The sequence below is a fragment of the Perca fluviatilis genome, chromosome 2 (genome assembly GCF_010015445.1).
Source record: "Perca fluviatilis chromosome 2, GENO_Pfluv_1.0, whole genome shotgun sequence".
Classification (NCBI taxonomy): Eukaryota; Metazoa; Chordata; class Actinopteri; order Perciformes; family Percidae; genus Perca; species Perca fluviatilis.
In genome coordinates this window covers 23,572,124-23,716,302 of record NC_053113.1, presented here as the reverse complement: position 1 = coordinate 23,716,302, position 144,179 = coordinate 23,572,124, and the positions used below count along the sequence as shown (strand labels likewise).

Below are 144,179 nucleotides of genomic sequence, written 5' to 3'. Positions count from 1 at the left end.
AAAAGTATAGCACTTTGAAAATGTGCCTCTACACAGTAAAGGGATTTCGATTTTTCTAATGAGGTTAGTTTTTATCCAAATAAATTAATGCACTAAGTTCATTAATTACCTATGACAAAACTAATTTATTGAATTAGTACTATGTCGGGTAATACATTTTTTTTTATCATTTGTGTCTAATATTCAGTGTAATTTCATTAAACTGGGAATATAAAATAAAAAAGAAAAAAAAAGAAAAACAACTTCATTACACAAAAGCATCACACCCTTGCTGCAGAAAATAAATCATGAACACGGAACTTTTGTCGTCATGTGAAATGTCCATGACTACACCCAGATAAGATCTGTTTGAAAAGTTTTTCAGTGCTGTAAAAGACATGTGGGACAGCAGGAAGTTATGCAGTTCTGCTTGATTAACTTGATAAAACCTGATCTGTTCACCCTGCATTTTCCACACTGAAGTTTTTCCATCTGTCTGTTTCTTACATGTATCTGTAACATTTTGTAAACTTCATATAAAAGTTATACAATACATTCACAATTAATTTCTGCTCCTAGTTCTTTGCAGCATAATATAAAGTAGTGTAAAAGTATCTGTATTTAATGTTTGTAAAAGTAGTGTATTTAAGTTATTTGGGGTATTTTAAACAGCAGCAATGGAATTACAATAGCCCCATTTGATTTATTCATTGTTGAATTTTACTAAATACTAATCAGAAACAAAAAAACTAAGAATCCATTGTCAAGTCATGAGCAGTAACCAGACAGTAATCACCTCTACTTAATAACGGAGAAAAGAGCGGCATCACAATTGATTACACATTTTCTTCGCTGTTTTTGACAACGCATGCATTTTTGTCCTTATTTTAATGAAGTTGAATTATCTTTTTAGAGTGAATCTGCTGTTTTCATACTTAACACCACACACAGCTACGAGTAAAATCAGTGAGAGAAATGTAAGCTTTTTCTACTTACTGTGCGGTCTAAGATTTAAGGTAAGATTTAAACTTTGAGAGCGTCTCTCTCACCCGTGCCAGCATGGGATAAGCCAGTCCCAGGATGCCCTGCCAGTTGACCCCAGGAAGGAAGAAGCCGTCAGATGACAGGATGGCAGCTATGTTGATGCTGACGGTCCCATTTAGGCCTTTGGGGATGGAGACATGGTCAACGCCCAGTTCACCTTCCCAGTTACCCTGGGTGTACCTGACAGCCACAGTCCGGCCAACCGACTGGTAGGTACTGGAGCTAGACACAGGGGAAGAAGCCAAGATGTGGGAATAGTTATAAAGGCCTCTGGTAGGTAGATAAAGCAAAAGTTGTGGACAGACATTACATAGCAAAGATCATGAATTTTTATAGTAGTACTAGGAATATCCATTCTTTCTGTGAAAAAGCTACTATGAAAAGCATTCAAGGTAAAACAAGAAATAAATGAAAACTCAATATTGGTATGACGTTTCCAAGAGCTTGCATATTGGATTAAAATAAAGTTTTAGTTTATTATTATTAAACAATGAGTCACAGCAACTTACAGCGCAGTGTTGAAGTAGTGAGTAATGAATGGGTGTGGAGCCGCAGCCACGGCAAAGTTACTGCTGCCTGTATCCACCAGGATGTTTACCTGTAATGACATAAGGCAGTGTTTGCTTTAACAACCATTTCAGTTGTCTGCTTCAGGCCAACTCCACGCTACCTTACAGAGCTCCTGAGTCACAGAGTCAAAGTAACAGCTGTAAAACAGTGCGACTTTAAGCTTTTAAAATGCCACTAAGACATTAAAGTCGCTGTGTTTGTATGAACAATTAGAGGAGGAAAATGAAGAAGAGCAGAGTGTGTAGAGGGAGAACAACAACATTTCCAGTAAATAAAAACACAAAATTTATAAAAAGGAAAATTAAACTGGAAATAGTGAGTAGCGAACATAAGATGACACATAAAAAAATAAATAATAAAAAGACGCAAACTAGAATTACTGCCTTGCGGTTGTATACCTCCACCAACCAGTCAAGTTGCAGTTTACAACATGTCTGTCCACACTCATGTAGTGATGACTTATATATATAAAAAAAATTTTTTATTTTTTTTTTTATATATATATATATATATATATATATATATATATATATATATATATATATATATATATATATATATATATATATATATATATATATATATATATATATATATATATATATATATATATATATATAAAAAAGGTATTAAGTGCATTCTTTTGGTGAAAGTTATCACTATATTGACATGTATGAGTCCCTTCCAGTGAATCATTTCCAGTGAGAAACATGCATCTTCACTTAGAGACTGTTTTTACAGAGGAGTACAGAGGACTGATAGAGCTTCGTCACATGGTGCGACGACAATCTCCTGAAGCTCAATATCAGCTAAATCAATGAGCTTGTGCTGGACTACCAGAAAAACAGAAGGCCCTCCCTGTCCTGGTTGTCATCCAGGGAGAGGAAGTGGGTGGACTCATACAAGTACCATGGGGTCCAAATCAATAAAAAACTGGACTGGAATCACAACACTGAAGCCCTCTTCAGGAAGGGATGGAGCAGACCGTCCCTTCCTGAGGAGACCAAGATCCTTCAGTGTGTGCAACAGGCTCCTGCAAAACTTCTATTAGTCTGTAGCTAGTGCTCTGTTCTTCACACTGTGTGCTGGCTGGGGTGGTGGCATCAAGGCTTTGAGGTCAGCAGTTTCAACAGGCTGTTAAAGAAGGCCAGCTAGGTGATCAGGTTGGAGCTGGACAATGTGGAGGCAGGGGCGGAGAGGAGCATGAGGGACAAAATCAAAGCCATCTTGGAAAACCTTACACATCCTCTCTACAACAAAGCTGTGGCAGATTGGCAGCTCATTGCAGAGAGAAGGATGAAGGACAAGATCAAAGCCTGGGAGTTGTTCCTCATTTGAGTCAAGGGTCTAAGGATAGCGAATGTCTTTTGGTGTACAGATTGTGAAGCCCCTAGAGGCAAATTATTTGATTTGTGATATAGGGATATCAATATAAATTGATACATTTTTTTTTAAGATTACTTTTTGGGGCATTTTCTGCCTTTATTTTTGACAGGACAGATGAAGACTTGAAAAGGGGAGAGAGAGGGGAATGACATGCAGCAAAGGGCTGCAGGTCGGAGTCAAACCTGCGGCCGCTGCGTCGAGGAGTAAACCTCTATATGGGCGCCTGCTCTACCAACTGAGCGATCTGGGCACCCAAATTGATTTGACTTTGATGAGCTTTGCTGTTCTTGTTCTGCTGCATGTCTATTAGCAGACACTGTTTTGTTTGATGCGGTAAAGGGTCAACGTTTTGGTCCGTGTTTTGTTGCAGGCTGGTTATTACTTAATTAAATCACAAATATTTTACTCATAACTGAAGTGAAGAGTGCACTTCACAGTTGAATTATAATATCATAGAATATACTATCATAATTTCGGATATGGGCATACGCAGGAATTTCACATTGATAAAAAAAAAAAAAAAAAAAACTGACTGGGGTTTCCCTCATTGCTAGAGATTCTGGTGTCACACGAACTGCTGTAAAGAGCTTTGCCATTGAGCAAAAATGACTATGCACCTCCGATATAATTGCTCTCTAATGTGTGATCTATGGAGTCAAACATGACAGCCTCTAGCTGCTGGCCGGACTAAATGACCTATCCAGCCATCCTGGTAGGTGTCATGGGCACAGTGGGGACCAGCTAACAGCAGTTGAGATAATGTTGTCTTCCAGGCATCAAGTCAACGAGCAGGAACTAATTAGCTTGCAGACTTCTGTGACCTCAACTACTGAGCAGTGGCCACATTAACACACATGTTAGCAAGCATTCCTCACCATGACGGGGTCATAAAGCTAATGCCCCATTACCACCTGATGACTCAACAACAAAGAGGTCTATACAGTGGCTCTTCAATGATATCACATGACACAGTCTATAGAAATATGCAGGCACAAACAGTAAGTGCAACAATCAATCTAGCATGGCTCTTCTATGGCTTCCATGGTTTAAAATAAATAAATAAATAAAGACCAAAACAGCAGGAAGTACTGGAGTTAAAATATTTAAGTGTTTGACAGGCAAGGAACAAGGAAGTCTAACAATTAGATGAAAAAAAATCCACTTCCTCAAGCTTGTTTTTTTCAAGCCTATTATACCCAAATTATTACGGTGTTCGCAATCGCATACTATTTACACTAAATGACCTGAAATTTAGTATTTAGTGTGGTCACACTGCATAGTATGTGCACTGCACTGCAAGCGTGTTGGAAGAGTTTCCAGGCAAAATAGAATAGGAGAAGATGTTTATATGTCATTTTGACACGAATACTAATAAATGACATGTTGATGTTTGAAAGTCTCTAGGTTTTGACATAAATGCAGATATAAATGTAATTTAAAAAAATTATAAATAATTATCGATTTTCAAATATTGCACCTTTCAATACAGAACGAGATATTCTGCCTATTTTGCCGTCAATACTGCAGACGTTGTCTTTGCTGTAATCAAATCAGTATATATTTATGTTTAACATGAAGTATACTACTGCTTGAGTGCAGTTTAATGGGAAACATACATGTGTACAGACGAGGCTAGCAGCAGCGCTGCATCAGACACGTTTCTGGTGTGCAAAGACATGGAAAAATCCACGCAGCTGCCACGCAACTGAAACGCCACACTCCTGCCACGCAGCCAGTGTAAAACGGCCCTTATACTGCACTATTTCCTCAGAAGTCAAAAGTAGATCATATTGTATTCCTTTTAGCCAACTGCCACTGTCATGCTCAGGTGTGCATGGAATCATTATCAAACAATTGCGGGAAAAAAAACTGTAATTATCAACAATGTGTTATCAACTGGCTCAGTTGGGCACAGGAAGCCCCAGTTGGCCTGTCCGTGGGAGTCAGGCTTATCAGTTCCTCCTCACTGGACAGGCCCTGGTCCCATCACTAGGACTGTGCCATCTAAAACCCCACTGCTGCCTTGCAGATGGCATCAGTCCACAAGCCCTGAACCAGCCAAACAGGCCAGATTGGATATACTGAAACCTTGTGGTTAGGAAGGGGGAGAGGGGGCATTTCCTTATGCCCACACCACCTATCTTTTCTCGTCACACTATCCTCCCTTAGCTCGGCTGCTGAGCCTCAGGCAACTCTCTACCCCCGCTGCTGCGGCAGCCTGCAGTTGAGCGTTCACTGTCTAATTGGCAGTGGCTCCATGGCAGCAACGTGCATCTGCTACCTGTTTGTACCAATTAGCACATGCGAGGCTTTCCAGCCGACACCTCAGCCTAGCTGTGCCACATGCTAACAGATGCAGCAATTAGTGACTCATTTGAATAGTGCCTCATTTAACACTGTGGCCTTGTAATAATCACATCATTATTTTGTTGGAATAATATTGAGAGTATACCTTAATAGTACTGAGTTACAGGACATTTTGGCACTACATAACCAATCTCAACCTCAGAGGATTGAGCTCTGCTGGCATTAATAACTGACATAAAAGGTACTAGGTAATCACAGATGCCTTACATACACATAACAATACATAAATCACTAAACATTTTAGTCCTAGTAGCTATATATAGAAACTAATTGTTTAAATGACTCATTATGAAACACTTATGTATTTGTATATGTATAGTTTAGTGTATCACTTGATCCCTATGCAGTCTGAGGATGGTCCACAGGAATAAAACGTTGCTTTGAATAAATTACGGTTTGAACAAACATTTGGGGAATTCCCTTCCTTGAGCAACTCTTTAAAGAGTGGTGTTCGATTAGAACAGCAGATTTGAAGCATATTTTCCAAAGTACAACTATTTTTATTTATTATATTGGTTTATTTGATAGGGACCATGCATATTTATGAACATTGTTGTATAAAAACCATAATGTAAATGTAAATGCCAGAATTAGTTAAAATAACTACTTTCCATCTGCAGTCCCTAGGCAGGTGACATAAGACTAACAGAGACAACCAGCAGTCATACAGCGCTCAATCACTATACATTAAAAAAAAAAAAGGTACACATAATAGTGACATTGACAAAACAAACAAGCAAAACAAAACAAAAATACATGATGCATGATACATGACAGACGTTATTCATCCACCTCTATACTGCATTCGATTTACCAGTGTATGGGTAAAGAAATGTGGGACTGTTAAAAGTGAATCCATCTGTGGTTTTCTAGAAGCCACTGTTTTTAAATTTGTTGGGAGGGGCAAGCTATTCCAGAGTTTACCTCCTATGATTGACAATACGTTTTGTCCAAAAGTGGTGCGTCTAAATGGTATCGCAACTATGGACTGGTTGTAAAGTTATGTGGGTAACTGTACACTGACAAGTGCTGCCTTATCCTCTCAGAGGTTGACACAGGGCAGTGATATGGCAGGCAGCACTGATAAGCCTCTGTGAGCCTGAGAAACTGAGTTCAGCTGTGCCACCCAAGAGTCTTAAATCTGTTTAACTTGAGAGGCCCATGAACAACAGGTCAAGTCACTAATGAGATAATTCACTTTTGTTGTAAGCTCCATTTAAAACACATCTACTTACAACACAGTGGCAAAGTGTATAGCCTTAAACCTGCAACATCCTAAAGCATCATGTATTTTTAATAGTGACGGGAGAATCCCTCTGCCAACTCTTCCGGGACCATTTAGTCCACTTTAATCATTAATATGATCTTGTTAGGCACTTTATATAACGAGCAGTATAAAATGATGACAGTAAATTACACAGGCATATTTCCGTGCAACCAAAAGAAAATAAGCAGCAAATATGCCTAAACCCTGGGCTAGTGCCATTTTGTAGAACTGTGGAGTTGCTCTTGCTCCCCGGGAGCCTCATAATCCCTGTCAGCTGCCTGGTAAGAAACAGTGTTCCTCACAGGCTGCATCATGTGATTGCATGTGAGCGGGGATGAAGTCTACCTACAGACCCCAAGGCTGTAAAGACTTGACCCAGCTGCTGCCAAGCTACCATCCTGCCAGGATGGCCCCAGGCAGCCCTGTAAATAAACATCTGGTTTTGTTTTTTTAAGGACAGTGACAGCATAATATGGTACCTAATGGTACCTATCCTAAAATCTTACCATGACAAAAGTCGTTGTTCTGCTTCTGGGGTCATATCAAACGGTCATTAAGTATATCAAATATTGCAAAAATAGGTAGCCAAAGCCCTGGGTTGAAACAAACACACTCAGCCCCCTTCAATGGATCACATGGTGGACGGCTCTGTTTACACACAGCAGACACACCATACCTGAAAGAATTGACTGAATATAACACATGATCCTGTTTCAATCCAATGATTAAAAAGGAAAGTAGAAAAACGAAAGGAAAGGAAAGAAAAGAAAGAGGTATTTTTAATTCATTTCTGCTCAATAATCTTAAATACTAAAATTGTACAAATGATACAGGTCTCAAACAAAAACAACAGATACACACATTAATAGGGTTGGTTTTGTGATAACATTACCTTTTGGCCAGGAGTACCAATTGACATTTCTATGTAGTAGCCTCTTCCAGAGTCCCCTTGCAAGTTATGTATCATGTCCAGAAAGTTCACGGTACCAGTCGGATCAGAGGCCAACGAGAGGCCGTTTCCATCAGACGTTAACACGGCTCGCTGAGTCAAATCCACATCAGAGGATACATTGTACCTCCCTGTGTAGATTTTAAGTGGTATAGCAAAGTAACACTTGGACACGCCGAAGTAAAAACTAAAAACAAATGCCCAAATCGAAACAGAAGTAGAGTATGCCATGGTGGTGTTACTTTTCTTGTAGTGTTAACAGGGAAAGTTTTGGAAAAGACTCCCAACTCCTTGCGCAAAGTTTTCTCCTTAAGTTTTCAGTTTAGCCATCTTGGAATCGCCTGTGCCCTGGTAACCGCCACCATGGAACCGCGGCCTCTCCACCGTCAAAAAGCAGCTAATCATACAGACATGGTAACAGAATAGGACTAAAACTAGCTATAACAAATGTTTGACAGCAGTCGGTATACTTCACCGAAATGTTTCGCCTCCATACGCTCCCCTAGATAACTGGGTCAAGCTTCAAAAACGAATTATTACTTCCGGTTATATACACTTTCAAATTAAATTGAATCTAAACCATAAGCTATTGTTTTTGTCACGCAAAACAGAGCAGTCTTTTTACGTAGCTAGGCATATTAAGCCACATACAGCATTATACAAAGAAAGAAAACCACAAAATGCAGTCACCAATGAATACCCCCAAAAAATGCATGAGGATAAGTCAATGAAGAAGTCATTCGATTCCTTTAACTCTTGCTGAAATGCTTTCTGGTGCTTGCTTCATATGTCAGGGTATAGTGTATGTTACGTGAACATTTAGCATTTTATTTTATTAAGTTAAATTATACGACTTTTATTTTTATTTTTCGTGTCATTTTGCGTTTTTTAATTGCGAAAACCTTTATTTTGAAAGGAAAGTAGCCTAACCGTTGGTCTAATTTTTACTGCATTGACGTTGCTGTTTAACACCTTCCCGGATGCTAGGTGACAGATTAACCAACCATGGAATAATTTCCCACCATAATTTACTTACGTATTGATGTGAACACGCCACAGGGAGTGTGTCTCTTCTTTTAACAGTGTTACACAAATAAGACAGTGTTCCAAAGTTTTTGATATTCTTAATGTGTTTGCATTTACAGTGCAAATCCATTCTTCTACCATTTCTTTGGTCGTCTTGGGTCTACTCAGTATTTTAAATCTGTCACAGAAAATAAAGTTCCCTTATGCTTGCCACAGAGACTTAATGTTACAATCAGCATAAGTCAGTTGAAAAGTTGTGCTGCGCATATTTAAAACAGTCCTGCATGTTTTCTGATCGTCTCTGTATTGTAGCCTACATGTTTTCCAGGTAGGCTACAATACAGGTATTAGGCCTAATGCTACCAAGACCGAATATGTCAAATTGTGCACTTTTTGTAGACCGTGCTATGGGTTTTCTTATTTATGAGTGTAATGCTTTTTAAGTTTTTGAATTTTTAAAGACAATCCCCAGACAACATGTAGCCTATTTGTTTCTTAGCTACAGTCGAAAACCCCATTGATATTTAAAAACACTCAGTATTGCACACTGATTAACATAAGGCCATTATGAGGCTATTTACATTTACATTTACGTTTGTATTTTGAGTTATCCATTCAGATCTATCGAAACACATTCAGTTACATTATATTTATAACACACCCGGTAACACAAACTCCTTTCCAGTCTCAAAATTCTCATAAATTCACATGCTCACATAAGCACAATATGATGACATGCACAGTTCTATGCTGTTATTTAATTAAGCTTGATGCAAAATGGTTTTAAACCCCCCATTTACTCCCATTGCATGTATAACTTAGCCAATACATGAAGAGATGATTATCATTTTTATATTAATATGAGTCATCCAAAAATTATGCCGATCAGCATCACACAACAATAAAATGCATTTCTTGCATGCTTCTTTAGTGCATTCTGTACCAAAGCACCAACTGCTGGTCAATAATTGTCCACTACAATATGAGGAATAATACCAGCTCTTGTATAGATTATGGGTATAGAAAAGACACTGCATTTCATTTCATTCCAAGTTAGAAACTCTGAGGTTTTTCTTCTTTGCATGGCTCAGCCAGGACAGTCTCATTTGCCACAGACAGTGCAGAGAAAGAGGAAGAAGATCCCAGTGGTAAGGCGAGATCAATGTCACAGGCCTTCTCCATGCTGCCTGTTTCACACACAGACAACCACTGTCTCGCTCTGGATTCCTCATGAGCCCACAGTTACACTGTCACATGTTCACCCCATCTCCCTCTCTGTCTCACTCTCTCATTGAAGTTAATCACTATAGTTACAATAACCTCAATAATATGGGGAACGACTGTGACCACAAAAGATCATCTTTCCGGGGTATTGCTTGTCATGCACTCGGTCTTGTGAATGACCCATTTAAGCACATTTCCTATTTTTTCTTCCCTGTGACTTTGAGATACTTCCTTAGCCTGAGAGTATAAAAACAAGGGGAAGCAGGAATGCATTGTTTAAGTGTCTGTTACTACCCATGAAACAAAGTGTATCCAGCGATCATGTGTGTTATAGCCTACCTCCTTGGATTAAAGGGTCTCTCAATTTATTGGCACATGACCTAATTTTTAGGTAACAATAAAATGATTATGAATCCAGCAATTAGAAGCCTGTGAGGTTGATGCATTTGTTTTTCTCTAGTGCACACAGAGCTGTAAATGTATTATAAATGGTAAAAGATAACTAACATATTTAATGTTTTTATCAGACAAGCATTAATCAGATAGATCAAGAAGACTTTATTTTTCACGAAACAAAGGGTTATTGGTGACTGAAGTTATTAGAAGAAATGTGGAAAGAAATGTCACAATTGTCTCTGCACAACTTTCATTTACTCAGTAGCTTTTGTTGTTGGTTATATTTTTAATAATGTGCCTATGTTTTATCTGTTGATTCAGTATTTGCCCATCAGCTTCCTCCTACAGTTCCACTGCTGGCCACTACAGGGCACTCCACACCATTTCTGTGACTTTAATCCATTCTGAGCAACACTAGCATCGTCTGTGTGTGAGCAAATTAGGCAGCTTAGGAGAGCCAGTGGTCCTACATTTGGCAGTGCAAAGCTCCTTTACTGGGACATTGGTACTTAATCCTCATCATTACAGCTGATCAGAGAGAATGAGAGCACTCTACGTTATCTCATATGCATCTACCTTTGCCTTAACAACACAACACAAATCTCCACCTAATCAATATAAATTCCAATCTTTTGCTTTGTGGTTACTCATTGTTACAAATAGGGATGAGAACTATTTTGTATAATTTAACACCAGCAGTGTGAGTTTAATTTTGAAGCTGCTAAGTGAGTTTCTACTACCTGATGCAATATCTGTTTTTATTTTAATAAGAAATAAAAACAGTATGTCAACTAAGTAACACAATATCACAACCTAATATATTTAACTGTAAGAGTTAAACACATGTCTGAAAGACTATAGGAAAAACTCCAGCAGTAATACAAAATAAATCATTTTTGTATAGTTCTGTTTACAACTAATGCTGTAATGTTAACCAGGGATGCAACTAATAATGTGCATCTTTTAGTCAATAAAAATGCCCATTACAATTAAAAGACAGAAAAGCACAAAAAACATTTGAGTAGCTGCTACCAGAGATGGTTTTGCTCTTGATAAATTACTTACGTGAATATTGTCAAAACTGTTTTTGAAAAAAAATATTAATTGACTAATTGTTGAGTGCATCTGTGATTTGTGTTTTAAAGGGCACATCATGGAATCTACAATCCGCAGAAAGACAATTACGCCTGTACAGTTGGAGGAAAAAAGACCAAAGATCCACAACAGCAAAAGAAGACAAAAAAAACTTTGAAAAAAGAATGTAAATTGCATTTTGAAAACTTATCATATATATATACTGAAATATATATATATATTAGAAATATAATTTTTTTTCCATCAAAGCCACACAAATGAATGTTTCAGAACATGAGCAACTCTCTAAATCAACAAACTCAATAGCTACAATATAGGCCTGTCATGATGAGATGTTAGGGCCATACTGCAGTTAAAAGAATATTTGGAGTGGCCGGGTTGGCTCTGTGGTTAGCACAGGCGCACATTTAAATAGAGGTTTATGCCTTGACGCAGAGGTCCAGCGTTCGAGTCTGACCTGTGACGATTTCCTGCATGTCTTCCCGCTCTCTCTCTCCTTTCTCACCTAGCTGTCCTGTCCATTAAAGGTGGAAAAGCCCCCAAAAAAACCTTAAAAAAAGAAAGAATATTTGCACAAAATACACTCATTTGTTGTACTAGTGCACGAGTGCAAGAAGAAAAAAAAAAAACAATACCATTTTCATAGACTAGAAACAGGGGGGCAGCTAGCTCAGCTAACACAATTCACCTATAGCAGCTCCTCTAAAGCTCACTAATTAACACATATCTTGTTTATTTGATTCGTACAAAAACCAAAGTGTAGAAATGACAAGTTGTGGCTTTGTTACGTTTTGACAGAGCCAGGTTAGCTGTTTCCCCGTTTACAGTCTTTATGCACGAGACATGAGAGTGGCATCAATCTTCTCATTTAACTCTCGGCAAGAAAGCAAATGAACGTATTTACATTTTACATTACAATGTACTACATTACATTTAGGAATTCGTTTTTCAAGTTTAGTCTAACATTAGAAACAGTGTGTTATGAGGTCTTGAATTTGCCAGATTGCCAGTTCTGTGACCCTACCTCTCGGCCTTTTATAGCGTCACACAAGCCTGTGATAAGCAGCCACACGGACAGCCCCAATCACTGTAAGTCGATAATGCTGATAAGAGATTTGCTGAATCTGTTAGCATTTTCCTGTGATATTGGATGCAGTGTAATTACAGCACAGGCATGACAGAGCTGGATGGGCGGCAAACAGGGATTACTGAGGGGCAGGTCATAATGAGCGTGCCGGCCACATGTTTCTGAGGCAAATCTCATTTTGATATCCAGTCTACCATGCTGTTTTATTAGCAGAGTGGCTGGGGTCAATTAGCTTTCAGCTCAGTACATTCAAATATTTAAATTGATATAATGTAGCTTGCTTTATGAATTCCTTTAGACTGAGATGAAAAGATGATTTTTTCGTATTTAAAGGAAGATCATTTGTTTATTCTTTGTCTGCTTTTGTGCTTCCTCTCTCTGCATAGCAGGGATTGACATATAGTTAGCCTGTTCTTCATAACAAGCAACTTTTCTGTCTCTCCCTCTGCCAGAACTGTCAACCTCCTAACAAGGTGTACATATTCACAGCTGCTACTGCAGGTGAGCAGCCCAAATGAGGAGAGCCTGAATAAGATGAGAGGAAAGAGCCAGACAACAGGTGCGTGGGTACACCACTGCTCATTCCCTGGTACCACACTGCATGTTTCCAGCCATATAAAAGACAGCTGGTTTTGATTTATTTTGTTTTTTTAGATCAATTACTTGTAACTGTATGGCAACTCTCACTGCTTAGACAGGCGGGAGTATGACTAAGGATGGCTCATGCTAGTCTCACAGGCTATTCACACTTACTCCAACCCCCGTGGTGGTAGCGTTGCCTCTCTGCAGTGTATCTGTATCTGTTTGTTCATTCATAAAAAAAAAGCATTAGTGACACGTAGATGAGTCATAGAGGCTAGTGTCTGAACAGGCTACGGTGGCAGTCAGGAACACTGCCACCCCTTCTGCTCCTCGCCTCAAGGCACTACTCATACCCTCACCAGTCTCCCTAGTTACTCTAAGGCTTACATACACAAACATATGCCATCTGTGTTTGTTTAAATACCACCGAACCCACCTGATGCGTCGGGTGCCACAGAGCAGATGTAGCTGTAGTAGTGGGCAGGAGAGCGGTGGTGAACTGTGGCTGTTCTCATTATTGAGATGCTGTTTGTCGATATAGTTAGGGCATTCTGTACTGGGATCAGTTTAATGCAGCTGTTGTTATAATTATTCACCACAACAGGTAAACAGTGGTGTTTTTATTTCACCCTGTAAAAAAATCCATCTGAGGTCATCCATAGTATTATCTTTTGCAGATTAGACTTAGTTTCTTCGGTTTGTAATAACTTAAATAATAGATAGGGTAACTTTGGTGTAGAAACTGGTTTTAGGTCTTTCTGGCTCTGGTTCTTGGCTTCCAAACAAGAGTTAAATAAATTACATATACACATTTGCAGATCTTTGCTTTGACTTTGTGGTTGAAATCCTGACATATTATGGCCTGACGATGTTAATTGTAGAGCAGGCAGATGGATCAGGTGTGTGTGTGTGTATACAGTACGTGTCACACTCCCCCCTGTGACTCTCAGGGGTTATATCAGGTGCAACACCTGGAGTTTGTTTCCCCATTAGGATGGGCATCTCCAAGGTGATAGCCAATTAGAAAAGCTGAACCTGGCTCTTAGGACTCCTGAGTGGATAGGGATCAGATACAGCTCATCTCTCACAAGCAAATTGCTTTCACAAATACAGCATATTTGTAATGCTTATTGCAGAGGTAGGCCTACTGTATGTCTGTTGTTTCCTCATACAAACGAGCACACTTTCTCACACTCTGCCATGTTTCTTTGCTCCCACAGCAGCCAGAGCGAAAACTCCACTCTAAAGTAATATTCTCATGAAGGCTGGTGCACCGACTCACCTTGCGGTGTGGTATTGAGTCTCCTTTGCGCTTGACTGTGTCCCTCTGTTCTTACAGCTATCTATCAGTTTCATAGCATGCAATCTGCATCCTTCCAGCCTCCCACTACCCGCCCACTAGTGCTGTATCTGTTGTGTTCTGCGTGCATGCACTGTAAGCATACAGTGTACATAAGCATATTGTGTTTTTGCGAAAGGCTCAAGTGTGTACATGTTTCCTGGCCCCCTCCATAATAAAATACCCACAGCAGAGCTGCCCTGGCAAGGGTAGGAGAGTGTGGAGGGTACTTGGCCCCTGGCTAGATGCTTCTCAGAGAGGGGGAGATAAGGGCTGTGAGGGTGGTAGTGTGGTTGTAGGAAGGACTGAACGAAGGCAGGGAGGGGGTTGGAAGGCGAGGAGTGGGGGCTTCTTCATACATTTTTATGACCACATAGATAAGGTCAGTAGTGTGCCATCGTTACTAGGCAACACTGTGACCCTGAGTTGGATTGAGTTGTGAAGCTGAGAAGTCAGATATTCTTATTACAACAGCCCGGCTTCGGTTGTGCATTTGTTAACAAGCAGCCTGTCTTCGTGTGCCATTCTGAGAGTCAAGGCTGAAAGACTGCTTTAACTGGACGATTAACTGAGGCACTGAAATAATTAGAAGGCCATTGATTGGGTTATTACATTGTTACAGCCATGTTGGTCATATACCGCTATCCATGCCTGTTCAGATTTGTGATGATGGTAAATGTGATGAAAAATGACGGTGGGGTGTTTGATTATATATTTTTAATGAGTCAGTTCATGTGGGGATACACTAGACTGTGGGGGTATTGATTTTTCAAGTTTTCAAGCAGAGAATGGAGGAGATGGAGACCAGGCGCATATGCAGCCAGAGTACAAATCACCAAATCCACCCTTTTCCCTCCCTCTTTTTACTTGCACTCTCCACCTTCACTCCCTTCCCTCTCCACCACTCCTTTCTCTATCCCCTCTTTTCCATCACCCTCTCAGCTCTCCAGCCTCACTTCTGTATTTCTGCCACTCTTCTGCCAGCCTTTCATTACGCTTTTTTTCCCCTCTCCTCTCCTTTCGCTCGCTCCCCTGCCTCTCCTCTTCTCTCCTCCCATTTCTGTCCCCTTCAGCGTCCTAGTTTAGCACGTCAAGGTTGGCTACAGATATGCTCCTCTGTGCCTTGGGGCTAACCAATGAGAAAGTGGCTGGGGTTGCTGTAGCAGGCTGGGGTGTTGGTATCATGAATTGAGAGGGAGATGGGAAAAGGTTACTGTAGTGCATGCATGTACTGTGGTCCTTTCGGCAGAGTGGAATTGAAGTCTTAAAAGGTATTCAGGAAATGTGGGGCTGTATTACAGATATGGCTTGCCTCTGAAATCCTGTCATATCTTTCGATGCTCATTTGAGTTAGGGTCTAAATTAGAATTAGCAATTCATCAGTTCAAGATTATGCATACCTTCTATTGGACTCCCTCCAGATTGTTTAGAATTGGTCTGAAAGACACACCAAATTGTTGGAAACCGGGATACATGATAACCTATGTCAAATTGCAGGGACCCAGGTTCCATTCAGCCCAAGATTATTTGTTCTGGGAGATGGGTCAATCCTAAGAGGGATGGATAAGCACATACAAAGCTGGGTCCAGACTAGTTTAATGATGGCCAGACTTTTATTTTAAGAGGATGGAAGAATAAAGTAGTGCCGTCAATCCATGAGTGGGCTTGTGAGATGGCTAGGGTGAGAGCGTTTGAAAAAAGTTCATATGAACGGTTTGTCTATACTAGAAAATGGGGAAAGTAGCTGAACTTTCTGGAGGACTCCTAAGAAGCTGTATGATGGGCTTATGCTGTTGTCATTTATACATGTTTATTTGGTTTGTTGTTTATTGTCAATTTTGTTTCTATTCTGTTGAATGGTTTTGAATATTGTAGTTACTGTGTCATCTTTTCTTGATTTTTGTCTGGGTGGGTGGTGATGACGAAGGGGGGAGGGGGACGTGTTCATGTTGTGAGTTGTATGTTTTGTATTTTGTTAAAAAATGAGAAATAATTGTGTCTAACAATTGTGTAATTGTTAATCACAAAAAAGAATTAGTAATTTAGATAAAGAAATTAAAGACATAGTTCAACATTTTGGGGAATATGCACAACTTTCATGCATTTCTTTCACATCTACTGCAGTCAGATTCACTATGTTCACTCGGTAGGAATCACTTTTCACATGGGTAGGCACTTTTCATCATGACTTTGCGTAAAACATACACGCCACTTTTCTAAAGCCAAGTGGAATGTTATCTGTTCGCATTTTGAGCTATCCACGTGTATGTCTACGCTGTATACAGCGGATGTAAACATACACACGCGTGTTATCGCAAGAACGTGACATGCTATCGCGAGAACACGTGTGTAAGAAAAAAAAAAGGTTGGGTTTAAGAAAAGAACAATGGGAAAGGCTTCACTAACACAAAAAACGACAAAAACACGGCGATTATTCACACGTAATGTAGGTCAATGGAGGCCAAACGGTGCCAATAAACACGCTAAAAAGTGATTATGCATCTTGATAACACGCCAAAATGGCATAAGAATTGGCGTGTCATACATACGCCACTTTATGAGATCAGTCCGCTGTGGGAACCCCGACCCAATCTCTTCCTATTCAGTCTCCTTCCAAAACACAGATAATCAGATAACTAACATATTTATAAAGACCAGAAGAACAAAAAAGCAAGTAGAACATGTGCTGTAGTGGCAATATGCAGCCACTATAAACGTTTTAACTAAGAACTGTCATGTTCTGCTTTTCCTGCTTCTTCTTCAGCTGCTTTTCCGTGAGCTTGCTGCAGAATGGTCCACAGCACCCACTACAGTGTCAGAGGCAGAGTGACGGGAGGTTGGCTTGCACAAGTATGTATACATAAATTGTTGTTGACAGTGTGCCCACACCCTCCCACACAGAGCATGCCTGAGCCCTTATATGTGATGCTACAGCTAGCAACCAGTTGGCTCAGTTTTGCATAAAGACTGAAAACAATTTCTAAACTTTGTGCTAAGCTAAGCTAACTGGCTGAATGGTATTTATCTTCTCATCAAACTCTCGGCAAGAAAACGATGGAGCACATTTCCGGAAATTACAAACTATTTCACTCAAGAGATGAATTTTAAAGTTTAAATAAAATCCTATTTCATCCTGGAAAATCTTAAAGCCACTGTTCGAGATGATGTTTCTGTAATATATGAACTCAAATTATAAAGCAAGTATTTTCTCCACACCATCGAGTTGTGCCTTAAGTGCATTTTGATGTTGATGGACCTCCAAAGAAGGTAATCAGATATCCGAAACTTACTCCGTTACTCTTTCCACTGACCTCCACAGAAACACATCTCCTCTTTAGTATTTTATCATTAGTCCCTTTGACCTGTTAACTTCTTCAACCCTGTTATAGCAGTCCTAATTTAAAGAGTGTGCATGTGTCCTGATGCTGATTGACCTGCAGGTGTCTTTTCATCCCATTGGGACCAGTAGAGGGTAAGAGTACACCACCCTGCACTCTGTTTAGGAGCCACATCACTCCTGCCCTGGCAACATGTAACCTTATACACACTTCTATCGGGAGCCACAAGCGTGGATTGTCTCTTATCAATGTCATTGTCTTAGCAAACAAAGGGGGATCATTATACCGGAGCTGAGAATGTTTCTATTCTGAGTTAATGGGTCGCATAGTGTAAAGGCAACCTGATCTTCCTTTGGGTAACGAAGGAGTGAGCCGAGGGTTGACATTTTGCTGATGATAGGCCGGTCTGTGTTTTGTTGTAAGAGACACTGGGCTTCACAGGAGTTGTCAAAACAAGAGGCCCCATCCTGAGGGATTACCCAGCCTGTCTGCACACACGCCAGGGACAGGGTTGGCCAGAGGGACAGGGAGGGGCGGGGGGACTCTGTGTGTGTGTGTGTGTGTGTGTGTGAAATAGTATGACCATTGAAGCACACTGTGTTGTTACCTGTCTGATCTCAATTCATTAGCTAGGTAGAGGATGGCACATGATAGAGTGTAAAGTGAAGTTGTGTGGTAACAGTGTATTTAAACATTTTCTTTGATGTTTAATGTACATTTTTGCCCAGGAAATGCTTAAAAGGGAAATTTACAGTATTGGGTTGGATTCTCATATTTTCACTGTTGCTCATGTTGGTAATGTCGATGGAGGCACGGAGCTCAAATGTGCTGCAGCTTTTCAAAACATTGTTTAGAAGTACTTCCTTGGAAATCCCTGTAGCTGTTAAGTTATTACCATGACTAATAGTCATAAAGGGCTAAATTGTGAGAATAAGAGCTAAAATTTCCCTTTAATATTAACTTTTTTTTCAATGCCTAGACACTATTTATGTAAGCTAATATGTCAAAGTATATACTTTGTTTGTGTCTTTTGTGTGTGTTTTTTCTTTAAATAAATGTCTCAATTAAAGTTAATGCAGTAAGGTACAGTGGTAATAATAATGTCCTATCCCAAAACTGGTGGAACATCAATACACTGATTAAGAAAACCTCCCAGATATTAAGATGCAGTTAATTTAGCACAATCCACTTCTTCTGCTCCAAAACCCTTCTTTATCAATTCATCTACATGCATATCAATTCATCTACATCTTCTTTGTTCTACCATACTGTAGATTTAATCCAAATGTATTGTTTTACCATATGGACTCTTAAATATGCTTCCCCCTTATTTATTTGTTTATTAAGTGAATTCACATACAGACATCAACAGCCTTCCCACAGAATTATTTCACACATTACAGTTATACATTGCTGTGTGGGATAAATTAAAATACTGCAACTTTCACTGATATAACTGCTATCTCTAGTCTGATTAATGTCTTATTTTATCGTTCACGATGAAGTTGGCAGTAAAATAAAGAGCACAGAGCACAGATCCCATGCCAGTGTGAGTATAACAGTCAGAGGAGTCATGACCTGGGGTGAGCAGTGTTCATGAATCGTCTCACATGTGCTCTACTTCTTTCCTTGTATCCACACAAGGACATGGTGGCACATGTAAACACACCCACAGACAGTCACGCATGCATGGCCACACAGCAAGGCCAAGACCGTCTGCAGCAGCCCCGGGGCCTCATTGTCACATTCACTTACCACTGTTTAGGCATCATGCTGGGGGGCTAAAATGAACTACACCCTTTTCCTGCTCCTTTAACCACACAGTAAACCAAACCCCACCAAAAATCCACTCTACTCATATTCAAAACATGGCTGTGGACGAACTGAATTATGTTACATGGGCCATGTAGTTCCATGCTTATATTATGTAAATATGTATATGACCTGTTGTCATGAGGATATATGAAACCATGATGACAAACTACGCTATAAATAAGTTGTTTTTTACCACAGTATTTCTCCTTTTGCAATGTCTGTTCATGTCAGTAATATAAACAAATGATATTTCACTTTCAAATCATACGTTTCTATATGATTTACTGAAGTGATTAAGTTACATGGCGCAGGTGCAACCTGACAAACCTGATCAATGTTTCTTATATTGCATTTTTACTGTGTGTTCCTGCACACTTAGGATGAATATCATAATGATATACTGATTAAGAAGCTTTATGGGCTTTAAATTCAGTATATAAGTGAAAATAATTTACATTAGCCTTATAAGGACATCAATATTGGTCTAACAGTTTGAAAACATATGCCTACATGGCTGAGTATAATATGTTAGGGGTTTACTACTAAATATCTCAGCCCACTGGTCACAAGGTCAAGGCTCTTGTCTTCAGAGTGAAAATCAAGGTATTGTCTTTCACATCAAGTAGCCTTTTCAGTTGTACAGCTGTCTGCTGGGTGTAAGTGCTAAACACCAGCACCTGTTTTCCATAAAAATGGAAGTCCATGTGTGCCACAAGCAGAAACATTTGATATGTGTGTATCACCACGGTCAGCTAAATGTGATCTTTGTATCGCCAAAATTACAACGAAGCTATATTGTGCTCTGATGCTAAAACTGTATATTTATTTCTGTTGTTATTTATTGTGTGTCGGGGATTACATTGTACCTTAATGCGTGTGTTATTAAAAGCTTCCCTTGTACAGTCAGATATTTGTGGATAGGAGGCAATTCTTTTTTAATTACAGTTTTTAAGGTGAAAGGGCAATTAACCCTCACTAACCAAACATTAGACCTTATATAAATATCAAATATGAGTCATACATACAGTACTGATTAAGGCACAATTATATAGATTTTTCTCAACCTATATTTTGAGAAACTATAATACACACCTGCTGTCATTTGGTCAGTGTTGATGTTACTCTGTATTTGTGAAACTGTGCTCATACTGGGCAACTCCCATGTGTGGAGTGGGTGTACAGTGATGTGAGTGTGTATATAGTGTACACACAATACATAGCCCCCCCTGCCAATGTTACCCTGGCCTATGTGCTGGGTTGAAAAGAGCCATCACTCCTCTTTTCTGTTTAAATGACGCCAGGCTTGATTGTTCCATCTGTGGTAGCATTAGTTTCCACATCCCACGCAAATAAAATATAACCTTTTGATTTGCATTTCTTTACTTATTCCATTTCTTTTAAAAAAAATTTAATTTCAGCTTCTCATAAAATCCTGTTTGCTGAGCTAGATTATACCAATGCCTCATTTCCCCTAAAATGTCAGATGGCACCCTCTAATACCACGGATCCCCTCTCCCAATCCCTTGAGCCCACAGTTGGATCTTTTTTCCTCTCTCTTTGGGTTTTGTTTGTCTTTGCTGGCTGTTAAAGTCACCTTCAGTGACAAAAAAACTTCTACCATTTAACATTGCTGAAGGCAGAACCAGGGAAAACTACTACTGCAGCACTGGTGTGGTTGATTACCTGTAGGGTACGAATAGGCTTTGCATGAATAGGCTTTGCCCTTCAGCACGGCACTTTACATTCACTTTTCCCACTATAATTGTTCAGTGGCAGTAGAATATAAAGGTTTCATGATGTAAACATACATACACAACTACAACAGAGCAGTGCTGAAAAGCGGATTGTGCATCTTGTGAGGAAAAACCAAGGTCTGATAAATTTTCAGCCAGGCTGTTATTGCATCCTCCCTCTTACATGATCATATCTCACAGTCTGCTGCTGCTAATGAACTTACTTGCCCGTCCATGCCAAGAATCCAGAGCTGAAACACAAGCACAGCGCTCCTAATCCACTCTAAATGACAGGCTCTCTGACCTACTGCCCTGGTTCAACCCATGTTTTCTCCTCAGCGCCACAGAGACTTCAACTTGTTTGGGTTTAACTTACGGCTTAGGGAAAAAGTAAGTAAAAGGATCCTCTTACTCAATTAAACATACATTTTGGTGTAACAGTACAAAAACGAGGACATCTGCGATTAAAGAACAATTTGATTTGGGCTATTGCTAATACAAACTGAAGTAAAAGAAAAAAAAGAGCCGTACTATTTTTTGGGGGGCTTTTCCACCTTTCATTTTTGACAGGACAGCTAGGTGAGAGAGAGGTGGAAGACATGCAGGAAATTGTCACAGATCAGATTCAAACCCTGGACCTTTGCATCGAAGCATACACCTCTCAGGATATGTGCGCCTGCTCTACCACTGATCCAACCCAGCCACAGAGCCATACCATTTTCAGGCAAGCTAGAACAGTGTGTTCTGGTGCAGACTTCAGCAAATGCAGAGCAGTGTTTGTCTGCTGCACTGAAGTGAACACTGTGAGAGAGACAGGCGAACAAGTGGACAGATATTGTCGACGAACAGAAATACAGAAAATGAGCTGATCAGAACACCAGGAGAAGGTAGAGCCATCTTTCCCAAACCCACATAGATTAGACTAATTAGACTAACTTTGTTTTCTTTTACGTAGACAAACATATACAACTACACACAGACATAGACACCTGAGCTGAGCATTTACATCACCAGGAATAAAATTAGGGCAGACTGAGAATTTAATCTACACCCACATCATGTATTGTTTTTTCTATTTATTCTCATTGTATACACATTCAGAATTATAAAGATCCTCTCCTCAGTCCTGATATAAGAGCAGAAAATTAGTATCCTGGGGTAAATAAACAGGATTTCACTTTCAATATATTCTGTCATGTGGAATAGAGAATGAAATGCAGACTGCCCTGCTGGTTATATCACATTCAGTGTAACCGGGTTCTGTGGACAGGCCCACAGGCTTCCACTGCCTTCCACTGCCTACTACAGCTACACCCTTGACTTCAAGGCAGACATTAAAATGGAGGGGTGGTGGTGGTGGTGGATTACGGGGTTGAGGGAGGCATATAGAGTGTTTGTGTGTGTGCGCGCCTTTGGGGTGGGGGATGCTTTAGTTTAACCCTGTATTTTCTGATTTTCTGCAACCACTGACAAAATGTTGCATTTTCTTTGTTCTATTCACACAATTGTTAAACCACTTCAATCATTTTTAAAGTATGATTTAAATCAAATCAAACAGAAAAGCCTCATTCATGCACTTAAATGAACACAAAGCATGCGTCATTGGATGTCCTTGATTTCCATTCCTTCAGGGAACTCTCCTCTGTTCTTATCCGTAGGAGAAATACCCTATTGGTTTAATTCGAGCCAGATCTGGTATGTAGTGCGGTAGACTAACTGCACCTGCACACCAGCAGACAGCGCTTTCTGTTTGAGCCGGTATTTCCGTGCGTAAAATGTTATCCTAGGTGCCTCGGTGCGTCAGGTGCAGCTCATTTCCTTAATGCAAATGCCCCACTCACTGTGTGCTCTCACACTCTCACCTCCAGTAGTACCTTGCCCTCAGGACCGACCGGTAACCGCCTCTGCTCCTTTAAGGCAATGAGGAATTAAAGCGTCTGCAGGGGCAGGGATAGGGTTATTCTCTGTAATGCTCAGAGTCAGTGTGGTGCGATTAGAGAGCGGCAGCGGGGAAGATGCGCTTGCTCGCCTCTTGCTGGACGCTCAGAGGCGATGAAGATGATCTGACTTTGGAGTCTCAGAAAAAAACTGCTTTTCGTTCTTATTCTACCACCCTCTTCCCCATGTTTGCTTCTTTACTCTTTTAGTTATTCTCATTTTCTAAAATTTTAATTTCCTTTCTCTTTAATAATGATCCGTCAGTCAGTCTTACATTTAGGAAATCGGAGCTTTTTAAAAAAAGATTTAGTTTAGCCTTCTTTTTTTTTGCATTCATTTTTGTTTCAGGATCCGGTCGTACCCGGCTCTGACTCAGCATCACACACACCTGGGCTTCACCCCTTCAGCATCCTTTTGAATAACAGGGAGAAGCAGCAAGACGCGGAGCAGAGGAGGAGAGTCTGAGCACAGCTCTCCCCAAGACAATCACAGGCGCATTTATGTTCCAAGCGCAAAGACAGGACTCAGAAAAAAAATCAGTGTAACGAAAAAGTAGGAAGGAGATATTAAAAGTAGAGACTTGAACGGTTTGCATAAAGACAGTGGCAAATGTTTAACCTTACCCCAAGCGCACAGAAGAGAAACCCAGGGAGGCACCGGTCGGTGGAAGAAGAGAAAGCATAGCTTGGGGGGATTGAACGGAGCAGGGCATGTGGATATTGGCTTTTATCTTTTTCCAGAGCATCTTGAATGGTAAGTTTCACCGGCTCATCTTCTTTATTATTATTTTTTTTTATTAGTGCTCATTACCTATTGCAGAAGGCAAATCACCAGCAGACAGCTAAGTGACTGGAGAGGGAGGATGGAGGTCACCTGTGACCCACATGAAATGGATTTTATATGGTTGTCAAAAGGCTGACACCCTTGATAGAGGGAGAGAGACGGGCGAGGCTTGAATTGCGTTTTAAATCCTTCAAGCTCTCCAAACCATTAGACACAGCTCTGGCCTTCAGGTACTGTATACATCCTGAGCCAGATGAAATAAAACGGGTAAATTATGTTTGGTGTGGGCTGGAATTCAATTAATTGGTTTGATTGTATTGATTGGATATGATTTTATAGGTTCAAGTTTACATTGTTTTTAATTTGCATCCAATTAATGTGACTTTGTTTCTGTTTGTATTTGATGCATATATGATACTTATTCTGTCACAATCTTGCTCCACTGTGGCCCTTAGTAATAAGTGACGTATTTGATATAATGGACATTTGGTTTAACCCCTTCCCCCTCCCCCACAGTGGACATATTCTTCAAGTTTAAAGTGGCCTAAATGAATAGAATGCATTAAAATGATCAATTTATACACATATTTCAGAATCAGTAATCCATATTTTCATTTTGAACCTATTGGATGTAAAATATTGATTATTTGTTTATGGCTCTGTCAGAATGTTTCCAAACATCTCTACTTTCAATTTTGTCACTAATTTGAACACAGCTTTATGTTATTTACCTTTACATTTAGTTTGTTTAGAGAAATTTAGCACAATTGGTACACATTGTTCATGTTAGTAATACAAACAGGTGTAATGTTGTTGATAAGACACATTCCAAAGAGGTCACAATTTTTAAACAAGTTCACAGACGCACAAAAAAAGTAAAATAAATGTTCCATTCAAATAGCTGAAAGTCTCATTCTGCATTCAATTGCTGTATTCAAACAACCAGATTTGGTTGTGCGTCTTGTCTGTGTTTTCTTGCACACATGTGTTTGCGTGAGTGCATGTGTACAAGTGCACACATGCATGCAACTGACACCATGCAGGCATATTTGTGTGCTCATATAGTGTATCTATAATAAACAGCAGAAAATTGATACAGTTTATTGCATTCACTTATTGGCCAGAGCCCCTTCTACAGGGAGGGATTATGGCTGACTGGGTGTGTACGAAAACAGGGGAAGAAAAAAAAGGTGGAGTCGAAGAAGAAGAGGGAGAAAAGAAAGAAAATGGAAACATGTCTGTGAGAAAACACATTAGGGTGACAAGATAGGGATTGTTCACACATTAAAACAAAATCAAGCCTGCGGTTGGCTGCATTTGTATTGAAGGGTCAAGAAAATCTGAATTCACAAAGCAAAAATTTGGGGATTTACAGATATAAATTCATCTAACCACATCGAGGGGCTGTGATATGATATGGCGTGTCCTCAAAATGGATTTTCCCTTCTGGCTGGGATGATAAAATAAGGCTTCGGAATGGATTTTTGTTTCTGTGTCGTCGCTTGTTTAGTGCCGAGGCAACCTTCAGTCGGTGCCGTTTATTGACACTGACTCCATATAAAATGGTATCTCCCTTAGCCCAGCTTGTGCTGAAACTCATAAAGGAACAATAAGGAATCCTCATTAATCATAATCATCTGACTCTGACATTAGATCAACTGCCATGCAAGATTGTGTCCGTTTATTGCATAAGGGATTATTGAGGAGGCCTGTGGCAAACAACTGATAGGGATTAAGCAGTAAGACGGCGTTGAGTGTAGACATTACACTTTTTGTGTTCGTCATTCGCGCCGCAATCATGGAATTTTTATCACTTGCTCTTGCCTTGTCATTTTATTTGGTTTCTCCATCCCTGTACAGGAGCATAGCTATACGACTTTGTCCTCTGCCTGTTGGATGTTTTGTTGATTATCATGAAAATTAGGTGTTCGTCGGCTGAGCAGGCGTTGTCAGAATGAATGAATGACCTTGTAGATAGAAACCAGCACAGCGATTGGATTCCAGACAATTCTTGCTGTTTCAGAGTTAGGCCTATCACATGCTCGCTGGCCTGTCTCTATGGTAACCTCCTAATGGGTGTCAGGGGCTGCGTCCAAAAGCGTTCACTTATTCACTCTATATGGGGGTAGAAAACTATATGGTGTGTTGTTGTCTGGTGGCAAAATCAAATAACATCAAACCCTATTCTGATTATTCAGAATCTATGCTGGTTGTTGATTAGCGTCTGGTCCCCGTTCACTACTTACTGCATTGTATGGTGGGATCATTTTTGTCCACTTATGTTTTAAGACAAATCAGACACCACTACAAAATGGCAGACCCAGGAAATAGTGGACTATATAGGGAGGATTTTGGACATGGAATTGGGAGTCTGGCTCTTGTCAAAAGCTGAGTTGACCCAGAAGTACTTCATTAGGAGCTAATCACATCCTGTTACATCATTGTGTCCATCCATAGGTGATAAGTGGCCAAATGGCTTTTCCACATTGCACTGTGGCCATTTTGCTGTACTTACGTTATCTTACTGAATTTAGCAACCAGTTGAAAAAGAAAATACAGTAAATACACACCTACACAATATTTACAAAATGTCATGTTTACATTGCATTCATCATGGAAATCATTGCAAGTTACATCAAAAGGAAGCCAACCACAGATTCATTCAACATTTCAATTAAAAATGTTAAATCTGACACGTTGAACAGCCAACAGGCACATTTATTTCTATGAAAAAAAATCATGTTTTTGCTATTTCCTGTGCCTATCAAAGTAGAATCTATAAATTCAGTCATCAAGTACAGAAGTGAAAACATATTAAATATATCTCCCTGAAAGCTGCCTCTAGGCAAAACCACAGCAAGCTAAACTGGCCTATTCAAATTCTCATTGCAAAGATATAACGAGACAAGGCTTCTCGCACACTCCCCACAAAGACTGCAATGATTTGTAGACATACACACGGGTTAACCTGATGCTCGTGACTTAAAAGGGCTTATCTCGTACATATTCAATAAAATGAACATTTACGCAGAGGTCAGGGGATCACCCAATCAAATTTTGATCTCAATTAGCTGTGACAGTTCTTGGGGTAAAGGCAGATCCACTTTGAAATAAGGAAGCTCTTCCAAAGCATCTAGCCCAGTGTAGCTTACAGTATAGTAAATAGCTGCCAACATCAGTTAGCCTGCCAATTTTACATGACCCTACATTATTAGCAACCTGAAACACTGGATGAAAATGCTACAGGGACCAGGGTGGATAGATAGATTGAACTTGGCTGCGAGTAGAATTGGGGAACCGGATTTTTGCATGGCAATAAATCTACATGAAGGCAATGAAGGTAGCGCACTGATGAGAGCCCCATTTGTTGGAGCTGTGAGGTGATTCTCAATCCTGTGTAAAGATGTCCAAAGATCAGCAGCCTCCCAGTGCGACCACAGTGGTCATTCACAGGCCCCGTAAGGCAATGGAGTGAAACCTGACCAGACGTACGCTGCACTCACAGCCATTAGTCTGTTTACTAATTACCAATTAGGGTTTGGTTGCAGAAGCGGTATCACAGCACATGAAATTAAATTACCCCTTGAAAACACGTAGCGTACAGTCAAGTGATAGATCATCCTGTGCAGTCTTACTCTGATATGAATATCTAATAGGCTAAATTAAGTTTACAAACCCACTTAACTCTTGCTCACTTGTGTGAGTTATAAGAGGGTTTGTTGGGTTACATTTTGAACTCAGTGTGTGATTCCAGTTGAAAGGACTGCTAATGTTGGGTAATGGATACCCTGATGTGTGATCATAATAGATATCTCCTAGTTCATACATCCCAGCTGTATAATGAGGGCTACTCTACTGTACCGTACCTCCTCGAGCCTGTCTAGCTCTCTAATTAGGAGCAAGCTTTGGCGACTGGTGTGTGTGTGTGTGTGTGTGCTGCGTTCCACCCAATGTAAAATCTAATTACCGATCACACTGTGTCTGTCTGGATTCCACTGAATCAGAGGTGTAATTGCGCAAGCCCGCGTGTAAATGTCTCTTGCATTAAAATGTTAACGATATCATTTAGCATCTGCAGGGAAGAGCAGAAAAGCCCTCAGCACCCAGATGTAGGTGTTTGATCATGCGTGCAAAGTGAGGTTGTACATGTAGTACATCTGCCGGGGGTTTCCCTCTCAGACAGGGTTCTCAGTAGAGAGGATGTTTTTAATTCACTCAGCACCTGTCAAAGTGACATGTTATATTACTGTGCTGTTCTGCACAGGTACTGTAGCTGAGGAACCAGTGTAAAAGCTTTATTTTACAGTTTTAAACAGTTTAAGTCAAGAAAGAGGCACTTCTGCTCTTCTATGCAAGAGTGATTCTATCTTGATTTAGTTTAAAGATTTTAGGAAGAAGAGTGTAGAAGTTTAGAACATGCCTAAGTAAGAGATGAGAGATCTTGAGCTATGACTTTCTGCATAACAATCTCCCAACTCTTTCCTTGACCCCATGTTATGTCAAGATGGTGCTGATCCATTTCATATTTGTAGTATAACAGTACATACAGTAGTGCTTCTTGTTTTGTTCTAACTGTAACAATATCAATATTGTGGCCAACCAAAGAAGGCATGTATTGACAATACATAATTACAAAGCTTCAGCATGTTATCAATACATACTGTATTGTGAGATAATACAAATCCGATCTTCAATTGAGACAGTGTGTACATCCAGAGATATTAAAGGGATACCACTGTATGAACGCTATGGCAAAATCTATGATGGTTGACAAATATATATCGCTTCATGGTATATTTTGTCACATCAACCCAGGTTCAAATCAACAAGTCACAGAGCTCCAAAGAGGCCAAATAATCAGAGCCCTATCTGCCGGTGCATCGGTAAAGTAACCAATATGAATATGATTGACATACACAAAATATAGGGGGTTTATAAATTAATAAATAAATTAATAGGACAGTCCTTTGTGGCATTACTTAGAGTGGTGATGGATTCACTTCAAAGTTCAAGTCATTTAATTTATTTTGTATATCTGCTGAATAAGAAAATCCTTTAAATATGCAGCATTAGAAACGTATTGCCACTCAACATGAGGAAACATTGTTAATTAACCTATCTGCCAAATCATAAAACGTTGATTCTTTACATATCTGCAAACCATTCACTCACAACGTGCCTTATGTTTTCCAACAATACACACTCATAATAAGTAAATTGTGATTACAGGTATGATCACAGCATTTGGTTAGGGTAAGAGAAAGATTGTGGTCTTGGTTAAATGTTGTTAAGTCAATAGTGACTTAAAGGAGACACATCATGAAAGTTCACTTTTTCAGTGCATGTACAGTACATTTGGGTATCTGGAGTGTCTACCAACCCACAAACTGTGAAATAAGACAACCCTGGGCTGCCTGGATCAGAAAACATGAGATTCAACAAGCCATTCCAATTTGACTCCCCTTCCTATGTCACATGCAGGCTCATTACTGCCCCCCCATCTGAGTATCTCCATCCATGGCTTGAGAACTACCTTTGCAAAGGTGTGCTATATTTTTCTTGCAAGCCAATCAGAGCAGAGTGAGCTTTTCAGAAAGGGGACTTAAATAGACAGGCACTAAAATGGAGCGTTTCAGACAGAGGGTGAAATATAATATCCAAATAGACACTATGACAAAAATAATGTTTTTTTTTAACATTAAAGCATGTAAAAAACCCAAAATGCAAGTGTGAACCTGAAAATGAACATATGTCTCCTTTAAAGGATGCGACAAGCTTTCCCCAACTTTAACCAAATAGAGGTTGTACATGCGCACAAGACCCTGTAGTCCATGCAGTTTACCCTCTGCTAGTATGTGTTGTACACTGCACACAAGGCTCCAGTCCTTGTGTTGAGCTCCCCGCCAGAGCTTTTTTTCATTGTGGAAGACAGGTGGCGGAGGTGTGATGAGTTTGCTATCTATCACCCACCAAGACAAACATTCACGCAGGACCTCATAAATACTGCCTCTTAATCCAGTCCTCCACATACCAGGGCCAGGCTTTGAACTCGACTCACTCCGAGGCCCAAGGCTGAATTGATCCCTGCGACTCCGGCCTGGACATGATACATGTGCCTGATGTATTGTGGCTCACTAACATGTTGACCACTGTCTCTTTCTCTTTCTTCCTCTCATGTTTCATGGATTTATCTTATATATGGCGAGCTTAAACAAAAATCACACAGCATGTCTCTTCGACCTCTCTGCAGTTTTCTAACCAAGCATCTTTGCTGGATTTCACATCCACATCTCAACCAGATTATTCAACAGGAGATATTTCACCATGTTTCTGATGCTCCACAGTCTGAATATTAAAGTAGGCTAAGGGATAACAGAGGAGGCAAAGCTGGATAGACAGAGTGACAAGACAAATGGGTCCAGCTTGGTTTCTCGACACTGCTCTTTATTTTTAAACCTGGCACAGATGCTAAGATTTAAGACCAAGTTTGTGGCGGTTATTTTTAGCCAGCCATTTTGTTTGAGTTGAGGTAAGGTGTGTGAGAGTGTGTGCATGTGTGTATAAAGTGGTTGCTTTATTGTGTATTTGCGGGTGTTTACGTGCAAGTACCTATATATATGTGGGAAAGTGCAGGGTTTACAGAGTGTGTGTTCTTGTGTGCATGCATACTCGCCATGTGTTTGCCATTTAATTGGGGATCTGGGTGGGTGGGTTAGGGTGTGACATGGAGTGGAGCCACAGGAGTCTGATTTATGTCCTTCTAGCCACTCATCGATCCCCCAGCCCGGTGTGAGACTGAGTGCATTGTCAATAATCTTAGCACTTTGTGGTATTCCTAGAATTCCCAGACCTCTTCTGCTCAGACCATGGTGTGATGCTGCAGTAAGCCATCTTGTCCAAGATCAAATAAGCGGGCACAGGGCCTGGCAGCAGTGCATTTGATTGAAGGGTAGCCTAGCAGTGAATAGATCATTTTGCAGTGGCTGCGCTGTTGAAGGAAATAGAGAATTGGATGTATTGTTCTTATAAAGGGAGGTAATTTGGACAGAGTCCCGCATGGGTCCCTGGAAGTATGTAGCTGTTTACATGTTGCTAAGTGTCCCCGTAGACTGTTGCCAGGATGAGGTCTATTATGTGTCACTCTGTGTCTCTCGATCCAGACCATCCATCCCCACAAGTGATTATGGTAATTAGTGTTTGATCAGATGATTAAATTTAAACTCAATTCATCCAAAGTACTAAATGCTCAGAATACATGTGTGTCTGCTGGGCTGCCTGGCTTCATACAGGTCCCCCAGTGTCCTAGCCACTATGGGAGAAAATGACCGGAGAGGTGAGGAGGAGTAGAGGAAAGAAATTGTACAAAAATACCTTTTTATTCAGGCAGTGGCACATAGAGAAGGAGGGTTCTAATAAAGCAAACTGGGGGCTGTGTGTGTGTGTGTGTGTGTGTGTGTGTGTGTGTGTGTGTGTGTGTGTGTGTGTGTGTGTGTGTGTGTGTGTGTGTGTGTGTGTGTCTGTGTGTGTGTGTGTGTGTGTGTGTGTGTGTGTGTGTGTGTGTGTGTGTGTGTGTGTGTGTGTGTGTGTGTGTGTGTGCGTGTGTGTGTGTGTGTGTGTGTGTTGTGTTGTTGTGTTGTGTTTTGTGTGTGTGTGTTGTGTTTGTGTGTGTGTGTGTGTGTGTGTGTGTGTGTGTGTGTGTGTGTGTGTGGGTGTGTGTGTGTGTGTGTGTGTGTGTGTGCATGTGTGTGTGTTTGTGGGGTAGGGAATGGGGGGAGGGGGTGAAAGGAGCCGTGCTGTGGTCCCCTAAGTGTTGAATAAACATGCTTGGTTTAGGGAAATGGCTGCGATAAATGTTTAATATGATAAGTCCATAAAGACGGTCAAATGAGTCTGGAGTATAAAAATGAGCATGGCACGCAGCAGCAGCAGCTTTAAAGGAAGGGGAGGAGGAGGAGGAGGTTGGGCGGGGGGGGGCTGATAATGGCAAGCAGAGCTAACAGGATGAGAGCAGCCAGCTGCTGTGACATCAACATTAACACACTCCACCAGCTGCTGGTCACAGACGTCTCCTGGACAAAACAGGGATGGCGGTATATCTTCAAAGGGTTGCCATGGCCATAACATTATTACCTGTACAACATTAGTAGTAAGTGCAGCATATTTGTACAGCATTTTTGAAAATAAAGTCAAAACTGCAGTGAAAAAAAAGCTAGAAAAAACAGACTTGCACTGGTAGCACAAATCAAACAAATGAATTTAAATTTAAGAAAAATTTACAAAAAGAAAAACTTACAATTTACAAAAAGAAATTTAATTTGGAATATACAATATATACAACAAAACAAAGAGCAAGCTGTAATTTCAATATCAAACAGCTAAATAGCAGCCCTGTCGTCAAATTACGTTCATATACACTACTCGTTTGCAACAGCAAATGCCACCTGGACTATTATTTCAATCCAGCAGTTTCAATTAAGGTATCTGGCAAGTCCCTAAATGTTCATACTGAACGTATCTGTAAATATTCACTGACAACATATTTAATTTGTTTTTCCTACAATATCCGCTCTAGCGAAACAACATCTGCTTGCAGTGACTAAAGCATGATTAGCGGTTATTATGGTTGTGTTTTGTCACTCACAACACTTGGTTAATGTTAGGGAAAGATCATTGTCTTGGTTAAATATTGAAAAAGTCCAGAGTGACTGAACCACATTGGACTCAAACCCCAAGCTTGGTGTCAAAATCCTGCATTTTGTAGGGCCATCATCCTCCCCAACCATCTTGCATACAATATTCAAACTTAGTACTTACTTGAATAAATGTTGCCACAGGATATAATCCTAGCAGCAATTACATTTCCCTCAAAGCTAATAGCTACCACAACATATAAAGTCATTCTGTGGTCTGTACTCCACTATTATCTTTGCTGTAGTTTGCAATAATTTTTTTAAACGTTTTAAACCCGTAGATTGAGGCAAATCTTCATTTCGTGGACTTTGGCCTGTAAGCATGCAGAAAAATAAAAGCACACGGTGACCAATTGAGTCACCACTTAATAATTCAGAATATATAAGAATAGGAATATGAAGGCAGGACTTTAAGTAAAAAAGTTATTTTTGCCACCATTCCACAAAGGAATGTTGTGCCATGGCTAGCTAACAGATTCAGGTAACACAAGTGAAATAGGATCCTTCAGGGCCAAAGGCCATCAGTGTCACATCATTCTCTTCATCAGCCTATCGTCACAGCTTGTGTACATTGAAACCTCCGTGGACATTGTGATACCTTAGCTGGCGTGCAGGTGGACAGCGGCCATGTTAAGACACCATCAACAGCAACTCTTTTGAAGGCCCCTAACCTAAATGTTAGGTGACATAATGAGGTTGGTTGTCCAGTATGTGCCATGTCTACTTGTTTAACTGAGGTAGGGCCTCTGCGAGCAGGCATCTGTGCAACAAGAACGCTGCTGCTTAATCGTGTTATCAAGAGAGGCCGTGTATGCATCCATTAGATTAGTTTAGAGGGGATTCGATTATATCCACTCAAGTCTCAATAAGGCTTGTTTAAGTATAATAGTAAATTACAAGGAGAATCTTAAAGCATATAAGTTTCTGATGCATCAGCCAAACTATACTTGTCATCAAAAATATAGCATATGTCATAATGACATAAACTACTGCATTAGTGACGCTGCCCACAGCAAAACTGAGCGTGAATTATAGCCATGACAAAAGTTTGAGAACTCATTAACAGGTAGTATTTGTTGAAATGTGTTTTTGCTGCATAAATAAGCACATGAGCGCTGGACATTGTTATTAAATCATATAGACAACTCCATCCATTCATTTACTATGTGTTCATCTACGTGATTTTCTGTTAGTGGAATCACGTCATGGCAATACATTTCTGTTGTCTTATATGGTTACGTAACCACTTTACCTTCAATATTCTCGATTATTCCAAATCATTTTATTGTGATAATCTTTATGATTATTGTGATCTCCACCATACATACATCAGACACATTTAAAAGCTACTGCTTTTCTTTTATGGCAGTCTCTGTATTACCACCAGTGATGCACCTCACAAGAATAAATCTACCGTAAACAAATATTTATAAATATATTCATACTGTTTGTTAGAAGGATTAGCATTAGCTTTCTATAAATACCGTTTTCATTCTTGTTAATTAGGTTGGGGAGAGGCAACACCACAGTGCTGCTCTCCTCAGTTCTTGGTAAAATGAGAAAATTATTTTAATTAATAGGTATGATTGCAGATGTTGAAATCCCAAAAACTGTGTAATATTAAAAGTTCCTTCTAATTGCAAAGGCTGCTGTAGATCAGCAGGCATTTTTAGGTCCAAACTCATAGTAAACATACAATGAAACTGAATGTAAGTGACACTTTGAATGTAATCTTTGTTTTATTTACTACTCACAGACATGAGTTTTCCTCAGGTTTCCCTACACTTCCTAGTGCGCTGGTTACATCATATAGCAATATTAGATTTGTATTAGTGGACCTTTTTATTAATCATCATCAGCAGCAGCAGAGGGAGCTGCTATAGTACAATATAATCCCTCATCAGATCCTCTCTCATGCACTCATCATCAGCAGCACTAGCATAATTTAGACATCACTGTCTTTATCGCTCAGTTTTACTGAAGTGAGAAACAGTCCAGGGTCTCTGGCTTCCCCTTGATGAGACAGGCAGCCACTCTGGCCCATTTAAGACCTGAAAATAGATCAGGGAGATGGAGGCTCATCTGCTGTGGGGGCCTCGTTTTAGCGTTGCCCGCCCCTCCTAGACATTAGAGGACAGATCTGTCGGTGTGGATCAGCAGCTTGCATACAGCCAACCCTTTCTACTGTCACAGCACTGCTTAATATTCATGAGAGCAAATTGGAAGACAGTCATTTAACTCCCGTGCATGGTGTATTGCCTCTGGGCAGATCAGATCAGTGGGTATGCTTACTCATACTGGACTGCCTGGCCCGGAAGAGTTGTTGTCTGCCTATCTCAGAACGTCTAGCTGCTATATAATGGTCTTTAAGAGAAATTAACTTTGGTAAAATAGGATTTTTAAATTATTTAATTAATTTAAATGAAAAAGAAAATACTTGTACTCTGTATTTCAAATTTGGTTCATGCACGGGTCAAAGTCCTATTTTTAGCTGCTGTTAACACAGCTTGATTAGATGGTTTATATCATACCAATGCTGCTATCCACAAATCCAATGAGTAGGAATAAGAATGTGTTAAGTTGGAAAATTGCTGTGGCTACTGTGAGTCTTGAATGTGAGGTATGAGCCAGATACTATATGATCTCCACATCCCAGGCAGACTTGCCCTGAGGGCACAGAGCAGAGAGTTGCTTTAATTACCCAGGGTTCCCGCTGTCACATTGTCACTGTGAAGCACCCGGTGCCACGCTGCCATGCATTGCTGAGTCCACCTACCGTGGCGGCTATGATAACTCAGACAATGGCTCTGCTTGCTCAAAAGATGCAAGTGCCCTCTGACATATGGGAAGCTGAATCAATCTCACTGTCTCTCTGATTCTCTCTTTGCTTCTTCTTGTTTGCTCTCCACTGTTCTCTCTTCTGTCAGAGAGAGTTCATGAAATAAGCCAGTGGCTGCATGAAAGAAAGAATATGTAACTATGGAGTGAGAGTTAATAGGTTGTCACTAGTTTCCCATGTTGTCACTAAATGCTGCATTGGTGAAAATCACACCAATGTGACTTTTACATGCTTTGATTAGGTGTTCTAGTAGTAGTTTCCCCAAACATATGGCTGTGAGTACAACATTGAAAATGGGATTTTTGTGGCAACTTCTTTGTTGTTGTGATTTTGCAAAGAGACAGTTAGTGAATTCATCTTTACCTGCTGTTCGCTCCCATCGGCATTGATTGCACGTTTACTTAAATGAAGCGCCCCAGTGGCTCTGAAAGCACACTGTCATGGCTGGTTACACCCTGTCAACTAATCAGCTCTGTTGTGTGAAGGATCACAGTCCTGTGATGATGCTGAACCATAGGTGTTGTTTGTCATATTGTACAGTAACTCTGTGGGAACGCTATTGCGGCTGCTTTCCAAAATCACATTTTAAATAATAAATCAGTGTAAATATTGTAAAAGACAGCTCAATTTAGGAGTTCACACCAGATTTTTCTTCTCAAATAATAATTAGTCTCTTAATATTTAAAAACAGACAACAGATATACTTTTGCTTTATTCTGGTCCAAATGACATAAATGAGTCTCCTCAGGCTTAAGTAATCATTCTGTTTAAAAGTTCATAAATACCCAGAAGTTACAGTATGTATTTACAGTACTGTACAGTTGTAATGCAGCATTCAGTTCAGATGACGTAAAGCATAAAGATTCTAATGCAGATCGGCCCGATTGTTAAAGAGTCCTGGCATCTACAAAAAGTCAAATATATTATTGGCCGTTGGATTATTGCAATGGCTTAAGAAACCCCAATGCAGATGTCAAAGTGCTATTGAGCAAGGCACTGCCTTTCTTGAACTAGTCAACCTTGAACCATGAATTTGTTTACTGTATAAATATGTAGCAAACATGCTCATCAAAGACTCAATGGTTAAAAGCTCAGAAGTAGTACCACATTGTCCTATTCTATGTGGATAGACAAGACTAATACATTATGTTTCAAATTAAATACTAGAAAAAGTTGCTCTAATCAATATATCTGTGTATAATGTGAAGGGGTCACCAGTGATGAACCCACAGAAAATGATCAGCAACTGCAAGTCATTATAGGTCTTTTTGCATCTTGTACCTGATTGTTTTGGTTTTCTGCCCCACAACTTTACTGTTTCGGTTCGCTTTCATTGCTCTCATCAGTGTCGTTTTCAGAAAACTTACTGTACCAACGATTAACAGACAAAGTTTGCAACTAGCTAGAGAACATAGAGCATTTAGCAGCTAAAGAGCTGGATAGTTCCCTCAGGAGTTGGTGGAGACAAAACTGAGCTAAAAAACTGTGTAAATAAACCACTGTTTGCTAGCTACCCCAATGTCCATTATGCAGTTGCTTCAGCTGTATGTACACTGCAAATGGCAGCAGTGCAAAAGACAAACAATGTAGTATCTCTACTCTAATGGTAGTGGGTGTAATCTTAAAATATGCTAACCTAAAAGTATACCAACCCAAATTATGACAATAAAGCCAAAAGACAAAAAAGAAATGTAGTTACTTGTTACACATGGCCCAGAGTCATGTGTACTCCCCACCAATGTTTATAAGGTTGGTATTTTTGCATTCCAGCTCTTCTTCTGGACCTGAAACAGAAATATTAAAATGAAACAGCTTTTTTCCTTCTTACCTTCTCCCGGAAGATATCCCATAGGAAAAAAAAGTCATAGTCAATTATAGATGCATATAATGCATTATTGAACAGTGTCATTTATTCCACCTTTACAGTTGAGCTCATGAAAAATTATGCCAATTACTGATTTTCTCTCGGGCAATGTAGTAGTCTAAGTGGTTGGGCCCTGAGGCCGTTTGTTGGGGCATGACACGGTGCTCTTTGTGAGGTCTGAGGGGTGATGTACCTGCGTCACTGGACCATTTGGGGCCGAGCTCCTGAGCTTAGTCAGTTAGGAAAACGAGTAGCGCAGTGAAATGCACCCTTCCACCAGAGTCCATTTCTTTTTTCAATTAAATCAATCTCGCTATCACTCAGCCAGTCTAAATTGAGTTGCTCTCATGTACTTTTCATATGTGAAATAGACGAATATCAAAACTGCCATGACATAAATCCTAATCCAATTTCTCCGATGCTTGCACAGAATAGAAGCTTTCCAAGCAACCACACACTTCTTTGATCTACTTCTCTCAAGCCGTTGCTATTGTGGCACTGTAATGTTCAAAGTATTAATTAACTAAGTACCCAAATTGTATTTGCAGAAAACGTTGATGTGTACCAGTTGTGTCTGTCACATTTTTTTAATGAAGAAAATGTTATTTTGTTTTTTTAATGTGCAAATTATTTTTGCAAAACAGTCAAATCAATATCAACAATTCACACAAAGAAAATTTCTACTGAATGTAACATCAGTAAAGGCTGTGTGTTCTAAAAAATATACTGTACATGAATAATTTCGAAGTGTCTTCTCCTTCTCACTAACCTTGAGCACTGAACAGGTGGAGTTTTGATCTCCCCCCCTCATGGCTCCAGTCTGTATTATCAACAGAGCACTGAGAAGATTGATACCCCATGCCAGCTGGAAAAAGGAGAATGAATCAGAATTTAATATGACTTTGATGTATTATTTTCATCTTGGCTGGTGCCACAGACCCACTGAGAACCCACCACATTTTAAAAGATTACAATTGGCTAAAACTCTTTTTTTCATGTAAGAGACTGTACATAAGTGTATATAAAAGTTCATCTGCTGGGAGCATGCATACTGTACTTACTAATATTTTATTGAAGTCAAATACGTTAAATAACCAGTGTGTTACAAATTCACACAATCTGCATGTACTGTAAGGTTGTCAAACCTTACAGTACATGCAGCACACTATTTACATTGTTCATTAACAATTTCAGGAGAAAACATATTTTTCTAGTAAAATGTTCAGTTTTCAGTGATTCATTAACATTAGAAAACATGTTCCTTATAGACAGATAGATAGAAATGCACCAAAACACATCCAGACTTGCTAATAAACATTGCAAGCTGTTTGCAGTATCATGTTTAAACAAGAGTAATTAATTTAAACAAGGGGCCGCGGGTCAGATTCATGGACAGTATATAAGAAGGTCAGATTCGAAACCGGGCCGCTTTAAAAATAAAATTGAAAAAAGAAAGCCACTTCCAGCGACTCAGCCTACATGGGGCGCACCCGCCATAGACAGTATATAAGAAGGCACCGGCACCCCAGAGCTAAAGGTCGTATCCGCACCGGCTTCAGAGGGACAGAAATGCAGCTGTTGTCTGTCATTTCTTTCAGGAACTGCTAGCTAGCTAGCTAAAAGAGGAAAACCTGGCTTTGTTGGCTGGTTTGTTGGTCGTTTTCACTTATAGCTAGCTAATGTTTAGTAAAGTCTAGCAGCTATTTTAAGAGACGCTAAATCCAGGTAATGTTAACATGTATAGCTACAACAAAAGTCAGCTAAATTTTGCTAGGTTAAGCTAACGTCAGCGCAAAAGGTTACAGCTTATATTTCCACCATCGAGCTAAACAGTGGTGGAAGAAGCACGTGCAGATCACCTTTACTTGAGTAAAAGTAACATTCAAAACTCTACCAAAGTAAAAGTACATAAGTAGTGTCAGCAAGGTGTATTTAACGTATCTGAAGTAAAAGTATTAATTATGCAGAATCCCGTCAGAGGTGATATTATTCTAACGTTATATATTATAGTATTGGATTATAGTAATAATAGTATTAATGCATCAAGGTGTAAGCAGCATTTTAAGTTGCAGTTGGTCCAGAGAAGAAGCAAAAAATGGAAAGTAAAGCACAAGTACCTCAAAATTGTACTAAAGTAAGTACAGTATTTGAGTAAATGTACATTGTGACTTTTCACCACTGTAGCTAAATATATATTGCCATATTGCTAGCAAAACAACAAAAGTACCTTTTCTAGATGTTATGGGTCACTTTGGTATACCAAAGGTCAGTGTGTCAATGTGTATTTAACTCTGTCAATACAGGACTTAATGAGTACAAATAATTGTGCTAATATCTAAGATATTGTGCACACCCTCCATCTCTAAATAAAATCTTTAACTATGAGATGAGTGACTTTGAGTGACTTTGAGATGTTAAGCCCTAGTGTTACACGCCATGGTAAATCTACACAGATGTTTCTACTCGATTAGACCTGTTTTCTGGCCTCCTTTAATAGTTTTGTTGCATCTGTCATGCAGTAGCCTATACCTTTCTCAATTACCTCAATTATAAAGAAAAACAAATACATTGTGTGATATATTTTTTCATAGCCATCATTAAAGTGTCATCATTAAGTCTTTCACAACATAATAATGCATGTGGTCCGACATCAGTTATTGGACATGGCTACAGCTTCTTTCATGTGGATGAAAACTCCCCACAGTCAGTCCTCATTATCTGAATAGGTTTACCAATGCATACACCAGTTTCTGTAACACAGGGAGTGCAGAATTGTTTGCATTTCAGAAGTGGTGCAAATGTCCAGATATCCAATATGTCAACAAAGTAGTTTTGAAAAATGCTGCAGTATTGATCATTAGTGTGCTAATAATTTTGAATGAGTATTCCTTCTTTGTAACAACAAATGAGTGTTGTTGAGTGTGCGTGTGTACACAAGCAGGTCATTGGAGTGTCTCATTGCTGGTTGAGAGCTGCTGAAGCAGAGAAAAGGATGGAAACGTCTGCAATTTGAAACCTTGTTAGAAATTTATGAAGTGCTAAAATGTTTTCTCCCCAGGGAGGGTCCAAGCCAACTGCCAGTGCCACTGTAAGCCATTTAGTGCAGAGCCTCTGGGCTTGTCACCAGGCTGAGATGGAAAGCGAGATACATACACAAATACTGTATATACAAGTATTTGCCTGAAATACAAACAATACAAACTGACTTTCTCTCTCAAACAGAGAAGCTGAGATTGCAAACATATGCTGGCTTCATCTCTCTGAATCAAACAGCTGTAGATTACGTAGAACTAATTGGTCCAACATTGACATTTACTACCCTCCTCTCCTCTGGAGAATGCTCCCGCACAAACTGCATTTAACGTCAGTCTCATTTCTGTGATGTTGGCTTGAATTAAAGCTTGAACATGATCAAGGCAACTGACCTTATTTCATAATTGATGGTAGTTTATGTTAATTTAATGTTCCCGAGGTCCCAGAGATGGGAATACATTGATGAATCCTAAACTACTGATCATGTTCCAAAATAGAATCACTTACAGTGACTGACTTTAGAGGAATACTAATTTGTGCTATCTCATTTTTGACATTTTCATACTCAAATACCAAACAATCTGAATATAAAAAAGAACAAAAAGTACATGTTTGGCCAAAAGTCCGTGCTCTCTGCTACAGATTTCTTCTGAGAACTTCATTCAATGTTTTGCTTCCAAACTATTAACAGGAAAAGGGATCAAATACAATACATGGTTGTAACATCTGTGTTTCCTCTCTTGCAGTTTTCAGTGAGGACCTACATTCCAGCTTATACTTTGTCAATGCATCTTTGCAAGAGGTAGTATTTGCCAGCACCACAGGGACCTCTGTGCCCTGTCCTGCTGGTGGCGCACCTCCTGCCTCGTTGCGCTGGTATCTGGCGACCGGCGAGGAGATCTACGATGTCCCGGGCATCCGCCACGTCCACCCCAATGGAACCCTCCAGATCTTCAATTTCCTGCCATCCAGCTTCAGCAAGCTGATCCACGACAACACGTACTACTGCACTGCCGAGAACCCCTCTGGCAAGATCAGGAGTCAGGATGTCCACATCAAAGCTGGTGAGTCCACAGAGGAGGACTTGGTGTAGCAGGAAGGGCTTGTAGTAATGGTGGTGGTGACGGAAAGAGCAGTATCACTAGTACAGTAGTAGTAGTAGTAGTGTAGTGGTGAGAGTGAAATTAAAGAGTGTCATGTAGTTATAGTAGCAACACTACTAGTAGTGTGATGCTTTTTGTAATAATACATTGGTAAAATCAAACACTTGAAAGACATATTAATGTGAGTGTAAAAATGTGTGTTGTACAAATGAATGTACAACACACATACAAAATTAAGCAAAAGCTCAAAGCATTTGGAGCATGACTTTAATTAATTGATCTGAGTCTGATTGATGGATATTTTGCTCCAGATAAGTGAAAAAATATGTAAATGCTTAAGTAGGTCGGAGACATCAAATTAATTTTGATTACTTGAGTGAACTGATTCAAATTAAACTTAAATCACAATTATGAACAATGTGGTTATTCTCATTGTATGGTCCGCTCAGTACCTACTATAGAGCTTTCCGTTGTATCTTCCCCCCCCCCAAAAAAAAAACCCACTAAAAATCGAAAGTAGTATTGTGATACTAGAGTCAATGCCCTGGTGCTGTGAGGGATTTTGTTTGCTCAAGGAGACTCCAGTAGCTTTGAACTTGTCTAGATGAGAGCTTGATACTGTGTCTTAATCTGGACACCAACCCTGTCACAAAAAAAAATGAAAAAGAAGTAAATAATAACGTAATTGGTCTGTTATGAATGCGACTTGTCATGTATTTTTCCTGATCTACAGTTTCACGGGAACCCTACACAGTCCGAGTAGCCGACCAGAAGGCTATGAGAGGCAGTGTAGCCGTCTTCAAGTGCATTATCCCTGCTTCTGTTGAGGCCTACGTCACTGTTGTATCATGGGAGAAAGACACAGTTTCACTCAGCTCAGGTAAGACAAGTAATACTTTGTATATGGTGTAAATAGGTAATTCAGCCTGTGACACCTTAAAGGGGTGATAGAATGATTATATAGGGTATTTTACACTGTTCCTTAAGGTCTCCTAATAGGGTATGTAACATTGGTTGGGCTGAAAATTGCCCGAATGCTATTGTATTAGGCCCTTAACTACCCTGTGAATATGGCTCTATTTGGAACAAGAGCTTTTCTTCCAAATATGGTATGCTCATGAATATTTAGAATGAGCTGCGCGCTGATTGGTTTGAGCGAACCACATAGAAACACATTGCAGACTCGACAGCAGGTCTCATATTTCAGACACTGCAAATTTATACATTGTTTGTCGGGCTATTTTGTTATTAAATTCACTTCTGAGACTTTTTTAAGCGAGAAATCAACTATATAAAGCTCAAATATGTTATTTCCCCTATCGTTTGTTTAAATAACTCAACACATTATAATTACACACATTAAAAGATTAACTGGAACCTGTGGTAAGAGATTGCTGGCGTAACAAGGTCGCTGACCGCGCTCTCAGTCACACACACCGGCCATTTAGCAGGAAAAGGGGAGTTGCAGGCCCTGGAGCTCTGTCAGGGCAGCAGCGTTTGGTAGTCCATTAACCCAAAAAACGGTGACTTTGCGCGGGTATGGAGTGCTGTGGGCTGCCAGCCGTGACGGAGCTCAATCTACCTCACAGCAGGCCGGGGTCTGTGAAGGAAGGCAGGCCAGGCGGCGAGGCAGCAACACAGGCAGCACCGGCCGCTATACTCCTTGAGATCTGCGTGACTTATTCAGAAGACTAAGCTGACCTCAGATCAGTTGTGTAGCCTATGTAAATGTTGGGGCGTGACAAACATAGAGACTAGAGCCAAATGAGGAGGAGCCGTCGAGTTGACGTCAACTAGGCGCCTTGTTGAGATTCGCCCGTTTTCAGAGGCAGTTTCAAATTGTGAGATTTGCAGAGGAAAGAGGTGTCAATGGGATTTAGAGGTTCTATGTATGTCCTAGTTACCCACTAAACTGTCATTATTCAACTATGACAAGGTAAAATCGGTTTTGCATTCTATCACCCCTTTAAAAATCAAGCCGAATGTGTAATATGTAACAGTAAAATGCCAGTGTTTATATTAAAATGACTGTGTAGAAGGTATTTCAGTTATTAAAGAGCACACAGTGAAGCCCTTTTGTGCCAGAACTGCAAGATTGAATGTTTGACGAAGGGAGAGGGGTGTTGCTTTTTTTGGGGGCTGTTTATCTGCTCCGTGCTCTTTGGACACTATGTTCTGTTTCACTGTGAGTCATCTTCTTACCTGTTTTCTGTCGTAGTCTGCCATTAACTGAGGCTCTGCAGCTCTGCACAGCCCTGTCCTCTCACTAGCCAGAGGATGTTGATAACTGTCACATTGAATCACTGAGCTTCTCTCTCCTATACACACTTCACCTCAGCCTTCTCCATTTTGAGTCCAGCAAGGGGTAAAGTGGAACAGTTTACATAGCTTCATTGACCTAGTTACCCTTCTTGTTTGAATCCAGTGGCACAGCATGATAACGCAAGACACCAGAACGTTCTGCGGGTTGGATTTTTTTCTCAAGTTAAATAGGATGCTTATCTCTTGATTGCTCCATGTACTGCCCGCTGGCTGATTTTGCTTCATACTGGGGTGTTCAGGGACCTGTAAGTGAGCACTTGATGTCATTTGACTGAGGGCAGAATCTGGGACGGTGTTTTGGTGGCATTTTAAATGTGTCTACTCAAGCATGAAGATGTGTCTTTTGATCCATGCCAGCGACTTATTTACTTGAGGTTACTCGAGTTACTCGCTGCGAGCTACCAGTTGAAGACATTGCCTAATGTCACGGACATTGGACAAATATGCAGCATGCAGATATGATTACATTCTGTAAATGAAATTAATCATGTAGACAAGACTCAGAGATGATGTTTACCTCATCTGTTGCTGCAAAAAGGTGTTCATTTTGAGGATAAAATGCTTTAACATATCTTCTCTACATCTTTATCAAAAGATAAAATATATATATTCAAATATATAAATTGAATTAGGAAAAATAGTAAAAACATTTCTGTAAATTATACGTGTATGTGTGTGTGTGTGTGTGTGTGTCATACCTTTACACTGACAGAAATTATTGTCAATCATTTCTTAAATCAGCTCTTATTGTAGTGTCTACAGTGATGTCTTTCCTGTTTTGTTTTTTTACAGCAGGTCTGAAGGCTTTTAGAACATGCAGTGAAGTTTTGATAGATTATATTGTATGCTCAGTGTTCTTTTGAGTTCTTTCGCAAGCGTTCAAAAGAACAACGATATTGGATTGTCCGTGTTTACTCCAATAAGTATTGCAGCAGGCGAGTGCTGTCAAAAGCTTGAGCACACTGTCAAAATCACTGCTGCTCTGTGATAAATATTTGATGGTCGATTCTGATGCATGAGCGGATTCACCTCGCGCTGTTATGGAGAGGGTATGTTTACTATAGGAGCGAGGGTTAGAGGGATGTCTGTGCAAGTGTGTTAGTGTTCGTGCGTGAGCGAAAAGCACGAGAGAGGCCATAAGGATGCCAACAGGGCTTGACAATAGCAACTGGGTGCAGTTCTGCTTCTCCGCCCCCCTTTTCTTCTCTTTTTTTTTTCAATTTTTCATGAAAGAAGATTTGGTCTCAGTGGACACAAAATAAAGCTATCCAACAGCCACACTGAATTATTAATGTTAGGTTTTTTGTTGGGAACGGTAACATCAAGCGCACTTTCCTACCCTTGCATTGTGCATCAGAATACGAGAAAGAACAGTGAAGGCTCCAGATATTTCTGTAGGAAAATATTTCTGTTTTTGAACAATTTAGGTGGATGATGTCACTTAATTATTAAGCAAATGTTGATGAACATCCACAGTGTACATACCCTGAAACATCCAAATCTTTGGTCACTGCTGATTATGTGTCTGCTTGTTTAATAACGTCAGGTGTAAATGTGCTTTTTAAGATCAGTAACTTGCCCGTAGAGAGCAAACTGGCTTAAATCACTGCCGCTGAAATCTTTGAATATCCAGTGATTCACATTAGGGTCAAAAATAGATGCATAATTACAGACTAGGGCCTGTCTTAATTAATCAGCTGTGATTGTAAAGTTAATTACAATATGAATTACCTCTCAGAATGAGGACTGCTTAGTAGTCATTTGAAGCCGCCTGTTTTTAATGTGAATGAGCACGACGCAAGCTCACTGGGTCCTAATGTTGCCAATAACATACCATTAACCCTTCATGAATTTTAAAATGGATCTCGCAGCACGAGCTTTCAAATGCCCGGCTCCGATCGCCTCTTTGCTGCTTTTGATTAACAATTGACAGAGCTAATAGAGAGATGAAAGAGGCAAAAAAAACCAAAGAAAGTAAGTAGGGAGGGGAGGAGTCGAGCTGTGTCCTATTGTGTTGCTGCCAGGATTTTATATGGTGGACCTTTATTTTAATGCATGTGTCTGTTGTCACATGGACCTTTGTATAGCAGTGTGCACATGCTTATGTCTGTGTAGTTGTGGCTTTTTTTACATGCTGCTGTGTGTTTTTGTGTTTTTCCATCTACCCACCTTTTTGTCTCTCATCATTCATGATATGAGGCAGCGTAATGAGGCGGGCGGCCTTGGTTGCAGAGAAGAGCTTCAACAAAACCAGCGCTTGGATATGGAATGATCGGCAAAGACCGTGCTGTCCCTGAGACATTGCACTCTCCTTTAAGATGCATACAGTTGTATGTTGTGCAATTTACGCATAAATTCTTTGTCTACTTACAGTAACATTTTGGCTGCTTTGAGTCCTCCCGATGTGCAGTATTTGTTGTAATATATGAGCTCAGAGCTGCTGCAGATGATTTTTCTTCTCTACCAAGCATGTACAATTGGGTGTACATCACCCACACAGTGAGTTCTTATTGACTTTTCTTACCTTCTACGGATATAGAAGCAACATTAGCACGGAGTCAACATAATCTCTGTAACAAATGATACACACAGTGCCGCTGTGCTTAGAGAGCTTTTTATGCATGTGTTAACATTTGCATCCATTCAAATCTTGTTCTGTAAGTGTAGGCATCTTGCAAATTTGGAGACCAGTTTAAATCCAATTGAAATTCATTATTGGACAGTACCACAGTATAGTGAAAGCTGGATGTTATTATATTCATCAGCTTGACCCATACAACAAATGTAATGTTAGTGAGGAATAGTTTATTAAACACACTTTGGTTTAGGCTAGGAAATTAAGGTAAGGTGTTATATTTAAACAAGAAACACGTTTTCTCAAAATTGATCATCATTTTCAGTAAACAACATCTTACTTATGTATTATTTTAATGTCATATTACTAGCTGTTTCAATTCATTCTTAGTAGGAAAATGTATTTCTTTTACTTTTCTAGAGCTGAAACAATTGCTTAATTAATGGATTTGTTCATCGACAGCAAAATAGGCAACTATTTTGATAATGAATTGTTTAAGTAAATATGGCAAAAAAGTGAAAATGATTCAGCATCTCAAATGTGAATATTGTTTGGTTTTCTTAGTCCTCTTTGAACTGAACGTCTTTGGTTTTTGGACAGTTGATCAGACAAAACAAGACGTTTTAAGACGGGGCTCTGGGAACTGCAACCATACACTCTTCATGCAGAGAGCACCTATTTGATTCATTGTGTTCATTTCATAACATTTTAAAAGCAAAACTCCTCTCCTGCTCATCTCTTGCTAACTGTGCTAAATGCTAACTCTACCACCTTCATTCAGTCGTTCATCCAGTGGGATGCCTGACACAGCTTTAGATACAGACTTTATATCTGATGGAGACCTAACTCCTAATACCCACCAGGTCCGGATTTGTTGCGGAACCGGCTGTGGCCATGACTGACAGCCAAAGTCACGGGGACCCATGAGATCTCGCGAATTCTCGTAGAATAGAACCACAAAACCAACAACAGTTTGAGAGGAGTAGAAGAGGAGTCAACTCTGTGCTGTGTTTTCAAGGTGTAGTGCTTCCTGTCCTGCACAATCTGAATTATGCTGAATTGCTGCAGAGCTCTCCGGCATCTGGCAAAAATAGAAGCTCTCATATCTGCTCCGGAGGGCTGCGAACCCCTGGAGCTGGGACACAGTCAGAACGCAGCCGTTCCGCAGTCAGTGGAAATACACACATTGACTTTAATGGAAACCTAGTGACTCCGCTGCTGTTCCGCAGCCGTTCCGCAGCCGTTACGCAACCGGTGGAAATTAGCAGTAAGACTCCATTAGCCATTCCTACTTCCTGGATGTGCTTCCATCTTGCTATTTCATCCTCTTAATTGTATGCAACTGTTTATCACTTTTTCTTCCTTATGTTTGACTTAACAATGGGCAATATTATGATATATCATGCTGTTAGGTAATATAGAGTTGTCAATCGTCGACAGCTTTATAGTAATTTTTGATTTTATATGAAAATGTTTGCATCCATACTTTGATTTGTCTGGTATTAAAATGTATTTGTTCTCAGGTGTCCTCTAGCTCACCCAGTAAGTGCGTTTGCCCTGTATTGGCTGAGTCCTGCAGCGGCATGGGTTCAAATCCAACCTGCTACCCTTTGCTGCGTGTCATCCCCCATCTCTCTCCCGCTTTCTGGTCTATCCACTGTCATTAAAGGGAAAATCCCCAAAAATAATCTTTAAAATGTATTTGTTCTGCTAAAAACAGATAATGTCATTTCTTTGTATGTTATTTATGATCAATTTCTCCCTTGTTTTTAGAGAGAATGTATTATATCATGATATATATTGATGCTATGGTATAAAATTACATACCAATGTAAAGTGATATTGGCTGCCCCTAGTTGGACTTAACTCACACTAAATGTAGAGAGGTTTATATTTTTGTGTATACAGTACATAGGATATCTGTTTTATAATATATGTCAGATGCTGACATTGTGTATGTTGCATTCACATTGAAAACAATACAGAGAAATCAGTAAGTGCCTCCTCTTCTCTCATCCACTTTTCTTCTCTCCTGTCCTCTTGCTTTGTGTTCTTCTTTTGTTTCTTTTTATTCACTCTTCTCTTCCTTCAGTCCTCCATTCCTTTCCATCCTCCTCCGCTGGCCTTGACTATCGGCCTTCTCTCCTCTCTTCTCATCTCATTGCATAACCTGCTTGGCACAGCGCCCCAGTCAATTTCCTCCTGCGTGGAAAATGCTGTTTTTTATTTGCTTTATGCAAATAAGTCACTCCAATACTCACGGCATCAGTAAAAAAAATCTCCAGTTACATTTTTCAGTCACATTCATGTCAGCGGATACCCAACTGTGTGTTTAGCGTTTAAGTGATGAAAGTGGCTCTGCAATCTCGTATCTGCTCATTTTTCTCTCATGGGTTCTTATGAGTGCTTATAGAGGCTAATTAAACAGTTTTCTTGCTAATAGAATCACAGTCCTAACCAGCCACCAGCCCAGTTGCTGGAATGTTAGGATGTCTTCTAAGGGGCTCCTGTAGGTGTTTGGTTTACAAGATCACTGTTCAGCAGGAATTTATCATGCCAGTGATGTGCCACCGCCTCCATTTTTCACTGAGATTGACAGTGAGGGCACTGAGAGGCAGGCGGAGACAGGGCTGTAAATTCAACACGCCCAAAGTCAGGCCAACCTTGAAAGGAGGGCACAGTGGTAGAATTGAGCTTGGGAGGAAAGAAGATGCAAGGAAATGTAGAGGAGGAGAGGGCAGATTAGAGGAGAGGAAGTGAGAAGAGAGTTGGGAAAACATGAGACTGAGAAGGAGAAGATTTGAAAGCAAGAGAGGAGGAGAGTGGGCGAGGTTTTTTCTTTGGTAAACAAGGGACTGCGTCACATTAGCCACATGATCTTTTCCCTCTGCCTTCTTCCCCTTCCCACTTTCCTACCTCACTCACTTTTCCTTCGCTTCGTCTCTGCCTCTCATTCTTCATCTCTCTCCAGATTTCTGTCTCTCCTCGCACAAACATGGTTTGTTGATCTTGTTTTTCAGGGGCTAGAAAATGGGTGATCTCTACATGTAACCACATAGCAATTCATAGCAATATCTAGGTATTAATATGTACAGTTGCCAGATCACGCCTGCAAATATACATGTGTCTGAGTTTGTGGGTGCATGATGTGTTTTTTTGCAAACTACTCCACCCATCCTGCAGTGAAACCCTATGAAAACAACACAGCCTATCATTTTGCTCCCCCCTCCTCCTACACAGATCAGCAGTTAGTGAAATGCTGACCCTTGTCTTTCGCTGCACCCCTTTTCCCAGTCCACTCACACACAGCTGCCTGAAAACTAAGGGAGATGGGGGGTGCTTATTGTTTGTACAGTGTGTGTGTGTGTGTGTGTGTGTGTTGTGTGTGTCTAAAGGTGCTGTAATATTCATTGTCTATACATGTGAGTGACGGAGTGCAAAGTCTGATTCTGTCAAGTAGGAAGTGTTTGGGGGTGGGGTGGGGCAGGGGGCACTCTCCTGAAAGAAATAAAAAAAGAGCAAAGAAAAAAAAAATCAATATTTGTGTGCATTAATCACGCTGCTGCCACAGAGAATTATGGGAACATGAGCTGAAGGATACATTTTGTGCATTTGCAACATATGAGTGCTGTGTGAAGGGGAGTTTGGGGAATTTGAAGAGGATGAGACAAGACCCTTTTAGTAAGAAGTGAGGTTAGAACAGAGATCGTTGGGGTGGGGGGTTGTTTTCTTCATGTATTGTGTGCATAGTGTGTCTCTCTGGTGCGTTTTGTAGCATACTAAACCTACTGTCTCTTGTAAAGCTCGCTTTAGGATAGCATTTATTCATTGCTATTTTTAAAGCTTTAATGTAATAATCCGAGATTGCATTTTGTTTTAAAGCTTTTGTTTTGGGTCACATTTTTAGTATTACATTATTATTTTGGTTTCACATCTTCCCTCTGCTTTGAGATTTGCCATTTGGAAAGAAAGAAACCAAGCTCTTCTTTGACTTTCTGTTTGAGCTGTTGCTGTTTGAAGTCTCCATCTTAGCTGCGGTGAAGGCTTGAGGATGTGATACATATTTGATAAGGATCGATAGAAGGGTTACTGAGACAGAGATGGAGGCAAATCGATCTTGGACTGGGCTTCCCAAAAGCATCTTAAACCTAAGGTCATCTTTGGAGTGTCCTTTGGAGCGGCTGATGCACACACTTGTAATTTGTGCCGAAATACAATGCACATTTTAATTCTACCTTGGTTTTACAAGGTAGAATTTTAAAATACATCAGTAGAGCAATCTAGTGAAGTAGAAATACCAGAAGAAGGGCTGTTCTCAGCTTTCAGATTTGTTTAATGCTTTACGGTTAATGTATTATATTATGCCATCTACTGACATCCTATTCACTATGCACATAAAACAATAAAGCAATCTGTTTAGTGACGGGAGACTGAACAGCAGACAACGTTCTGGCACGGTAGCTGTGATTCCCAGCTGATACTCCATACGGATAGACAAAATCAACAACTGTTGAAGCGGGCACTCTTCCATCAGTGTTTACTAATAAACAGTAGCAATATGGCAGCCATTAGGCTGTTTAGGCAGGGAATGATTAGGATGGTGATGGCTGGGCGCATTGGGAGACTAAACATGCTCTCATCTTTAATAGGCAATTTGGCTTTCTGTGATGGGGATGCCCCTTTGTTTTCAACTTGGATTGAAGACAGCAGCGTAAATAAGCACTGTTTTGGTAGAGTGTGCTATCATTATACTGCAGGAATCTGGTTTACAGTAATGTCCTGAATTTGTTTTTATAGTTTTGGGCTGTCTGTGCATGATTCAGAATATAATATCAAGACTACATTCAGTGTTACTTTATTGTGGATCTTACACAGTATGTTATGCAATCAGGACAGTAAACATAGGACTATGCATTTTTAGACAATCCAATACAGTAATAGAAAAAGGTTAATATGAGGACTCGTTGACAAAAAAGTTAGAAATATGTGTTTATAGTTGAGTAAAGCTCAGTTAGTGGAACGGGTCCATCCTGCCAGAGCTTATGGATTACTGTAGAGCAACACTGTGTTGAAAATGGACTGGATCCGGGCCAGAACTGGCCTGGCGTAAGGCCAAGACACAGATTAGTAATAAGCATGGTGTGAGCTAATTACAGCCGGAACAAGCAATTAATTTCTGTTTATAAACTCTCCTGGTTGTGGGCTGTTGGATGACTGTGGCTGTGTAGGTGCAAACTCCCTCTGTACATGTAGGCGTCTGCGTGTGTCAGTGACAGGTGGCGTGGTTCATGGAGGAACCTTCCCATATGTTCCCAGCTGAAGCGCTGGGGGAAATGGAGACAAACTGGTGTGCTCAATCACATCCCATAATGCAACAGTGTCTGATCCCATCTTAAAAGTGACTGATTAGAGTAAAAAAGGCACTTAATAACTCAAATCACTCTGCTGACCTAATAGGGATTTTTCACTCCATTTTTTCTCTCCCGTCTTCCATCCAATCAAGGATTAATACATGGTCTTATTCTGCTCCCAGGGTGGTTAATCGGGAAAAATACAGTAAATCACATTGAGCCTCTTTAAACTTTCACACAGTGCATTGGTGCCTGTGCCCCCCTGCTGGGCATCTGTAACACTGATTAGACATGATCATGGTTTTAGAGCACCTGCTGGACACCAATCAGAGGAAGAGATCAAAGTGAGGTTTATTTTTTTTTTTATCACAAAACACTTTGGACTATGGATCTATACATTATAGATTTGTCTCAGAAAAAAACACCAATTTTACACAATAATGTTCAATTTACATGTCACAAAGAGTACTATACAGTCCAGCAGTAATTAACTTTTTTTGTCAACCAGAAAAAGAAGAGTCCTACAAATGTTTGTTCCGCTTCTTCATCATCTTATTGGGCAGACTGTTGGCGACAGTAACATCTGAAACATGAATGAAAGCAAATTAGTTCATCAAATGTGGGCTATCATAGTAACAAGTGAGCTTTGCAAACATGAAAAATATCACAAAAAATATCATAATTGTGGTTTTTATTCTAATATTTTTATATACTGTACTTGTATGGGTCCGTGCCATTACGTAGTACATCTGTATCAAGTTGAGCTGAGATTTTAAAGACTGCTCTTGTTGGTGAAATTAGCACTTTTAGTACATGACAATGAACTATACTTTGACTATATTATTTCCTTTCAGAAAGTGCAGGTTGCTCTCTATTTTGTCTATCTGTTTGAAGACAAAATTGACCAGCGTACCCAAAGCGATAGGGCTGGGTGATATGGGTAAATTCAGAGTCAGGATATTAATACGAATATTTTTCCAATATTGATATATAACATCTTAAACATACACTGTACATAAAAATAAGAACATTTACGGCACAGTCTTACTGCATCATATCAGTTTCAGTTGACTTCTCCTGTGATTTCGACAAATGGTTCTCCAGATTGACTCCTTCAGTAGCAAATGACCAGCTGACTTCACTGCAAGGTGACCCTCTATCTTTTTCATGATGGATGAGGCATCAAGCATCATTATTTTTCTTCAAGGCTCGTTTTCTCTCCTCTTCTTTGGCATGAGCCTTGAGAACACATACAGACAAACACAGACACTGAGTATACTTGCAGCCTGTCTTTGACCTCACCTTGCCAATGTACAGCCAACGAATAAGATCCAAACAACACCCAAACTCCCTGAAGGCTGCAGACAGTCAGTTTCTGTCATAACTTGAGTGTCTGTTAGATGGTCAGAGCTGTTCTTGTGGGGCTATATGTCTGATACATTTATGATTATGTTGTTAACATAATTAAAAAATATGTCCTGCATGCTGTCGATGATTGGTTCTTAAATGTAAAAGGATGTGTCATGCAGAAACATGAAAGGTGGAATGATCTCATGTTACACTGTGAGTGTGGCCAGTCAGACTGTCATTTGTGCCAGTGACGTCACAATGTTACAACCGCGAGCAGAGTGGCCTTTTGACAGACGCAACCTGCAATCTTCACATCAGCACAGTGCGATGAGCCAGCCAATCAGAGCCGCACGCCCATCGCTGCACACTCTTATCACCTGCATACAGCTGCTGTTGCCCCTCTGAGGGAGCGAGTGACGAGGAGAGGAAAGAAAGAGCAAGAATGAATGGTGTGCCTGAGACAGAGGGTGATTTGTGTCGAGTCGTAGCACATTTATGCTTGCTTCATTCTTTTATACAATTTCAGAGGTGTGCGTGTTTGAAGATGTCTTTTTCTGGTCACTATAATCCACATTTGCCATTTACGGGGAATTAAAAGAAAAATCATTGTGTTAGTTGTGATTAGTGCTGCATCAGCCGGGCAATAGTTAAAATGTGATTCAGAGTGGAAACGTGCCTTATAGCCCTTGTGAAATGAGAAGGGAGTGAGAGCGAGGGAGAGATAAGCTCAATCTGAATTGATTTTCCTGTTACTTTCTGCTGTACTTGAGTTTCCATAGCAACGTGGTCAGGTTCCCTCGGCCTCCTAGGGCAAGTGTAATTGTTGTCTATTCCTCCCAGCCAAACTCTCCATTTCTCTCTCTTTCTCTCCTTTCCTTCCTCTGTCTATTTTCTCAACAATGGAAATGTGATGAGATTCTTTTTGGACTTTTCTGCAGTTGTTTGAGATAATATTAAGCACTCTCAGCAACCAGCCACATTAAAGCACATCGCAGACCTTTATTTTTACCAAAAGCAAGCTTTGCTTATTGTTAACCAATGTAAAGTATATGTTTATCCAACCAATGTGGCTGAAAATTATGGCTTTATTCATTATCGGTAATCTCCATATTATTTGTACATTCATCAATTGTTTAGTCTATACAATGTCAGAAACTATTACAGTGTCCAAAGGGACATATTCAAATATCTTGTTTTGTCCAAACAACCATCAAAAACCCAAAGCTTACTACTATTAAAGAGGAGATCAAGTAGCAAATCTTATATTTGAGGACCTGGAACTGGAGAATGTTTGGTATTTTTGCTCAACTTGTGCTTTGATAAAGGATTAATTGATTGTCAAAATAGCTGATCTTGTCTGTCTAAATAGGTTAAATTAAAAGGCAATTGATTTCACAATTTTCATTATGATGCTTGTGATGTATTGCTGTGTCTCAGTGCTAGTCAGTGGCCATATGCTTAAAATCTTTGCAGTTACAAAATAAAATGCTGCTGTTGTCCCTGGCTGATGTTCACAGCACAAGATCTGCTGAATCTCATGAAACTGCCACACTCTCACATAGTGCCATGCACATATCGGATCAAATGAAAAATGTACAGCATAATGAGGAAGAGTTTAACAATAGGTAGCTCAAGATGTGTAAAATGTTCTTAGTTACATGATTATTTCAGATCAAGGATAATAATACAGCACAAAAAAATTGTAAATTGTATTGCAGAGCTTTGGAGATAATTAATGCAAACTGCTGTGTCACAACTTTTGCTGGGATTTGATGGTAAGCACAAATTGTGTGTTGAAGAAGAGATTTTAAATGAGGCCTCCTAGCTTAGACACAGACAGGAAGAGAGAGGAGAAGAAAGCTAGAATAATCCTAAATTGAGTTTGCCGCACATACAAAGATGTCAGATGGACCCTTTTTTTATCTGAATTAGATATTACTAGCTCTCTCTCTGACTCCAATGATACACTGCTCTGCACGTAACAAGGCATTCACAGCTGTTTGGAGCCTAATGGCTCAAAGAGGCCTTGCCTGCTCAGCAAGAAGAGATGGACTGCATCTTGCGTCTGCGATTAGGACTGCTGATCTAGAAACATTTACATTATGGCTTTTAGGTCATTACAGAAGAAAAATGGTCAAAAGGATCCAGGTGAAAGAGCCTAGATCAGCACTATGACCCTGAGTAATGTGCAGTATATTTGAAACAAAGGACTGAGGAACAAAGAAAAAGTTTGAAACTAACATTTTGATGCTTACTCAGAACATACTTGTTGATATCAAATCAAAACTGGAATATTTGGAATATTTGAGAAGTTAAAAAATAATTCTTCATTTGTAAAGCAAATATGGCAAAATGTCTTAGTGTTTATATTTGACTGCATAAAACCTGAGTGAGTATTTTTTTACCTGGAAATTGTTGAACTCATGGTGCATTTCTTTGGATCCAGCTGTCAGTTAGTTGCCTAAAATGTAAAAATGTAAATGTATTCTGTGCTGTATTTCAAGTAAGCTCCTGTATCTGTGATAGCCTTGGACCTGTCCCAATCTGCTATGTGTTTTCTTGCTCCAGATCAATGCTAATTAATCCACATCTCCCTTAGGGAAAGCGGGGAGGTCACGCAGGGAATCAGAAATCGCCATCATAGACTGGGCTTGATCTGGACCATATATGGGAAAGAAACCTTCAGAAATATTTGCATACAGGAAGCAGTCGGAGTTTCACCTCACGTATTTCAGTTGTAAACTGTAAGGCTCACTCATGGATGCTTGGTGGACAATCAGAGCTTGTCCAATGGCATACTTGCATGCTGATTGGTTATTTAGGTGGTGGGAGTGCTGTGTCTAAACATGTGCTTTAATGCAAATCCAGTTCAGATGAAGTTCAGCCACCCTCTTGTTTTAGCAGCCATATTTAAGGAAAACATGCAACACCTAAATGCAGAGTTGAGGACACGTGGTTTTCTGAACAATCTAGAATGCCTGTGCCCATACATAGACTACAGTATACGTGTGTTTTGTGCTTGTTTTGTTTACTCTCCTGTTTCTCGTTCTCCTCTTTTCTCAACATCTCCCTCTGCACTGTTAAAAACGTGAAAAAAAGAAAATGGGAGACATGTTTTTGTGCATGCCTGGCGGACAGATAGGCGCTGCATAACTAGCAGTTTCCTCTGAAGTAGGGAGAAATCTATTTGCTTGTAGAAGCTGCTTGCTTAATCCTTTAGTTACACTTGCCAGCTGTGAGCAAAGATACGGCGCTGTGGGATTTGGCATGAATATCATTGGGAGGACAAAGAAATGAAACTGATAAGTGTTTGTGCACAGGGTCCTTTGCATAATCCAGGATAACCCATAATCTGAGTTCTTTAAAATCATGCCCAAATAGATGTGGTGAACCATTAATGAGAACATACTGTTTGGACAGTTTGGTTTGTCCAAAAATAACTCGAGCATTTGAGCTATACTCATCAAATCAGAGATCAGGCTTGATTTGTTTTTTTGCATCAAATTTTGAATTAGAGAATTGCTGCTGAGTGGCTGACGGTGAATTTAATTTCAGAGAAAAGCCTTTACTGAGAAATGTACTACAAGGTATTTTCATGGCCATACTACTTTGTGTGTCACATTTCCATGTCGTACAGTCTGGCCTTGTTTTAGTTATTACTTTTATTACTGAAACACACTTCACCTACAGTATATCTCTCTCTCTCTCTCTCTCTCTCTATCTCTCTGTCTCTGTTGCAAATCTCTCAGTCAACAGCACAGCAATAAAGAAAAACATCACTCAACAGCTTTCAATACATCTGTCCTTTCTCTCCCCACCTGTATGTTTGTTTGCTCAGTCTCCTCAGCCCCGCCCCCTGCGTTTTATACCTCTCTCGATGTGTTATCGGATGGTAATAGACAGCTGTTGAAAGCTAGCATGAAATACCAGCATGCTACGGTGTGTGGACCTATATTGAATAACACACACAGCTCTCATGTCCACAAGTCCAAAGAATGTCATAAAACAATCTCAAGTTATCACTAAAACAAATAATTTAATTATTTTTGTGTGTGCATTTATTTATTTATTTATTTATTGGCATGGTTTGTGAAAGAACATTTGATGTATGGCACCATAATTTTGATCCATCACATCCATAAAAATGCATTATAACAATGAATAAGCAACATGTCAGTAAATAATATTTTGTCTGCAAAGGTAAAATTGTAATTGCCACACTTTTACCTACATTGGAAGAACAATTAAGCTTAGATGTTGTCAACAAAATAGTCAAAACAACGGACATAGGTAGCAATGTTTTATTTTGTCTCTTCTGACTTCCTCAGCCAGCCCCAAGCCCATTTGTTCCTAATGAAGATTTAGATCTTTAAAAACAAATCACAAATATATATATATATTTTATTTTTTTTGGGGGGTATTTGGGCCTTTATTTTTGACAGGACAGCTGAAGAAATGAAAGGGGAGAGAGAGGGAGAATGACATGCAGCAAAGGGCTGCCCAACAAATCACAAATATATAGTGTCATTTTTTTAAAAGGCTAAATAATTTCATTAGATTTATGCGAACTTTAGTCAAACAGGAGTAAATAGTTCCTTTTTTTACGTTTGCTGCAATAGTGAGTATTTACGGCAGCAGGACAGTATATGAGGGATCCACACAAAGTACATTACAGTGCTCGCGTTCAGTGTAATCAAGGAGTGTGATTTAAATAGTTTTTACACAACAATGGAGCTCTATGTCACAGAGGAATGATATACTGTATAACAGCCTTTGGCTACACAGGCAGTACTTTGATTTTGCATCTGCAGTTGTCCCTACTGTATGTACTGTAACTATTAACAAAGTGTCCACTTCAATAGAGTGTGTCCAAATCAAAGCAGCTCTCAAGTCTTGATTTTGGTACTCTTAGAGAGGATCTGCCCATGCAGATGGCCTTAGTTTTCTTGACTTTTGCAATTTAGCTGCCATGGTTGTCTTCAGCCTGTGTTAACAGCATGCCTCTCTTGCTCCCAAATAACATTAACATTTCATTATCCAGGGGAAACAATAGAAATGTACAAAAAAAGGGGGAAGTCTCCGCATCTAGGAGGGCTAAAATATTGATGTGGTTGTGAGGTAAATGGCTCCAAATCTGAGCAAGAGGGTAAAAATGGGAGCTATGAGGAGAGTGAGCAAGGCGAAGAGGGGAAGACATCACTTGTAAAGCTGGGCTCTGAGGGGCTTGGGTGCATAATCAATGAAGTGAAGTGTGTGTTGTATCTGTGGCGTCAAGTCGGTTTCACAGAAGCCAATCCTATTTTTACAGGGAAGACAGGTCTGTTGCTATGCTCTTTGAGAAGGTCTCCTGCAGCTTGAAAAAGACAGGGAGCATCCACTCAGGGGTCGTATCACACCTCAGGAGTGGACGGAAGGAAAAAGAGCGGTCGCAATGAGGGGAGCTGCTTCTGCTAGGTGACACATTCAATTGATTATTGATGATTTGATCCATTATACACTCAAAGGAACGTGTTGACACCGGCAGATATAGACTCTGTATTTATTCATTTCTTTTTAAGCAGAGGTGTGAATGCAGTGAGACACATGCCGTCTGGCAAAAGAAGAGGTGCATATGAATGTGTTTGAACTATTTCATTATTTACAATTTAATTATTTACTTCCAAAATTTCCCACTTAAAGAAGTTCAATCGGCATGTTAAAAAGATAACAAAATAATTGAAATTGAAATAATTTGATCACAAACCTAAATGCCAGACCACCACTGCTATGGGTCCTTGTAAGCTTTGTCCCAAAGACAAGATAACATTTGTCTGTGTTTAGTGGTAAACATGCGGATAAATTCATGCTTACAGGAACAAAGTTACTGTACAGACAAGATTATCGTTCCCAAACAAGTCAATCAGATTGTCTCCGGGCAATGTTTTCATCTTGTCCAGATGTCGTCTATTAGACGTCAGATTAGTAGGAGTGGTGTTGGATTAGCCAATCCAGAGCCAGAATCATTTTAGATTAGATTATAGTATATGGACATCTGGGTCGCTCCAATGGCTCTGCTCTAGCAAAATAACATTAAGTCAGTGTTGCACAGCTAGACAGTACACAGACTGTAATCAGCAGCCAGGCAGAAGGTGGATGACAGCATTAGGACATAGATGGATGAAAGAATCCTTCGGTTTGTACAACTTCCCATTTACAGTATGCCGACATACTGCACAACAAAAGCAGTGGTGATTCTAACTGTCTGCATAAAATCAAAATTACAAGGCAAAATAGGAAGGGTGTGTGTCATCTGATTGCACAAAGCCCAGAACCTCTAAGCGTGTGTGTGTGTGTGTGTGTGTGTGTGTGTGTGTGTGTGTGTGTGTGTGTGTGTGTTTAAAGAAGGTGATCAGGCCTCCAGTGCAGACAGCCTCGTCTGTTAATAATGGTTATATTTTCTCTCTCTCTCTCTCTCTCTCTCTCTTTCTCTCTCTGCTCAGCGTTTGTGCCCAGGCCTCCTGGCAGATAGATGTGCAGAGATTACACCTTCTAATTGTTCCTGGCGTCTGTGGGCCGGTGTAGTTCAGGGTATTTTAGAGCTGTGTAGGCTAGTTTTTACGTAGTGTGGATTTGTAATAATAATGATAATGACTGTAGAATGGTGTGTTTGTAGTATTGCAGTGAAATTCATAAAGCATGTGGTCAGGAGAGGCTAAACAGAAAGAATACATTCTTCCCATTAGTCATTACTTTCCCACCAAATTTAACTTCAACTGATTGTTGATGCACCTAATCTACTCTAATAGGGAGAAGCAAGAAGTCCATATTTATCTATATGTCACTAGAGAGATAAGTTTAATTTAAAGAAAATGTACAGCATCCTCCAGCATATCACTTTTTTAAGGGGTTTAAGTCTGTTAATAATATGCTGGGTATACAATACAATTACACAATACTTGAGTTTCTGAACCACTACTCAAATGTTAAATACTGACTGAACACAAGCACCTGTACAAGAATCTAAAATACACTGAAAATACAGTCTAAAATTAGCAGAATTATGATTTTAACCAAAGAATTAGGCAACAAGATTATGAATCTGACTGGAAATTCAATGACAACTTTCAGTACTTACTTACTGCTCGGTAGAGTCCGGATCGGGCCGAATTTTTCTGTCTGAGGCCGGCCCGTGTCCGACAGAGCCGTGACCGAAACCGGCCCGAGCCCTACAGGCATTAAGAAATTTGTGTCCGAGCCCGACGCAGTTAAAATCTCATTTGTTTTTCCTCATACTAATGACACATGTAGGCTACGTTTGTGGAAATCTTTTATTAAGCAACTGTAGGAAGGCATTCGGAAATGTCAACAGATGAGCGCATCAGCGCACACGGGGCAACAAGCGCACGTTAATAAGCTGTTAAAATGTTCAATGGGTTAACCTTTCCTGATCGCTTCGTTTCCGACCGTGATCAGAAAACAAGCGGAGACTCGTTACCTCCAGGGCCGACGTTATAACATGAATAACCACTAACTCTGCTCCGGTTGCATCTACAACACATCTGCTTCCTCTTTCTCTATCTCTCTTCTGCCCACTTACCACACACACATACACAAACACACACACACACACGCACACGCACACACACTGAGCTCTCTTAAAAGGAGCCGCTGCACCATTTTACAACAAATGCCTTATCGCGCTGACGTGACCGAGCCCGACCCGACCCCGACCATAATTTCTAAATATCTGTCCGAACCCGGCCGGCCCGTCGGGTACTGTCGGGACCCGTCGGCCTCGGGTCGGGTATCCATGCCTTACTGCTCGGCCCCTAAAGTTTGAGGCTCGATACCCAGCCTTGGATTGAAACACACACACACACACACACACACATACACAAACACACACACATATATCAACACAAACAAGTTAGCTCAGAATAAGTCTCCTGCCTCTGTGCGTTCTTTAAAGCTTCAGCAGTAGTAAACTCTGCATAAGAATGAATCAAGCTGAACAAATACCTGACACAACCCATATGAAGAATGATGAAGTTGTTAATGTGTGACATTATTGGAGGCGACAGTGTGATCTGGTCTCTGGATGATGATGCAGTGGGCCTGGCTATGAGAAGGCATCCCTATTTCAGCTGTGTGCATCACTGGCTTTCTGTCTCTCCCACAATCTGGAGAGAAGAGAAAGAAAATGATCTGAAAATGAAATATGACGTGTCATTTTTTTGTATTTGATGCGCATTTTGCAAAGTGTCCCGCAATGCCCGTCTGCAGGAAAATGACGCCTGCACGCATATATGCACACAGTGTGTCTGCTGTAAGTCATTTGTGCATACAGTATGTGTGTGAAAGTCCACCTCTCCCTGTGAAAGTGTTCCGATGCGAGTGTGTGATTCTAGTTGCATTTGTCACTCTTTTTTCCTGGGGTGTGTGTGTGTCATGTCTGATTAAAGTTAACCCCTGTGAGGCTGCTGGTGCATCCTTCCTCTGTATCCCCCATCCCCCCTCTCTATCTCTCCTTCCCCTCTCCCTCCACTCCTCCAACCTTCTATCACTCCATCCCTGTCCTCCTTCCTCCTGGCACTCTGACAGCACAGGAGAATATGCTCCCTCAAGGTCCCACCCTCCCTTTCTGGCTCCCACGGGTGGTGTTTCCTTGGAAACAGTGTCAGAGTTGACTGGGTGGGTGCAGATAGATGGCTGCCCTTTATCGGACTACACCACTGGTCCATTAAAAGCAACCGCACTGGACCTGTGAGCACACTTGCACCCCTCTGTTCTCACCCCGAATGGACCGTTCCACCTGACACGCGTGAATTTTAGCTAGACCCAGGCTGAGTGTGTGTGTGTGTGTGTGTGTGTGTGTGTGTGTGTGTGTGTGTGTGTGTGTGTGTGTGTGTGTGTGTGTGTCTTTTTTGCGGTGTGTGTATATTTAATGTCTGTGTATATTCCTGCCTATGTGCAGTGTGTGTATGTGTGACTGATCGGCAATATCTCTCATTGAATTGGGCATATTTGGGGAAATGTTCTATGCAGTTGTCTTCCTTCCTCTGTGTCCTTGGAAGTGAAACAAAATGGAGACTGGTCTTTTCTCTGCTTTGTCTCCCTCCTCCCAAAATGATGTAGCAAAGAAACCCAGATCCCTCCACAGCTAGCTTTTGTGAGAGTGAATTTGACCTATCATTTTAAACAACTGTATTACACTTTCAGATGTATGACTACAGTAATTTTCTGTTGAATTATTTAAATGCAAACAGCTACAATTGGTATTGAGGCCACACATCACCAGGGAGCAACATGAACAAACCAAACACAATTTCTTAATACAAATAGGAGCTGTTACAAACAGTTGTTGGTTGTGGCTATAATTGCTGGCGATATTAAAGCAATCTACCATACCACAGATATTAAAAAATACATATTGTATGAGCTTTATTTGAGTGTAAATACAGTTTGTTTAACACAGTCTAAACACTAAATACATTCAGACATAGTACATAAGTGAACAGATAGTTGTGGAGTGTAACAATTAAAATTTCAATTTATACTTTTTGAAACTAGAGTTATAATTTTTCCAATCTTGATTTATAAATCTGTGTTATAGATCAGATTATAACATAGGTATCACTAGTGGAAAACACAGTGTTTTACTAGTTTTCATGTCATGTCACCTTCACAAGCTTTTCCAGCTGTAAAACTATAGCCTATATGTCTTTCAACACTGCTATGATTGATGGCTTGTCAGTAAACACTAGAAAAATAACCAAAAATAAAACAAAACATTCTTCATGTTTCCCATTATGTGCTTGTTCTCTTCTTTTTAATCTGCTATTTAATTAAAAATTAAATATAAAATAAATAATATAAAAAAATAATCACAATAACTATGATATTGCAATATCATAGTATTAACACAACAACCATCATTAAAATCATTCAAAATCAACTGTGCTTGCTTAGGCATATTATTGTCAAATTCATTAACACATGCTATTTGGTGCAAATGAATAACAATTAAATACTACTAATCATATACCATAAATTATTGTTTTTTTTCCCAAGGTTTTCACATTGTAAAATATATTTTACTAACAAACATCTTCAAATTATTATTATTATTATTATTATTATTATTATTATTATTATGTTTTGACTTTTCCTTAATAGCTACTCTATGAAATGTTTGTCATCCTATTAAAATATCCAAATACGTTTTAGCCAAATGCAGTTCTTGGCTGGTGAATATATTAAGGAGAGAGTAATCATTGTTTGTCTGTGTTTGCATACATGTGGTTGGCCTCATAGTGAATGTTATAGCCTGTGCCGGCGCGTGCATTTAGGCAGACTAGGCAACAGCCTAGAGCGGCACTTTGGCAAGGCGGAAAAATGTGGGCTTATAAAAAAAAGTTTAGTTTGGCCCTCATTTTGTCACCTCTTGCAGTACATTGGTGAGAAATGTGTGTCTGTCAATCAAAATCACCAATCAGCACCCCTGCCCCCCATCCCAAGTTTTCACAAGGTCAGGGGTTTTACAGTAGGCTACACAAGGTGATGAGGATATGAAAGATACACTGTAAAACAAAGAATTATTTATTGAAATATATTGATCCCAGTGGGAGTAAAAAGGAGGACTGACTTTGAGGCCGCTGAACATAAAACATTAGCGTCGCTACCCGGACAAGGTGAGGAGGATATAAAAGAGCCCGGCAAATGGCCAACAACAATAACGCAAGAACTAATCGACATTATGTTTTACGCACAAGGTTTTGTTTATATAAAGATTTGCAATATTATTGAAGTCGCTATTTAGATGAATTGAAAATTGTTTATTTAGAAAATAGCTGTGCTGTTATGACTCTGCTGTAAAGGGGTTTGGAACCTATTAGATTTATTATGCTGCAGACCTTTTGGTGCCGTTGTTGTCATTGAGATATATGCATATGCGTTATGTGTCGGCCTACTTATAATTTTTGACACTTTGTGCGTTACACTTGTCTATTTGCGTGATGTGTATATTGTCATTTTTGTTTTTGCTGTTTTTTTTGCTTATTGCGTAAATTAGCTGTGTGTTATTGTTGATGTAGCCTATTGTACATTGCAAATAGAGGGGCGGCACAATTGTATTTGGCTTAGAGTGGCAGAAATGCACACACCGGTACTGGTTATAGCTGTGCTAATCACTAGGGAAGTCTACATTTTACTATGTTTGTTTGCTATATTTGATAGTCAACACATGAGAGAGTGGCAGAATTAATTCTTTCATGGCTAACAGACCTAACCAGCACAATTGTGTATATTCATCATAGACACAGTAATGTTGACCTCTGCTTGCAAAGTAGTGCACACCAGGACTGGAATACTGTCGAGTCCACCTCTCACTTAAACATCAATGTTGTGGACAACGGTCTGTCAGAAACACACACCCCGCACACACACACACACACACACACACACACACACACACACACACACACACACACACACACACACACACACACACACAGTATTATGTATTTAAAGTAATTACCTCAGGCCTGATCCAGACTGAGTTTAGTAGCATGTGATAATCCATGTAGGCAGCATATGGGAGGTGGGGAATTAGAAGTCCAGAAGAAAATAAATAAATTAAAGTGTCCTGTTGGCTGTCTGCAGGAGGGAATATTAGGCCTCTCCATGACACTCAAAGGGGTGGGTTGCTAGGAGTGTGTGTGTGTGTTTGTTTTTTTTTTTTTTGTGTGTGTGTGTGTGTGTGTGTGTGTGTGTGTGTGTGTGTGTGTGTGTGTGTGTGTGTGTGTGTGTGTGTGTGTGTGTGTGTTGGAGAAGTGTGATTTGTAATTGTGATGGGACATTTTCTGGATAATTGTGATGGGACGCGTGCATGTCCGAATGATCATGTGTGTGATCACTAGTGAGGATGGAGAAAGAGGGAACGGAGGATGTTGCGTACCATGTGTCAGACAGATGGTGTAATTAATGACGTCACTGGGAACAGTGCGTGTGGCTTTATGCTGTAAAAAAAAAAGGGTCATCATAATATCATCAGAGGAAACCTCAGCTGCTTGATAACAAGAGGATGAAAATAAATCAGCTCCATATTGTCAGAATCACATACTAATTTGGATAACCTCCCCCGCAGAGACTTTGTAAATTGATTGAACTGCCACAGAGCCCATACTTCGACAAATTCTCATCCAATTTCACCTCCTGTTTTTTTTGGCACCAGGGTATCTTTTCCTGGTTGATTTGCATCAATAAACCTCAGTAAGCAAGGCATTGTAATGCCTAATTGGGCGGTAATGAGCTGTCGCATTATGCAGAGTGCTGAGGTTCAAGCTTATTAGTTGCTTGGTTGCCCATAACATTTTCCTGTCTTCCCTCTGCTACTTCAGTGTTGCACGATTGTCAATGCAATCTCCCTTTCTCTCTCGCCTCCTTTTCTCCCTCTCTGCTTCATCCCTATTCTTGTCAGCCATTTCTCTCAATCTTTCTCCCCCTTCCCCCCCCCCCTCTCTCTCTCTCTCTCCCTCTCTCTCTCTCTGCCATTCTAAAAATAGTCTCCTATTATCCAGGAGGCCGGGGCCATGTACAGTGAGGCAGCAATCAGCATGGCGGCCATGCACATCAAGATTCACAATAGCTGTCATTCTGCTAACACTAGCTAATATAATTCTCTCTACATTACTCAGGGCCCTGCTGGACTGAACGGAGGGTTATATTCCAGGGTAATCTGAATTAAAGGTTCCCTATTTTTTAAACAAGTTATTACTATTCCCTGAGCTTTAAAAAAGTTTCTTAAGTGTTTAGCAGAAAATACCTCATGAATCCATCATTTTGTTGCCTGTCTAGTCCTTTTGTCCCTAGAGATGGCTATTTTCAGTGCCTGTCACTTCAAATGTAGATGTGGCACTGCCTCCCATCCAGAGGCGTGTGCAGAGGCAAGGAACGTTCTACTCTACCTGGCCACAGTGAACTCTGCAGTAAGACTCTACATGTTTAGGGTGTTACTGCGGTACCTATTGTGCGTGGTAAGGATTAGCTATATAGAACTACTTGTTAAACCTCATGCGTACAGAACTACGTAATACATAGGCCTATAGGCAACATCACATCATTTGGGCCAGAGCAAAGTGGCGACCCAATGGTAACCAGAGCTATCTCCTTGGCACAGGGTTAGTGGGTTGAAAACAGCACTGCCCTGAAAACGCAAGGGTTAGAGGGGGTAGCTCAATGCGAAGCACAACCCCCTGTTAACATAAAAATGGGCTCCAAATCCATACAGCTTGATGAATCACATGTCTTCTGACACAGGAAACCACAGGATCAAGGCAGATATATTCTGATTTTACATGGGTTTTAGTATCAGCAACCCACATTTACATAAAATGTTTCCCACAATATAGGACTTCCTGGAAATACTTACTAATACTAATACTAATACTAATTAGACACAAATGTTTTTTTTTACTCTACCTCCATTTGGGATGCAGGTTAAAACACTCTGGACTAATGCCTCTGAATCCGATAATGTTGACAGATGTTAACTAAAAAACGTTAGTCATCCACTTCCTAACCCAGAAGACACCAGCCAACAAATTGAACATTTCTCTAAGCGCCCCATCCGGCTGCCTCTTGGGGCCTGCAATTACCACTGTAGGAAAGAAAGTGTTTGTGTGTTAGGGTGGCAGTGGAAGGTGGAGGGGGTGAGGGGTGGTGGGACTGTGTGAAACATTTTCATCTTTCAATCTGAATGCAGTAAGGAAGAAAAACGTGCCCTGAGGCAAATGTTGACGTTGCGTTCAGAGCTGCTCTGTCCTGAGCTCCTGCTCGGTATTGTTATAATGTATTTATATAACGCTGCTAAACGGCGAAACCTGTTCCACTTACATCTACATAAAGAAGTAATGTATTGCCTAAGGGTCAAAATAGACATGCACACACACAGACACACACGCAGATGAGATTGTTAAGCAAAGCCCTCCCATTGCTACCCCCAACCCCTCAACAAACCCTGCATTCACTGTTGATTCCCCTGCTCACTTGTCACCCAGGATTGCCAAAAAGCAAGGCACCATATGCCACTCTGTTTGTAAGTGCGACCACCCCCTGTGTCATCTTAAATACACATGCACACATATGCACAGGAACACTCAGACACTGCCACATACACCTTTAATGAACACCCATATGCACACACACAGACACACATATGCACTACAGACACAATTTTCCTGTCACAGTCAAAGACAACGACAAAGTGCAATTCCCCTCAGCAAACGACTCTCAGATGATGAAAGTGAACGTTTTCTGCCTCTGATTTTTGATCTGCAGCGTGGATGTGATCAGAGCGGCCTCACATTGCCACTCTCTTCTTTCCCTTTTTTTCTCTTTCTCTGCATTATGCAGTCTATTCTATTCCCCCCCTGCTGTATCGAGAAACACACACACTAGACAAGAGCAAACAGTTTCCAGCTGCTTGCTAATTCTTGATCTGTTAGTCTGACTAGCAGGTGTTTTCCAGGAAAATGGTGGCTTTTACCTATAGTTTCAATGGAGGGTCAACCCTGATTCGCCCCCCCCCCCCCTCTCATCCTTTTACTTTAAGAACATTTTTTACCAATATTGCTGGCATCTGCAGCTTTATTCCCAGTTGACCAGTTTCAGTAAGATGAATCTTTTTCACATGTTGTCACATTCTAAACTGTCTGTAAACGGTTCATCATTATCATGCTGACTGGCTGACTGACAACAGTCACTGATTAACATATTGACTCCAATTCACTGTCTGGCTGGCCATCTAAATGACTGACTTCAGTGGAGACTTACCGTCTGGCTGGCCGGCCAGCTTACTAACTAACACAGCCACATGGCCGGTTCACTGACTCACTAATTAACTGACTGACCCACTAAATTCCTGACTCTTTGCTGACTGACTGATTGACTTGATGTCTGCAAACTCACCAACTGATGGTCGCCCTGACCCATCTGTCATTGGATGTGTTTTCACCGCCGTGAAAAGAAAAACCCTGCTCCTGCTATCGGCATGACGACTGTCTGACTGACAGGCACATTTCCATATTTTCCAATCAGCTCTGATATGGAAAGAAATGGGATGAAATGAAGAGATATAAAAAGAGTCTGGGAAGAAATAGTGTGTGTGTGTGTGTGTGTGTGTGTGTGTCTCTGTCTAAGTTCTATCTATCTTGTTGCATATTTGTCTATAATGTGCAATCATTGTAGAAAAGATTCGGAACAAGTTGCTGATATTGAGCTGTTGCATGATTTGCACATTCAATTTCTTATTCACATCCAGGCCTAAATTTTTCCCCCTCAGCCTTTAAGGAGCTAGAACAGTGACAGTTAGTTTGGCATTGAAAACAATGTTTGGCATTTAGAGAGGAAAAATAAAACTTATTTTTAAAATTATTTTTTTTGCATTGTGATGTGTTTTTCAATGATAATCTTCTGTTGTTGTTTTTTTGTTTTTTTTATCAGTTTCAACTTTCTGTCACAGTTTTGGCATGGAGGGGTTTTAGGGGGCAAGGAGAGTGTGATTTACATATAATCTGCATACTAAGGAGAGCATGTCAGTCTTCTGGACCCACAGCCTGCTCCGAAGCCCGGCATCACCACTTCTACTTGAACTAGTAATTCTTCAGATTCTGTGGGGTGAGAGGGGGACCAAGCATCCATGAGGGACCTACATTCACATGCAACAATTTTGTATTAGTGATTTACATTCACTGGGAATATTTGTGTGCATTACAGAAAGTAGGTATGACGTTTATATAGTTCAGCAAAAAGTAAGGGTGTGGAGGTTAACAAGGTGAAAGTGTTTGACACACACACCTCAACTTGAAAAATGTTAATATTTACATTAGTAGTATGATCTATCTGCAAAAAATGCTGGCAGTTTTGCAAATGCAGAATAGTTTCTTAAAAGATGATGGCGAAGTTATTGTGTATGTGCATGTGTATGTACAGTATTTGTGTGTGGACATATGCTTGTATAAGTGTATGTGCGTCTGTGAATGTAACCATGCATGCATGTATGTAGTGACTCATAAACCACTGTAACGAAAGCCGTCTGTGACAGCTGCTACATAATCAGATTACTACTGGTTCAATTTGGGCATGTGTGTGTGTTAATGTCTGGTCTTCTTGACTCAGCCCAGCTCTGTTAGTATTGTATATATTAAATACATAATACTGTGTGTGTGTGTGTGTGTGTGTGTGTGTGTGTGTGTGTGTGTGTGTGTGTGTGTGTGTGTGTGTGTGTGTTGGAGAAGTATGATGATTTGTAATTGTGATGGGACGTTTTCTGGATAATTGTGATGGGATGTGTGCATGTCCGAATGATCATGTGATCAGCACATATGCTTACGCTACATGTTTGTAGGTGCAGGTTGATTCACAGAAGGTATCTGAACTAGAACTGCTTTAAAGGGAGCATAGCGTTGTCAGTGTGTCATACAAGCTGTGCTTTTACATATTCTGCTCCATTTAATGCAGGCACACTAGCCCTCTCATCTTTTCCTTTCATCTTTCATTTTCCACGTTCCTCCTCTCACTCTCTGACTCTTGTTGAATTCTCTGAAGCTAATTAATGTTGAAAAGGACATTTCTTTTATAGCAAAGTCCTCCAAATGTTTTTTTTGGCTTTCCCTTGGGGTCACCTTATCACATCTAGATTCTCATTTTTCGTGTATTAATTTAGTTTTTCTTTTTTTCTTTTTTTTTCTTTAAAGTTCTGTTCTTTCAGTAACATGGTTTCTTTTTTACTGTTGAGTTCAGTATGCGTGTACCCAGACTTACTGTACTTCACATATAATTTAATTCTTGTCAGGGTACAAATCACGTACCTGCATGTACAGCAGAAGATTACTTTTTCACACAAAGCTACTGTAACATTCATGTATTGATGATCGTTCAATGCACTCTTTCTCTGTATAACACAAGGTCATCAACAGTGCATTATAAGTGTTCTCCGTGTATTTCTTCAAAGTGCCTCAGCATTGTTGCAAGGCATCATATATTTAATGCCAGCTAACTTCCAGCTGCCATGTCTGACCTGGAATGCACTCGGAAAATTGCTACGGAAATTTCACCAGTGACCTCAGTCAAACTATATTTCTAGGCCAGCTTGTTGCCCCTGTGTGTGTGTGTGTCTCCAGTGTGGCTGTTGTGTCCACGACAATGGTATTTTGTCACCTCCCAGCTGGTCTTATCAGAGTCTTGCAGAGCTACGTGGTGTAGGAAAGGTCATCCACACCACAGGAGGCAGCATCCACCCTGCAGACTCCCCACAGTGCTGTTTACACTGTCTCCTCGACTCCTTACAGGCCTCAAAAGACAACATGGACCCTCTTTCTTTGGTTTTGGGGTTTTTATGTGTGTTTTCACTAGGGAAGGGGTCCGTTGAGGTCAGAGGTCGATGTCACAGTCTCAAGGCTGCAGTGACATTTCCTTGTCTTTATTTCCACTCCTGAGCAAGAAGCTGAGACGGAGAGTGAGTAAGACGAGACAGAGAGGAAGGATTGCACAGAATGTCCTCAACTTCCTCATTATCTCCTTGGCTGCTTATGCCCTCATGTAGAGCTGGCTCACTCTGCTTCATTACTGTAAGGAGACTATCTTAAGGGAGGAATGGCAGGCTTCCAGTTGGCTCTATCAACCTGTCAATCACTCTGGTCTAATCTTAGCCTTGCCCCTCAGTGCTGCCCATCATTTCCTGGCACTGTGGAGCGGCGAGCAGATTCTGTGTGCCTAATTCCCCTAAAATAGATAAGGACTTTAATGGATGGCCTACTCAATTATGCAATGATGTTTTGTTGTGTTGTATTTTGTTGTTTGCTGTGGTGCTCCGTACTGCGCCACCCTGGTCTGCTCTTCTCACCTCCTATGCAAACATATATCAGCTCAACTGCTTCAGTGTTTTTTTTTTTAGACAAAATAAGTGGAATTCACTCCTGAGCTGTAGCCAACTTCCAAGATTTTATTTTGCATTACAAGTGGCACAAAATAGCCACCTTCAGGGACATACACTGTGCAATAGCATATTATAATGAATACTGTTGAATAGCTTCTTGCAATCACACATACATATCTGCACACCAACACACGCACACACTGCTCTGCCACTCTGCCCGTCATTCTCTGCTGTTGTCACAGTAACCATCTCACCTTCCCTTCACAGTCCCACCCTAATGAGACCACTGGAGGACAGAGAAAGAGAGAGAGGGAGAGAGAGGGAGAGAGAGAGAGAGAGAGAGAGAGAGAGAGAGTAGCAAGGGGTGGAAGGGAGATACAGACACAGAAAAGCAGAGATATATCACAGGGAAGATAGGCAGGATGGAGGCAGAATTGCCATTGTCTTGTATCTGCTCTTTGCACATAAGGAAACCCGCTCTGTCGACTGGCCAGGATCCTTCGAGAAACAAAAGCCTCTGCCCTGCTAGCAACAGCCGCTGATTACTGTGTGTGCTCATGACTACACCACAAGCATTTCCATATAAAGCCAACAACATTATCGTTAATAGATAATTACCCTGCACTGCATAATTTTTGACCGCAAACACAGATTAAAATTCAATTAAAAGTAAAAATGTGTGCGGGTGCTGCTTGTTCTGCTTTGCTGAGTGGCTCCATTTAAAGTAAATAAAATCACATTCGGTGTGTCCGTGTATGTCATAAGACTGAACATGCGCATTTTGTTGATGAAAGACAAATATGAATAAAACTGAGTTTTATTATCAGGACAATATTATATGACTGTCTCACATCAAGGTTGATAAACAAATCGATACAGCATGTAGAATTAAAGACAAAGAGAAAACAAGACAGAGCAGACTAGTAGTGTGATGTTAACATCTGTTCCTTTATGTGCTTTTAAAGTCTCTCCGTCTGCTGCAGCACCATAAAAGGCCTAAATGAAGTGAACGAGGCCTCTGGGCTTGGCACAGATTGGCAATTATACACCTCAACATTTCAGGAGACCTTTAGTGGTTCAGACCTGAGTATTTCATCTGGGAAAACACATCTGCCAAATGTTAATAGGCAGGCCTCTTAGATATAAATATAAATGCGTGCAACAGGTTAAGAGGCTCTCGGTTGGACGTGTACAGTGTGTGTACTCGTCAGAGAACAAATACAAGGTGTATAAGGATTAGTATTTTCAAACTTGTGATTATGTGACGGCTGCAGCGGTTGCGATTGAAATGGCGAAAATAGAACTATACAAATGTAATTTATACATACAAGCCGGTACATATTTTGTTGGGCGACAATTGGTGGCAGTAATACTGTGCCCGGCTGCAATTTACCATTTAAAAAAGGAGAAGAACAGTCTTTTCCGGTCAGTGCATTACAGCTGTGCGCAATCTGAGACAACACTACCCTGTCAAAATGTACGCACTACACAAGTGATTACATAGTGTACACAGTGTACGACATGTAAGTGTACTCACGGAAGTATCCAAATTGAGACACACCTTCTTACACTCAGTTTTGTTGCACCTGTTGGGCGGGAAATAGGTGGTGCTTGGACCTCGGTGACATAGTGAGAAGTCAAGTCAATTTTATTTATATAGCCCAATATCACAAATTTCCCTCAAGAGGCTTTACAATCTGTACAGCATACACCACTCTCTATCCTTAGACCTTGATTGGCTCTTAATGCCTCATAACTTTCTGCAAACCATGCCTCTTTGGTAGAGCAGGGTTCACACTAGTCTGGATCAACGGAAGTAAATTTCCAGGATAATTACCTGACATTCGCCGCGTCCCTCACCTTCCGCTCTCTGTGTGTTACCATTCTTAAACTCTGTTCGCTTCGGGAAACAACAACAAACTTTGAACTAGGGCGGCTGGATAGCTCACCTGGTAGAGCGTGCTCCCATATATAGAGGTTTACTCCTCGACAAAGTGGCTGCGGGTTCAACTTTGACCTGCGGCCCTTTGCTGCATGTCTTTCCCCTTGTCTCTCCCCTTTCATGTCTTCAGCTGTCCTATAGAAAAATGAAGGCCTGAAATGCCCAAAAAATAATCTTAAAACGAACTCGAACTAGCAAGTACATGCTGAAAGTGGCAAGTTTTGAAGAGAATTTGGATCGTGTAACAAGGCAGGCCTCTTTCAGGGAATGACTGTAAAGATTGACAAAGAACACAACATTTACTATCTAACTTGGACGTTTTGGGAGGTGGGGATTGCTGTGGACTGCTGTGGACGAAGTACACACGGCGATACACTTGTAAGAGCAAATTATGTTTAACCATGTATCCAGCTAATTTAAATAGCTCACGTTACTGTATTATGTGAAGAGTTAACTTTATTTAATAGTGTATGTGGCGTGCAAATGTTTGACCAAAACAAGTTCCTACCCAAGGCCAGAACCAGCGTCGCTGCGTCCAGAGCTTATCGCGCCCAAGACGATTGTGATTGGTTTAAAGAAATGCAATTCCCAGAATGTATTTGTGGTGTAGCCAGACCTTATTCCACAGCACTGTGGAGATAGGTCTGGCAATGCAACACTAGGTTCACACCTACACATACTACGATATGTAAAGATATATATCTCACATTCTCATGTTACAGACACATGGTTTTATTTGTAATTTACAACATGCACACTGAAGTGCACAAACAGACAGCCCACATACAACACACACATTCACATCATCTGCGTGATGAATGCCCTGACATTGCTTCAGCGCTAACAGTCCTCACCCTGTGATACTGTTCGCTCCCAATCAACTTCCCTTGTCAATATTTACTATCATCTGCCTCCGCCGTTTCATCAGCTGCCTTTGCCATGCTCTGATTTCTCGCCGTCAACTTAATTAGTCACATCTCTCGGTTTAATTACATCAAGTGGAAGGAAGTTGCAATCTCAAGTAGATCAAATTAAGCCCTATGCAAATCCTGGAGTGTCTCGTTCCCGGTCTCTGTGGCAACAATGTCTCTATCTCCCTTATTTCTGTTGGGAGGAGTCACGCGAGGCTTGTCATCAGTTGCTAAATGAAATCTTACACTGGAAATCACCCCTATTAGGTGGTTAAGTGGTTGACTGTCTGTTTAAGTTCCCAGTGAGAAGTGACTAATCTCCCTGTGTGTGTGTGTGTGTGTGTGTGTGTGTGTGTGTGTGTGTGTGTGTGTGTGTGTGTGTGTGTGTGTGTGTGAGAGAGAGAGAGAGAGACACACGCACACAGAGAAAAAGAAAAGAGAAAGCATCTTGATTTTCGAGGCAAAAAGTCATACTTTATTTTGATAATCTCGTGTTATTGATATACTGATTTTCAGGCTATTCTCCTAATGTAAAAGAAGCATACAAATATAAAAAATTTAAACAAATTAAAATATCAGGAGGCACTAAGGTAGCTTCTTTGCAGTAATTCTGGATTACATTTTAATTCACCTTCCTTACACAGGACTAAGCATGCCATGTAAAGGATTTGTAAATGTACGCATCACATCATGTATTGGGCTTTAATCTTCTACACATGCTTTGCATTAACAGGGAGATTTTCAATTATTCCTTATTCATTTGTAGAGGCTGTTATTCTGTGTTTTGGTGGACATGTAGTCCTCTATAATCCCATCACATGAAACAACTGGCCATTGCTCAGTGGTAACCTGGATGATCCCCAATATTAAATAATACATTATGAGGCTACCTGTACAAAACAGCTCAGAGTGTACCCCACATAGCACCAGAGATGTAGTGGAGGGTAAAATTGTTTTACTCATCCTTTATTTTGTAAATTTTAGAAATGACAACAACAAAAATAACAATCATAAAAACAGTGATAGCTGTAACAATTCAAATCGAGAAACATATTGAGAAATTATACTCTTAGTGACCATAAAGTGTCATAGTGACACAGAAAACACTGAGATCGTGAGTAGATCATATAAGTAGAATAACCAAAACAAAGGAAGACTGTACAGTATACTGCATATCGTTTGAAGATGATACATTTTCCATATTCATGTATACATGATGGTAATCTGGATCATATCCAGCTGTTTTCTCCAGGTTCCCTTTAGCCTTTGAATCAATTATGTCAATGCATTAAGGAATACAAAGATCACTACAAGCCTTTCTATGGGAGTATAGTTTGGACTGAAATAAAATTCCTTTCTTCTTGTGTAGTAGTGTAGCATTGGTTGACACTAAATGGCTCCATTAACGATCAAATAGATGTAATTTGTGTCACGATCTGACATTAGTGAAGGGCTGCATCTGGCTGCACCCACTCTATGTATTCAGATGAGCCAGGAGAGGCTGAGGGAGGGTAGACAAGGAAGGAGGAAGGGTGTCAGGCAGAGGAAGAGGAGAGATAGTGTGCAGCTTTCTCAGACAGCTGGGGATGTGCAGCTGTCTAGGAGGCTGGATTACTCCCTAAAGTCTGCCCTCGCAGGGAGAGGCAAGGAGGGAGAAGAAAAGAGTGAGAGAAAGAGAAATAAATAGAAATGAGACTGAAATGGGGACAGAGAATGTGAGGGATGATGACTGTGGAACAAAAGGGATTTGGGCAGGCAAAGACAAGGAAGGCAGTACAGAACAGCAGAGAAACAGATGTGAGTTATTGAGATGGAGGAAGAGAGCAAGAGAGACATGAGAGAGGGAGAATGATGGTAAAGATAATCCAAGAGTAAGATCAGACAATTAAAACTCATCAAAGCAGCTCTGCAGATGATAATCTATGAATTTTTTTAACCTTCTGCATTTTGTTTTTAAGATTATTTTTTGGGTTTTTCCGCCTTTAATTTTTGACAGGACAGCTTGGTGAGAAAGGGGAGAAACATGCAGGAGATTGTCACAGGTCAGATTCGAACCCTGGACCTCTGCGTTGAGGCATAAACCTCTCAGTATATGTGCACCTGCTCTACCACTGATCCAACCCGGCGACATAACCTTTTGCAAACGTTTTGAAATTGTATTGCAGTGAATTCAGTGACAAATGTATAGTTACACATATCAGTGTTTGTGTTATCAGTGATATCAAGTTATCTGTCTCAATGCAATGCAAATGTGTTTTATTATGATTATGTAGTGGTTTTATTGTGTTGTACTGTGGACTTTGCAATGTCTGGAGCACTGGACCAAACAAATTTTCCTGTGTGGGATAATACAGTTAATCTGAATCTGAATGTAATTATTGTTTTTACCGAGATATTATCAGGATATTAACTCTGTTATTACCATGGATTAACCCAGTGTTAACCATGTTGTTATTATTAAGATATTACCCCTTTATGGCATTGTTGTTGCCAAACTGCAATCTAAAGAGCTACCTCTTCTAAGTTTCAGGGCTTCATGTTCGTAATAAAATATAACACACCAACACATTAAACCATCAGTCTAGTTGGCCCCGGAAACAGTAGTTTACAAAAACAATGTCACCATAAGGTCCATTAGTAGCTGTTCTGGAGCTTTCGGATGAATCACACCATCTTCCTCAGGAGATGGAGTTGATGTTCAAATGATTCAAAGTTCCTCTGAGTCTGGAAACAGCAGTTGACAAAAACAAGGTCCATTTAGTAGCTGTTTTGATCATATCATATGAGCTTCTTCAGCAAATTGATGTATCTTTGTTCTATAATGTACTACTAACCAATACATGTAGGTAAATACATGTCTAGCAACTTAGTACACCAAAGACCAAAACATTGAAACAATATTATTTCAAACTCCCTTTGTTATTATTGGGTTTCCAGGCCTACAGCTCTATAAAGGCTAATACAGTACATGCTGAAGATAAATATATGCATGGTCCTGAGTATTTGAGCTTTGTACGGTCCTTTTGCTGTGTATGCAAGCTTTTTTCTTTGAACCTTCCATATCAGTAACTCAGTGAGAAATGTCTTCCCCAGAAACACCAATCGAAACACTGCTCTACATGGAGTCTGATTGTCAATATTACTCAGCGCCATGTCACTAGGAAAATTTCCTTTGCCTTTGTTGTCAGTTAAGATTTTGATTCTGATCAAAGTGAACATGAGAGATCATGAGATGGATCTCTAGCTCAGAACATAACAGAGGAGTGTGTGAGGCCAGTACCGGCTGGAGATGAACAGGAACAGTAGCTGGCTGGCTGGTATAATAATCAGACTGTCTTCTGACCGTGTGTTCCCCTCAGACTGAACTAATATAGTTTTTGCTGGGTAATGATACCGAGACGCAAGCTCACATTCCCTCGTAATTGATCCTGCCGGCTACCGCCACGGACTAACGAGCTAAACGAGGAGGAAAACCCTCCTAGCAACTGGAGGATGAGAGCAGTAGAGAGACACAGAGGGAGGAAGAGAGAGAAGAGGGATGTTTTAGACAAGCAAATAAATGCATGTGAGTCAAACTAAGGTAAAAAGACGGGGAAAAGCTTCTAATACAAAGACAATGAGATTTTGATCTGTTGCTATGACGGCGGCATGCTGTAAGGAGATCAAAGCAGGTAGTGTAAAATGGTTGAAGAGTGCAGGAGCTGCTTGAGTATTCACTTTCTTTTTTTCTCTCTATTCCAGAGAGAATGAACAGAGAGAGAAAGAGAGAGAGAGCACTGCGGACAGAGCACCAGTGCACGCTACCTCTTTCATCTTTGACAACATCCATGGGGGGATTGGGCTATTGTGAATTTGGAGTGAAATATTTCAAAGGGCTGTTGGAGTAGAGTTGGGGCTGGGCTTCTTGGCCGGGTTCAGGCTGTGTTTCAGAGAGATGAAACACACCTGGTTCCCAGCCTTTCCTCTGATTAGATGAGGTTTTGTAGCTCATGCCACGGGCACTCACTGATTAATCTGGTCTTTATTTAATGAATGACTGATAGTAACAGATACAATTCTTCAAGCACATTTGTATTTGGCAAATTCATTAAAGGCAGACCTTTTGTTTTTAAATGAACTTGTCGTTGTTAACCTTTTTTTTTCTTCATATTTATTCATGTTATTTGTTAGAGGCAATGAAGTACCCTAGAAATCTAGACGCACCATATCGGCAGCAAATGTAATTTGCAGTGAGGGGGTCTAGAAACTCTCTGTTGGCTTGGGAGCTGGAAAAGCCAAACTCTAGCCAGGCCAATCACATGTATAGAGTCGGTGGGCTTAACATAATAACGGCAGAGTTACGACGGTTCCGCGTGAATTCCCTGCGACTTGAAAACAAAGACGATGGCTGTTGCTGCTGGCGAACAGCGGTCTTTCGAATCGGCTTTGGCCGCGACTCTGGAAGACTTGGAGTTAAGCTTTTCTTTGAGAAAAGAACAAAGAACGGCACTGAAGTCATTCTTAAAAAAGGAAGATGTGTTCGGAGTTTTGCCGACGGGATACGGCAAAAGTTTAATCTATCAACTAGATCCGCTACCTTCTTCGTTCCTCTGGTTGGTTGTAGGGCTATCCTATTGCGTGGAGAGGGAATTTGAAAGACAACCGTTTATCCCGCCCCTCGGATTGAGCCCTGCCAATGGTGAGTTCCCAGACCCGACATCTTGATGTGGGTCTGGCTTGTCAGACTAGCAATGAAGAACAATTTGTGTTAATCCGGATTTTGATCAGTTGATCTCAGTGTTAAAGGTTGCATCCCTTGGATTTATCTTAATTACTGTTGATAGATGGTGAGCACACTATAATGATGTTTTTCAGCAGAAAATTACAAAATCAATATGCCTATATACTGTATAAATATATACCACCACACACTATACATGGTCATGGTACTGATACTGCAGAGCACAAATCTAAACATTTGTCTCTCTCTTTCATACTTTCCTCATCCCTTTCTTGGATACAGGTAAGTCTTATTGATATTCTGAAGTGAAAAATGTTGATTTGGTGTCCGCAGATTGGGCTAATATCTGCACATTGTGAGAACGGCATTGGTGCTTCTCCCTTGGCTTTTAATCAATATCTCTCAGATATATATTGCTCATACTGTAGCAAATAAGGGGAAAGAGACAAACGAGCTAAACAATGCCCGTTTTGAAAGATTGGGTGCAGGCCCTGTCTGTCTGTGTGTGTGTGTGTGTGTGTGTGTGTGTGTGTGTGTGTGTGTGTGTGTGTGTGTGTGTGTGTGTGTGTGTGTGTGTGTGTGTGTGTGTGTGTGTGTGTGTGTGTGTGTGTGTGCGTGTGTGCGTGTGTGTTTATGTATTTGTGTGTTTTTCTGCAAGTGTGTGTATGCAAGCAATTGCATGCATGCACCTACTGTTGTCTGCCGAAACGGAGATGGAAGCTGCTGAATATTCATGGCGTCTGTGCTCGGTTGGGGCCGAGAGATAAGACGTTTATGTTCTTGCAGCCAGAGAGGGAGAGAGGGATTGTGTGAATGGGGGTGGGGGCAAAGAGGCCAATGGACGCGGTGGAGATGTGTCGACATCAGTGGTTTAATGGTTTGAATCTAACTTGGGCCAATTAAAAGGCATGCCGCGTGCACCGGGGTGGGCTCCCATTCATTTCGGGGGAAATTGAGGTTGAAATGAGCCATTGACGGGCCACGTGGCCACTGTGCATACTGAGTGGCAGGCATGCAATGGCTCTCTCCAAAATGGTAGATAGAGGACAGAGGAGAGTCTTTGACTGTGGACAAGGAGAGGCAGTGTTTGCTTTAAGAAAGAGAGGAAGGAGAGAGGATGCACACAGAGAGACAGGAGCAAGGGATAAAGTCAGATGCGGAGAGACAGAGGGTAAAAGGAAGAAGTAGGGAGAGAATGACAAGAGGCCAGAGAAGAAGGCACAGAAAGAATGACAAGTATGTAAGAAAATAAGAGAGAAATGGACAAAGAAAGTAGAGAGAGGCATAGATGATGAAAGAGGAGGTGGGTATAAGAGATGTAAGGAGACAGCGAGAAAGAAAACAATGGGAACTGTCAAAAGAAAGGGAGACAAGAGACGGAGAGCAGAAAGAGATAACCATATGGATGCATAGATCCAGAGCTTTTTACATGGCTGTGGATGGGGGTTGCCTGGCTGGTTGGTACAGTAGCTCTTGCCTTCCTGATGTCAGCTGGACAGCACATTGTGGAAGTGCTGACTGAGCCCTACACACACACACAAGAAAAAAAGTGCCTGCCAAGACAATGTCTGAAAATTGTACATCACAGCATATCAAGTGTGTGCATGTGTGTGTGTTTGTGTGTGCGCGTGTGCGTGCGTGCATGTGTGCGTGTTATAGACGGGGAGCTCCAAAATAACAGATGCCCTATCAGATCTCATACCCAGATAGCACAATTCCTGTCTGTGCCGCCACTCTCTATCCTCAGCGGTTTACAACAACGCTCCCAGATGAACGTGTGTTTCTGACTGCTAACAATCCCCTTGTCAAATAAAACAACCTTACATGTTTCATCATCATGAGTCCTCAGCATCCAGATCCAGATTTTAGCTGCCAGAGGCGATTATGTCACAATGCTGTCCAATCGAGAAACAGAGCCACACCGCTGGGTGTGGATCACTTCCTGTTTGGCTCCCCTTTGTCCGCCTGCGTGATTGGATGATAGCGCTTATCCCTTTGAGGCTCAGAGACATAGCGGCTGTGGAAGGAGTCTACATGCGACCTTTGGTTAATGTCAGACGTCACAGACTTTTATGTTACAACCTGATGACAACGTGACATGACAGGAATCTTTAGGGACTTTTGTGTGTGTCTCCTTCACAGAATGCAGGGCCTCATGAAGGATAATTCAGAGCAGCGGGGCAACAATAATTATCGTTGTTAGTGGTCTTGATGGAAGAAGGGCAGTAGTACACAAGCGGCATTGACTGTGTACTTATACGAATGTGTGTGTGTGTGTGTGTGTGTGTGTGTGTGTGTGTGTGTGTGTGTGTGTGTGTGTGTGTGTGTGTGTGTGTGTGTGTGTGTGACCCTGAGGATTACTGTAGAGAGCACTGATGGAAGAAAGGGGAGGTATCTATAAATCATCACTCAAAGCACAAAGAAAGGGCCTCCATTATTGGAGTAGCACAGCTTTTGACTCTTTGGTAAACAAAATGGATACAATGAAGTCTACTGAAGTTCACAAAAAAACAGCATCAATATTTCAAACCTGAAAACTTTGGCAGGAGAGACAGAAGAGGGCAGGAGGAGCAGACGTTAAAAAACAAGAGGCTGCGGAAGAAGATGGCTACTATTATCTTTGTATAATGGAACATTTTCTCTTTCCAACTTCAACATACAAAGTGATTATGGATAGACATTTTATAAAAGCTTTAATACAGGTAGTGGCATGGCTAATTTCTCCTGTTACATTTCTGTAAAAAAATTACAAAATTAGCAAATTCAGCTTGGCTCTTTGGGAAATGATAAACATTTTACGAGTGGAACAATTTCCCTGTCGTATACTGTGGTGATATCATCTGTAGACATCAGACTTGCCCTGTCTGAATCTCCTGCTATGGGAGAGGGCACGTCCATTCCCCATTATGAGAAGCATAGTTGTGTTTGCGGTACATGAGGACTTGATCTACCACATTGTACAGTATGAACTTAGCAGGTTTTACCAGGTAAGGGTTTAGTTTACAATAGTTCTGTAGTTGTTGTGCTATATTCCTTGAATTAACATGAAGTAGTAAGAAAAAAGCTGAAGTACCCATCCAGTCACAGCTGTTACAATTAGCTAACAACCAGTGTGTCTCTTGTTGCTTAACGCTTAACACATCAGATTTTACAGTTAGCAGAGACATTAAAGAGAGACAGACAGCTTCTTTAGAAGCTCATGTTGAAGGCCCACCCTCACAGGTGTTTCACTTTTTGTGCCTGGTTAGACCCTGATGGAAGGCTTTGTGGGTGTGTTCTGACTGGGCTTAGATCAACATCTGTCTGGCCTTCCTGTTTCGTTGAACCTGTTTAATATGGGAGAGGTTAAACTTTTATCAGCCAACAGGCATTTTTACTTGTCATAGTAGAAAAAGCACAGGTGTTACTAATAACATTGACGATGTCCCCGTAGCCATGACAGTGTAACAGTTTAGCCAACGCGCACAATACCAGGACCATGAAACTGAAGCAGCTAAATTTCCTTCAACCAACATTAATTTGTTTTATTTACAAGATTTCACAAGTCAAAATGTCTTCCAAGAAAATGGCCCATTGCTTCATAAAGTCCAGCATAGCTCTTCCCAACCTGAGCAAAATTAGCGTAAATAAGAATAAGTGAAAACACCTATGTGGGTATGCATAATCACATGGTAATAAAAGTGTATATAAAATGCATTGTTTACATGGAAATTTATTTGCCTGTTCTTACTGCTTAGCTCCACCTTCTGTGTGTATCTGTAAAAAGAGACTACATCCTGACATAGTACAATAACGTACCTCAGGCTACAGGTTGTGATGCTCGAGTGAGATCCTGCACGTTGTGTATCATCTGTTTCCTTGAGCTCTGATACTCCTGCCCTTCTCCTCTATCCCCTTTCTTCCTGTCTACACATTTTTTTGATTTGCTCTTTCTCTTTTTGTTGTCTTTCTCTCTCTGCAAACACTGACTTTTATTAGCAGCTGCATATAACACAACATACACACACACACACACACACACACACACACACACACACACACACACACACACACACACACACACACACACACACACACACAGTAGTACTCACTCCTGTCATGTCTCCCTCTCCCTAACATCCCTGTGACCTCCTCTCTCAGGTAAATTAGAGCCCGAGTCATTTTCCATATAAGAACAACAGGGCTGCATACTGAAATGGGTTTTATTGTTGCTTCTGTTGCCTAATATGGAAGCACAGACATGATAATTTCGCTGGGGGCCATATCTGTCAGAAGTATGATATTCAAGTTGCCACATACTGTACAGTACTGTAGGCCAGATTCAGCCTAGATTCTTAACAGGATCATTTGTCTTGTTTCACTCTGTTATTGCTCAGTGAAGTTGGGAGAAGAATTGATATTGCTGCATGGATTTTTTGATCAATGACAGAGCATTCTGTATCTTTTTATTGCGTCCAGCAATAATGAGATCTTAAAAAAAAACAACTACATCACTTGCATTAGAATGTTATCTTTCATTGTGATGAAACTATGTACAAGCCTATGTAACTTTAGTTTAGAAAATCTTGTTTAAAATGTTCTATTAGCTATATGGCTAAATGTGCAATAATATTAGCACAGCTAGTATGTTGTGATTTTAACAGGACTGCATATATGCTGACCTTTTCCCAAAAGCTTTTAAAAGGGCAGCCATTAATACTGATGTATTCTCCAATCTCAGCTTAATTTATGACAAATGCTGTCAATACTTTTGATAGCATGTCTTTTCTCAGTGAAACAATCGATATATAGATTTATATCCTGTTATTCAGGGTACTTTATGGCACTTTTGCAAGTATGTAGTAACGTAGACGGTAAACCTACCACAACTTGAATTATGATTTAGTTTATACTGGTGTTTGTCTTGTGATGACCAGGGACTGGGATACATAATTGATCCACCCATGAGTTGCAATTATGCTGCCGCCCTGAGAAAGGACAGCATCTTACTCACTGAGGACTAAAGCTATTTTCCATTAGAATCTATTGTTGGCATGGATTTGAAAATAATGGAAGATTGTATCAGAGATTGTGTTGTGTCTTGCAGGTGATTGACCCACAGCTTGATAGTGGAGATATTTGAGCAGAGTGTGTGGACGGATCGATGGTATTGTTGTAGCTTGGGGCAGACTTGCTGGGTATGACATTGTGTGTGTGCTCTGTAAAGACCAAGATGTCCGCATGCTAAATCCCTAGCGGGCCTGTTTTTGTAAAGTTTGGAGCAGAGAGGGCTCCAGTCTTCATAGGGAGGGAACATGATTTAAAAAAGAATAGCGGATGGCCACCAATTTTCAACTATGAGTAGAATACTGTAAATATAAGGCTAATTTATTCATTGATTTATTTATACATTTAAGGTTATATTTTTCACAGCAGACATTTTGACTTGTCATTCACAGGTGTTTTTATTCATTTTCATTGCAAATACAATTTTCAACAACTAGGCTTTTCTTCAGTGACATGTAAAAATATCTTCCATGAAAAAAATCCTTCAATTTCATTGAAAAGTTTCCATTTTTTATACTAAATATGGCCGACAGTTTATTGTTATGCCATAGGAAATGATGCAAGCAGTCATTGTTGACCGTCTTATTTAGTCTTCTTTCTTAACATAAAACAATGTCAAGCTATGAATTCTCTCAGCCCACGTACTGTTTGTTTGGCTGTGCTGTAAACACATCAAAGAGTTACTCATCAAAGTAACTGCGAATGTCATGTTCACTCGCACTCGCTATTACGAAATGACACCAGGAATGACATCTCCAGGATTATAACTTTATTGCTTGATGGCATGATGATATTGCACATGTGGGCCTAAATCTGTAAATTCAGAAAAACTATAGTTTTCATCCAACTAAGAGAAAAATATGACCACTATGGTGTGAAGCTCACAGCTTCATACATTTTTCATACAGTCGTAAAATGTTTCGTGCCTATTGAACATTGTTACACTTAAAATGTGGTCAGAAGCTGAGATTTCACTGAAGCACAATAGCTTACTCCGCACAGCCTAATAGTGTATAAATCGCTAATGTGGATTCCTCTGCTCGATGAGATGGATTGGAGGGTCAAGATCTTGGCATTGGTTGTCTCCCCGACAACGAGTTAGACCTGAAGTCCTGTCTCATTAGTGCATTTTTTACCCTCGCTACCCTGCACTCTCGCAGAGTAACAGGGTAGCAAGAGGTTTGTGAGTGTCCGCTAGTCCACATCTCAGTGTTGGAGCTGTTGGCAGCAGTTCTCAGTTGTTACATTGATGTCCAGTAGCTGCTGGACAAAACTATCATTTTTCCTGGTGGTTTGTAAATGTTTTGTATATACTGTATGTGAGTGTTTATAGTGTGTGCTTGCATGTCAGTGTGTAACACTGCAGCACATCCAGGTGCAGTTTGTCTTTATTATACTGTATGTGTATATCAGTATGTCATAGTATGTGTGCTTTAGCCTGTGCAGAGCAACCGAAGGAATCGATTATTGAGGGGGCCTGACAGCTCTGCTCGCCGGATGCAGTAGAATACATACTGTGGCAAGGGAGCGCCATCAGTTGCCCTGACAACACCAGTGCCTGTCAACACCTCCGTCTTAATAGTGACAAATTGTACTTATTACATCAGCGTTAATTCCCCCCGATCTCCCTCAGATGAAGATACTTAGCCCCGTGCTGATCAAATTGTGTCAGCATAATTACTGGGAACAGAACCCTATTAAAAACCAGGGCCTCAGACGCACTGTCCAGACTCATCCACAGGCCTATCACTCAACATGCATCTCTGCGTAGGAAGTAAGGGAGGGGGGGTAGAGGAAGGCAGCCAGATGGGAAAATGAGGGGGCTGAGGAAGGAGGGAGGGAGAATGTTATTCTGCGGCAGGTGTATGCACAAAAACTGGTGGTGTTGTCCACCTTTAACATTTTTTGACTGATGCGCTAGAGCTGCATCCTTAAGAAGAAAGTCTTCAAAAAATGCTTTATAAATTTTTCTCAACCACAATAAACAACAATGAATAGAGGTAAAGATCAGATAGGCCTATGTACTGTATTTAGATGAGCAAGAAATAATAATTACAAAATGGCAAATGTCTCTGCTGAAGATCTTTTAAGTTAAGTTAAGTTGCATGACAAAGTGGTCTCTGGTAGTGATTAACCTACAAAGAATTATCACCAAACTCTATCCCTCAGCTCTGCAGAGCGTTTAGCATCTCTTAGCCCATTGTTTCGGTTTGCTTTTATGTTTTGGTTCACTCTCGCTGCTATTTTCAGAGAAAAAGCTCTAGAAACCCACTGTATGCTATCTGTCCAGCACCAAATGACAGAAAGACAAAGTCAGCAATTAGCTGGTGAACATAGTGGCGCAATAAGCAGCCAGATACTTCCCTCAGGAGGTGGTGGAGACCCAAAAACAGAGCTAAAAGAAGAGTGAATACTGGACCTATATTTGCCAGGTGACCAGAACACGATTTGTTGCTCCGTCACTGCTGGATGTGTAAAATATGATGATTCTCCGCTATTGTGGGTATGTCTGAATTGGACATTTGTAAGTCAAGTAATTAATTCATTAATTATAAATAATCATTGTTATTATACATTTCCTACAGATCTACGTTCATAATATGTAACACTGCAAAGCTATACACTTAGAGGAATGAATATTGCCAAAATGGGATTCTCCTTTCCCCCAGAGTGAGAGGAAATCATTGTTTGATGAAACAATTCAATTTATCTGTCGGGTAGAGGCGTTTTATTGGGAAGTCTGATGAGGAAACATGGCGTCCCTCGGGGGAGAAGTCAGTAAATGTGGACTATACAAAAAACAAATGATTAAAATTTGAAATTTCATTAAAGCTTCAGCCTAGTTTTACAATAACTGCAATTACCATAAGCAATTTTCACAGCTCTATAGATATAGATTTAGCATTGCCAGTAGCTCAACAGTGTATTTAGTGTGTGTGTGTGTGTGTGTGTGTGTGTGTGTGTGTTTTTTTTTTTCTCTCTCTCTCTCTCTCTCTCTCTCTCTCTCTCTCTCTCTCTCTCTCTCTCTCTCTCTCTCTCTCTCTCTCTCTCTGTCTGTCTGTGTGTGTGTTGGTCCTGAATGGTGCTGGAATGGAATTCACAAATTAGTGTCGTCTGATGGAAATGTGCTAATTGCTGTTGTTAAGCTGCTGCAATAATTAGGTTATGATGGCACACTGCTACACACACACGCACACACACACACACACACACACACGCACGCACAAACGTGCACACACACACACACACACACACACACACACACACACACACACACACACACACACACACACACATACATACACAACCGAGCAGCCCAAAGCCAACATCCTCTCTCCAGTATGGTTAAAATAGAAGGCTAGATTTAATTACTCATTTTACTATCCGTCTGTGAGTATAATTTTCCAGACATAGAGTCAAACACAGAGTGCAACAGTTGACAACAGTTTCTCCTGTGGGTTAGGGAGATGTGAGAGATGTTCTTTTTAATTACAGTAGACTGTAATATAGTAATGCTAAGTAAATGATTAGATTAGTTAGTTTGCCATTTGGCTGTGGAAATATGTGTGCAGCAGGATAACAGAGACAAAGCATCGAGGCAGGAGGACACAAGTTGGTGCAGTATGAGATGCTTTCTTTTTCCTGCTTGAGACTTTTCTTTTAGAGAAACCTTTGAGCCTATTTCCGTACAGGTAACCAGTCTACTAAGAACGCAGGAGCCCACTATGAATTAGACGAGATTTAAATATGTCTCTGCTGTCTCATCAGGCCTCGGCCACTCTGCCTACAGACCAACACGACTTTCCATAATGTACTGCGTAGCAAAAAACATGCTAAACAAGCTAAAAACAAGCAAAATAAAGTGCTCCATTTAATGATGATGATGTTGATGATCTGATGGTCCGAATGGGGAACATTTGGAACTTTCGAAAAGCAACAGTGCGAGGGTAGGATCTGGTTGTGCAGTAGAAGAGAGAGCACACCAGGATCTGAGGCTGTGGGAGTTGGTCCGGTGTTATTTGTGCCTACCCACCTGCTCCTGGACTTTACCTTGAAGCCTGCTGAGTTGAGTGCTGAATCTTTCTCTAATTTGCTTTCCTTCTTGCTTCCTCACTAAACTGGTCAGGAGGTTGGTTTAGATAACTGTGGTTGGTTTAAGAATTGATAATATTAAATGAAATTCCCATCACCAGTGTGCATACCAGGTGTGAAATGTATTCTGCTACAGAGTTGACTGCTCAACACTTAAAGTGAATACCTTTGGGAAAAAAATGTGAAAGCAGGTGAAACACATCTTAAACGTTATCTGGTGTTTGCACTAGTGGTTATTGTCTCTTTGACCTGATAATAGCATGTGCCTCATCATCAATATCCTTGCCTTAAACTTGTTTTGTTGTTTTGCTGCTGCTGTCATGGCATTTTCAATGCACAGACCTGCTTAGCAACATGCTGTTTAATGGCTCTGGACTTCAGCAGAGATTACTGGATTGCTAACCTCATCAAAGACATCAACAACCCACAGACTCTTTAACCTTGGAGACCTGACTCTCCTTTTCAGCATTTTTTGTGATGTGTGTGTGCGAGTGCATGCCTGCAGCCGAGCTCAGCGAGCTACTATACATTAATGTAAAATTAATCCTCTCTCCGTGTGCTCCTGTACGAGGGCTTTCTCCCGTCGCGACATAAACCTTCTCTTCACACACATATTCAGTGTTGCTCTTCCTTTAGCGCTCTCGTTCACTGTAGCTTTGGACTCCATGTTGAGCATAATGTTGTTATTGGCAACATGCATCGCAGGGCTATGATCTATAGGTCATTCCTTATTTACACTCCTTTCACAAATACCAGTGTTCAGTACATTCATGAACATAATTACAAAACTATATTTAGAATACCAGTTGTAAATTATGGCACAGTTCCTGCAATAATACTTCATGCATATACTGTAACAATGAACTAATATTGCAACATCTAATAGAAAGACAAATAATAAAATGTAACAGATATGGCCAAATGAAATTTGAATGTTATGAATTTTTCATATTAGTTATCATAATAAATCTCTCTTTAGGGTGCACGATTACATGCCTTTGTGTCCACTAAATCTGTATACCTCAATATTCTGTAGCAATCTGACCAGGAGCGAGCAAATACTACAGGGTCACATGATTTATTAAGATGACATCTTTCACTTGCTCAGTTGTTTATTAAATATGAATTGTTCATCTCATGGCAGTTGGACATTTTTTGCATGGATTACAAGGCTCAAATTATTTATGATGAATAAAACCCCATTTTTTATTTAAAACAACGGTGGTATAACACTGACAGTCTGTGCATTTCTCTCTTATCAGAACTGTTCTCTAAAAAATACCTTCTGAAAAAATAAATATATAACTGCATGGCATTTGAGTGTTTTGTTAACAGATTAAGTGTGAGTGATGGATACAGACTAATGGCGCAAGGTGTGCGAAGCAATGACAAAACACATCATTCTACTTAAATGCACATTTGTTGTTGACGGTTCAGTGACTCTTAGTCATTATATAATTGAATGGGTAGAAAGAGCCTCCAATGGCAGAATATACAAATACCTAAAATCTAAAAGTCTCAGCATATATTTATCTTTCTATTTATTAATAAATCTATTATACTAAATACAAGATTTTATATTATAAAACTAAATGTTTAAGGTGAAATATATCTTTTAGGTTAACGTCTAGGTAAAGTGAGGTGTTTACTCGAAGTGGGCGTTTGCGACTGCAGGATTTCATTGCAGTGTTCTGACACAGCCAACCTCTGTTTTAGCATTCAGGACACAGAGGAAGAGACAGAAAGGGGGAGAAAGAGAGAGACTACGTATTGGAGAGAGAAGAAGCAGGAGAGGAAGTAGAATGAGCCAAACAGGAACACAGAGGTTTTTGATTCTGAATAAGAGACAGAGAGTCTCTGATGCCAAAACTTTCACTGAACCAAGGATGCCTTCTTCACTGAGGCTTCAATGGCAGCTCTGTCATTTACTTGTATTCCTAAAATCTATTCACACAGCAGGTGCATTGAGAGAAAGACATTTTTATAGGTGACTTTTACAGGTGCTGAAGGCTTTTTTATTTGACCTGGTTATCATCTTTGCAAGCTAATTTGCATTTGTTGTTGTCCAGTCTGCACCATATTGTTTATTCTATATCTCAAATGTGATGTTTAAGTCACACTGATTGGCCAGATGATGGCACGATAAAAGTAACTTTATATTTTAACTGCTCACTCATAAGCTATATTATGTAGGATTGATTTTTTTCTTCAGATTTCCTGCCTCAAGACAAAATCACTGTACACTCTGTTTTTCATGATTTTCTCACCACTTACAATTTCATGCAAAATCCATTTTCATTGTTTTTCCCACCAAGTTATTTGAACTATCTTGAAAGTTTAGACATGACAAACTGCCTTGACAGCAATGTTGAAAATTCATATTGTTTGGCTGTGACACACAAACAAAAGGATCACAGACCACATTTGCTTCAGATCCAGAGTGTCTCCAACAGATCAGCCATGCTAAAGGGCCTTTTTCCTGCAAAATGACTCACTCTTCACAACACATTTCCTAATTTTACATTTTAGCTGCTCAGATTACACCTCTACAAGTTACACAGTGCTTCCACCTGTGACCAGGAATTATGGCCCATCCTTACATACACTTTACTGATGGCTAGCGGAGAATGAAATCAATGCAATCACGAGGAAGCAAATAATACACTGAGTAGTAAACATCAGTGGTCACAATACAACACTGACAGTGTTTAACTGTCTTATAACTAATAGTGTGACATTTTCTGGAAATATGGTTATACGCTTTCTAGCGTTGAGTTAGATGAGAAGATTGATCTGCCGACCAGTACCTCTAAACACAAATTAAGATGTTGTATCTTGTTTATTTAATCTGTACAAAAACTGAAAAAAGGTTTAAAAAGCAATTGTTAAAGATGTTTTCACTGTTTTCCTGTCAGATCATTTATCCTGTGGTAGTGAAAGGGCAAGACATTGTGTCTCTGTGTTGCTTTAATCTCACTTACATTGAACACATTTTCAGTTGGGCACTATGAATTACAGAAAATACTTTAGTACCCACAGTACCCCCAGAGACCTACTTCACTTTATTAATTGAAGTGCGTTGTACACTTATCTCAATCTACCAAAAATATGGCAAATGCGTACTGTAATGTGACACAAACATTAAACTATGGCACCCTTTCACCAAAAATATCATTTAAAAAAAAAAAAATAATTCACAAGCTGCTTCTTTCTCCTGGTGTTAAGTATTATGTTGTTTTTCCATTACTGTACTGTGGCATCAGAGAGGGTTGTATACACTGATTTAAAGAGTGTTGCAGTAGTTCGACCATTAGCATGTCTCTTATTGATTCCAGAGTCATCATGTTAATTAAATGGATCTGAGAGAGAGAGCCACAGTGTCTGCATTCACCCGGTGGTCTGCTATGTGCAGTAGCTTACCTACATTACACTGTCAGGTTTAGGCTTTAGGTCAGTGTGATCTACTTTCTTCAACAGTGCATAAGAGTCATTAAAATGGCTGTTGATTATAATGGTAAATCTAAATTGTCGGATAGACACATGAACAATAGGTATTTCATGGTTTGGTCTGCAGAATAGTCATATACTCATTTCAGTTTCTTTGCATGCAGCCCTGAAGAGCTCTGCAGTGGAGAGGTCAGTCCTGCGATCTGACCTCAATCAGCTCAGAATAAAGCTGTGATCAGACGTCTTGCCCCGCGCGCCCTGTTTCGCGATGCAACGTACCCCTGACTCTGAGCAGGCAGAAATTAATCTAAGAACACATCGTTCACTCCTTTGACATTACCACCACAGGGAGTCAATGCAGTGTTTCCTCTTCAATGGTTTTATAGTACCCTAGAATTGTATCCCCACCTCTGATAAGAAGATAGAAGATAAAAACACTTCATGGTAGTATTGTTCTGTGAAGACCCCACTGCAGAATCAATCCTCTGTATCCAGATTAACAGCACACAATTATCAGTAATAGCAGTTTTAAGCAATATTTGAGCTAAAAAAAAAGGGTTATGTATCTTTTTAACAGATACATAACAGTAAGCCCATGATAGACAGCTATCTGTTTTTAATTTTAACTTAACGTCTGAAGTGACTCAGGAGAGTTGAAGTGGGCCAGAGAAGTTACCAGACAGACCTAGCACATCATAAGCCCATTTATCTTCTCTCTGTCTCTGTTGACCCAGCTAGAACTGGGTCCCTCCTCACTGTATGACTCACAGTGTACTGAGAGCCAGTCCCACCTTCCTCTTTAAACAAAAACAACTCTGACTCACCAACTCACCCTTTATAGAAGAGATATCTCTCTCTGCACTAAACATGTTCAACCTATTGCATTCAAACTGTATGTGTTATATATTTAGTGTAATATCAGTGTTGCCTAAAATGAAAAAAATATGGTCTGTGTATGAAGTATAATTCATCTAAGAAAGTTAATCTTGTTGAATAATGCAGGTTTTGCACTTATCTTGTGAAATGTCTCAACATCTACTGGATGGATTGGTGCAGGTTTATGATTCCCAGATGATAAATCCCAATGACTTTTGTTATTCTATGACTTTTCCTCTCGTGCTTAAGTTCACATTTGTAGTTTTGAGTGAAATGTCTGAACAACTATTGGAAACTCCAAATATTTAGTTTGGACAATCATTTTCCCCTCAGGATGTATTTGAATAACTTTGGTGATCTCCTGACTTTTCACTTGCCATCATCTGATCAAGTTTTAAATTCATCAAGCTGAATGATGACTGAATACCTGCAACACTAAGGGCATCCCAACAGCCTCAGCTGTACTTTGTGTTTTTTAGTGCTAATTGACAAATATTAGCATGCTAACATGCTAAACTAAGATGTTGAACATGACAAACATAACTGCTAAAAAACAGCATTTTAACATTGCAAGGTACTCAGCCTAACAGCCTCATAGAGCCGCTAGCATCTACAGTATTTTAAACCATTTTCAGATTTACTATGCCAGCAGATCATCAGCACCACACACAATTTCAGATGCAAATTAAAGCTGCAAGCAACGTTGGACGGGCCCTCGCACTTTACATGTTACTGGCTGACGCCGCTCCATGTAGCCAAATGTTGTACCAAGTATAGGGGGAAAGGCAAACCATCACCAATGAAAAAGGAATCCAATCCAATCCACTTTATTTATATAGCACGATTTTAACAAACACGAGGTTTCCAAAGTGCTGCACAAAAGATAAAACAGAGTAAATAGATAACACAATAAAAACACAGAGGTACCCAATATGAAGATAAATGCAATAAAAATGAAAATTAAATTAAATAAATAGAATAAATAAAAACTAAAATGCACTGTCCGCACACAATTAAAATACGCAAGTATACACATAAGATCAACACTCTACCTGGTGTTAAAAGCCAAAGAAAAGAGGTGGGTTTTAAGAAGAGTTTTAAAATTAGACAGAGAGGAGGCCTGTCTAGGAACTCTCTGCTGAGTTCAATGATACCCCACACAAGAGTCTACAAGAAACGGTTCATTAGTTATGAAAGGGGGCGTGGTTAAAGCATTGGGGGCGTGGCAAACCATCATCAATGAAAAAGGAACTCTGCTGAGTTCAATGATACCTCATACAAGACTGTACCTTAAACGGTTCAAAAGTTATGACAGGGGGCGTGGTCTAAGTACTAGGGGGGTGGTTAGACTATAGGAGGCGGCTCAATATCACATGTATACAACACATTATAAGTTTCATGTAAATCGGATGATGTTTGTCATATAAGGCAGATATCCTGTTGCCAGCAGGGGGCGCTATGACCAAAAGTCAATATTGGACTGTAGATGTCTTCAGGCCTGGACCCTTGTCAATCACGAGAAATTTCAAGCAGATTGGACAATGTGCACTGGAGTTACAGCAACTTTCTCTTTCATCGCTAAACACTTAAAATGGCTGCCATGCCCACACAATTCAATGAAAAGGCTTGCTTTTAATAACTTTTCAACGTTGAGGTCTTGAGATGGCACAGACAGATTTTGAATCTTTTAAGGAGTTCATTAAAGTATAGCACCTCGACTTTTAGGCCTTATTTCCTGTTGCCAGCAGGTGGCACTCTGATAATGAGTCAATATTGGCCTGTAGATGTCCTCAGGGTTGGAGTCTTATGAATCATGAAAAGTTTTGGGCAGATTGGATAATGTACACTCGAGTTACACCCTAGACTATCTGTCCAATCTGAGTTCTCTCTCGCACAACTATTTTACAGCGGCTCCGTGCGGAGCTTAGCGCCGCCCATGATGATTGTGATTGGTTTAAAGAAAAACCAGAGCGTTTTTCTCCCATCCCGGAATGCTATGTGGACTAGCCAGACCCTCCTCTGCTCCGCAGTGTGTGGACGGTCTGGCAAAGCGAGACTAGACTGCAGGGGCTAAATTTTTTAAGTTTTGTAGGGGCCATTTTTGCACACCTATCTACGAAACCCTAAAAATATTAAATTTTTCACCAGGTCTGATGCATGTGCAAAGTTTTGTGAGTTTTTGAGAATGGGAAGGTCCCCAAAATTGCGATACATTGCCCAAAATAATAATTCCTTCAGTTTCGATAAGGCCCTAAAAATAGGTTTATTATTAGTAACATGCCACAAATATGAACCACTTGCAACCAGATTTGACTAAAGATGTTCATTTTGCATTGACGATTGTAATAAAAACATTGGCAGTTTATGCACTGTAATTTATTCTCGTCCAATGCAGATTGTCAGCTAAGATGTGACCAACTCGGCTCTCATTTAAATTACAGCGACTTCAGAGTGTCTGTTGGTAGTGAGGATGCTGTGACACTAGCTCATCTGTACGTCAAGGCTTATTTAGCCTGCTGAGAGTGAGAGCCCGCTGTTCGTATTAGATTCTGTCTCTGGCAAAGTGGAGATGATTAGATAAAGTGTGTGTGGCCGAATGGAGCACTTTTTCACTTTACAGTAGCAGTGCCTGTGAATGAATGGAGGGATGGGCTCCACTTTCTGACAATAACACAGAAATCTCTGTCCAGAGGATGTTTAATGCATCTGGGAACTGAGGCCTCAGTTACTGCTTTAATTAATCCATGGCAGTTTATACACTACACAGCAGTACACTACCAGTTTACCATTCTTACTTTTCTGCATAGTTTCTTACTTGACATACTGGCATTATGGACAGCAATTACTCGTAAATGCTGAGGCAGTGAGCGACTTAAAGACAAAGCAGTTGAATTAAAGGTAGCAGGTCGCCGAGAAGAAATACAATAAAATACAATTCAGTACAATAGCTCTTATTTTGAATCCCCTCCGTACTGTAGCGTCCCCTCTGCCTGCACTTCATTCTATCATAACACAATAACTGAGCTCTGACGTCTTAAAAAGGCATTGCAAGAGCATAGAGGTGCTTGAAGAGAAAATTGCAGCAGCTCACAGCGGCTGGAGTGAAATACCATTTTGTCTCACTCAAGATGGATTCCACAGCGAGATTTCAGAGGACCAGTACAGAATCAAAATGGAGAAGCCAGAAGAGAGGAGAGAAAAAAGGAAAAACGAGGCAGTATGTGTGGAGTGGACAGCTTTGGACGAGATGTCTCAATTTTGTTTTTGCTGCTGCTTGATAATACATATTTTCCAGGGTTTTCACCTTTTACCGATATAGTGTTATTTATTAGTAAGCTATTTCTATTTTTTTTTATTGCTTATGGTACTGATCACCGCCACATGCGATCAGTAACAAAAAAGTAATTAATTACAATATAAGGAGCATTAATAAGGAATACTGAAATACAAAGCTATACAAAAAAAGAAAACAAATGATCTGTCCCTCTGATGCTGTAGCTACAGATGTGTACAGAACCAGTGAAGAAAAAAGCAAAGGCGATGATCATAAACAGTAATGCTTTCTTTTTCTACATGTGGCCCCCTCAACCTCTGAGAAGATTTCCTCCCACCAATTGTCTTGTACACTGGCGTGCATGCATGGCTGCTGGCATCTGCGCACACACACATACATGTACACACTACACTGTCACACCCTCCCTCCTTCTCTCCCTCCCTCCCTTTCTTTATAGATTCCACTTGCTGGTTGCCCATCTAACAGCCCTGTATGTAAACCAGTGAAACCCCTTCAGGACATCAAATCCGTGGAATCTGCTGTCGGTTTTATCTAGGTCAACGCTTACAATAGCTGTGCAGTTTTTTCTTCTTCTCCCGCCTCTCTCTGTATTCCCCCTGTTTGCTTAACCCCACAAGGTTGATTTTTCTTTGCATGTATAAACATCAGAAATGCATATGAAATGTAAGCATATTATGCATGCTTTGCTTCTTTTATACATATTAGTCTCAAGTGGAATATTAAAAAATGTAGCGGTTTGATGTTAACATTAGTGTAAAATCTAATGTTTAAAGAAAATTACATTTAGGTTCTTTCTCATTAATACTTGTTGAGTTAATTGGTTTGGACTGTGCCGTTAACACTGCAACTTAACACAGCACTGCAGCATGAAATGTAGGAGAAATACTGCAATTATAACAGCTGTTTTCTCTCTGATCTATAGGGGATGGGGTTATGTGAACTAAAGGAGGTGGCATCTTATTTGTTAACCCGCACAGAAAAGAGAAAATTCTGCACCTGCTTGTCCATGCATTTTTCATTGGATCTTGAAATGTCTATTTGAGAGGCCATTTTGACTAAAAGCTTAATAATAAATATTCTAACAACACCATAAATAAGCAGAAATATGTGGAATTCAGAAACTTTGTTTGCTTTTTTTTTTTTTTTGTTTTTGTTCGACAGACTACTTCCTTTTTTTATCCTAAATCTAAAAAACACATTTAACATGTTAACTGTCTCTGTTTTAGAGAAAAATCACAAGAAAACAAGCTCCCCTTGTTCAACTTAAATGAATTACCCACTGTTAATCTGCTTTAGCTGCTGCAACACAGCCCCAGTTCCTTATACTTTTGGATAAATTGCTGATATGACTGCCTTCAGGCACGGGGTGCAATCAAAATCAAATATGCAGAAATAATTTCTGTCAAAAATGTAACCTGCATCAGTCACTCAAGACTATACCAGTGTTGGTGCCATCTTCTTAATTATTCTCATGCACACTCCACATAGTTAGATGTACAGGTATATTGTAAGACCTTCATAGCAAAACATTTTCTGCCATTCATTCTTGCACAGTATAAAACACAACTTCCACAGACATTAATTGCCAGAGCTTGATAATCCATCACAGTGAACACAACGTCTTGATTTGTTTTTGTTTAAGTTTCCCTGTTAATCGTAATGTCATAATTCCACATTTATTATTATTATATTAATATGCACATTACGATACGCCTTGCTTACTGTCAATCAATTCACACAAGCAGGAAGAAATAGAAACCTCCTTCAGGAAATAATCCCACATGAAACATGTCACCTTATAAACTATTGTCACATCCAAGTCTTCCCCTTTTTTATCTTTTATTAGGTTATTTAATGCTTTCAAACATATTTGTCATGTGAAATGATAACGAATAAGTAAATAGTTTTGTTCTGTATTTTTTTCCAACTCCCCATTTTGTATTAGAAGTTAGAGATGCAAAGGTGACGTAGGCTTTTTTTTTAAATGTGTTAAACTGTAACCCGCACAGCAGTATTTTCTGTGTATGTTTTTCATCTGGACCCTATTAATATTAGCTGTAGCTGTTACAGGGCTGTTTCTCCTCGGGCCTGAAAGGCTCCCTAAGCTGCCTCTGTCTTAGCATGCCCACCACTGTGCGGTGAAGACAATCTCCTGTAAATTGCTTTTTCGATCAGTTTTGACATCAATCTGCTCCCATGGGAATGTGGGCATTCATGTGATGGCAGAGAGGAAGGTTTCTTTCCTTATGGATGTTGACAACCCCACTCATCCTGGTTTGATCTGCAGAATTAACATAACATTACCCTACATACTGAACTGGCTGTGACAGCCAAGGAGGGATTGTCTCTCTATACCAGACATTGGCGCCAGTGAGGTTACTACAACGGCAGAAGTCATAGACCAGACAATAAAATATGTTAAAGGTCAAAGATTTCATATGCAGATCTGATTTTATGAATACAGTTTCTGCGTTTCTTAAATTTATGGATACATTTTGTGTTCTGTCATCTAGGTGATTTTACCACAATCAGGTGTTGTGTGCTGTGAGATTCATACTTCTACAGATTTGCCGTGCACTCTACAAACACCCTTTGGAGAAAGAAATCCTGTTGTGGCGGAGTGAATAAATTCTTTATACTGTAAAAGATGTTTTGATCCTACATAACAACCACACGACTGCTGCCTTTCATGTGTTTCCACTCCACTCTTTTTTTTTTTAATCTCTTCCAGGACAAAGATATCTCATCACATCCACAGGAGCCTTGTATATTCTGGACGTCCTGCCTGAGGATGGGTTGAATAACTATCGCTGCACCACACGCCACCGCTACACCGGTGAGACTCGTCAGAGCAACAGCGCGCGTCTCATTGTGTCAGGTCGGTATTGCATTCAAACTGGAATCAATTTAATTGCAAAGATCATACATGCAGGACAAATATACATGTATATATTTTATTGGATATTTCCTGTAGATAATGCCGAAGATTAACCTTACATAAATGTACACTTTCAAGTTGGATTTGGCATTATAAAATTGCAGACATCAAAAATTATTTCCACTGTAAAAATGTTTTCCCATATGAATTATGGGTCCTCTGCAGACATTTTGATTTATTTGCAGGACTGTAACGCAAGACCAGTGAATGGGTACGTTCAGGGCTAGAATAGAGTTTATAGTCCAATCCTGTCATGCAGGCCGATTTACTCTAAGGTCAACAATGAATTACTGTATGCAGCCCTACTTCAGGCCAGTCAGTAACAAGTCAACAACCATTGAAATGCAGGCTGTACTGTGATGTAGGTTCAGCTATATATTGTAGCATAGTTTGATAAATGAGGGCCATTTAAAATGTTTTGCATTTAGCATGTAGATGGAGGAGAAAAGCCACATCTCTGTTTTGTTTGTCGGGGGCAATTTTAGCAACACACCGTTTCTCTCTCCTTTCCTTCACATAACAAAATATACAGTATATAGAACTGGATCTTGACCCCAAGAATCAATATTGGATTACACTTGCAAGCACCTGGCAACGCTCACCACTAATTAACACTAAATTCTCTGCTCCTTCCAGATCCCACCAATGCTGAGCCAGGCATCTTGGATGGCTTTGACCACCGAGAGGTGATGATTAATCATCGGGTGGAGCTGCCCTGTAAGGCTTCAGGCTACCCAACGCCCAAATACCGCTGGCTGAAGGACAATAGCCCTTTGGAGCCTGACAGTCGCTTCCGCCAGACCATCACAGGGTTGCTGATAGAAAGCACACAGCCCAGTGACTCTGGGACGTACGTGTGTGAAGTGTGGAACAGTTATGGCAACACTGAGGTCATGGGGCGCCTTTATGTCAAACGTAAGTATTTTTGTTTAAAAGGAGGGGATTTTACCTGTTTAAACTACAGCTGAAATAATTAATTGAATAATTGATAAGTTGATCAACAAACGATTTTTAATCATTTAAGTTGTTTATCAAGCAAAGATGGAAGACATTTACTGATTTGCTTCTTCTCTCTCTTTATATAATTCGAAAATACTTGAGTTTTGGACTGTTGGGTAGACAAAACAAGCATTTTGGGGACTTGTGATGGGCATTTGTCAATATGTTTTAGACTAAATTGTTAATCAATTCAAATTTATCCAAAACGAATGTGTTAAATTGTTGTTGGTTACAACCTTGTCCTCTGAAATCTTATGTAGTCATGCTGCTCAAATCTAACCTGACCTTTCTCCACTATCTGCCCTACTGTCTTCCTATCAATCTTACTGTCATTAAACACAAATGAATCTTTGAATGCTCCTTTAAAGAGGCAAAATGTCTCTTATTTTTTGTGTGCTTAGAGCCCTTGAAGGCAGTGGTGAGCCCTCGGAAGGTGAAAGGCAGTGTGGGTAGCAAGGTGTCTCTGTCTTGTAGCGTGAGCGGTTCAGACGAGTATGAGCTTTCTTGGTACCGCAACGGAGAGATCATCTACCCTGGCAACAATGTTCGTTTCACTGGGCTCAACCGGGAGAACCTCATCATGGAGGGGATGTCGAAGAGCGACGGTGGAGCCTACCAGTGCTTCGCCAGGAAGGGCAAGATGTCTGCACAGGACTTTGTGCAAGTCATCCTTGAAGGTAAATTGTGTGCATGTGGTTTGTAGGGTGGACCATTCACAAAAATGCTGACCAAAAGCCACACTGTAGCAGCTGTCTTATGCATAATCAGTGAGATACTAGAAGCAGATTTAGACGTTGGAGATCAATATAGGGTTTATGTGTTAATGGCATCCTGCTGTGACTCTCTGCTATAGGCCCCCATTAGAAGGATCATCCCAGACTTCACAAATGCATACAAAAATATACATGCACACACACTCCTGAATCCAATAGCTTACCTTGGCAGCGTTGCTCAGGCAACTGTCTCCTGTGGCCAGGGAGCTGCAAAAAGAAGATATTGATAATCTATAATCATGTGGAACAGATCTAGATTATCAGAGAGCAGCAGCAGGCAGACATAGACATTTCAAAAGCCAACCACTCTCAGTGTCTGGAAGAAAAGCTCCTGGATCACTGTTCATAATGAACGAAAGGTGTAGTTTTGACAAAAAGTCATGACTTTTCCTTTTCCTGTGTTGCATTATAATTATATATATATATATATATATATATATATATATACATATATATATATATATATATATATATATATATATATATATATATATATATATATATATATATATATTTTGACACAAAAAGGGTTGAAAAAGATTGACCCCTGACAGCAAATAACACATCTGTTCACACATCCCTAACTGCCAAAGTCAGATTAACTGTCTTTAACTGATCTTGTAGCTAAACATTTCACTCTGTACAAAGTGAACTACCATACATACAGATACTGTTGGCATTTGGATACTAGGCCCTGGTTGGTCGATGGTAAGCCAGGTGTACGGCAGGATAAGTATAATAGAAAAGCACCACTATAACTGGCTAACTTTAAAACTTAAAGTAAACTGTAGGGTGCCTGGTTAGCTCAGTTGGTAGAGAGGGGCTGCATATATATAGAGAGAGGTTTACTCCTCAATGCAGGGGACTTGGGTTCGACTCCTACCTGTGACCTTTTGCTGCATGGCATTCTCCCCCTCTCTCCCCTTTCATTTCTTCAGCTGTCCTGCCAATAAAGGCCTAAAAATGCCCCAAAAAAGTAAACTGTAAATCAATGTTTTTCTAATACCTTAACAACCCTTTTATTCACCATTGTATTCCTGTCCCCAATCCTGTTCCACCTTGTCCCCCACCGCAGATGGTACTCCAAAGATCCTGTCTTCCTTCAGTGAGAAGGTGGTGAACCCAAATGAGCCTGTCTTCCTGGTCTGCAATGTCAAGGGCACGCCGCCTCCCAGGTGCACCTGGTCACTGGACGAAGACCCCGTCATCAAAGACAGCCACCACCACCTGGGCCACTACGAGACCCACGAGGGCCACGTCGTCAGCCAGCTCAACGTCACACACACCCAGGTGCAGGACGGCGGGGTGTACCGGTGCACGTGCAGCAACTCGGCCGGGGTTGTGTACCACCAGGCTCGAATAAACGTAAGAGGTGCTTGTCAAATCAGCTCCTCCAAGAACAACAATACACATACCTGTCTGTCTCTGTATGTCTGTCTGTGTCTCTCTGTCCAGCTGGCTGTCTTATATTTGCAGTACATGAGCGCTGGTTGTTGTTTTTTCGTCGAAAATGTGGATTTATTAGGATTTGTTTTGGTTCTTTGCTTGTGATGATTTGATTCTTTTTTCCCACTTAGTTTTTCTTAGCTATTTTTTATAGTCATTTTTAGTGCTAGTATTAAATATTTAATCACAATTACATTTCCTTTTAAGGTGTTCTTCACTGATTGGTTTTGGCTCCATTTTTTGTGTTCTTTTTTTGCATTATTTCCTTTTTCTCTACCGCTTGTATAATATTTATTATTGTTGCCTCGTCTCTTTCTCTCCAAATTGTTACTGTGCTCTTCCAACATGCCTGTATTTTAGGTCAAATGAATTATCCTGGTTTGCTGCACATAAGCGTATCTGGATATTGGGTTCCAAAATGGGCTGGTTTGTAAATAGCCGGAAGAAAAATGTTTATTATTTCTTCTGTTTGCATGAATAGATTTATCTGTGGTTTGCTTGTGTGTGTGAGTGAGTGAGTGTTCATGTGTGTCTGTGTCTGCGTGTGTTTATTACTCAAGCAGCCAATTCAACTCTTCACGATTAGATGTTAAAGCGATTACTCTGTTTCCATCTTATGAGACACAGAATGTATTACTGTTATGTGGGTGAGCAGCAAGAGCAGAGTTATAAGTATCAGTAGTGCAGTGTTATCTAAATGCTCTGTTTTCCTTCGGATGATTAGCACTTTAATCTGACCGTCCTTTCACTGCATTTATTTACAAAAACACCAAAAATAAAGCCCTAGTTATTTGTTGTCACTATCCACTGAATGTATTTAAAGAGGATCCTTTCTCATTCTCTGTCCCTCCTTAGGCCGCGCCAGCATTCGTCCAATGAAAAACATCACAGCGATTGCTGGACGGGATGCGTTCGTTCACTGCCGTGTGATTGGCTACCCTTACTACTCCATAAAGTGGTACAAAAACTCGGCACTGCTACCGTTCAACCACCGACAGCGAGCATTTGAGAACAACGGCACACTGAAGCTGACCAACGTGCAGCAGGTGGACGCTGGCGAGTATAACTGCAAGGTGATGGTCCAACCCAACAAGATGGACTCCCAGAGTGTCCATGTTCTTGTGAGAGGTTAGTGCCATTGAGTTGTGTAGACAAAGTAAATTGAGCTTAATATGCTGCACAATCAGTTTTTTTTTTCCCATGCATTTTGGGCATTAAGTATTTAAAAGCTTGCAGGAAATGTCAAGATACCATGCAGCTGGTCAAGAAACTTATTTTGATATTAATGTTCTGTTGGTAATTGTAATATACTGCAAAAGATGAATATGTAAAAACTCAAAAGCTTAATTTTGTTCTTAAAACTTAACATGTTCCTTAATTCTGTGCAAGGATGCAATTTAGTTTTTACAGCTTGAGACAGACAGATATATGCTAAATATAGAGCTGATTTAATATAACTCATCAATCAAACCAGTAACTATAATGTTTTATTTGATGAACAATGCAGTGCTGTGGTTGTTACGCAAAACATCATCTACTGTGTTTGTCAGCACGTGTTTTTTTTTGTTCAAGGAATAGGTCAACATTTTGTGAGATGTGCTCATTTGCGTTCTTGCTGAGAGTTATATTAGAAAGTCAATACCACTCTCATAACTTCCTGTGAAGTATAGGGTTATATATAGTAGCCTCTTAGCTTAGCATAGAGACTGGAAAAAGGGTGAAATAGCCTGGTAAAAGGTAACAAACTCTGCCTACCAGCACATCTAAAGCTCAATGAATGTTTTATTTATTTTCATTTGTTTAATTGATAGAAAATTCTGTAAAGTAGGGACGCCTGGGTAGCTCACCTGTTTGAGCATGCACCCCATGTATAGAGGCTCAGTCCTTGCTGCAGCAACCGCAGGTTCGAAAACCTGTCAGTAGACGGATAAATAAAAAAGGCCCACTCACACAGAAAGGCAGACAGCTATATCATAGATCTCACCAGACTTCTACATTTATTCCATCAGTATATCAGGGTACCTAATGAATACTGTATCTGTGCCACTGATATTACAGAGCTGAGTGACTGATCCCCACTGAGATCTTACAAATGTAATAGGTGATACGAAAACGGGCTTCCCCATTATGCCCAATTTCCTTCACTCTGTACAGTATGCTAGGTTGTTGTCACTATATTACACTTACCAATGGAGCAAGGTAAAGAGGGAGAGAGTGAGTGAGAACTAAAGAGAGAGCGATGATATAAAGCAACGCTTCCCAGTGGTGCTATAGTGAGCGAGTGCATTTGTTAATTTACTCTGCTCATGCTTAAAATGCGGAAGTGTCTTTGGGGATCCCTGGAGTCCATTATCTCCACTTTGTTGTGAATTAAATAAGGTGCTAAAGTGCTGCTTATTTCAGTGTTATTTGAACTCACTGGACACTCAAACACAGATGACTTGTGTGATGGCTGGAGATTTCCCAGAGAATAGAGTGCAGGCAATTTGAATAGATCTTATTGTATAACTGTGTCATTATATTATGCAGCCAGATTGACTCTGATCACTTGTTATTTTTCCCCCTGAATATGCACTAGTACTGCAATCAGGGTTTTTAGATGGGTGGATAAAAAAGAAAATATGAGATTGATGTAGTAGCCAGGCTGGAAGAAAGGTATGAGTATGTAGGCTAGTAGATCAATAGATGATTATTAATAGACAAAGAGAAAAACTTCAGGTTCACTTCAATTTCTTTTTCCAAGCAACCTGAATGAGTCACCTTTTTTTGTTCTGTTCATGTGTGCTCTTATAGCTTCTTGTGCTGAAAGGACCAAATGTTCCAGTCTGAGATTGACGGGGAATTATTGCAGAATGCTTGCTATTCAGGTCTTTAATGTTCCTTCAGTGACCTCTTTATAGGATGAGGAAGATAGTTATAAGATTGTAGGATTACTCTGAGTAAAAGGACACAATACCTGCCACAGAATCCAGGGAATGAAGATGGTCTTTGAAACTCACGGCTGAAATCACATTTAATCTTTGTGTCTCTTTCCTCCTCTATCAGTCCCTCCCTACATTCAACCCTTTGAGTTCCAGCGTTTCACCATTGGCCAGCGTGTCTTCATCCCCTGCGTGGTCATGTCAGGCGACCGCCCGTTAGACATCACCTGGCAAAAAGATGGACGGCCAATCCCCATCAGCCTGGGTGTGACTGTGGACAACATCGACTTCACCAGCTCACTGCGAATCTCCAACCTGACGCCCGACCACAACGGCAACTACACCTGCATCGCCCGCAACGAGGCTGCTGCAGTGGAGCACCAGAGTCAGCTCATTGTTCGAGGTGAGAAAACACAAAGGAACATATTATATATCTAATGGCACCTAGTGGACTACTATAATCTGTAGTATGTGTGCAGGTTTTCATTTTAAGCAATCCCTGCAGTGCCAAACATCACTTATTAGAGCCTTCTGTCTGGCTGAAGGTAAAATCGACTGGTGTAGTGTTTGACTGGCATGAAAACCTGCATACCTCAGCTACAAGCATAATAAAGACACCAAAAAAAAGTAATGAATCAATGTCAACTGTTACTTTATGTGTATGTACAGTTCCTCCTCAGTTTGTGGTTCAGCCTGAGGATCAAGATGGGATCTATGGGAAAACTGTGACTCTGAACTGCTCAGCTGAAGGCTACCCACCACCCACCATCGTATGGGAACACTCCAAAGGTACATTAAACACAGCATGAATTATCATTTGGAATTAAAAGCAAATTTCACTCTCAAATTTAAACTCATAGAATAAGAAAGCAGACTTTGGTATCCTGAGTCACCAGGATGCTCTGCAATCGCTCCAATATATTGGCTCATAATAATACAAAGTGCTTGTAAAACAATCAAACGCGTGCGCTGAAGCACGGAAGGGAAGGGGGGGATGAGCTAGTCTCGTTTTTCTCGTTTGAAAATACTTTGAACGTCAATAAGAATAACGTCACCCAACATCGCTTAGAGCACCTTTAACATATGACGATCATTATTGCCAACTACAGTGCAGCTTTGTGTGCAGCTAGCAGGGCCACACCTTGGTCTCAGGTTGTGTTCCTTAAATGTGAGCTGAAAGTGGGTGCTGTAGTAGTGCTTTTGAAGGAGAGTGGATTCCATTTGCTTCATCCACAGCCAGAGCATCGGTGTGTGTGAATGCATAGACATACAAGCACACACACAGCCAATCTGCTCTGTAAACCGGGGGTTGGGGGCTTGCAGGGTTTCACCTGCACAATTAGAGAATCATCAGAGAGAGAGAGAGAGAGAGAGAGAGAGAGCGAGAGAAACAGGCAAAAACAGACAGACAGATATTCAGATAGAGTGTTAGCAGACAGACATGCAGGCAGGGAGGCAGCAGGTGAGTTTAGCCACTAGAGCAGGGCAGATGAAAAGGGGCCCCATGTGTTTGCTCCCTCATCCATATAACAAGGGATGAAAGGTTCCCCAACAGAAGGACAACAACCAATGAGGAGTGATGCGTGAGTGTGTGTAAGTGTTTTTGAGTGTGTGTGTGTGTGTGTGTGTGTGTGTGTGTGTGTGTGTACTAGGCCCCATGATCAAAGGAATGAAAGAATCAGATGTGTTTTTCACCCTTTGATTGGATTTGTGTGTGCGGGTGTTCATGTGTGTGTGAGAGACAAGCAAGCCTCATGCCTGATTAGTAATGTCTGACCATTACTGATCAGTACAGAGAGATTAAGCTGAACAGTGTGTGTGTGTGTGTGTGTGTGTGTGTGTGTGTGTGTGTGTGTGTGTGTGTGTGTGTGTGTGTGTGTGTGTGTGTGTGTGTGTGTGTGTGTGTGTGTGTGTGTGTATGTCTACCCAATCATAGTTTACCTATCCAGCAGGAAGTGTCCCATGGTTCAGTTGGCCCGGCCGCAAGTTGGTTTTGTGTTTTGTTCGAGCCTTTGTCACATATTTTTACCACCGTTTTTCGCATCTTTCTTGGTGCTCTGTAATATAAGTTGCACAGGATGTCAATCAGACCAAAGAAGCAATGAATATGTATCCAGGGTAGGTGGCTTGGTATAAGCTATATTCTAATTTGTTGTAAGCCAGAGTGCAGTTTGTCCAGAGAATGGCTGTCTTCTTCTGCAACAGAAGTTGAAGACAGGAGTCTCCCTGGGAGATATGGAACAGTAAGTAAAGGTCAAGTGCTATTAGCATGACTAGCACCATTTGGATATGCAAATATAATAATAATTCAAGGAAGAATTCTCTCTCTCTCTCTCTGTCTCTGTCTCTATCTTTCTCTCGCTCTCTGTCTCTTTCTTTCTCTCTCTCTCTCTCTCTCTCTCTCTCTCTCTCTCTCTCTCTCTCTCTCTCTCTCTCTGTCAGAGCCAGGAGAGCAGAAACAAAGTCACCACTTGACCCCTTTGCTAGCCACAGCCACTTGACTGCATTTTAATTAAATAGCAAAAACCCACTGCTCACTAAATAGCCTAATCTCTACACGCTAACTTTAACACAAGCTAATGCAATGTCTGGCTCAGTTCACACATGTGTTTAATACTACATGAGCAAGGTGGAATACAGCGCTTTCATCACTATAAGAGCAGACCGCGCTAAAGACGTTAGCTTTATTATTTATTGTCAGTGACATTTCCTACGGATTTAAGGCCACCATTGCAGAATGAGATACTGTATTGTTTGACAATAGAACAAGAATGATTATATCATTTTCTATTTAAAAGATAGGTATTAATTACGTGCAGGCAGCAGGCCAGAATATGTCAGAGATGCCAAGTCCAATTTTTTCAACGATGCTTCAGTGATATATATATATATATATATATATATATATATATATATATATATATATATATATATATATATATATATATATAAGTGTATTTGTGTCAAAGTGGACTTTTAAGAATTGAGAAAAGACAGGTGCACAGCATTACTCGTCTTGTTCTGAAACCAGACAAATCCATTCCTTTAGGATTAGTCTGTCCTCGACCAAGGCCATTTCTTCTGGATCTAGTATTCAACAAACATAAATGCAAAGAATAAACCCAGAGAGTTGACACACACAGGATTAAAATATCAGAGAAAAATCCACATCTAGCTACAGTTAACATCTTTGAATCTCACTGGCTCGTCTCAGTGTTGAAGGCCAGCAGCAATGCAAGGCCTCTCTGCTTTGCTCTCCTTCTGCCTGTTGTTCTTCTGCATCAATCTGCTGTCTTGTTAAACATGAGCATTATGTCTGTTCTGATTGCATCACACCAGCAGCTCGGCCTGCTTCACTGTGCTTAGCAGCTGTTTGGTGGTTTAAGGATTTAGGCCTGGTGTTAAAAAACATGTTTACAATCCTCCTTAAATCTGACAGGCTTTGTCATCAAATCTGTAAACACAGATGAATGGTCAAATGAATGCACGCACACAAACACACACAACACACACACACACACACACACACACACACACACACACACACACACACACACACACACACACATACACACACTGGAGGTCAACTCACTGATAAGCACTGTATCAGCATTATACATATTTTTCTCTACTGAAAAGTACAGATCATCATATAGGCATATGTGTACATTTAAACATACTGTATGGACTATATAAAGAGTTGGACATTATGTTTAAATGTTTATTTTCTCATTATTTACAGTGTCTCTTTCTCTTTCCTTTGTCTTTTCTTTTCCTACCAGGTGCGGGCGTCCCCCAGTTTCAGCCTATCGCACTGAACAGCGGCTCTCGTGTGCAGCTGCTGAGCAACGGTTCGCTGCTAATCAAACACGTGCTGGAGGACGACAGCGGCTTCTACCTGTGTAAGGTCAGCAACGACGTGGGAGCTGATGTCAGCAAGTCCATGTACCTCACTGTCAAAAGTAAGAGCCTGCGTCTGATGCACGATCAATAACAGCTGATGGGCAGTAATCATTGTGTATTTTAATGTCTGGGCTGCTGCAGCCACAAGCAGCCGTTAAAAAGGATTCCCAGCTGCAGGATTTTACAGATCGCTATACTCCTCGTAAAGTTGATTGGCCAGACATTAACTTTGTAAAAGAATGGAAGGAAATAAGATTCACATCAGCAAATTCAATAGACAAGCTGTGCTAATGAACAAAGTGAGTCTGAGATTTACAGATGATGAGCTTCAGCTAAATAAAAAACACTTCATAAGTTAAGCAAAGCATTAAAGGGGTCATGATTCCGACCAAAGCTTTAGTACGTCTGTTGAAATAGTGGAGGCTATACTCGTGTCCATGCTCATAGTAAAAGGACCAGGAGTTATTGAGCATTTTTCTGCGCGAACCTAACTGTATGCACACAGCTTATTCTCCTGTTTCCTCCTGAGTATATGTAAGCATGTTACCGTTTTTTTTTGTTACTGTCAGTCGTCGGCATGTTAATATCCCCGACCACAGGGTCCTGCCTCCAGAGGGCATTAGCATGTAGCTCCCTATAGCGCTAGGACTGGCTCCTCATGGTGCTCAGATTTGAGTCGGGCTTATTTTTCCCTGTGCTACTGTTTTCAAACTGGGCAGCCCTCTCTCTGATCTATGTCTCCCTCTCTCTATCTCTTCCTCTTTCTGTGTCCTCATCAGCCCAGTCTGATACATAAAACACAAATGTGTAAAACGTGTACATATACTGTACAAGAACCTGACTTACATTTACAAGGAACACACATTAAACTTGCCATTTTAAGTGATGAGATGAAAGTTGTAACTGACCCTGACTTCTGACCTCTCTGTAAAATAGGAAGCCGACACAATCATTTTTGTTGAACTCTCCTTCTGGATAAATCAGCACTTGTTATCATTAATATCAGCTGGCATGCCATGGATATTCATGTGTCACTGTAATTAAGCTTCACAGTGTACAAGGTTGGGAGCTGCCACTGTGTGAACCTGTCAATGCTACAGCAGCAGGCTCAGAGAAGAACACCTTCTCTGTGTTTTCATAGATCAGTTTGCTGACTGTAGCACCCAGTTGCTATGCAGTTGACCTATGGCTGTACTAACGTTTTTTTCTTTCATTTTCTACCAAGCAGAGAACAAACACTGTGGCTGCATCTACATTAGACTCAACTCCCAGTAGCATATCTAAGTCTGAACACTAAACACTGATTTTTAAGAAATGTTTTATTTTATTTTAACTCAACTTAAGTAAGCTATAAGCACACAATGTCTTGTGTCATACATATTGTGTTTTAGCTCATATAAAATAACTGCATTTGTTCATGATATGCTTGTACTGTATCTACTGGGCCAGTATGAGTCCTTCAGAGTCAAAAAGACAACTCACCATAAACAAGTTAGAGTAAGATGATATCAGGAATCCAATCAACAGTGTTGTTGCACTCAAGTACAGCACATATCTTCTCCTTTTCTCGCTGACCTTTTTGTTTTTGGTCCAGTAGGTTTTTTGGTCACTTAGTGATGTGATCTGGCTGTGACAGTCCCCTGAGTGTGAGTTTTGGAGGACATGGACTCCAAAATACCTATAAAGAGCAGTGGTTTATGCATATATAGATTTGTTGGTGTACATCTTGTAGTGATGTGGGAAATGGGGGGCGTGTGAGAAGTAAACTGAGATTACATGTGTAGTTTCAGTTTCATTGCTCTTTATAGAAGGTAGTATCATCTAACAGTAAAGGAGAGAGAGAGAGTGTGTGTGTGTGTGTGTGTGTGTGTGTGTGTGTGTGTGTGTTTGTGTGTGTGTGTGTGTGTGTGTGTGTGTGTGTGTGTGTGTGTGTGTGTGTGTGTGTGTGTGTGTGAGAGAGATGGGGTTTGACCCACTGAACGCACTCTGCTGTCGCTCTAGGCTTTAGTTTCATGCTGTTCTGGGCTCTATCAATGGGAATTTTTACAGCTTTAGTGCTAAATAATGTAGGCATACTTCTCATAACTAGTAGTTTCATTAACATGAACCGTAATGCTAACGTTATTTACAGCTTTTATTATTTATATCAAAGACATGCTCATGCTTTTTTTTCAAGTCATTTCATGAAAATTAATTGAGTTGTAAGTTTTAATTGAAAAATACTTTTTTTCTTACCACAAGTTGAACATGGTTATGTACATAGTAAGTGGAGTATGATATTAACCCAAAAACTATAGTTCCTTGCTTGTCAGTTACTGTAATTAGTCTCTTATTCTTACTACTGACAGAAAAATACAGAAATTCTTATATAACTTTTCTTTTTGCTATTGAACAATTCTGACACACCTGCACAGAGCCTCTTCTTCTAACCTTACGAATGCCTTCAGGAAATATGCAATCGTACAATTACATTACAAGTACTATTGCCAAGAACTTGTAATGTTCTTATTCAGAACTGTTATCTCAATACATTTGGCCCTACATGCACAATTAAAACACATTTATTTTACCGAGACTTTGTCCCATATAACGCCCGCTGAATATCATTTTTAACTATTTGCAAACATGCAGCATTCCTTTTTGCAGTTATCCCTGAGTTAATACACTTTTCCCGCAGCCACGCTATTAATTGGAAAATACCACAAATTACCATATACCAAACACCAAAATGTGTTAGTAAATCTGCTGCAGGTTTAGTAATATTTTGCCACAGTAATCACAAAATCTAACTTTAGTGCTTGAGTATCTGGTTGAATGTTATGCCAATAACAATGCCATCATGACATCCCCAGAATATGACATCATCAGTAACAATAAATATGGATTAAACACATGTGGGTACAATTCTCTTATTACACTCTGACCATTTACATTTCTCTTGCAGTGTCATTTAAAACCTTCAAGTCATTTATGATTCAGTTAGCATTGACGTGTCATCTTCACAGCTCGAATAATTCACATTACAGGAAACAGCTGTAAGTTCATTGGGCCTATGATAAAACTCTGTGCTGTCATCCTCCGCTGCCATTGGCTGCTCAGTCATTACATGCTGGCTCAGCCACATGCTTGTCACTCATCAACAGATCACATTTCATGCCCTTTAAACCCCAAACTGTACTCGTTCACTCAAGATGCTTTCTGTAAAAGTGTACTTACTCGCATGACTGGTTTAAAAAAGGGGGACCATTACTGCGCTCCAACACCATCATGTCCATTTCTCTATGTTTGTAAGTGTGTTTGTGTGCACATTTCTTTTTATTTTTAAGCATACAGTAGGATTTTTATCGTACAAACTTTAGGCGTATTTTACTTTTGGATGTGTGTTTGCAATCACATCAGTTTTTATTTATGTATCCATTCATGGTGCATTGTTTTCAGTCAGCTTGCATGCACCGTGTGTGATTTTGTGTGTGTGTGTGTGTGTGTGTGTGTGTGTGTGTGTGTGTGTGTGTGTGTGTGTGTGTGTGTGTGTGTGTGTGTGTGTGTGTGTGTGTGTGTGTGAGCGCGCGTGCGTGTGTGTTTGTGAGTGCGTGTGCGTGTGCGTGTGTGTGTGCGTGTTATGAGTCGCTGGAACTCTTGAGTGCATTTCAGCCTCATTTAAATCCGTCAATACTTCAATTAAAAGCCGACGAAGTGGCTCAAGGGAAGAGCAGTCCGCATGCTACTTTTGTGCATGCACTCTCTGGCTGTCTTTGTTTCTTACATTTCCAGCAATGAAAGAAAGATTAAAAAGATAAATAACACAGTATTCGTTTCATTTTATACCCTTGTTCATTTGCTGGCAGCTGTGTGTGTCCTCCAAGTGTCTAAATCCCCCACTGCCAACAACAAAGCCTACATTTATTTACCATTTACAGTTTGTTTTTTTTAGCTTCATTGAATCTGACTCTTGACATGACAAAATAGTCTTAATCTCAGATGAATATTAGAGTAATACATTTAAATACATCAACCTGTGCTGCTCCTCCGTGTCTCTGTGCATGTTTTGCTGTAAGTCCTCTTTCTAAATCATTCACAATGTCAACATAGTGAATCCTGTAAAGTGACAAAATTGTTCTGCTTGTTCGTATAAGCTTGTTCGTATAAGGGTTGTGTATTTATCCTCTCTAAAAACAAAAAACAAAAGAGCAAATGTGTGTGGAATGGATTAAGCAGTAGGTGTAATGACTATTAATGTAATCAACGTTAGCTTAATTATCTAGCTAGCTACAACTGATCAAATCTGGCAGCGTGTTACTGTAACCGGCAGATTTGATGTTCGCTGGCTGTAAATGAGGAGCTGCTTTTGTCTCTTGGCTCTGTTATGGGCTGTCAAGAAAAAATAACTTGACCGGCATATCAACACATTTAGAAATTCTGCTTGAAATATGTTACATAAAAATAATTCTTTGAACTCTAATTCCATCTGCAAATGCTTAAAGTGATGGTTCGGAGTAATTCACCCTAGGGTCCTTTGCACCATGACCTCGAGCCAAACACCCCCCCCCCAGAAGCGTTTTTCACCTGGGTCGAACATTGGGAGAGTTAGCTAGAGTAGCGTTATCAGCTGAATAGCTTAGCGCAGGGGCTAATGGACCCACGTTTGTATCTTGTAAGTTACCCCACTAATAATGCCCGAAATGATACCAAACGTCTACAGTAGTACAAACAGGTTATGTACTCATAAAACGATGGATTGGAAAGTTTGTAAGTACACCAGAAGTTTATGAACACTTGCCTGCTCTCTGTTTCTGTTGCTGCTGCTGCTGCTGCTACCTGCAGTTAGACGAGTGCTTAGGGCCGTGTACAAATTACTACACCGAAAAGAGATACAACAAAAATATTTATTAATTTAATGATTAAATAAGGTAATGTCTCCAAACTTACCTCAATTATTACTTGTCTCCTGCTAGTTATACTACAGCACTTACTTTAAAAAAAAAGTTGTTGCATCTCTTTTCGGTGTTGTAATTTGTAGACGTCCCTAAGCACTCGTCTTACAGCAGCAACAACAACAGCAGAGAGCAGAAGCAAGCAGGCAAGTGTTATTTACATAAACTTCTGGTGTACTTACAAACTTTCCAACCCATCGTTTTATGAGAGCATAACCTATTTGTACTACTTGTAGACGTTTGGTATCATTTCGGGCATTATTAGTGGGGTAACTTGTGGGGTAACTAATGGACCACAAACGTGGGTCCATTAGCCCCTGCGCTAAGCTATTCAGCTGATAACGCTACTCTAGCTAACTCTCCCAATGTTAGACCCAGGTGAAAAAAGCTTCTGGGGGGGTGTTTGGCTCAAGCTCATGGTGCGAAGGACCCTAGGGTGAATTACTCCGAACCATCACTTTAAGACAGTTTCACCACCAAGGTCATTTGGCAACTTGGAATTTTATTATTATACAAGATTTAACCCGCATTTCTCTGCTGAAGACCCATCTTGGTAAGAGTAAAGCCTCCTCCACACTGTTCAGTCCCTCACCTCCTGTCTTTGTTCCCCTCCTTTTCCCCCTCAGCTTTCTCTTTCTCCCTTCTCTCCGTTCTTCCCACTCACACTTTCTCCTCTACCCACTGTGTTTTATTACCAGGACCCTGTAATATCGCTGGATATTAAAAAATATACATCAACTGAGCAATTATGGGCTATCAAAAAGAATAGGTTTAGCCCGGGGCCCTGCAAGTGCAGATGCATAGAGATGAGAGGAGGAGGAGGAAGCGAGTGAGTAGCCTCACCTCAGCCCGGGCCACTGATGCACGACCAAGATCGATGAACATTTTAGATACTGCCATCTACATGGCATCTTAAATACACAGAAATTTAGCATGTTTCATTCACACATACGCACACACACTCACACATACAAGGTCACAGACATGTATTCATGTGCTCATACATGTGAACATAAATGACGAATATTCTAATACAACACGATTTCATACAGAAACAAATACACAGATACACACAGTACTGAGTCTTGCGTGCTGTCATCGCGTGCCCTTTCTCTTTCGATAAGCAAACACAAGCTTTGTCAATGTTAACTTCCACTGCCAAGACCTCACATTTAGATGGAGAAAATAGCCCCTGTTAAGGAGCAATAACATTTAGAGAAGGGGCTGAAAAGACTCTTTTAATAGGACTCACTTAAAATTCATAGTTGCCATGCAAAATAAATCAGCGATTTCCTGTGCAGGGGCAGTGGGAAGGGGGATGATGGTATGGGGATCGAGGGAGAGGGAGGGGCTGCGAGTGAATAAGAGATTAGGTTTAAACGTTGGCAGTCCCCAGTCTGACACATTTCATCATGTCGGGGGTGGGCGGGCGTTGAGGGTGCACGTACGCACACATGTGCACAGGCCTCATATTTGCACACTAGCACACATATAAGTATAGCAGCTCCCCCTTTTGATTTTTGTTGGCTGCATCATAAAAGGAAATGTACTGTGAGAAAAAAGTCAGAAACATTTTGAAGGAGTCTGTATGTGTTCATTTGTTTGCGAGGGGGCGTTGCTGTATAGGATTTGTGTTTGTGTGTGCATGTGCTTGTTAACTCTCTTCATTTTAATTTACAGTACACATATAAATCAGAGACCGACTGATACATGGCTGATATTATTGTCAGATATTAGCTTATTACAGATATAATGGTATCAGCAGTGAGATATGTTTGAGCTAAGCCATGCTAGCTTCGTGGTAAACATTAGATCTGCTAAACATCAGAATGTTAGCATTGTCATTGTGAGCTTGTTAGCATTGACGTTAGCATTAAGCTAAAGTACATCACAGAGCTGCTTGAGCAGCTTCAGACTCTTGTTTAAACTCTAAAACATCGGACTCAGACTTAAAAAATCTGAATCGGTCAGGCTCTAATACAAAAGTGTGCACATATTGTACAATGTAGATACATCTATATATTCTGTACCATTGAAATAATAAATAACAGAGCAAGAAATAATCAGTAGCATTGTGCTTGTGCTGCAGAATGGGTATGGTTTAACACATCAGGGCAATTTGCCATTCACACAAGTACACAATAATAAATGATTCATTATAAATTCAAGTACTTTAATTGACTCGTGATAGTCTAACCTTCCTGGCACTTCCAGTACGAGCAATATGTACCAGACTAGCGCCTCTGTGAAGCCAAAACAAATGATTACAAAGTTTGCTACAAATACTGTTTTGACCCAGGAGAATACTGTGTGTGAGGGGAGGCATGTGTGTATTTGTAAATAGCGTTTGTGTGTGCCATTGCTTCTGTTTTGGTTTGCATTTGTTTGTGCATGTGCATCCTTATGTTGTTTTTCTTTATCTTGTCATTGTTTCTACACTTGCATACTGTACGAGTGTGCGGGGCCAGTATCTCTGTATTTGTCTTTGTTTGTGTATTTCAGAATGTGCATGGGTGTGTGAGTGCGTCTGTTGTTATTCGTGCATGTCTGTATATGTTCGAATGCGTGTCTGTGTGAGACAACAGTACGGCCGGTGGACTTGTCTGCTGCGTATGAATAATCAAAGTGGTCTCTCTCATCATTAAATCATCGCTGTCCTGGTGTGAGCCTGAGGAGGGAGATGGAGTGAGAGAGCAAGGGAGAGGGATCATAGTTAGCGCTGCAGGGGTACATGCTCTCTCTCTCTCCTCCATCGTGTAGTGTGGCTGAGATGTGTCATGAGCACAAGTCTTTTCCGCTCTCTGTGCTCGCCCACTTAGCTCCCACAGACACAGCTGCTCTCATGCACTCACATTCATACATATGCACGCACAGTAAAACAGTCATACACATGCACACAGACTTTATTCAAGAGTGTACAGACATTCGAACACTGACTCAAACCTACAAATTTCATCTCTTCTTGGAAGAGAGGGCTTCCAACCTCTACTACACAAGTATCTGCCACATGTAGCTGCCACTGCTGTCCTTTTCAATAACACAGTATTCACCATAGCACATATTTACATATACTGGAAACTAGAGGTGTGAATCTTCACTGATCTCCCGATTCGATTCGATTACGATTATCATGTCAGCGATTCAATTCGATTCAATATCACGATGCATCACGATGCATCAAATACATTTTTCTATTAAAGCCATGTAGGATATTTAATTAATAGCTTTTCAAGCTTCAAAAACAAAACATTCTGCAGTGCTCTAATACTAAATAAATTGGATACATAAAACTATAGCACTGAGCAAATGGCACTTCCTGAATGTGCAAAACATAAAAGAATATTGTAAACAGAAATAATCGATTATGAGATCGATGCAGCATCGTCCATGTCCACGATTCGATGCATCGATTATTTGATTAATTTCAAAACACCTCTAAACACCTCTGCTGGAAACCTTCTAATAAACATATGGTACTAAACACTGGCCTGTCTAATGTAAATAAAAAAGAATTGACTGATCACACAACATAGTAACAATGGATCAAATGGCTCATGTTATTGCCGCAGCTGGTAGCTGTTTTGGCAAAAAAGCAATAAAACACACTATACATTAAAGAAAGTAAAGTGACTAGCTGGTGAAGAAAGTGGTACATTTAGCAGCTGAAGAGACAAACATTTCACTTAGGAGTTGGTGGAGACCAAAACAGATCTAATGGGAGAGTGAATATTGGTATCACATTTTTCAGGTGGACACAAAAAATATCCGCTCCAAAACAATGATAATGTTGCTCTGTTTGCTAACATGTTCCATATCAACTTAATAGGGTGATAATATGTCAGTGTTGTGTTTATAACTTGGTTCCACTGCCCCCAAGTGGCCAAAACATCAATGTAGCTTTAAGTTATTTACCAAGCAAAAATAGGGAAATCATTATATTAATTGAATATCTTAGCATTTGTACTGTTGGTCAGATAAAACAGGCAATTTGAGGAGTCTATTTTGGCTGTGATGTTTTTCACTGTATTCTGGTGATTGTTGTCTGCTAACAAATCCATTCCTGTAATGAATTAAAATCTGCTAACAAATCCATTCCTGCAATGAATTAAAATCTGGTTTGTTTAAAAATAAATAACACATTATTATATATTATTATAGTGGCCATTGTAATTTCACTCTAATTTGTCTGCGTTGTCAGGGAAACATTATTGGATTTGTTAATGTTGAAATGTGTTCCACACAATATTTTCTCAGTTACTGTTATTTAAACCTTTTTCTGACCATCTTCAAAGTGCATTGAGCTTTGAATGGATTCCTACACATTTCAATTAGCTTTGACTCACTCAAATTGTCTCATGTTTATAAGCCAACTGGCAGAAATCAGATCATTTGTATTGTTTTACCTGCAATTTCTGTAATAATTAAGATAATGTCCACATTAATAAAGACTAGCGTTTTCATTCAGTCTGCTCAAACTGCAGACGTTAATATAGAGTATTCCCACTCAGGAGCTTCACACTTTAGATATAATTATACTGTGAATAGCAGCTGAAAGTCTCTGTGAGTGTAATAATTGGGAGACGGCTTCATGTAGTAGAGAGAAAAGGACAGAATTAAAGAAAGTGTGAGTATGAGAACAGTGTGAGTGTGAGTACAGACTGTGAGTAGTATTGGTGAGACATTTACAACAGATACTGGTTCTGCCAAACGACACACACACACACACACACACACACACACACACACACACACACACACACACACACACACACACAGGCTAGATGTGTTGCTAATGAGCCTGGTGTGCGGTTACGGCATAGAGCCAGACTGGCTCCACGCTCAGACTGCTGGGAGTTCAGTCAGGAGTCACCACTTTCTTCTCCGTTCCTCCGCCTCATCCTCAGAAAACAGCACGTTACAATTCACTGTCATTATCAAAGCAGGCGCAGGCTTACCTGAAGGGCTCAGTTTCAATCTCTAAGTATTGTGAGAGACAGGTTGACTCAAACATGAGTTCCTGATGGTCCCAGGAGTGTTTAAATGGTTGTAATAATTGTCAGAAAAAGGAGTTTTCTCAGTATAAGACAGGAAACATGCAGAAAATGCATATGTTTTTCAAAATATGATTTTATTTATTTTATTTTGGAATAAAATGTTTTACACATGGCACAATGAAATAAATTATTCCAAAGTGGTCCTTGGTAGAAGGGAAAGTAAATATACCGTTTAAAAAAGGTAATATTTGATGTTGTTCTAATAACATCTTCATTTGCATCCGTTCTTTTTAATCTTGCTCTTCCTACTCTCTCCCCTAAACCTCTGTCCTCTCCATCCAGTCCCAGCCATGATCACCTCCTACCCCAACACCACTCTGGCTACACAGGGCGAGGAGAAGAGGATGAGCTGCATTGCTCATGGGGAGAAACCCATAATGGTGCGCTGGGAGAAAGAAGAACGCATCATCAACCCGGAGACCAGCCGATATGTGGTCACCGTCAAAGAGGTGGCTGATGAAGTCGTCTCTACGCTGGTGGTGAGTGCTCAGTTTCACTGCCATGCAAACATGTTTTCAATCTAGTTTAAGTGAGCGCACAACCTTCAGTCTTTTTTATCTATTATATTTAAAGATGGAAAGCAGATAGGGAGAAAGAGTAGGGAAGGTATGGCAAAAGAAAAAGTGCCCTTGAATACTCACATCATCTTAAAATCTTCAAGTAGAGTACAAAATATTAAAGAGCTTATTTTCAGTTTAATTCAGTGCTTATTAACACACAGTATGAATGAGTACATGTGTAATGCAGTATTGTAAAGGAGTCTGTGCTTTCTGATAATATAGTAGTTAAATGTCCATCATGAGTCAGGATAAAGAGGGTTTGTCCCCTCTCTGGTAAAGGATAAGAATATTGAAGTTGAGTACACTGCCCGTCCTCCTTTTTGAAAAATCACTGAGCATGAAACATCATTTTAGATTCTCTGCCCACCCTAATGTCCTGCATATGGTTTGTTTCTCTGTAGATTATGCCAACCGTTCGTGAGGACTCTGGTTTCTTCTCCTGTCATGCCATCAACTCCTTCGGTGAGGATCGAGGCATCATACAGCTGACAGTGCAAGGTAAGATTCAGTTCAGCGCATGGCTTTTTCAGTGGGTCTGTTTGGAAGAAAATTCCCTCCAGGAGTAGTAAAGTTTTCTGTCATTTATTACTTAATTTATTCATGTATTAATTTAATTTCTGCACAGTGTAACTCCTGCTCTTTGCAGAGCTATCCTTAATCTCCTACTGGGGAAATCACAGACAGAGTAAAACTGATGCATCTGTCTGGTCTGCCTGCCATCCAATTCTCTTTCAGGATACTGCTTTAACTCTGTTGTGTTCACACTTTTCCTCAGAACCACCCGACCCTCCAGAGGTGGAGATCCGGGAGGTTAAAGATCGGACCATAGCTCTCCGTTGGACCATGGGCTTTGATGGCAACAGCCCCATCACAGGATATGATATTGAGTGCAAGAACAAATCAGGTAGACACAAGTTGAAGAGATAACCTGTTATGTCTATATTACAATTACTGAGTTACACAGCAAACAAGAAATCCAGAAATAAGTAATGTGAAATGTTACTATCCATTCCTAACAGTCTTTTCTCCCCCTCTGTTAGCGTCATGGCTATCAGCCCAGGTAACCAAAGATGTGTCACCGCAGCTCAACCAGGCCACGATTATTGACCTCCACCCTTCCTCCACTTACAACATCCGCATGGTCGCCAAGAACATCATCGGCAACAGCAACCCTAGCAACGAGCTCACCATCACTACTGATGAAGCAGGTAACTGATCTTCTCCTGAGTCCTGTGGAAACACTGTCATGACATTTTAAATGCATTTTTCACAGTTTTGCCTAATTTGAGGTATAAAGTCTATGGTAAAATGAACTGCTCAAAAATAACATTGTTACTGAAAAGGATCTGAACACTGCAAACAATAAGGAGGTACATGTAATTAGTCAAACTATGGTGCAGCTGAAATTATTTTTCCTAAAACATAAAAAAAACTCTTTTAATACTTTACCTCTGCTCTGTAGAGAATTTAAACTGTGTCCGAATGCTGATTTGGAAATAAACTCCTCAGCTTTAGTGGCAATTTCCTCCTCCTGGCCCCTCAAACCTGTTGAGTCATCTTGCACATAATTATTTTATGGTTGTTTGAAATGGAGGCCATCATCTTTAATATCTGGGGAAACAGATCAGTTCACTGTTGCTTTTAGTCAGCTCTATCAGTGTTCACTTATCTTCTATTGCCTATAATGATCCCCCCACAGACATACCAGCACATTAAAATGCCCCATTTTACTAGATTCATTGCTAAAATGAAGTCATAAACTTCTAATTAAATAAAACATGTATCATTTCTCACATTATTTTAAAGGTTAACGTTGATGGTTAAACACGTTTTTTTTTTGTTTTTTTTGAGGTGGAAACTGCATGGTACTGTATAAGAGTGTGACGGAAAATATATTCTTAACTCAACACCACCATCTAGTGAATACGATAAAAAGTGACTTGCTCTCTCAGTGGTGGATCATCTCTTCAATTTACAGTAAACACAAGCATGCAGTCATATTGAATGATGTGCTTTATTTGCAGCTCCTGATGGGCCACCACAGGATGTCACTCTGGAGCCAACCTCCCCACAGAGCATCAAAGTTTCCTGGAAGGTAAAGTTTAAACTTAATGTATATTGCTGTACTGATAAGCTGCGGCACTGAAATTGATATTATGAATTAACAGGTGGGAGAAACACAAAGAAACGTCTTTTATGTAAATAGTTTTAATAGTTTACTGAGACTTGGGACTGCTAATCCTATATTGTGGATTAGTAGCTACAAATATTGCTGTATATATTTATATGTTTATCTATATATTTTTTATTTGGACCCCAAAAAGGCTATCAACCCCTGTGTTTGTAGTTGATGATAATTATTTGGTCATGATAGTTTATGAACATATGAAATGGACAGAAGAGAAGTAATGATATGTCGTAATATATAGTCAAGCTGCATTACCTTGCATACACATCCAATATATTAATGTTCTGTTTGCTTTAGATTTAGTATTTCAAGTTTGAATAGTTTGTCTAAGTGTTACCACAGCTTATGAGTCGGTCTTCTAAGCGGTTTCTCTCCTCATCTTGCAGCCTCCCTACAAGTACCTGCAGAATGGTGTGATCCGTGGCTACCAGGTGGGCTACAGAGAGTACAGCCCTGGTGGGAGCCACCAGTTCACCATCATCAGCCTGGACACCACAGGAGACACCACAGAGAGCATCGTGCTGGACAACCTGAAGAAGTTCACTCAGTACAGCGTGGTGGTGCAGGCTGCTAATAGGGCAGGCACCGGGCCATCCTCACAGCAAGTCGTCACCAAAACACTGGAGGATGGTAAGGAGGGGGTGCGGGTGGCTCTGATGTGTTATATATGTTACTGTAAACATCGATGGGTCCAAGTCCATATATCCCTGCTGAGGGTCTTGTAATTAGTTTATTGGGTTGTTGCTTTAAGTTAATATAACCATATACTTTTTATTTATTTTGTAGACTACTTGCTGTTATTTTGAACCACATCTCTTCTGCCTAGGTCGTTTAAGATGCAATGGCTTTTAAAAAAACCTCTAACATATTCTTGTGGAACGGCTCCCCTCTAGTGGACATTTGTAACCTTGCATCCGACAAACAGAGGCTTGATCTTCAGTACTAGTCTACCAAAGTCTCTGATTAAGGAGGACTTTTAGGCTGATTTTACAAAATATAAAGAGTCCCATTTTGTTTTTGAAGCCCTCATTTTTTTGTAATTAAAAACCTCTGCCCATTATTCAAAACAAAATAATAAATTGGATGGGTTGGTTTAAAAAACAAAAATCTTCAACTACATTGACCTGCTTCACCAAAATACCATATGCTTCAGACACACGTAATGATGTTTTTGCATTTGACATTAATATATCTGGTTTTGCAAGATCGTTTACGCCAAATAATCATCAGGAACTTTGAGAATACAGTTGTCATCATTTACAAACTATTAGCTTAAACATTTAACCATTTGAGAATTAAGCACCACTTTTCACTAATGTCTCCTCTAGTTATAATAAGTACTCAGTGAATTGCCTACATGAGGGTACCTCCACAGACAGCCACTGGTATTGCCACTCCATAAGCCTCCATTAAACCTTCAGTTTTTCTCATCTCGTATCTCTGGTAGTGCCGTCTCGGGCCCCTGAAAATGTCCTGGCCTTAGCAAAGTCCCCAGAAGTCATCTCGCTCTCCTGGATGCCTCTGCCCAGAGAGGCTCTCAATGGAAACCTGCAGGGATACAGAGTCATCTACTGGGCCAACCTGCCTGACGGAGGTATTAACATCAACACACCCAGATAATGCTATGATTTATTGATCGATGCAGTTTACCTGCCATTAAGTCCATACATTTTACATAAACTGATTTGTCATCAATGCTTGTTTTAATTGCTGTTGTGAGTTGGAGAGGTAGTGTAACTTGGATAATTCAAGCTGTATTGTGTGTGTATTTTTGCAAAATCTTTAGATATAAATAGTTATTTCCTGATAAATGACCAACTGCAGTTGATCTCAGTATGAGACAGTTGTACCACATGCACTACTGTATATCTGACTCTTATCATTTTCCAAAGTTTAAGTGTAATTTTACCGAACTTATTTGCACTTACTATATATAGTAATATACATTTTTGATCTACATTTCAATTTACATATTTGATGAAAAATATAACAATTTGTGCCGCATTACAGTGAATGAATATGAATGAATATATAGTGGAAATACAAAGTCTGCATTGCACAGAGGGAATATCTGTGGTTCCTGGGGTTTTCCCTTTAATTTATACCCGGCTGTATAGCAGCAACCCTGCAGTCTTGCTGGTCCCCATCAATAATTCAAAATGCAATAACTCAGTGAGGCCCATTGCCTCAGCTCTGAGTGACAGGACATGAGGGAGTAGAGGAGAGGAGAGAGGAATCAGAGCAATAACAAAAGTAAAATCCCTTAATACCTTTTTATTTTTTAGTAAAATACTTCATAATGCAGATTAGTGCTTCCCATACATTAGCTATAATGTACATGCATTCATACATTTATTATCTCGCAAGACTGTAGTAAAAGGTTAGCTTTCATCACAGGTAACCAATATTTGGGTAACTTTTGAATGCTGAATTAACTGTTGTTGGTGTTAGTATTCATAATAATTGCACTGAGAGGCACCATTCCACTGTAGTGCGTACCCATTTTTATACCTAGGCTTATATATGTGTCTCCTCTCCTGTGTCAGAACTGGGAGAAATCAGGAATGTGACGACCAATCAGCCGTCTCTGGAGCTGGACGGTTTGGAGAAGTACACCAACTACAGCATCCAGGTCTTAGCCTTTACCAACGCTGGAGATGGTGTCCGCAGTGAACAGATCTACGTCCGCACTAAGGAGGATGGTATGATTCATTACCAGATATAACAGAAACAACATACGTATGTTTACCCTACTGTCAATCTTTGCTTTACCATTATCATTTTCCATGCTTGTTCAAGTTCATGTTCTGAAAATGTGCCAGTACAGTTAAGTTGCTTCTAAAAAAAAAACATGTAGCAGAAAGACAATAGACTAAAGTCAAGGTTATAAGATGCTGTGTATTGGAGGAATACTTATTTCTCCCTTATAACATGAAATGTGATAATCATTTATACATATAGCATTACATACTAAAACTACATATGCATGTATATTCAGTATGTTTATCTTGGCCCCTTCTTCCCCAGTTCCTGGTCCCCCAGCGGGGGTTAAGGCTGCAGCCTCCAGCAGCTCTGTGGTGTTTGTCTCCTGGCTGCCTCCGCTCAAACTCAACGGCATCATCAGGAAATACATCGTCTTCTGCTCTAACCTGCATCCGATGGTAATAGCATTTGTATACCAAAAGATTTTCAGAGATCTTTTTTTCCATCCAGTTTGTCAAAGCCAGTCGAAGGATTGTGGTCTTGAGTAGCTTAAACATTAAAACGTGGCATGCTGCTACATGCCATCTGTATGTTTTGAAAAGCCAACATGATAGTTTTTTGTTCACAAATGGCATTTCTCTGGACTTCACTGGTGCTGCCCAATGATACATTAATCTCTCCTCTCTCTCCGTTTTACAGGTGATGAGCGAGTTTGAGGCGTCTCCAGATGCCTATTTCTACAGGATCCCCAATCTGGCTCGAAACAGACAGTACAGTATCTGGGTGGTGGCTGTGACGGCTGCTGGTCATGGCAACAACAGTGAGAAGATCACAGTGGAGCCTCTGGCCAAAGGTACACCAGCCCATCCAAGATGGCCTGACAATAACCTTTGATAGAGTTTAGAGTCATACAGTTATTGTCATCCAAAGCATAATTAATAATAAGTTGAGTGCATTTTTGTAGTTGAATTGTATAAAATCCCTGTATGAATGTTTATTGTCATTAGAATATTGGTTAATCAAGGTCTAAATACATAATTCAAAAGTGAACAAGGTTTGGTGTCAAAGGTCGCCAAAGTCTGTGTTTGTGTGTGTTTTAGCTCCCGCCAGGATTTTGACCTTCAATGGGACAGTGACCACTCCCTGGATGAAGGACATTGTTTTACCATGCAAGGCTGTTGGAGACCCTCCTCCTACCATCAAGTGGCTCAAGGGGAAGTAAGTCACACACACACACAGTCATGAAGTGCTGCTCAGTACAGATAGAATTTCAAGCAATTGTAATGGCTTTTCATCGTGGCCTTTAATAAAGTAAATAACATTGTTTTTTGTCTCCAGCACAAACGGAACTCCTACACCTGTCCTTGTGGATGGTCGGCGTAGTGTCTACGGCAACGGCAGCTTTATCATCCGCACAGTGAAAGCAGAGGATTCTGGGAACTACAGCTGTGTGGCAAGCAACAACTGGGGGTCAGATGAGATCACACTTAACCTGCAGGTCCAAGGCAAGTAGTTATAGAGCACACATTAAAGAGCCATATTGTTGCACTGGGTAACAGGTGTCTTTCTCAAGGTGAACACAGCCAGTTTGAGAAGAGTGGGATTGGAACTTGAACAGCTGTTATACAGTATGATATTTCTTAGCCCACCAAATTTCCAAGCACAAATGTTCATTCCTCCTACCTTTGATATTGCTCCCAAAAGCTCAGGTAAAAACAAAAGAAAGTCAACAAAACATCCTGAACAAATGGTCATTGTCCAGGAGTGTGTCCCAACAGGGGACACCATATTGCTTGTTGCAGATTAGGGACGGAAAGACATGAGGCAGTTTTTTAAATCTTTTTATGAAAAGTTTTACAGTATACCAGAGGTGCAGTAGTGAATGATCATTACAGAAACATGAGATGGACGTGTATATATCAACAGCAGCTAGCACCAATACACTGTACCTAGGATAAACATGGACTAGATAGATATAAAGTGAAAAGAAGGGTGACAAAAAAGTGGAAGAAATAATAATACACAAATTTAAAAAAAAATAAAAGAAAATAATCCCTCACCAGTCACTGCCTGTGTATTAGACATAGTATACTGTAAGCTCACGGCCATACATGCGCTAGGAATGAGTGAAGAGTGTGCAGTGCAGTAAAGCTGCACCTAGTGGTAAAGCCTTTATAGGGTCTGGAATGTATTTAGAAAAGTGACCCCACACTTTCTGGAATTTCCCATTTGATTGTTGAAGTGAGTATCTAATTTTCTCCAGTCTTAAACAGGACATGATGTCTTCAAGCCATTGTGCTTGAGTGGGAGGGGAGGCATCCTTCCACTTGAGCAGGATAGCCTGCCAAACAAGAAGGGAGGCAAAAGATAAAGTGCATCGTTTTGATGTAGTTAACTCTTCCTCCTCTTCCATGACCCCAAAGAGAGCAATCAAGGGGTTTGGTTCTAATTTGATGTTTAACACCCGAGAAAGTGTATGTAAGATGTATCTCCAATATTTATTAAGGCTCGTGCAGGACCAGTACATGTGAATAAAAGAACCTTCAGCGAATTGGCATTTGACACAGCATGGGCTAAACAGAGTACATGGAATATAATTTTGCTTTTGAAATATGAGTCCTGTATACAACTTTGAACTGAATTAGACATGAGGCAGTTTAATACAAATACTAACCATGCAGTGAACTTTGATTCTTTATGTGTCCTCAGTCCCTCCTGACCAGCCACGCCTCACAGTTACCAAGACTACCACCACATCAATCACATTGTCATGGATACCTGGAGACAACGGAGGGAGCTCCATCAGAGGTGAGAGCGTCGCAGTGGCGCACACACACACACACACGTCAAATGAATCTGAATCAGCACAGTGGACAGTTTCATCACAACTTAATGTGTACACAAATGTGCTTCAGCTAAATACATTATCCTTAATATAAAAAGAATCACCCTTCAGCTCCTTATGATAACCAGTGTCACCTCCCCATTTACTCTGGTCTAACATTCCTGTTTCTCATTATCTGGTGGTTGAGCCTGAACACTCAAGTCCTAAAAGGTAGATTAAAAAGCAGCCGGGAAGATTAGGTCTGTTTAAGTGAAAGATTAAAGTGCTCCATCTTGAAGAAAGAACAATCATAGTGAGACTTTTTGCAGTGATTCATCATTGCTTCTAATCATCTGCTCCTGTCTTTAGCATTTCCGTCACTATAAAAGCTGTTCATGATGCCTTCTCTGCGATATTTGTTTTGCTTCCCTGCTCACAGCGTCATCCATCACCAAAATACACACACCTAAGCTTCCGATTGTCTATTTTTAGCCAGGCTTGCAGCGTGCTCTAGGGAAGGCATTGTTGGTCGGTCGGCCTAACATTTTTGTCCCTATAACTATAACTGAATAAATGAATGATTGGATGGATTGCCCTGAAATTCAGTACAGACATTCATGGTGCCCTGAGAATCAATCTTAATGATCTCTGACTTTTTATTTTGTGCTACCAAAAGGTCAACTTATTTACTTTTTAACGACTGTATTCCTGTTAGCAGCTGTAAACAATTATGAAAGATTTCCATGTGTTAGTTCAGCTACATTTATGATAGGTAGACTTGATATTGTGTAAGCATTTGCCAAATGTAACAGTTGGTGAGTGTACTGATATGATATATCCATGGTTGTTTGCTTTTCAGACACTTTCATTTTATCCAGACACTTTTATGCTACACTGCATATTATTCAGCAACAAGTCAGGTAAAATAAAATAAATAAATTGGAAAAATAAATTTCTACTCATTATTACCACTCAAAATGACAAGTCAGAAACTGGTAAATACTTTAACTTTCATTAGAAACAGTAGCAGCATTAGTGTTTTTGATGAAAGCTGAGTCACGCTGAACCTGACAAGCTCTATCTGAGATCTAAAATGGCAAGTGTGTAGAAGATGAGCATGTTTAATTTCAACAATAAACTTTTTGCTGGTGACACTCGCAGGATCTAAGAATTGCAAAGTTGTCTCTCCGTTTTTCTACATTCTAATGAATTAGCCTCACAGGGTTACATTGTACATGCTATAGATTTTTAGTCTAGTTATTCTCTCTTAAGTCCTCAAACAAACCGTTGTCTTACATCCACTAATAATTCATTATAATTTATGTGTTAATAAAAGTAAAATTTTCTGTGTAACTACAAATCTTTTGTCTCCCCTTTTTCCCTTCTCACCAATTGCCTCCCCAGGTTACATCCTGCAGTACTCAGAGGACAACAGTGAGCAGTGGGGCAGTTTTCCCATCAGCCCCAGTGAGCGTTCATATCGTCTAGAGAACCTGAAGTGCGGCACCTGGTATAAATTTACCCTGACGGCCCAGAATGCAGTGGGGCCAGGGCGCATCAGTGAGATAATTGAAGCTAAGACCCATGGGAAAGGTAGGGAACAGAATTTTGAGTTTTCTGTCTCAATGCGGCACTGTGATAACAACTAATCATGTTGTTGAAGATCATTCATTCATGGGAGCCGGTCCCCAAATGGGAGTCATGTTCCCAAACATATATATATTTTTTTTTTTTTATTAATATTAAAAAAAAAAAAAAAAAAAAAGTAATGAATTATTTTTTTTTTTCATTTTTTTTTTTTCCTATATTGTAATGTTTCTAATAACTTAGTGGGAAAAAAAAAAAAAAAAGAAAAAAAAGAATTTTTTTTTTTTATTATTTTTTTTTTTTTTGTTTGAAAAATCATATCTCAAAACTCCTATAAAACCCACTAATAGTAAAAGTTACTGGGGGTAAAAATGCTTATGTTCCTCTGTTACTCATATTCCTTAGAGGATGTTGACTAGTATCAATGTATTATTTGACTTTCTTCATGTCCTCAAAAGTTTTAATGTTGGTCTACTGTGAGACATGTTGCCAAACTATGATCTTAAACTGTGAAATATTGATCATCTTTTCCAAGTTGCAGCTTTACCCTCTCTCTATCTTCTCCTCAGAACCACAGTTTGCCAAAGACCATGAACTCTTCACCAGCATTAACTCCACCAGGGCCAGGCTCAACCTGGTTGGCTGGAACAACGGAGGCTGTCCAATCACCTCCTTCATACTAGAGTACCGAGCAGTGGACTCGGCCACCTGGACCACTGCCCAGCGCACATCGCTGACCAAGAGCTACATCCTGTACGACTTGCAGGAGGCGACCTGGTACGAACTGCAGATGAAGGTCACCAACAGCGCTGGCTCAGCAGAAAAGAGGATCACCTTCGCTACTCTCAATGCTGACGGAAGTGAGTTGGGAATAAACAGATTGTCACAGTGTTGCACAGATAGTAAGGATTATTGGATCAGGACGGAATAGAAGTATAAGTAGCAACTCAGGGGTAATTTAAGAACACTTAAAAAAGTAATAAAACATCTCTCCAAACTGAAAATATGGCCAAACGTGTCAGTCTAGTTAGCTCCCTCATAACATTAATAATATGAAACAGGAAACAAGTATAAAAACAAATGAAGAGGGTTTTGAGGGCAGTCTTGTTCTTTGATATCAGATCTCATCCAGTTTAAGACATTATGAGACAGTGTTACAGTAGCTCTCTCTGAAACAGGACACCATTATGTTTCACATCAGCACACTATCAAAAGAAGAAGGAAAAATTAGACAGAGCTTAAGCTTTTATTATTATTTTTTTTAACATTACAACATCAGTTAAAACAGTGTTGCACCCTTTATTGCCACTGTTCAGGGCAGCACTATTTTAGCATGAAGTGCCACTCTGCAGTTCTGCCTACACGACGTGCTTTAAGAGTATTTGTGATTAAGACAGTTTTGTCAGCCTTTGAGCAAATTGACAGTTATTCTGACGGCTCAGCTGACTAAGGATGGCGGTCTTCAGATTCTCCACGGGCCATGGTGTAGCTTTATTTGCCTTGGGCTACAGATTGTGTCAGTCATACACAAAGGATGTTATAAGCTGTAAGGAAGGATAGGAGGTGGTGAGAGCTCTGTGGTACACTCCAGACTATTCATTATTTTCCTTTGAAGGGAATTGCGTGTTAGCTGCCTGTTATGTGTGAGCGGATGTGCTTTTGCATGTACTGTGTGTGTGTGTGTGTGTGTGTGTGTGTGTGTGTGTGTGTGTGTGTGTGTGTGTGTGTGTGTGTGTGTGTGTGTGTGTGTGTGGCCATGTTTCTGTGGATGCTATTGTCAGTTTGACAGTGGGTCTATAGCTCAGCTTAGATGCTGAGCAGCAGCACAGGAGACTAAAAGCATATATTCAGTCATTAGGAAAATTAGGAAACGTTAACAAGGCAGTGATCCAATTCAAGCAAAGGTGGGTTTAAGTCCACCGACCGATTGGGGTTTGCATGTGAATGTGTTTATATTTCTATATGCGTATATGTGTTGGCCCTCCGATGAACCAGTGTGTTAAAAAAAAACGAATGGATAGATGTCTAATAACACCAATATTATCAATAATAATCATATACACAAAGCTCAAGTTAGAGGCTAATAAAGAAATATGTTTTTAATGTATTTAGAACAGCCAGAATAGCTTTTTAAAATCTGTGGATGACCTAGAAGAAATGCAGTTTATGGGATTTCTATCTTTTTTTTCAGAGTTCAGGGATTTTAACAAAGTCTGCACATTAAAAGCACTCATGTGGAAATCAATATTTCAAAATTGAATTACTAAAATTTGTCAATCCTATAATCTAAAGATTGTTGCATATTTTATTCAGCCCTTTACTTACAGGAATCATTGTTTTTCACCACAAACAGAAGGCCGAGTCAGGTCACTCCAGATGAACATTCAGCTGAGGCTCTTGGTGTCTGTCTAATTCCTCATAAATGTCTGAATGTCTTTATTTCCAAGGTACCATCCCTCCCTTGCTGAAAACAGGCGATCCCATCTCAGACAACATGTCAGGCAGTGGGGGTCTGAAGATGGTGGTGACCATCACCTCTGTTCTCGTGGTAGCCGTACTGGTCTTTATCATGCTCATGGTGCTAAAGAGGAGACGGAGGGAGCAGAGGCTCAAGAGACTCAGAGGTGGGTTGAAGATCAAATTATGGTTTATTTTGTATGAAGTGCATCTCATAAGTAAAAATGCACTTTATCTGAATGACAAAAAGACATCTACACATTATTTAGTCCCTATGCACATGAGCATACTGTATACAGTACACACATGATGAAACACCTACACACACCCAATCTACGAGACTGACATGTAATTAAAATCGTTTTATGCTCTACTACTACTACTAATAATAATAATAATAATGCCTAACGCCTTTCTAGATACACAAGGACATCTTACATGTTTAAGAGGGCATAAAAGAAGAAAATACAATAGAATACATTTAGCTTCATAGAAATACATTTAAGCTAAACTTTACTTATATCATTAAAAAACTTCAGTAGTTGTCTCTTCAGGACAAATGCCTCCATGTTCATTTTTCCAACTCTCTAACATGCTTTCGTTGCCTTTTTATAAGTGGAATTGTCAGTGGTTGTACAGTATTTCCACCACTGTAGCTTATCAAGTAGGACAGTACTATTATGGTATTAACTACCTCTTTGCTGACTTCACAGATGCCAAAAGCCTGGCAGAAATGCTGATGAGGTATGTATGCTTAATTTTAATTTATGCCCACTGTTTTTCTTTAAGCAGCCGCCATAAATCACAATGTAGCCCAGAGTTACAGTAGCTATCAGTAAAAATCTAATATATTACCCTCAGGATATGCTGTCCCTCTTGCCTTCTTACAGCTACTTATCAACTTAAATGGAATTGAATTAGCATTTCTGCGATACAATGCAAAAGCACGCAGCTGAAAAGTAATGACATTTTCTCATTAATCTCCTCAGTAAGAACACACGGACTCCCGACACAGTGAACAAGCAGCAGCAGACCTTAAGAATGCACATCGACATTCCCAGAGCCCAGCTCCTCATCGAGGAGAGGGACACCATGGAGACAATCGGTAAGACACTTAAAGGGAGACCTCGATATTCTCAGTCACCATATTCATTATGCTTGTGACTGACAGAAACTTTTTTTTTTTTGTCTTTATCTTTTGTTTTCCTTCTTTGCTTTCTTTTATTCCCTCCTGCCTCTCCCCTCTTGTATTTTTTTGTCTCTTAGATGACAGGTCCACTGTGCTGTTGACAGACAATGACTTTGGGGAGACAAATAAGCAGAAATCCTCCACAGTGACCCACACAGTCCACTACCAGTCTCTGTCCCAGGCCACTGGACCGCTGGTGGACGTGTCCGATGCCAGGCCTGGAACCAGTGAGTCCCACCACCGTCAGTGCTCATCATTTATTTCCTTTACTACTAATATTAATACTAGTCCTTTGTTACTAACAATAACATAATGCTGAAAAAGTGTATTGTGGTTTTTATTTGGTACAGCCATGAATCTTGCACTGCTAATTTTCCTCCTCAATCTTCATAGTTGTACTCTCGAAGATGGGTGTCACTTTAGAAGCAATTTGCCTTAGAACCATAAAATACAAACACTGGTAATAGCATTCCATTGCCTATACATCTGAATTACACACAAGTCAAATAGCTTTTCTACCTTGTCTTAGCTTAACCGTAAACTGCCCCTTATACAGCATGTGAGCCACTTTCCAGCAGTGAGATTACAAAGACACGGCAGCCCTGCTGCAGAGCGGCCTCTGGGCTTCTGGTGTTCAGCTCCACTGAAGCAGAACAGATGAAGAGAAGCGATCTCCCTGCCTCTTCTTGACACGTCCTCACCTGATTGCCCTGATCCAAGTGGCCAGTTGGACCTGAGTGCACACGTGCACATACTGACATGGACACAACGCACTGAGATTAGTGGTGCACTGGAATCTAAACCAAATTGGCCAATACAGATTCAGATACTGTTACTAAGATTTACTTTTATGGTAGTTTTAGTACAGACAGACATGCAGCACATATCCTGTGCTAATTGAATGGTATAAATGTTAAATTATGTTGCTAAATTTGCAATAAGTTGCACACCTAGAAATAGAAGCACAACATATCAGTTATGCTACGATTCACTCCATTAACATGCCATGCTTTTTGTTATCTGCCATTACCTACAGTAACACACACACACACACATGGACATAAAATGCACAGAACAATATCACACAAACATGCATTTACACACCAGTATACTGTATAGTCGTATGATTGGTTCGTTTAACCTGGCCAGTGGGGCATGAACCCAGTTTGCTGACTCATCCCCATTTTCTTCTCCTCCCTGCTGTTGGCCAAACACCTCCATCATTTCATCCCTCCAACCCACTGATAGGATTACTGTCTGACCTACTACAATTACGAGCACCATTCTTTTCTGCACAGATCCAATCCAGGCCTTTTCTAAAGGCTCTCACTCTGATTTGGTTCAGCGGTGCACAGAGAAGCAGCCTGTCTGGGTCAGGCTGAATATGATACTATTTATATGTCTATTTGGAGACAGTTAGATCTTAAGATGGATGATAATGTCATTGCAGGGAGCTGTGGGATGATAATGTTCAGTGTTCACTGAAGGGGTGAACTGTAGATTTGTACCACAACACTGCGGAAAAGACATATATTCCCCTTCTTGTTCTTAGGTTCCAGCTATAAATCATGTAGTTTTTGGTTACTGATGAGCCACATCTAAACAGCAGTTTGAGTGTTCACAGGGCCACTGTATGAATGATCCAAAAACACAGTCAACTGTTAACTTTGTCTTGCAACTGAAGGTGGGGGAATTCCTATATTGGATTGTGTCTATCAAGAATTAGGCCTCCAGATTCTGAAGGCAAATGTGTCCCTATTGGCTTCAAGTGCTCATATTAAGCTTTTTGGCTTTTCCCCTTTCCTTTATTGTGTTATATATATTTTTGTGCACGTCATAGGTTTACAAAGTGAAAAAGCCCAAAGTCTACCCCAAAGGGACTTACCATCTTCCAGAGAAAACACTGTTCACAAACTGCTCCAAACAGCTCTATTGTAGTCCAGCCTTTACTTCCGTGATGAACGTGTGTCACTTTGTAACACATATTATAATGCTCGCCTTGCTGCTAGCATGGCACTCCCTCATACTCTGCAACTGACTAGCTAGCAGTACTTACTGCAGTACAACAAATCTATGGTGTTTTCTGAAAATTAAACCACTTCAACCTATTCTGGTACAACCTCTAAATACAATTATGAACCTGAAAATGAGCATAATATGATCACTTTAAATGTGCTTTTTTGATGCCATGAAGTAATTTTTCTATAAATTTATGACAGAAATATTTTATTTCCATTCTATTATTGAGTCATTTAGAAATAAAAATACTCTCTTGGAGACAAACATAATTCTCATAATTAGATTTTTAAAGACAAATTTGAAAGAATGCAGTTTATACTATCCAATTCCAGGTGCACACTGACTCTTTCAGTAAACACTGATGTATGCCTATGAATGGAATAATTAATTAAAAAAAATGTAAGCACTATCTTCAACAGGGGGTTACTGCAGGGGAGCCACCAAATTATTGTAAATTTTTTGAAAGTTAAAAAAAACCCTAAAATGTCTTAACATGAATCCAACATATTACCAAATGTAAATCATCCTATTTGTGATAAAAACATTGATGATAGGCTAACTGGCCAATATTAATAGATTAGTATGCTATGCACTAAAAAGGTATGTATACACTTTATTCTAGGCCCATTTTATACAATATATGTAGTAGGGGGTCCCTGATCTGTCTCTCTCAGTTAAGGGGTCGTTGGCTTAAAAAACGTTGAAGACCCCTGATCTACGGATCGATGCTCTCAGACTTGAATTTCGAGTTCAGCTTCTAGACCAAGAGTAATTCTAAATAGTAAAATTGCAAGTAAAACTGAAAAATAGAGTAGCTATTATTAGCTCTGTTCACCAAAAATTTCTCCCGTTCTCTCCTCACCAGATCCCACTGCCAGACGCACTGCCAAAGCTGGTCCTGCTGCGGCACGGAGCCGCTACGCCAGCCAGTGGACCCTGAACCGGCCGCACCCAACCAGCTCCTCTCACACCCTGACCACTGACTGGAGACTCCCTACGCCACGCGCCACTGGATCTGTGGACAAGGAGAGCGACAGCTACAGTGTCAGCCCCTCTCAGGATACAGGTAGAGTAGAGCAAGGTGGAGTGTGACCATCACAGATATCCAGGAACAACATGGACTCTTAGGCCTTTTTTTGAAATTAGGGTTAGAAAGTTGGGGGTGTGTGACAAAAATCATGTTGCTTTTGTGACATTATCAAGCATGATGGCAATCTGCATGGCTTTCACGTTGGCTTCTATGTAATCCAAAACACAAGTGTGAATCCAACTTAAACCTACGCCATTTCCCTTTTTCTTTTCCATACTTTATTTCTGTCACTGTACTATATCAAACCATATAAAAACACCACATAAATTAAGTTAAATTTCACCTTCTGACGCTTATTTCTCAGATCGTGCACGAAGCAGCATGGTATCAACAGAGAGTGCGTCCTCCACCTATGAAGAGCTGGCCAGAGCCTACGAGCATGCCAAGATGGAAGAGCAGCTCCGGCACGCCAAGTTCACCATCACCGAATGCTTCATCTCTGACACCTCATCCGAACAGATGACAGCAGGGACCAACGACTACACTGACAGCCTGACCTCCAGCACGCCATCTGAGTCAGGCATCTGCCGCTTTACCGCTTCGCCGCCCAAACCTCAGGATGTCAGTCGGGTCATGACTATGGCCGTGCCCAAGGCACACAGACCTGGTAAGGAAGTGGAATTACAACACAACTCATTCAACCTTGTATTTTTCCTACAATCGTTGAGCAGCCCCTTTGTCCCCTTTGCATTCCAGCCGTACATTATGAAAATCTAAATCTAGCTTTCATGTTTATTTTATACAGCAATCCAGTGTAGGATCACTATAGAGTAATACTAGTTGTAGCTTAGCGAATATGGCAAGGTCTGTTTGCCTCTGACACACCTCTCTCCCCTGTGTTGTTAGATCAGGAGGTGGAGATAAAAATGAATACATTAGACCTCAAGTGCATTCTTTAGAAATGTTTTTGCCAACAACCGCCGTTACATACAGTATAGTCACATTAAACCATTACACAATACACATACATACTGGAAGTGTTCCAGCTTTTTGCTAGGTCTTCTTTAGGTGTAGCCACCTGTTTTTCTCCAATCTTAAGAGGCTTAACACAGTAAGCAAGCCCATCACACCTCATGAGATTCAGTTTTTTCCAATAGCACACCAGGTATGCCTTTTATTGTAAGAATTCAGAAATCTTTTACGCTAGTAAATTATGTTATTTTTTAAACTACATGAAGACTCAAAAGTCTTTCATTACATCTGCAGTTTGAGGAACCCTGCTGTGCTGTCCTGCGCTCTCCTTTCAGGTTGTAGTCCTACCTTACATGACCCTCTGCTCCTCCATGTAGACCTGCAGATCAATTACAAGTTCTGGCAGAGCATGCCCACGAGCTGCAGACCACACACAGTAGCACAGACATTCAAACAGACGGACACATCTCATTCATCATCCCATCTGCTGTCATGTTAGAAAGAAGTGTGTGTGTGTGTGTGTGTGTGTGTGCGTGCGCGTGCGTGCGTGCGTGCGTGCGTGCGTGCGTGCGTGCGTGTGTGTGTGTCCACACAAGGGTACACTTCTTACAGTCCTCAGTTTAATCAGACAAGGGTTGAGGCCATCAGATCAGCTTCTTAAGTTTCAGGCCTCATTATGTTTTGAACGTTTGTGCAAAGGACAGCAGACTCATATCACCAGTTCACCAGGGAATGAGGGCAACTAAAGGCTATCTGTCAACCTTATCTGAAGCTATTGTCGCTTAGTACAAAACAGCACACCGCCACAGTGTGGAGTTCATTGTAATGCCACACTCTTAGGCTTGTGTGGCATCACTAAGTGCTAGAGTCTGGTGTCAGTTACTTTGGGGGTTACATTATAGGCACAGGAATCAAGCTGTGTTGCCTCTACAGTTTCCGGGTCGGTTGTCGACTATTTGTAATGAGCTGTGTTTTGACATTGCACAAAAAAGCAATGTATGCACTCATATAGAAAGTTTGGCTTAATCAGGAAAATGGAAGCACATTTATTTTGCCGTGACTGAGTCAGACCTAAATGTGTATTACATTTTTTTATTAGAGTATTAGCGTTTTCAGCTTTTTAGCTGTGTCAAATGTTATGTATTTCAGCTGACTCTGCAGTCCGTGAACTGTAAAATAATAGGAATGTTTTTTTCTGAGAGGCCTGCAGCAACTCTAACAATGAATACCCATACAGCAAGGTGCAGTTGGATTTACACATATTATTTTAATCACAGGATTGCTGGCTTTAAAGATAATAAGCCTTTGTAAATAGCTGCTCTGACCAGTGTTTATCCTCATTGTAAGAATTTGTTTATGCATATGAAAAGTTTGAGTGTTTATTTCTTTTAACCAATCCTACCATGGTACTAAATGGCCAAAAGTATGTGGAAACACAAATAATACGCCCAGATGTGATTGTTGAACACCTCAGTTTAAAACCACGGGGATTGATATGATATGATATGATATAAGGAAAGCCCTTTCACTTTACATATAGTCATTTGACCCAGCATTTATATACGTTTTTTGAGTGCAGCTTTAAGATAACCCTTAACTGGTACAAAGGGGCCAAGCCCAAACCATGACAAACAGTCCCAGACCAAAAGTATGTGGACAACGGGAGTTCCATCTACTTTTTTACAAGTATGGCTATCAGTTAATTATTTTTCACCTTCATATAGTAAAAGTAAATGTTCTCTTGTAAATTCTAAGTAGAGTGTATTACGAAAACTAATCAGTTGAAACCCAGACCCAGTACGGGGCAGTTTGACTGACAGCTGGTGAATGACCCAGCTTCAACTCTAGTCTCTATTACATCCGACTAACCTCAACTGGCCTCACCTTCTATCTGAAAGGTCAAAGGCAGCTTCTCTCATTCATCTGTCTCATTTCATGTGAGCACCCTCACCTGATAAATGTGTTATTAGAGTAACAGTTTGTTTATGGGTTGACCATTGGGTCTGTGTCCCATTACAGCTTGTTCTACCGCACTTTGCTCATAAACATTTACAGCAGTGCTGGTAATAAGGGCTACAGACAGTAGTCATCATATGATGGGTCTGTAAATATGTTGCGTGTCACCCTTCACAACAGTACAGACTGATCTGAAGATGCAACACTTACACAGATTAATGGCTTGGCAGGAAGTTGCTGTATTCTGGTTACACATAGTGTCCCATTACTGTACAATCTGCAATTTACTGGCTGATTAAAATTCAAACAACATTACTAACGAGCTCCTGCAGAAACACTTAAATCTATATTTAATTCAATTAACACTCCTAGCCATTCATCATCTTTGCTGGCACTAATAGGGCTTATTATAAAACACAGTAAATTATTCATTCTCCCCGTGAACCCAGGAATCCATTCTCCAAGGTCACATCTGCAGAGAGAGACCTCGTCTGTGCTGGCATTAACGCTGAGTATCTGGCAGGGAGCATGTGTGTGCGTCCATACACTATATACTTAACATTTGTGCACGTGTGGGCTGTGTACATGTGAGTGTGTCGCCACGTGTGGGGGAGAGAAAGCGTGTTGAAAAGAGATTTAAGCGATGAATCGTACGCCTGTAAATGTCTGTTGATCTATGGTCTTCTGAAAGATGAATGTGAAGATGAACTTTTCAGCAACCATGAAAACATACAGATAGATCCTCAGCTTGTCTCCAGCCCACTAGATCTGGAAACCCAACACCCTTTTGTGAGGGACTAATTTGCTCTGTTAAATATGTAATCCAATCAGTAAAAGGGATACAATAACAGTAGAGGAACCATAAACTTACTGAACGAAATGAAAGTGTCTCTCCCTCTCTTTCTCTACCTCTTATCTAACACTTCAGACAATTACTTAAAGATTGAAGAGACAGCTTTTAATCGTGCTTTATCACTCAGTTAAGGTATTAAATCTGACCTGGTTTATCTTGCTACTGGCGTTTACAAGTGATTCTGTTTCCTAATAAGACTCCAGTTCTTCCCTCCTACAGTGCAACTGAACTTGCAGCAGAGAGGGGGTGTGATAGCAAAAATGTATGTAGTATATATATACATAGACATATTCCATCATTTACCTTCTTCACAGTAAGAAAAGATAGCTCAATAACTTAATCATTGCATCACTCCCTGACAATGATAGCAAAGATAACATTGTCATTTTCAGCTCCCTATTACATTATATTCTGCACATTTGTCGTGATAGCAAATCAAATAGATTCACACTTGGTGGAAAATTGGTATTACATTAAAATAATAGTTTAGTGAATTATAATCGCAGAAGCCCCAAGGTGAGCAAATGTAACAGCGTGAATGCGAGTTAAATGTGAATTTTCAACTCCCTATGCAGTTAATTTAAACCAAGAGGAAAGAATCATACAAATGGAGTCTGTGGAGAAACTCAGATCTGTTAGGAGCACATACTGCACACAGTGGGAATCCCAGAGAGTCCGTGGGGGCGAGCAGAGACTCTCTGGTGAATATCTTCATGGAACCAAGCTGAGCCCATTTGTAAAGAGCAATAGTGGGGCGCAGATGAGGCCTCTGTAGTCTGTCGTACTGTTCTTAAATTTCTTAAAGTCAGACTAAGCTAATGTCAAAGCATTTTTTTTTTTTTATATCAAGTCTTCATTATTTTTTTACAATTATGAAAATGGGACACTTGTTAAGTGTTAATATCTTCATCAAAGGGGAAGGAGAAAAACGACATGCATATAATATTCTTTTGTAATATTATTATTTACATGCAGTTGATGAAGAATTAAAGCTGCACTAATCAATATTTTTATACAGTAAAAACAATGGATCAAGTGACTACCTGTAATGTGACATTTGTCGCTTGTAGTGACAAACCAAGATATTTGTCATCTGACTCTGCAGTTCCCCTTAGCACAACAAAGCTTTTTAGCGCTTTCAGCTCATTGTTTTGGTTTTACAACCCACAACTTAACAAACACAGTATTAGTTATTTCCCCCAGGAGTTTGTGAAGACAAAAACAGAACTAAAGAGAGTGATAAAAGTGTACATAAGCAAGTGTTTGCCAACATGTTCACTATGAAAACCCTTAAGTTGGTAATATGTCAACATGATCACAGTGGGCTACAGGCTTCATTTGTCTGTAGTGACCAATCACAGCCATTCATTCATATCAACGTAATAGGGTGACATAATTGTTGTCTTTATAGCTTGTTCCTCTGCCTCCAAGTGTCCAAATAAATCAATCAAAGCTGCTTTAGAGAATTTTCATTCCTGTCCAACAACACATAAGAATATCACTGTGCACGATGACAAACTGTACTTGAACTAAACCTTAATTGTGTATTTCCTGTACCCTCCCAGCAGGAGAGCTGGTCCACTTGCCGCCATACCTCCGTATGGACTTCCTGTTGAACCGTGGCGTGCCACTGGCAGCCCGAGGTGGAGGGGTCAGCAGCAGCAGTGGCAGCAGCAGCAGTGGAGGAGGAGGAGGAGGAGGAGGTGGTGGTGGTGGAGGAGCAGGAGCAAGCGGAGTTGGTGCTGGTGCTGGTGCTGCAGGGGAGACAAGAGGAGTGGGAGGAGGTGGAGGAGGAGCCATGGGCCAGACCTGCCTTGAACCCCAGAGGAGCCGTACCTTGAAGAGGCCACCTCCCATGGAGCCCACCCCCATGGAAGTGCCGTCACCCAGGGAGGTGCAGCAGTGGCAGCCAGGAACTGCCTCCACCCTCCCCCACAGGGATGCCCGGGAGAGGGGAGAGGCCCGGGGTGAGGTCCGGGCAGAGGTCCCCTCCTCGGGAGACCTAGCCCAAGCACAGGCTGCCAAGCTCAGCACTTCCCAGGAGTCACTGCTGGATTCCAGAGGACACCTGAAACAGAGCAACAACCCCTATGCCAAGTCCTACACTCTGGTATAACACTGGGACACACACCGGACTGCTTCAGACAACAGGACTACTGCAGACACACTGGAGGAGGAAGGACAAGCGACAGACGACAGGCACAGGATGGACAGTTTACCACAACAGAAATTGTTGTATATAGAGCCGTTTCTGACATGCGTCTGAAGTGGATGCTTTTCTTTGAGTCTGTCTTTTTTTCTCTCACTCTTTTCTTTCTTTCCTCTCTCGCTCTTCTCTGTTGCTTTCACACTTTTCATTCTCTCACACCACGCTCCTCTTCTGATGAATTTTCTCTCACAGTTTTTATTTTCTACTTGAGTATTCTTTTATTCTAAAGTGACAACATATGAGGATTGCCAAAATGATTTATTTAAAATTTGAGAAAGAGAAAAAATACTATTGAATTTATATCAAGGACAATTATAGTCATTATTATTATTACTATTATTATTATATAAAAACAGAAAATATCTAAAAAAAAAACAACAACAACAACAAAAAACAAGAAGGGAAAGGGAGGAGGAGGAGGAAGACTCTGGGGCACTCTACAGGAGAACATTGCTTTCTTAATTTATTTTAATTTTATTGTCGCAGTGTGATGAAATCTGTGATTGGGTAACTGAGGGGGTTTTTAGCACTACGAAGAGCCAATAGAGGAGAAGAAGAGTGATGCTGGACACGACCGCCAATGCTGACCAATCGTAATGTTTTTCAACCTTTCTGACGACTGCATGGCGACTGATCAAATGACAATTAATAGGAATGGCTGGAAATCCAAAAAAAAAAAAAAAAAGAATTTTTGTCACACTATGAAATTATACAATGTGAATATATATAAAGAGATCACTTTTATTTGTGGATATTACGGGGAAAATGATTTGGTTAATAAAGTCCTTAGTCATGTTTGCACACATCTGACTTTGATTCATATTGGTCGAGCCCAACATCCGTCCTTGTTCCTGTTTCTCTCTTCCTCCTCCTGTCCTGCTCTCCTTTGTCCTACGCTCTATATCACCCATTCTTCTCGTACTCTCCATCGAGAACTGTCATTTAAAGAAAAGCACAGTAGTTTCTGTTGGTTATTGTGGTTAGTCAATCAACAATCAATCAACATTTATTTATATAGCGCTTTACAGCAACCAGCAGGTATCCGAAGTGCTTTACATGAAGTAACAACAATAAAAGATAACATACAGTAAAATCAGGAATGTCAAATTAACTTTGGGGTTAAGATGTAATGTAAGTCAGTGGTTTCCAATTTTGGCTTTTGTCCCCTGAAAACAAGCAATATATAATATGTGACCCATCCTCACAGGTTTAATGGGGTGTATTTGTGAGTAATATTTCCCTTCTCAGATAAATAATAAATAATAAATAATTTTTAGAAGCCTCAAGGAGTAAACATATCCAGTTTTTCCAAATAAAATAGCATAGAAAAGCTTGAAAATATCCACATAATTTTAGTTGATTGTATTCTATCCCATTAACCACATTTTTGTTGTGACTACTTTGTTTGGGAACCACTGATGAAGGAGGATTCCTCATTTTACCAACTCACTTCACTTTTTGTATCTGTAAATGTAACACAATCTTCCCTGCACTGATTAATTTGAGGAATACAGTGACTAAACTAAGGTTATGTGAATCCATTTTCACATATTAGTGCTCATAGCCACAACACTGTCTAGTGTGACCTGTCAAACATTTTTGACCCTCTTGCCTGAATGTGGTCAAACAAAGAGTCAAACCACTAAAAGGACAGCTGTGGTAATCCAATACATTTAAAACCTGATATCTCACAACTAAACATAGTAGCGAAGAAAGTCATTGATGAAGTGTCATACCTTATTAGATGAAAAATATCTTTCTGGAATATGGAAAGTTAAAGGGTCAGTCCATTCATTTGTGTCAATTTACTAGTCATGATGTCATTAGGGTTATTTCAGCCTGGGCTTGTAACATACAGTACACATTTACAACAGAAAGCCTCAATTACATACTCATGAAAGATGCCAGAAAGGATTTATCTGCCTTTTCTACACTGAGTGATTATTTAAAAAATCTGATTCTCACAAGTCCTCCAACTCTATGGAAGGGCGATACTGCTCACGGAAGTACTCTTAACAACAGAATATCATGTCATATGGAGAGAAAATAAATCTATGTATGTTTATATAGACTTCACATCTCCCCAGCTTGGAATGTTGTTAATACATTTTAACAATAGTTTTAAATTATAAAAAGCTTTTTTGGTTAAAAGTAACAAAAATGTGTCCTGCACAAAAAGTGGATTCAGCAATAAGCGTCTAAAATGACTTGTTTGAAGGGATTACCTTTAAGACTTTTATTTCTTTTGGTGTCAAGTGATTAAGAAGAGGAAATTAAATATATTTATTTTCATCAACATACTACCCAAACTGAGCTTAAGCACACCAATATATATATATACTATTATTGTAATTATTATTATTATTATTATTATTATTATTATTATTATAAAACAAACCTGTCATGTTTACTGAGAAGGATTATTCATGTGTACAAGTTGTATTCAAATGAATTGCAGCAAATGGAAAGTTATTGAGATAAGATTTCTCCACACACCAGCAGGAAGCATATAAAGGTGAAGAACAACTTTGGCATGGCGGGCGCCTGGGTAGCTCACCTGGTAGAGCATGCGCCCATGTACAGAGGCTCAGTCCTCGACGCAGTGGCCACAGGTTCGGGTTCCGAACTGCAGCCCTTTGCTGCATGTCATTCCCCCTCTTTCTCCCCTTTAATGTCTAAGCTGTACTAGCCAATAAAGGCCTAAAATGCCAAAAAAAAATTTAAAATCTTAAAAAAAAATAATAACAACCTTGGCATGGCACAAACATGAACTACCACCCTTAAAAAAAGCATCAAAACAGGTTTGAATTGATGCAGCTGTGTCTTGGTTTTGATCAACAGATGGCGCTGTGCAGTCAGTATATTGAGTCCATTTGCTGCTTACAGGGAGTGAGCCTGAGGACTTGGAGCAGTGGAAATGGATGGTTCAGCACCAAAACTATTTGTGACAACCTCAAGAGAGACATCAAGGGCAACCCTGCAGTCTGTTCCAGTGTGTATCTTGCCATTTGCAGGAGCACACCACCAGTGAATTATTCATGCCAGCGCTGACACGGGAACCTAGATCAGGTTTACACTGTCACACTGATCCCCACAGTGCCCGAGAATGTGGATGAGACAGCAGAGGCAGGGAAAGATTGCTTGTGCACAGTATGCATATAAATGCACATACATACACATATAATCATCTTTAGGGAAATCAATGCCACTGATGTAGAATTGAGTATTTCTGTTGCTAAGCAGAAAATGAAAGACATTATCTGTTGTTTGGTGTGTGTCTGTGTCAGAGAGAGGAGGCAAATGCCATGCAACCAAAAACATCTGCTGCATGTTTGAATACTGAGCCTGCTGATGCACCAGGAAAATGTCATGCAGTTAC

The 144,179-nt window shown here is 40.2% G+C and overlaps 2 protein-coding genes across 6 annotated transcripts in view; one reads left to right on the top strand and one right to left on the bottom strand.

Moving 5' to 3' along the window:
* Positions 1–8,093, bottom strand: part of bace2 (beta-secretase 2) — a 16,057-nt gene extending 7,964 nt beyond the window's left edge. The window contains exons 1-3 of the mRNA XM_039824896.1: positions 7,506–8,093; positions 1,533–1,621; positions 1,029–1,245 (exon numbers count right to left, since the gene is read on the bottom strand). Coding sequence (XP_039680830.1) covers positions 1,029–1,245; positions 1,533–1,621; positions 7,506–7,793 — 594 coding nt within the window. The 5' untranslated portion in view covers positions 7,794–8,093. The remainder of the gene's footprint in view (positions 1–1,028; positions 1,246–1,532; positions 1,622–7,505) is intronic.
* A 14,832-nt stretch (positions 8,094–22,925) lies between these two features.
* On the top strand, positions 22,926–141,603 carry dscamb (Down syndrome cell adhesion molecule b). Of its 5 annotated transcripts, none has more exons than XM_039784440.1 (33): positions 22,947–23,888; positions 41,091–41,408; positions 42,181–42,327; positions 98,020–98,166; positions 98,863–99,141; positions 99,627–99,902; positions 101,074–101,370; positions 102,300–102,572; positions 104,490–104,768; positions 105,035–105,154; positions 108,148–108,327; positions 118,536–118,732; positions 119,215–119,311; positions 119,589–119,717; positions 119,854–120,021; positions 120,838–120,908; positions 121,388–121,631; positions 122,449–122,595; positions 123,548–123,703; positions 124,029–124,162; positions 124,404–124,557; positions 124,805–124,922; positions 125,043–125,209; positions 126,414–126,512; positions 127,933–128,121; positions 128,685–128,975; positions 130,563–130,739; positions 131,286–131,316; positions 131,562–131,677; positions 131,839–132,003; positions 134,646–134,846; positions 135,175–135,477; positions 140,160–141,603. In XM_039784440.1, exons 1-33 carry the CDS (start codon positions 23,846–23,848, stop codon positions 140,705–140,707), a joined length of 6,261 nt encoding a protein of 2,086 aa, XP_039640374.1. In that variant the 5' UTR covers positions 22,947–23,845; the 3' UTR covers positions 140,708–141,603. The 5 variants fall into 5 exon arrangements, with proteins under 5 accessions (XP_039640397.1, XP_039640374.1, XP_039640388.1 ...); XM_039784454.1 differs by having other exon boundaries at positions 22,948–23,888; positions 131,839–131,988; XM_039784432.1 differs by having other exon boundaries at positions 22,948–23,888; positions 140,157–141,603.
* Positions 141,604–144,179: the final 2,576 nt, after the last annotated feature.

Excerpts from the sequence above, each read along its gene's own strand:
- dscamb (XM_039784432.1), top strand. The coding sequence starts at position 23,846 with ATGTGGATATTGGCTTTTATCTTTTTCCAGAGCATCTTGAATG. Across the intron at positions 131,317-131,561 it reads CTGGCAGAAATGCTGATGAG|TAAGAACACACGGACTCCCG; the intron begins GTATGTATGCTT and ends TAATCTCCTCAG. Across the intron at positions 135,478-140,156 it reads GCCCAAGGCACACAGACCTG|CAGGAGAGCTGGTCCACTTG; the intron begins GTAAGGAAGTGG and ends GTACCCTCCCAG.